The sequence below is a fragment of the Hippopotamus amphibius genome, chromosome 8, assembly GCF_030028045.1.
Source record: "Hippopotamus amphibius kiboko isolate mHipAmp2 chromosome 8, mHipAmp2.hap2, whole genome shotgun sequence".
NCBI lineage: Eukaryota > Metazoa > Chordata > Mammalia > Artiodactyla > Hippopotamidae > Hippopotamus > Hippopotamus amphibius.
Window position 1 is genome coordinate 121,266,028 of NC_080193.1, and position 144,179 is coordinate 121,410,206.

The window sequence follows — 144,179 nt, forward strand, 5'->3', positions numbered from 1 at the left end:
TCCAGTCTCAGTCCTAGGGAACATTTAATGTTCCTTACACACGTGCCCCCTGAGTACCAGGACTTCTCTAGCTGACCAACAATGCTCAGTAACCTGTTTCTCCATGGGTTTCTCTCTCCCCTCTTGGTGTGAGATGGGCCTGGAGCAGTAAGCAACCAACATAACTGAATTTTCTTAGCCAACTTATGAAATACTCATGTTCCAATAAGAAGGTGGGATTACACTCCTGGAATTAGGGAGCTTTTTCCCAGTCACCTTTCAGTTACACCTAATGGCTCAGGAATAATATGGGGCAATAAAGAAAAACGTGATCCGACTGATTCTTTGTCCTTTTCTATCTCCCTTTCTCACAGAAGACAGAAGTGGGAAAGAAAACAAAATGAAGAGACTTGGGTAATATTGCAATGACTAACTTTTAACATTCCAGGGCTGTCCCCTCCCCCCACACTACTATATAGTATATTTGTGCCTCTTCCTTAAAATATTTCCCTTAAATTTTTTCAAAACCTACCACTTTTCATTTTTCCTATTAGATTTTTCTAAAAGAGTGCTGTAAGCAGATACATGCATTTCATTGTGTCCTTTTCCTTTTTACCAGTAAAAAGGAACAGGAGAAATATATCAATTAAGATAGTAATGACAACGGGAAATGATGTACATTTTGTAGAACAGAAAGCATTTTGGTACATTTAAGGACTTTTAAAATTACAAGATTAATTCACTCCCCATTTTAAACAAGTAGGCATTAAGTAGGTTATGAAAATAACCCATTGTTACTTCTCACATTTCAAGTTAACAGGAATATCCAGTACCTACCAAGTATAAAGCACTGAATAAGTATGATGGGGAATTAAAGAAGACGTGACTGATATACTTCACACGGTCCCTGGATAACCTTATAGAGAAGACTACACCCATGATGTAATATTCATTCATTCAGCAAACATGTATCATGTTAGATACTGGGCTGAGATACAGAGACAAGGACTACAGGTATTATCCTCCATAAGGTCGCTATCCAGAAATATGCATAAGGTGTTAAACTGAATATAACAAAATATCAAATGCACACTAGAGATACTGGGTATTCAGAATAGGTTTGAAAGACTAATTATTTTCAAAGTATCAAACAGTATTAAGAATGTTTAATATCATATAGATCAGATAAAACTTACCAAATTATTATACTAATATTTTCATAGCTAAATCGGCAGGGACATCTGTTTAATCTCTTATTCAGTAGAAAATGGATACACATTAGCAAAGATGTGTTCTCTGCTAAGAAGGGGGAAAATCTATTTGGACAGGAAAAAGCTATTTAAAGATGTATTCATCTCTGCATGCATCACAGTGCCTGAAAGGACCTTCAATTAGCAAACTCTTAAAATTTGTAGAATAAACTCACAATGGAGGTCAGTTAAGGTGGTATATAGTATAACCACCCTGCCCCTCCACCCACCCAACCCAAAAGAAAAAAAAATTCCTTTTATTGTTTCTGATATTTGTATAGATGCTGTCTCAGAGAAACAGACAGACTAAATAAAGCACATGACAGTAAAATGGAAAGGTTTCATCAAAAGAGCTGGACTTGAGATAAACGCAAGGAATTGGGAGATTTGGGCAGCAAACTGCTTTTAACGTTCTATGTTAAAAAGACATACATAATTGGCTTTAGCCTCACTGGATTTCAGCAACGTAACCTACAAATACAAAAGATTTAAAGTCAATTTATATTTCTCTAAATGCACTCATTGGTGATATCTAGGTTTATTCTGTCTGACAAGGTTTTAACACCACTTATTCACACCAGTCCCAGAAACTCATTTCATAACCACTTTGAAAGGACTATCATTCCACTGTGTAGAAACATCCCATTACACACTGCAGCAGTACATTTAAATCACTGAATAACTTTACCAAAAAAAAAAGGTTAACAAACTAGTTACAAAAAATTGATGTTTCAAATAATGCCTATCTACTAAAATGTAATTATGAACTATTTTTTATTATTTGGGTATTACTTGAAAAACTTAGTAATTTAAACATGAAACAATGGATTTATTTATATATTCTATTCATCTAAAGTAAGAAACACTAACTGAAATATAAGTTGATAATTATTGCAGAATCATTATCTTAGCCCCTTCAAATCATTTGCAATGGTTTCATTTGAAAATAACTAATGCTTCAAATCACACCATAATTCTGTCCAAAGACCACAATATGTGTCAACTGAAAATATGTAAATGTACTGCATTAACATGACTATGATGCAGGTTAACATGTGAAGCCACAGGACTGAAACTGACTTGAATTTTACAATATAGTCTTTCTTGCATTGTTGTAAGAATACACTTGGACAAGCAGTGGGCTGACTCCAAGTACACAATACTTCAAAGTTCTTATTAGACAGAGTAACATATAAATGGGCTAAATCAAACCTATGAATTTTATCCCTGTGATACCTTAAGATATCCTGGTTAAAAAAAAAAAGGAAATGTCTAGATAACTAATACACCTTGTTATTTTGAAAAAGGTCACCATTATATGATTGATAAATTTATCAATATAAATTTTCTGATGTGGTTATGTGATGCATGGTTAAATAAATTTAAAATATCATTTTCCAAATTAAAAAAGGGAAACCAGTGATATCAAAAGTATTCTCATGACAAATGTTTAAGATAAATAAACATACCTCATATTCACTGGAATCAATTAATAAAAGCTTATTTTGTAAAGTTCTACTTGAGACTAAAATAGATTAAAATAAGGATTGACTAAAATGCAAAATTCTACTTTATCTTATAGATTACCTTTCAATTAATCTGCATATACCTGCTTTTACATATAAACATATATATATATTCAACATTAACTGCAATGTTATGAACAAAAACCCTTAGCCTAGTGGTAAAGAATGGGGGCTGCACCTCCACATCGTACTGACTGTGTCACCTGCAACAAGTGACTTAACCTGTCGGTGAATCAGTTCTATTCAGCCAACAGAGGATCATCAGAGTGTCTCCCTCCTGAAGCTTTCTGGGGGATATCAAACAAGATGAGGCATGTCAGTAACTAAATGGAGCCTGGCACATACTGGTTTGTGCACTGCATGAACCCCTGGGGGCACACGATCATAATTAGGACACTCCAGGCTCAACAGAGTGCATGGTGCCATGGCCATTCTTGACAACTTGTAACATTACATTCGGACTTGTAAAATTTGCTCTTAATGTATGAGAAAAAGTCTAGGTTTCAAAATATCACAATTTATATCTAGAGCAAAGTTTCACGGGGAAAAAAAAAACTCCTATTTGTAGTATACATGAATGGACATCTATGTAACTGGGAAGTGGATTAGAAACAGAAAAATTTTTTTTAAATTCAGAATTTTAAGAGAACCTAACAGTAGGAACCCAAATGATGACTTATTTTTCAGTCCATGTGAAACTGTAGCCTGTTCCCTGCAAGAGAAAGCAGAACAAGCATAACAAATTTTATAAGATAAGGATGACTGACTTTGAGGATGAATAGAGAGAAATAATCAAATTAACTTCGAGTTTTACAAAAGAGCTAGAAGTGTCGACTTAAGGCCGCAAAGGTAGTTTATGGAAGGACCACAAATATGTTTATGTCACCAATTCTCTTCACTCTCTCTCAGGTAAGTATAGGACACACCCTACAAGTAAGCAGGTTGGTGGTAGTAATTAGGCTGATAGCAAATGAAGGAAGTCCAAGGATGGCATCCTCAAACATCCTGATATTCAGTATGACGAATGCTTTTCTAGCACCAAGAGAGAAGTTTATTAATCTAGGATGCAGAATGTATAATACTGAAAGTGGATAAAAACTACTTTCTATGGCTTACCTACATACAAATCCTTATAGCTTACCTAAAAGATCCCCATTCTCATCACACTGACTCGAATTCTACTACAGATTATTAGTTACTGCTTAAAACAGTCAAGACTCAGAGGTTTTCATAAGCTTAAGCCTGTTTGGTGTACCTCTGTAATGTGAAGAGATCCTTTTTTTTTGGCGCGGGGGGTGAAGTGGGGGGCAGCAAGGGGTGTTAAGTGAAAGATAGATAGAGAAGTGTAATTTTATTTTTACCCTGATTTAAGACTTCTACTGACAAATTCTCAAGTAGGAGTCCATTACTGTTTGTGAGGGTATACACAACTAGAAATGCTTTACTTTACTATCTTGGAGCAATGTATTTTTATGCTAATAATTCCAGTCTATAAATTTTAGGATAGTAGTCTATTTCCATATTTAGGACTGGAGAAGACATTTCCCCATATTTCACAACCTTTGTAACATGACCGGAGAATTACCTCAATAACTACCCCAAGTCACAGAAAGAACATTTATACTCTGTTGACCAATCTGAATATTGAAAAGTAAACTAACTCCTGTAAGAAATCTAATATTTAATAATTAGAAACAACGAATTCATATGACCTATAAAACCCTTAAAATTCCATATTTTTTCAACTGAGAAATAATGCCACATCTGCACACTAACCCAGAGTTCTACTCTACCTTCAGGGCAGACAAGGGTTTCTGTGCTCAACTCTGCCTCTGGCTATATCTGTTAGACAAGTGCCATAATAAGAATGGTAATGTACACCAAATACACCATGAAAATTCAAGAACAGGATTAGAAGTAAAAAATACTTAGACACAGAAGGGCTACCAGATTAAAGTTATTTGGCAATATTGCCCAATGGTGGACAGAAGTCACCATTTCATGTTATTTTTAGCTCAAATATCATATTATTGAAGTAGAGCTCCATGTGTTTTTGAGACCAATGGTTAAAAATGCAGTTTTGTATATTTAAGCTCATGTAGTCTCTCATTAGGACTTAAAGGAAAAAAACTCTACACATTTATAAGATTTCAAATGTTTTAAATTTAATAAATGATTTATTTGTACTAGTCCTTCGTAATCAGTCTTCATATCCACATTTTTATTTCATCAACAATCATCTCAGACACACCTTCTAACAACACTGACTTAAAATATTACGACAGGAAACTATGCCTTCAGGAGCATGTTTATTGTGTTTGAGATGATACATCAGGTGCTCTCTGAGCTACAAAGGGTAAAAGGAAATCCTCTCGTTACAAACTGACAAAGGTAAAAGGTAAAACATTTTTCACAACAGCATGAACCACATACTCAGAAATAGATCTGGGTTTAATACAAATGACATAATTCCTAGTCATCTACAGCTACTTTTATAACTTCATACAGATAATGAATTAGGCTAAAATGCACTATAATATTTGGTAGACTTCAGGACCAGTATCCTTAGTACATCACAAAATACATTTTGATATCCCAAAGAAGCAAGACTTGCAAGTAGGCATTTTAAACATAACTAATCTACAGCTACAAAGTTCTACTCTTGATAGCATTTACCTTTTTGGGGAGTCTCCCAGTCTCCAAAGGATAAAAGCAGAGAGTAGAATCAGTATAACATATACACAGAAGTCCGTATTGTAAAGGCTATAAAGATTTGCAGCACAGTGAGAAGATGCCTTCTGCTCCTTCACACTGCATACAAATTATGTGAATTATGTTGCGTATCGCTTGGTCCACTGTCTGGCTATCCTGTCATGTTCTGCTCTGTTGGTCAAATACTGAGTGGCTATGCTTCCAACCAGAGGATCCGCTGGAAAAGTGGAAAGAACATTAAAAGATATTATATGGTGTCTTAAAAGTTCAGCTCTAATAGTCTCCAGAATTGAAATGCTGGTTTTTCAGCAGCATCTTGATATATAATGCCTAACGTCTCAAAAGAAAAATGTTTAAAGTAACATAATCATCTTTATATTTTAATATTTAAATTAGAAAAGCCTCTTTAAAAAGTAAATGTTGAGTTAATAAATCTGATTTTTTAAAATGTATGCCTTTAATATACAAAAATTATTTTCACTCCTAGCATTTTATTGAACAATAAAAGTGTGCTAGGTGATTATATTTGTCTTTCTACAGATATTTAAAAATTAATTTTTCCAAACTCAGATCCTATGATGCAGTGCTATTCAGAATGAAATATTTCCTTCATCCTGTACAATATGACTTAAATCACTACCCCATCTCCATTTGAAAACTTATTTGTCATTTTGTTTTTTAAATAGTATTCTGAGTGAGAAATTAAATCTGAGATGTAAATTTTATTTTGAATTTGTTTTTCAAAAAGGTCGACTATGTACACACGGTACAACATTTGAAGTATACCAAACCACAGTCAGTAACACGTAAAGCTTCTCTTCCTTCCTGACTGCAACTACTCTGAAGCTTCTCTTCCTGGCAAATAATTTATACCTGTTTACAGCATTTCTATCCAGAGACATTATACATATTTATAAGCATTTAGAATATTGTTATGCATATGTGTTTTTTTTCAGTGCCTTGCTTTTTTTTACTTAATATATCTTAGAGTTTTTGGTATTAATTCGCAGAGCTACCTCATTAAGCTATATCCTCTTTTAATGGATTTGTAGGTTGTTTACAATCTTTTGCTTTAATAAATGATGCCACAATGAATATCCTTGTATACCTCCCTATATCTATCTGTCTGTCTGTCTATCTATCTATCTATCTAATTTGGGTATATGTATAACTGCTGGGCCTAAGAAAATAGTAATAACCTTTGGTGATTGATTAAATATTTAAAACTGTAAGTCAACTTGTTTAAAAACTGACCACTTGGTAAGATAGCATATGTGAAACCCCAGGCCTAAACATTACTTTTTCCAAGTCAGCTACTCACACTAAAGATCATGTGTGGCAGTTAAGCATTTCTTAAAAATTATGCACTAATGACTTTATCTCTGGGTTTTTATCATCATAACCTAGTCTAACCCTCTCATCAGCTATCATTTTAATATCCACTATGACCACATCTAATATAATCCAAAAAAGAAAGGAGAACAAGAAGCCCTTCATTACTGAGTGGCTGAGCTGAAGCACATGGCAGCGCGGAAGGAGCAAGAGAAGGAGGCAGTGGTGTCAGAAACGTTACTCCGCTCCAGTCAAAAGTGGTTTGTACAAATGCATAATTTAGAAAACAGTCATCCATGGCAGGGAGAAAATACGTATAGGGTAGCATGCCATTCACAGATTAAAGGAAGTTAACTGTGAAACTTCTGGTCTATTCTAATTGAAACAGCATTGATGATTTACTCAAAAAATGTCTCATGCTGATCTTTCTATCAACAGCATTTACTTCTCGAAGTCACTTTAGACTAACTGAAAAAAAGGCACTGGTTTCTATAGCCTCACTGTGTGCGTTAATAAAAATCTGCTTACCAGGGTTGCAGTCTGTCAAAAGAGAACAAATCGACAGCAAAACCTTGGAAATAGTCAAAGCAGGACTCCAGTTGTCCTTAAGGATGTCCAGGCAGATGACTCCCTGACTATTGATGTTGCAGTGATAGATCCTGGTGCGGAAAGTAACCTAAGGGCAGTGAGATTAAAATCAGAAAGAAAACAACAGCTTTATTACCAACTCTCCTATCACAGATCACAGCCAACAGCATACAATCTCACCGAAGAGCTAATCAAACACTAGGTTTACGTAACAGCGAAACTAAATGGTTTTGGTTAATTCAGTTTAAAGAAATTTTGTTTTTACCCAGCATAGCAGGAACTATATTGCTTTTACACCAAATGAGTTGTCAAATTGTTTAAGAAAATGATACAGTAATTCTATGCATGTATGTGTGGGCATGCATGCACATATACCTCCCTGTTTAAAGACAAGAAGAGAGGGAGAACAGAAACGTTCTGGTGCCAAAGGTAAGAGAAACTAGTGAAGAATTTTTTTAAACATAAAACTAAAGTTACATTAGTTTCTTAGTAAAGGTCATTAACTTGGCCAATCTCTTGGCCACGTGTCAGAAAATACTGGAAAAGGTTGGTGAAATCACCAGCCTTTCTATTTCACAGACTTTCATTTCCATAAATGGCTCACTGTCTTGTTAAGACTAAGATAATAAAACAAAACAAGTAAGGTTTTAAGCAAGTGAATAAAGGAAACTATTAAACCCCTGAGATATGTGAAAAAAAGAGAATAAATCATTGAAACAAGTCTCAAAACAATCATGAACACAAATTGGGTGGTTAATTCTTAATTTAGAGTTGCAAAGAAAAAAAGACAGTTCCTGATCCATTGGAACTAGCAATGTACTGTGATCTCTGGGAAGAAAATGGAGTGGAAAAGAAAGTGGAGTCTGGGAAGAAAATGCTGAAAGCCCTCAAAAGTGTATTTCTGTTAAGGATGAATAATTTAAAACCAGAAAGAAACCAATGGTGTAGCGGGGAAGGAGGAGAAAGAAACCACTGGTGCAGCGGGGAAGGAGGAGAAAGAGAACACAGTACCCATTTTATCCGCAGTTTTGCTTTCCATGGTTTCAGTTTTGGACCCCTGAAGTCAACTGCAGTTCAAAAATATTAAACGGAAATTCCAGAAATAAACGTTTCATAAGTTTTAAATTGTGTGTTGTTTTGAATAACACGATGAAATCTTGCACTGCCCTGCTCTACCCTGCCTGGGTGTCCAGCATAATCCTGCCCAGTCAGTCTACCAAGTAGCACCATGGTTATCAGTTCTGCTGCTGCGGCTCTGCAGTGCTTGTGCTTCAGTCACCCTTACTTTATTTAATAATGGCCCTGAAGCTCAAGAGTAGTGGTGCTGGCAACTCAGATTTGCCAAAGAGAAGCCATAAAGTTCTTGCCATAAAGTGAGAAGGTGAAAGTTTTCAATTTAATAAGGATAGGAAAAAAAATTCTACACTGAGGTTGCTAAGATCTGTGGTAAGAATGAGTCTTTTATCTGTGAAATTGTGAAAAAGGAAAAAACAAATTGTGCTAGTTTTGCTGTGCCTCAAGCTGCAAAAGCTACAGCCACAAATGCTTAGTTACGATGGAAAAGCCATTAAATATGCACAAGGTATTTTGAGAGACAGAGAGAGACCACAATCACATAAGTTTTATTAGAGTATATTGTTATAATCGCTTTAACTTTATTATTATTAATTTCTTACTGTGCCTAATTTATAAATTAAACTTTATCATAGGCATTTATGCATAGGAAAAAACCAGCATTATATAGAGTTCGGTACTATCCATGGTTTCAAGGCATCCACTGCGGGTCTTGGAACGTACTCCTCCGTGGATAAGGAGGGACTACTGTATATAACTCTAGACTGTTCTAACACAGTACATACTAGTTACACAGAGCTCTTAAAATGTGGCTACAAGAATTAAGATGGGCTGAAAGTGTAAAATACACACCAGATTTCAAAGACTCAATACCAGAGAATGTAAAATATGGCGTTAATACTTCTATTGATTACATGTTGAAACGACAATATTTTTAGATATATTAGATTAAGTAAAATATTATTCAAATTAATTTCACTGTTTCTATCAAAAATTAGACATGTAGCTTGCATTATATTTCTATTAAACAGCCCTGCTCTAGAACATGGAAATAATGTATATTCACATCATTGACAGCTGACTACTAGATAGACATGCGTGGCTTACAAACACAATTAACATCCTGAATCCTTTAAGCTTTTAATAATCAAGGAACAGAAGAGAATTAAATTTCTATTATTCTTCAAGAAGTTCAACACCTTATCTGAACCTCAAAAATAGGCAAAACTGTAGAGAAATAATTATACCTAAACCAAGATAACAGCAGAAGTCTTATTTCTTTTTCACTTGTCCAACTATAGATCTGAAGAATGCTTCATAATACTGTATAACATATCTTAGGGAAAAGGAAGGAATCAACATTAAAGGGTTATTAGGTAAAAATATTGAGACTTCAGCAAAAAAATTAACATGCCAAATTAGTTAATAACCATTACATTAACCAAAACAATTATGACAAATCACATACAGAAAAGATGCTAAGAAAAATGTCTCATTTAACAAATTTTCCCTCATGCATAAAATTAATTTCATAAAAACTAAATCTTGAAAACTTTTCCCTAATTTTGCTACCATGTTAAAACCAATTTCCAATATGAAAAATGAAGCAAACAGAAATACACATCACTATAAATACAGTCATGAGCTATTCTGCTAAAGTTTTGTTTTCTATAACACAGAAAACTTAAGTAGCAAAGGCAAACTGGATAGTTAATGATATGTTGGCATTTAACGTGTCATTTTGAACGTGAATACAATCTGTAATATTATTAACATGAGGGTTTTGTCCCCTTCTTTGATTAAGCAAGAGATACTCAACATACCCAAGAACATTACAGAAGATAATCATTAAATAAGACAATCTAAAGATCTTACATTCTGATGGGACCACAGAGTAAAGCACTCAAAAACTGACAGCTGTAGTTGAGAGCAAATACCTCTAGGTGAGAGGGAACCTTGGTAGCTGCAATTTGAGGTAAATACCACTAGATGGAACTGTCGTTACCTTTTTAGATCAAGGAGAAATGACTGATCTGCCTTCTTTAAAAAAAAAAAAATCCTTTATTTTTACACAGACACATAACACACAATGTGAGCACAGGCTTTAAATCAATACACATATTTTAAATAGTGGAGGGAACAAAAGGAACTATGCTGAAAGTTAAGGGCTTGATAACATTTCTCCCTGACAAGTCAGAAGTCTTTGTAACTAGAAATTATGCTCAGGCTTAATATTGATGGCAAAAATTGCTGGCTTGACCATTTCACTGGGAGAAGTCAGAGGAGGAAGCTATTCAAGCAATTGTTATGTTTAAGACTTGAAAAATAATTGTCAGTCATTACAAGACACAACTCAACCCTTCTTGCTGTTACCCACCTAATTCATATTCAGAGGCAACAGGAGGCCTATGTCACCCTGCCACCCTCATTCCCATTAATGCATCTTACATACAAAGGCCATAAGTGTATCAAATAGTAGTAGTTCCCTCTTCTTTGCTACACGTTTCTAGTTTTCGCTCATCTATAAAGATAGGGTATTTAGCACAAAATTCAAGTTACTTAGCTCTTATTTCCAGAAGCTGTCAAACAAATTTATTTTTTATCCCAATAGGTTTCTTAAGTAAGATTCATAGGATATTTTCTCTCATATCATAAATCTAAAATTTATCTGCTTATTGATGTGCAAATCAATCTTTTATTTACAATTAAAAAACTCTCCACTGATTACAACGTTATTTGGAAAAAACAGAAATCAATTACTTCTACAGTTTTAAAATCCTTGGTTACATGAGTTTCTGTATAATCCATGAAAAACAAATTAAAATAACTGCAGCCACACATTTAACTCCTAGAATAAACTGATTTTGGAAAAGGATAAGTATTAAAGAATGCACTTCTAGGTTCTTACCTTTGGTGGCTTAAATGGATAATCGGATGAAAATGTGATATCCAGAAAAAACACACCACCTTCATATACAGAACCCGGTGGACCAAGTATAGTCGATCTCCATTCATAAATGTTATCTCCTTTAGGCCCAGCACTATTTAAAAGAAATTAAAAATCAATGTGTATATCTGTGATCAATGAATGTTAACATCTTAAACCAATTAAGTTTCAAAGGTAAATTAGCAATCTAGAACAATAAGAGATAAGTATAAAAGAAATGTCTCAACCAACTTGTGCATGCATGTGTGTATGAACACATTTGGAAACATTTCTTACAGAAAAATAGCAAGAACAAAGAACACCTGTATAACAACTTTATCCAGAATCCCATTTTGCCCATTTGTTTTATCAACTCCCTCTCTCCCTCTCCATCTCACCCTTAAAAACAAACAAACAAACAAAAAACCACACACACACATATACACAAAGTGCATTTTTTCTGAGCCACTTGAGAGTAAGCCAAATGTATCGTGGCCCTTTCCGCATAAATATTTCAGTATGCATTTTCTAAAACAACCTAATACAACTGCAACATAGCTACAATTTCAATAAAAGTAAAATCTACACAATACTAACAATCTTCAAAATAATGTTGTCAACTGACCCAATTATGCCTCAAAAAAATCTTAATTTTCCTTCAGATACAGGGTCCCAGTCTTGGGATCAATCATCTATGTCTTGTGTCTGTAGTCTCCTCTAATATAGGGCCTTTGGCTTTCCTTTGCCTCTATAACATTAACATTTTTGAAGAACACAGTTCTTCTTTTAATAGAATGCTCATCATTTTGAACTTGTCTGATGTTTCCTCATGATTAGATGCAGGTAATTCATTCCTGGCTAGAGGAGAGCATAAATGATGTTGTGTTCTTCTCAGGGTGTCACATCCAGAGGCACACTGGTGATGTTAATTTTCATTATTCAGATCAAGTGCTGTCCAATTTTCCTACTGCAACAATAAGCAACCTTTGCACACTTTAAGACCATGGAAATACCCCACTCTTCATCAAAATTTCTCCCCGAGATTTATTATTGACTTATGATTACTGGCTAAACTAAATTTTACTATGACAGGGACAAAAATCATAATTTTCCAACGTCAGCATCTCCTCCACATTTACCAGCTGGCCCTTGAGCCCTCTCCTCTCCTGTCTGTACGATACGTGTATTACTGGTGAGGTGCTCATGGATTCCTATCTTTTTTCCTAACAATTTAGAATTCTTACTGCTTTTAAATTATTTTGATACTCAATCTGGCTCAAATTACCCCAGTTGAAAACATCTTCAAAGTGACCCTGTATCCCTGTGATAGGCCACCTTCATTTTTTGAACACTTCCTTACTTTCTGGCACAACAATATGTTCCAGGCTCCCATCCTTGGAACTTGCCATTTCTTCAAGGAGCCCTGGTTCCTTTGAGTGGGAATGTTGTTCAAGTTCTGAGTGCTAGAGGTGCTACTAAACCCCAAGCACATTACATTGTGTTCAACACCATCATTTCATTTATAAACTACAATGAGAGATAATTCAAACAAAACTAAACTCACAGTTATTTGTTATTAAGACACATCCAATACTCCTTAAACCCTTTTCAAATTTACTTACAGACTTCCATTTTTCTCTAACCTTCACACTATACAGACTAACTTGACTTTCTGCACTAAGGTAAGTATAAAGCTTTTCTTCTTTTAAAGTGACCATCAGTTTAGAAAATGATCTGCATGTTTGATTTAAAATAAATGCAAAGCAGCATTGATAAAGCAACCACATTAATAGCAGTAGGACATTCAGGTGTACATTAAATGATTTAACTGTATCTTAGTAATTCTGTAAAACATACACTGTAGGCTGTAAACATCCAGTAAGCAATGCTATTAATAATCACTTTGAATATAGTTCATACAAAAAGTGTAGAAAACTTGATGGTACAATAACAATATTTAAAGGATGTTTCAAAAACCTATTTTTAAGACATATATATGAACTATAAAATCTTACTTCTATGGCCTATTTAGGGAAAATACACTTTTGAAAAACACTATTTCCTAAGTTTTAAGTATACAGTATACTGGAACTAATTACAGTAATGGTTCATTGTTCTGTCATCATTTGAGAATCAGGTATATTCCCCAAGGGAATTTTCACTGTAACTAAAAACATAGAAAGTGAAACACTGATATTGTTTGAAAAAAGAAGAAAGTTTAACCTGACTCAATGGCATTTCCTTTTCTACGTTAATTTTTCCCTTGATGACTCAAAGTAATCATTATAAAACTAAATTATAGTATAAAAGACTTTTACAGTATTGCTGCTTTACTAACATGTTTCTAAACTATAGGACATGTCACACCACCACTAACGGTGGTGGTGACAATGCTAATGACAGTAGCTAAGGTTTACGCCACAAGCCAAGCAGTTTTCAAAGCACCATAGTGCAGATCTCATGTAATTCTCCTTACAAATCTATAAAATAGGCACTATTATTATATTCCTAGTTTTAGATGAGGAAACAAAAGTTCAGAGATTTAAATAACTTTCCATAGGTCCCACACCTACAAAATACGCAGACAGAACATGGACAAAGTCTGAATAAATCTCGACTGACTTCAATGGTTTTGCTATATTTATACATTCTCGTATAATTTCAGTGCTACTATGTGTAATTTAATCTCCAGTCAAATTTTGCAAAACTTGGGTAGGAACCCAAGGAGAGTGCTATTCTCCAAAGAAACCAAATTTCCTTGGTGATATTCTTTGGTTCTTGGCAGAACTATTTATGCTTCAGGTGGCTGGGAATTTCTATATTTTAATGAGTCACAGAATTTCAGCATGAAAGGATCTGGTTGAAGCCAAATCCCTCCTTTTACACTTGTAAAAACCAACTCACAGAAAATAAGCCACCCGTCTTAAATCTCCTCTGCCAGTTAGAGCTGGGATTCCCACACCAAATTCTCGGTTCTTAAATTTGCTTTCTTCTCAGTTATGCTATTCTGCTATAAGACACTAAGGATATGGTTATTGCAGCAGGATTTGAAATGTGACTTTCCCTGCTGTCTTGGAGCAGACCTAGCAGGGATGCGGCTTATGGCTGTGTTCTAAGGAACCTAGCTTAAGGTGAGTTAGGGCTAAAATCCAGCTCTTGTTGGCTGCCTTGTCTGGAACAAGGCCCCCCATTTTCCTGCTCATCAAGATGTGGGGTTGAGGGGGAGGAGGTAAGGAGGAGGGTGGGAGTGTGCTGGAGGCACGACTGACTCCACCCTAATTCAGACATTACATTTTATAGGCTAATAGCTGACCTGCCACTGAGGCTTCAGAGCTGAAAAGAAAATGGGTGCTGCATGCTGACAATCTTAAGACAGGTGTTTCCACACTTTTCACTAGTTCTCAATCTCTCTCTTTTCCAAAAGGACAACACTCCAGCAATTCTACACTCCATCCTGCATCATCTCTTTTTCCTTCTCTGGTGAATCATGCCCACAAGAATACTACAATGCCATTTCCCCAATCTTTATTAAAAAACTAACCTCGATTCCTCCACCCCTTCCAGCTCTCATTTCAATGACCTCTAACAGGCTCTTACTCCCCACCACTCCATTCAAATAGTTCTCATCCAAGGTCACCAATGACCTCATCACTAGAACCAATACTCATTTCTCAGTCTTCATCTTATTTGACTGGCCCAGCAACAACTGACATAGTTGGTCACTTCTTCCTCCCTGATATACTTTCTCTGCTTTATTGCTAGAATAACATACTTATTTGGTTTTCCTCCTTTCTTTGCCCCTCCTTCTCAATCACTAATGCTGTTCCTTATCTCCCTAACCTCTAAATACTGCCAGTCCTCCAGAGCTCAGTCCTTAAACCTCTTCTCCTTTCTAATTACATCTACACTTCTGTTAATCTCCTGCAGTTTTATGGCTTCCAACAGCACCAGTAAGCTCTGAACCAACAAATCTGTATCTCTAGCCTACATTTCTATACTGAATTTCAGAGCTACACATCTAAATGCCTGCTAAACATACTTTATTTTGAAATCTAATATTTTGAATACAGTAATTCTGACAAGTTTAACATGCCTCAAACTGAATCCCAGGTATTCCAATTCCTTTTACAAGCTTTCCTACTTCAGCTAATGGCAACTTTATTTTAGTTCCACAGGGCAAACGCCTAGACCTCACCCTTGACAACACTTTCTATCCCACATCCTGTAAATTCCGTTGGTTTTATCTTCAAAACATACCTCAAATTCTACTACTTCGGCCTACTCCTATCACCTTGACCTTAACTGAAAACACCAGCATCCTGTGTCAGTCAATTACAATAGCCTCCCTGCTTCCAGCTTCTGAGAGAGGTCTTTCTTGGCCACTCTATCTAAAATGTCACACATCTCCACACATTTCATCCTCCTTTCTATTTTTTTCTCCATAGCACCTGTCACTCTCTAACATACATTCTGTCTATTTATCTTACTTATTATTGTCTGTCTCCCACTAGAATGTAAGCTCCATGAGGTTAAAAAAGATGTTGACCAGGACCTTTAACTTACAGTGAACTGGCTTTTTATGCCCTGAAAAATCAGGTGTATTTTAACAACTCAAAGTGACTAAAGAGTTGTGGGATCTGCCCAAGGGGAGAGGAAAGAGAGAGCTCACAGAGCATGTTTAATGGCAGGGGAAAGGCAAAAGAGCAAAGGGGGAAGCAGAAAGGGAACTTTTTCTTATACAGCTATCCCCCCACTTTTCAAAATTTCACTTTATGCCACTTTGCTCTCATGAAAGACTTATATTCGTGCCTGTTTTCACCAACCAAAAGAAAACCAAAGAAAATTTTCACTCTTACAAAAAGAGGTGAAAAGTGAAAATAGTGTTCAGTCTGTTTTGTAGAGAACATTATAGAGGCAGCACGCACCCTGCACCCTGAATGGTGAGAGCAGCACCACCAAGCTCCTTCCCAGGAACTGCATTCAGCATGTCAGCATCAAGCCTCAGTAGCTTTGAACTGTGTCTCAGAGCATCTGTGCTTTATCTCCATTTATTTTGTGCACAGTGAGCAAGATGTGTCCTAAGGTAATTGCTTCTTCGCTTTATGTCGTTTAGGCTTACAAAAGGTTTTATGGGAACACTCTAACTTTGGGATAGTGGGGTAAACCTGTATTAATTTCCTAAGAAACGGTTCATTTACTTAGTAATTTACTTCACTGATACAGCAAAAGTAAAATTCATTCCAGTTCTGAGTCAAATTCTGAAAAAGCAAAGACAAAATTAACAGTGACTTTGTTTACTGAAACCTCAATATTTGCTAATGCCAAAAAGAAAGGTCAATTGTTAAATTCCATAATTGAGAATTTAAATTTCTGCTTAATTACTACTAAGAAAAGGAGAAGTACTTTTATTTTACTGTTTTTCCCCTACAAACATTCCCTTCCTCCCTTTAAATATCATGTTTCCCATAAACTATTATATCTTCTACACAAAACAAACAAAAGTAAAAGGCAGGCTGAAAGTTTAGACAGAGTGACAAACTTGCACCTGGGACCATTCTGTTACTAGCTGCTCTCGTTGTTAACGAGTGATATTATTTTAAACATTAGCAGCAGGTGGACTGATCTTAGCAAAATCCATTCTCTCATCACTTGAATATTAATTCAGCAATTATTGTTACTGCAAGGGTCATAAACACTAGCCTTTTACAGCACTGGAGTGATTCCCCACAAAATATCTCAAATGTTTAATTTAATAACAGATTCAATTTTACAAAACCCTTTTTTTAATACAGTGCTTTTTTTATGCACACAATTTTTTAATCCCATACTAAGCCAAATGCAAAGATTTATACTAAAATCTGTATGGTTTTTATCCCTGTGGCAATCTTAAAATGAGCTGAATTAAATTCAAGGAGAAAAGACTATAACATGTCTGACTTAAGACGGACACAACAATGCAAACTGGCGTAACGGTGTCCCATTTAAACCATTAAATTGTTAAAATAAATATACCTGTGTGTGTAGTATGCATTTTTTTAAAAATTACTAATACAAAGTTCTTATTTAAGCATGCGTTTAATTTTATGGCTACAGAAATGAAAGAGCTTGTACTAAGATGCCATATTGGTGTAACTTCAACAGACCTTATCCACCATGACTAAATTTTAAAATACTACATATTAATACCAAATCTATTAAAACACAAATAAAATCAAAGAAGAAGTAAATAAATGGAGAATACTATATGTTCACGGGTAAGAAAAGTCAACACTGTTAAGATGTCAGTTCTTCCCATTTATAGATTCAATGCAAACTCATCAAAATCCCAGCAAATTATTTTGTGGATATCAACAAACTGATTATAAAGTTTATATGAAGAGACAAAGATCCAGAGCAGCCAACTCAGTATCGAAGTTGAACAAATTCAGAGGACTGACACTATCCAACTTCAATACTTACTATACAGGAACAGTAATCAAGACTGTGGTATTGGCAAAAGAATAGACAATAGATCAATGGGACAAAATAGAGAGGCCAGAAATAGACCCACATAAATAAAGTCAAGTGATCTTTGACAAAGCAGCAAAGGCAATACAATGGAGTAAAGACAGTCTTTTCAAAAAATGGTGCTGCAACAACTGGACATCCATATGTTAAAAAAAAATGAAATTTAGACACAGACCTTACACCCTTCACAAACAAACTGAAAATGGGACACACAGGCCTAATATAAAATGTAAAAGTATAAAACTCCTAGAAGATTGTATAGGAGAAAACTTAGCTGCCCTTGGATATGGTGATACCTTTTAGATACAACACCACAGACACAATACAGGAAAGAAACAACTGATAAGATGGACCTCACTAAAATTAAAATATTCTGCTCTGCATAAGACAACGTCAAGAAAATAAGAATAAGAATAAGAAGACAAGTCACAGACTGGGAGAACATATTTGCAAACAACATATTTGATTAGGGCAGTTATCTAAGATACACAAAGAACTCTTAGAACTCAAAGAAAAACTGAACGACCTAATTAAAAAATGGACAAAAGACCTGAACAGATACGTCACCAAAGAAGATACACAGATGGCAAATAAACAGATTAAAAGATGTTCAATATCAAGCTTTGGTATGGACTGAATGTGTACCCCCCCAAATTTCAACCCCCATGTTGAAATTCCAAAATACCACCCCCAATGTGATGGTATATGTATGTTGGGGGGTGGCTATGGGAGGTAACTGGGTCATGAGAATGTAGCCCTCATGAATAGAATTAGTGCCCTTATAAAAAGAAAACCCCCGAGTTTCTTTGCTCCTCCTGCTATGGAAGGACACAGTGAGAAGACAGCAATCTCTGAGCCATGAAGCAGGTCCTCACCAGGCACCAAATCTGGAACTTTCCACTTCCAGAACTGTGAGAAATAAATTTCTGTATTTATAAGTCACCCAGTCTACACTATTCTGTTAGAGCAGTGCAAATGGACGTCATTCGGGAACTTCAAATGAAAACCAGATACCACTACACGCCTATATGAATGGCCAAAACTCAAAACACTGACACCACCAAATACTGGCGAGGATGTGGAGCAACAGGACTCTCATTCACTGCTGGTGGGAATGCAAAATGGCAGAGCCACTCTGGAAGACAGTTTCTTACAAAACTAAACATACTCCTACCATACAATCTAGCAATTGTGCACCTTGGTACTTTATGAACTGAAAACATGTCTATACAAAAACCTGCACACACATGTTTATAGCAGCTTTATTCATAAGGGCCAAAACTCTGAAGCAAACCAGATCTCCTTCAGTAAGCGAATGGATAAACTGGTACATTCAGACGGTGGAACATTATTCCGTGCGCAAAAGAAATGAGCTATCAAGGCATTAAAAGATACGGAGGAAACGTAAATGCATATTACTAGGTGGAAGAAGCCAATCTGAATCATATATAACTGTGATTCCAACTATATGACATTCTTGAAAGTCAAAATTATGAAGACTGTAAAAAGATGAGTGATGGTGAGGGTTTAAAGGGGAGGATGGGATGGACAGGCAGAACACAGAGGATCTCTATTCTGTATACTGCCATGCTGGATACATGTCATTACACATTCATCCAAACCCACAGGATGTAGAACACCAAGAGTGAACCCTACTAAAACTAAGGACACCGAGTGATGACAATGTGTCAAATGTAGGTTCATCAGTTGTTAACAAATGTACCAGTGTGGTGTGAGACGCTGGTAATGAGGAGGGTGTGCATGTGGGGACAGCAGGTAGTTGGGAACTCTGTACTTTCTGCTCAATTTTGCTGTGAACCTAAAACTGCTTTTAAAAAAAAAAAATTAATCCAAAAAATACAAATAAAGTTTAGAACAAGTAGATGTTTCCATAGTAAAGCAAGAAATAGTAACTGTTTTGGGTTTTTTTTGTTAATTTTTTTTTAAGAGTCTACAATTTGGTATTTTTTTTCTTATTAGTAATGTATATATGGCAATCCCAATCCCCCAAGGAAATAGTAACTGTTTCTTTAAGTGCTGGTTTATAAAAACAGTTTCAAACTTAAAAAGGGATGCATACCAAAAGTATGTTTTAAAATCAGGTAATCTGGAACTCTGGATCACATTTTAACCACAGTAATATAAATGGTGGTTTCAATGCTGGCTTACAAGTCAATTTATACCATTTTCCCCATAACTTTAAGTGAGGTACTATGTACGTGAAGACCTAGACTTTTCTTTTACTAATGGAGATATCAAGAATACCTATCCTCCCTTCCAAATTGCTAATGCAAACACCCATCACCCTTTCTCCTCCTAGTCCCTTCTACTCTCTCTCGGCTGAGGCCTACGAAGTTCTACCTTCCCTGGGACACAGCAAAGTGGAGTGGGAGGCGAAGGTTATGTGTAAACTAGACTAAACAACATTTGTATTGGGAAAAGGTGTCGCAACAAGAATAGCAGCTGCAGCAACAACAGGAACCATGTGTACTGACTGAGCATTTGTATGTTGCTAGGAGTGACTACATTAAATACTGTATATCTCATTTAATCCTCACAGTAATACTATGAGATAGATACTATACCTAATCCCAGCTTCCCAGATGAGAAAACCAAGGGTCAAAGCAGTTAAACAGCTTCCCCTAAATTCTCATGGCTAGTATGTAGGCAGACACAGTCAGTCTATCTCGACATAATACAATATTTATTATTTATTACATAGCTATTATTTATTTATTACATATCTTATTATTTCTTTCTGAACTTCAGTTGCTTTATAAGTGAACAGCTCTGTTTTTGACTGCTTTCAGAAAAGTTATTTCTCTGGGTTGAAAGTAATTAGGAGTTCACCATTTATTAGGGGGAGAGATAAAAGACAATGGGAGGGGGAAATGGCTTAGGAAACAATACAGGGAAATAATTCCAGCAACTAAAAAACAGACCTAGCAGTCCGCTGGCAGTTCACAATTATCTTCCCATTCCTCGCCCCCAGAATGACCTCCTTCTGGTAAACGTAAGGCCTTGAGAAGTCTGTGGTGCGTATTGCTTAGTAAGCCATTCTGTGCCTTGTTGGGCACATGGATTCACTTAGAACCTGAAATATATATTTGAGCTTTTGCAATATTTTGCATACTTTCCACAGATGACTCAGTGGAGAAGACAGAAACAAATTCATTCATTTATTGTGAGTGTCTACTATTTTGTGCTGAGCACCTGTGAAGGAAACTAAAGATAAAAAGGCCACTGCCTTCAGGGAGATTAATGCCTACCTGGGGATACAGTGATTAGTCGAACAAACTGCACGCACGCGCGCGCACACACGCGCGCACACACAAATGTAGCAGAAAATGCACTCCAAAGAAGAGATATACTACTTTGCTGAGTGACAGAAGATATGACCTAGTTAGTAAGTTCAGGAAAGATTCAGAGTAACCAATGTTTGATATAATATTTGAAACACTTAATGGGAGTTAGGAGAAGGTAAAAGGGAAGAGCTGGGGAAGACTGAACAGCATGTGTAAATACCTTGAGGCAGTAAGGAGCGAGGGGAATGGCAGGCCTGGAAGTAAGTCTGGTGTGGTAGATGCAGAGTGGAGGAGGGCAGGAAGAGATGAACTGAAGAGGGAATTAGCAACAAATGTCCATGCAGGACCCTGTTAGGCTATATTAAAGATCTTGTCTTTACCCTAAAAGCAACAGGAAGACATCAAAAGATTTTAAGCAGGGGAGGGGGTCATACTAATATTTACATTTTGGAAACAGTCCTCATATTGCTGTATGGCAGGCAAATGGTCTGGAAGAGGACAAGAGAGGCTATGTCGGTGGACTACTGTGATAATTTAGGTGAAGATTATGGCAGACTGGACGAAGGTAATATTAGAGAGGAAGGGAAGAGGATGGATTTGAGAGAGAGGAAATAAAAATCAACCAAACTTGTTTTTGGAATATGGGAGGTAAGGGAGAAGGAGCTATTAAGAATAGTTTATAGTTTTCCAGACTGTACAACTGAGATGGATACAGATACCTTTTATTAAGACAGAGCCACCGGAAAAGGAGAAGGTTTTGGACATACTAGGGTTAAGATGCCTTTGAGATACACAAGAAATAGATATGTCAGTGACGTGTGTGTATGGGGGGAGAGTGGCTGTAGATATAAATTTGTGAGACCTTGGTACACAGGTCGTAACTAAAGTCCTGCAGGTGGGATGAGCCAGATTATGGAAAGAATACAGAGGAGATGAGGAGATGACACCTGGGATGAGAGAAACACATATAAGTCATGATAATATACGGCAGACTTGTGATAGGTGTGTAATGGGGAAAAAAGGAAACGGGAGCAGAGGAGAGATTAATTACATGAAGAGATATGGGGGAAAGTTGGGTTTGAAAAGGATGTTAGAGACTAAGGAAGACTTCATCTGCTGAAGATATAAGGATCATACCAGCTCACAGGGAGGAAAATAAAATGGAATCTGGAAAGATCTCTAAGACATGTTAAATGGGGTTGGTGGGGGAACAAAAAAGAAATTTAAAAAAAGAAAAAGGAAGGTACAGCATAGTGGATATGAATGCTTCTACTATAGGTATAAACTACAAAAGCTATCTGCATGTGTATGCTGGCAATATAAACGGACTCTTTATGGAGACACACAAAATGATGCTAATAGTGGTTTCCTCCAAGAAGAATCTGTGCTCTGTAAGTAGAAAGAAAACCTACTTTTCACTGTATACTCTTTTCTATTCTACTCTGAATTGTTCACTATGTACAAAAACAAACAAAAAAAAACCTATTTTTTTTTTACTTGTTTCTTAATTAAAAAAAAAAGTAAGGGGGAAAAGAAAAACAGTGAGTTATGTGGCTAAAGCACTAAGGCCACAGGAGGAAATTTAAACCATAAAGGGTCTTAAATAGGCAGAGTGAATTTGTATGGTATGCTTTGCTATCCTCAATTCTAGCACTCTGGCACTAGAGATTCCCTAACTCTGGAATAACAAAGATTTAATAAGAGCTCTTAGATATCTTGGCTAGAGCGACTTGTTCTTTCTTCGGTAACATCCTTTTCCCCATTCTTTGCACATTATAAAGTTTAGAGCACATCTAAAATTTAAGCCATTTTACCAATACATTGTAAATCTGTATCACAAGTCGACCATATTTGACAGGATCATCTCATTTTAATTTACCACCTTCTACTTTAAGACAGACTATGACTGGGTAAAACATAACTAATAAGCTAATAAATGTACCACGCTCTAGTCTAGTTTACCAGTAAGTTTAAACTAAGCACAAACTCTAAAAGTACCTGTTTGTTTTTTAGTTTTTCTATATGTTTTGCTTTGAAGTTTGAGAGCCAAGTATGAATTGTTTGTGTTGTGTGCTGTATCTCTGTTCAAATCTTAATAATCCACACTGAATCCCTGACCTGCAAAAAAAACTTTCAAAATTAAATACATCTATTTCTTGTTCTCTTTTATGGAAGATCTTTTTCCTTAGTAGATAATGTAATGATAAAGCTTCATAATATAGGTAGTACATATAGATACAAAACAGTAAGTGAGGTGCTCCCAAAACTCAGTGCTAATGATTCATTCTTGTAACATCTCCTGAGTACCCACTATATGCTGGGCACTGTTAGGTACTGAAAACAGAGTGATGAACAGAACAGACATGACCTCTGCCCTCACAGAGATTATACAAATACTGAACAAACACCACAAAATTAACATGAAATAATACTGGATAAATGCAAAGTCACCTACATAAGCAGGATATCTCCCAAAAAGAGTACAGGAAAAAGAGTACTTAACAAACGGATCCTTTGTGGGTTTGTTTTTGTTTTCCGTCCTAACACATCTAAGGATTGGGCTATACGCTTATCAGTTAACATTAGTTCACTCCAGTAACAAGGGGAGAGGGAGGGAAGGAACAGTGTGGAGAAAAATCTCTCAGGTGATTTTAATAAGCAACCCTCTTATGAACTACTAAGTTCAATGATGGCATTACTACAGCTGAAACCATGGGCTGCAACCTTGCCTGCCAAGTGGAATCACCCATGGAGCTCTAAAAATTACTGATTCCGAGGCTGTAGCCCCGAGAGATTCTCATTTAATCAGTGTGGAGTGTGGGGTGTGGTCTGAGTTTAGATTTTAAAACTCATCAGGTGATATAAAGTGCAGCCAAGATTCAAAAATGACTCGGGGAGGGTGAGATCTGATACGCAGAAAGAATGGGAAATGGCAGAATAGAAACAGAAGAAAATATTCCAATCCTCAGATATGACATAATTACCTAGGCTCTGTAACAGTTACTCCTATTGTGCAGACAGATGCTAACAGGCCATGATAACTTCTTGCCAAAATTTATTATCATCTTTGGATTATCGTGAATTCATGAAGGTAATGCTACTCTGTTGGGTTCAACCAGGGGCATGCCACTCCCTGGACAACGTCCCTTATCACCACCTCAAAAAGCTACAATGATAACCAGCAAAATACAACTAAAAAAAAAAATTTTTTTTTGGTCAAATGAGAAAATGTCTCAAAAATATTCTTACTCATATAATGCACAAATCATTTTGCCTATACATTTGTCTCTAAAAAGTAAAATGTTTTATGATAGGTTAAGATCCTTGCTCTTGTTCTCTGCTTTCTTGCCATTTCCCTCCCTCTCTGATCATAAAGCAGAAGCAGACTTAAAATCATAAATACTGGGTAGAGCAATTAGAGATGTGTAAAATACTATTTTAAATACTATTTAAATTTAGCAACTTCTCTCACTTTACATTCTAACATCGGGAAAATTCCACATAATGGGAAAATATATTATTACTTATAATAATTATTAAGTCTATAACATTAACTACTAATATCACAAGATATTATTATGACCACCGTGCTATAAAATGCTTTTAAAACAGACCTGAACAGTTTGAGATCTGCAACTACCATTCAGGGACTTTAGTAATATCATCTAAAAGAATATAAAACAGCAAAAGGTTCACTAAGAAGATCAAGAATATATTAATCTACGTGACATAAAACAATTCTGTTGGCATAACACTGGAATATTGAAGCCAGGTTAGAAATCAGAAACTACAAAAAAGGAGCTGCTGTACCGTAAGCTAAAATCCAATACTCCTTAGGATAAGACCTTACAGAAAACACAACCTCCTACTGATGTAAACCCGCATTCTCATCACCTTGAAAGACTGATTTTTTCCCCCACTTCCATCTCTTAACTATCTGGGTTTGTCCTAAAGTTCAGTCTTTAAGTACCCTACTTTTTGCTATATATACCACAGATATCATTACACATACTATATATATGTTTACTGTTTAGAGATAACTTATTTCACATAAACTACATATAGATGGTTTCTAAATCTTTAACTGTAGTATTGTATATTTTGCATTTTATCACTCTGCTTCTTCAAGCACTACTTACTGAACGTTATACTTATCTGTCCAACTGTCATTTCAAGCTCAACAAGGTCAAAATAATCTTCAAAATAAAACCTGGTCCTTCTAAAGACCAAAATTTATAGTACTTGATAGCAAAAGTGTGGGAGGAACAGTTATGCTCACACATTACTGATGGGAGGAGAGAGGAGTATACTTTTTAAAGGTTAGCCACATGTGTCAAGAGCCATTTGATCAAGTAACCCCACTTCTAAGAAGCTGTCCTAAGAAAATAAATAGAGATGTGGACAAAGATTTTTGTACAAGAAGGCTCAAAGCAAATTAACAATGAGACTCAAATGTCCAACAAAATGGTAATAGTTAAATGATGTGGTTTTCAATGAACTACAATGTAATCACTAAAAATCAAGATTCTGGGACTTCCCTGGTGTTCCAGTAGTTAAGAATCAGTCTTGCAATGCAGGGGATGCCAGTTTGATCCCTGGTCAGGGAAATAAGGTCCTACATGCCGTGGGGCAACTAAGCCCGTGCGCTGCGACTCCTGAGCCCACGTGCCACAACTGGAGAGCCTGGGCACTGCAACTAATGAGCCTCCATGCTCTGGAGCCCATGCTACAACTAGAGAGAAGCCTGCACGCCACAATTAGAGAGAAGCCTACACACCGCAACGAAGAGCCCGTGCACCACAACAAAAAATCCTGCCACAACTAATACCTGATGCAGCCAAAAAATAAACATTAAAAAAATATATATATATCAAGATTCTGAAGATTGTTTACTAACATCGGGAAATGCTCATAATAGATGAGTGTGAAAAAAGGTTACAAAACTGTATTAGTAGTAATCAAAATGTGTAAAAAATATGTGTATATATCATATTTTAAAGAGGATAGAAACATTAGCTGTGGTTACATCTATAGTGGAATCAGTTGATCTTAATTATGTATAGTTTTACTTTTGTCTGATCAAATATTCTATAATAATTATACTTTTATAATCAGAAAATAAATGTTATTTTAAAAAACAGCACGTTCACTTATTGTTTCTGTTTTAAAGACTTGAGTTTTAAAGCTGCCTTATTCTATAGGATCCATACCCAATCACTCAATGAGCCCTTTTAAGCAACTGTTCTCATAACACAAGAATGGAAGTAGCAAACTAACTGTATTGGGAAGGCCTAGAAATCCTCTGGAACCCTTGGAAAAATTCCTCATGTTTCTGATTATGCCATTTTTCCCACCTTCATGATCATCCCTGCCTCTTTCAATATACTTTATTGGAATTAATTAATAAATAGAAAGCCCTCCCTAATACTAAAGTGACTTCTCCCTCCTTTTGAACTTATGTAATACACACTGCTGTTCAGTTTTCTGGTTAGGTTACACAGATGGAGGGCCAACTAGAAGAGCACAGCAGCTTGAGGTCAAGGCAGAAAACAAGAAACATGTAGGTCAAGGCAGAAAACATGAAAACATGTAAACAACCCCTGAAGGCACCAAACAGTAACATGTTACACAATAACAGCCTTGAGTTAACAGGACAAGACTGAACGATGCTCAGTACATATTCTCTGTTTCCTAAGACAGGCAAACATTACTTTTCAAACATCTGGAAAACAAAATATTCTTGAAAACTGAATTATTAGACCAAAGAGACATGACAACTAAGTGCAATGTATCCTGGAACCAAAAAAAGAATATTAGTGAGAAAAACAATAAAATCTGAATAAAGCCTAAATACAGTTCGGTTAGTAGTAACTTACCAATATTAATTTCTTAGTTTTGACAGATACAGCAGAAGGTTTCACAAATATTATTTCTGACTGCTTTGTATTGCCTAAGGGACAGGCACCATTACAGCACTAAGTCAATACTGCTAAGGTCTGCTCAGATGAGAGATGAGAGATGAGGTCTTCGGACTCAAACTCCACTGCTCTTCTAGACTACATTGCCTCGTGTCCAGGTCTTGGTTGTCACTCAATCCACAAGTGAAAGCACCAGCCATGGAATAAATATAATTCTATGTGACAAAACCTTATCACAATTTGCAGTATTAAGAATCCTTTTGTTTCACAGCACTCACAGAAAACCCTGAAATCCATTTTAACAATTAGTTTTGAGCTATACCAATCATCTATATAAAAGATATTTCATACTAAGCTTCCATTACTGTTCAATGCCCCTATGAGGGAGAGGTAAAGGGCTTTGTCTCAAGTGCTATTAAACACTCTAAAATCTACTTTAAAAAGGAAAAAAAAATGCTCGTGAATCTTTGAAGCATTACTCTTCATTGTACTTCTTCAGAGAAAAGGAAATGTGCTGAAGCATCAGAAGGAACCTCTAAAAGCCCACTTATGAAAATTCAAGTCTCCCGTTCTTCCAAGGTAAAGACTATTTCATTTACCGCACAGCCCAACTCTTTTGATCAACCTAACAATATGAGAGTAAGGAGAATAATTTTATAAAAATCCCAGAAACTGTTTTCTTAAATGACATTTAAACAATGATTACTTTGAATATTATAGCTGCTGAAAAGTGATTTCCTTTGTCATCAGGCTAAACAGTTTTTCCAGTATTTTAACCTATGATACACTGGAAAGCTCTAGTGATTACCCAACCTCATCCTTCATATTATACTTTACACTAAATAGAGATTACAATTTCTTCTAACCTTAAAAGTTTAGATATTATAGCATTTTTATACGTCCCCAAGCAGCTAGTATAACACTTCCCACATAACACTTAATAAACGCTTGTTGAGTAAATGTCAAGCATGATAAAAGGCATCATGGCACAAGATTGATTCTTTATAAAAATATTTTTGTCCTATTCACCAACTTTTTATTTTACATAAATCAGAAGTCAGGCACTGTAGACCGTGGTAGGGATAAAAAGGATAAATAAAATGCCACGTAACTAAAACCACAGAATGGTTAAATGCAACACACTGTAACATGTGCAGAACTAGAGACAGTTCAATGTCCCGTGGAAGGTTGAAGGAGGATATATCAACTCAAACTGTGCAGAACAGAAGGCTCTATGCATGCCTGAATATAAGGCAATCCACCATTTTCCCAGTATGAAAAGAAAAAAAAGTTTTTTCCTCTCCAACCTAAATACATCATTTTTTAGGAATGTCAAGGAAACAGTCAAATGGCCACTTAAAATATTTACTAGTTTAGTTACAGATATTTAAAATCACCCAATAAAATAAGAAATTAACTTGCAAATAATGCTCTTCTCCATTCTTGTGCTTCATTAAAATTTTATTCAACTGCTTGCCATCAGTGTCCTCATCATCACCAGAATCCTTTTCTAGAGTACACGATCTTCCCTTCTAAGTTATCAAGATATAGCACTTTTTGATTCTACAATTGACACATATCAGAAATTTTATGGTGGCCAAAAGTACCATTTGTACAATCTTAAATGTTTTTTCATTCAACCTAAAAGCATATCCATCATATACTCAATGGAGCCATTTATTATATTCCTTTTTAAATGTTTTAATCAGCTTTGTTGAGTTATAATTTATGAGAAAATTTATCATTTTGCAGTGGACAACTGGTTAAGTTGAGACAAATATATATAGCCCTGTAACATCACCACAATCATCATACAGAACATTTCCACTACCCCAAAAGAGTTCCCTCAGGTTCCTTGGAGTTAATCTCCTCTCCCCTAAGAACTACTGATCTGCTTTCTGTCATCACAGTTTTTCCTTTTCTAGAATGTCACATCAGTATAAGTATAGAGTAAGCAGAGCTTTGTAACTGGGTTCATTCATTTAGCATAACCCTTTTAGACTCATTCATGTTGTGGCGTATATCAGTAGTTCATTCTATTATACAGCTACATCACAATTTTTATTCACTGATCCAGTTTGTAGACACTGGATTGTTTTCAGCTTTTGGCTATTAGGACTACAACTGCTATAAATATTCAAAGTACATCTCTGTAAAAATGTTTTCATTTCCCTTAAGTAAATGCCTGTAAGTGGTATTGGTGGGTGTACTTGTTCCCTAGAGATGTCATAACAAAGTATCACAAACTGAGTGGCTTAAACAACAGAAATTTATTCTCTTCCAGGTCTGGAGGCTAGAAGTGTGAAATCAAGGTGTCAGTAGGGCTACGCTCTCTTGAAGCCTCTAGGAAAGAATCTGCTCCATGTCTTTTTCTTAGCTGATGTTAGTGTCTGTAATCTGCAGCAGTCTATTTCTCCCCTCTGCATCCTCCCTGTCTCTTGCCTTTTCTTGGGAGAACACAACTCAGATTAAGAACTGCCGGACTTCCTAGGTGGCACAGTGGGTAAGAATCTGCCTGCCAATGCAGGGGACGTGGGTTCGAGCCCTGCCCCAGGAAGATACCATATGCCGCAGAGCAACTAAGCCCATGCGCCACAACTATTGAGCCTGCGCTCTAGAACCCGTGAGCCACAACTACTGAGCCCATGTGCCGCAACTACTGAAGCTGATGCGCCTAGAGCCCATGCTCTGCAACCAGAAAAGTCACCGCAATGAGAAGCCTGTGCACCACAAGGAAGAGTAGTCCCTGCTCGCCGGCAACTAGAGAAAGCCCGTGTAGCAACGAAGACCCAACACAGCCAATAAAATAAATCAATTAATTAATTAAAAAAAAAGAACTGCCTACTCAAGTAACACCTTATATTAAGCTGCGAAGACCCTATTTCTAAATAAGGTCACTTTCTGAGGTACTGAGGGTTAGCACTGAAACATACCCTTTGGCAGGGGAGGGGGTTGGGGGCATGGGTACAATTCAAACCTCAACAATGAGTCATACGGTAAGCATATATTTAAAACAACAAATTGCCAAACTATTATTGAAAGTGGTATACCATTTTGCCTTTTCAACAACAATGTATGACAGCTCCAACTATTCCACATCCACCCCAACACTTAGTATGATTTGTTTTTAATTTCAAGCATTCTGTGTGTGGTTATATGTCACTGTGATTTTAAAATACATTTCCTTCATGACTAATAATGTTAACCATCAGTGGAATTTATATAGCTTTGTGGTGACATGTCCCTTCAGTCTCTCCCATTTTGAATTGGTCTGTTTTTCTTATAATTAAGATGTAAGAGTTCTTTATAGGTTCTGGGTACAAGTCTTTTATCAGACACAGGTTTTGCAAATATCTTCTCCCTGTTTGAGGCTTGACTTTTCATTTTCTCAATAGTTTTTCATTTTGATAAAATCCAATTTACCCATTTTTTGTTCTTTTATTTCATGCTTTTTGAGGCCTAGGAAACCTTTGCTTAATCCAAGGTCATAAAAACTGTCTCATATGCTTTGTTCTTGAAGTTTTATTACATTAGCCTCTACATTCAGACATGACCCATTTTGAGTTAATTTTTATATATGACACAAGGTAAAGGTCAAGGCTCACTATTTTGTACATGGATATGCAGTTATTCTAGCACCATCTGTTGAAATCCTTTCCATACTGAATTGTCTTGGCACATCTGTCAAAAATCACGAGGCCATTTTTGTGCTGAACTATTCTGGGGCTCTCTATTCTGTTCCACGGACCTATATGTCTGTCCTTATTCCAATCTATCTCGAAAGCTATCTTACAGTGTGTCTTAGAATCAAGTAGTGTGAGTCCTCCAACTTTGTTTTTCATTTCCAAAAATTACAATGTCCAAGATGGTGCCAGTTCTATCTAGTATCTCCATCCTGTTCATTTCAATTAAAAATCTGATATTTCAAAGATACTACTCAAGAAAATGAGAATTTTGTCTCTGCTGTGTAAAGAATGTACTGTATTGATATTACCTACCATATCAGACACATATACAGATAAGTATAAATATATCTTAGTGTGTGTGTGTGTGTGTGTGTGTGTGTGGATATACACACATGCTTACTTAAGTGTGTGTGTATATATTCCTTTAATATATACCCATAGAGTTCAATATCACATACATCTTGAATTCAAAGACAGCTGACTACTGAAGGATTAAAAAAATTCATTATAAGCATATACTGCCCATTATGTGACCCTCCTCTTGTCCCCATATTGCCATTGCAAGAACCCTGGTTGCAAGAACCCTGGGAACATATAAAGTAAAACTTGCATTAACAATAATAATTATTTTAAAATGAACTCACACTCTTTAGGAACACATTTTAAAAAATCAATGGAATGATAATTCTTGCATATTAAAAAAGGGAAAAATTAGTAGTTGTAAGAACTACTGCAATGGCAAAAAGAATACCCCAGAAAAAAGGAATATTTTCTAAGTGTATATGTGTCTAATAAATACATACAAATATACATTCTTATAAGGATACTTTATATATATCATCATATAGCCATCATTATATACCTTATATATCTATGTCTACCTCCATATACATACTTTCATATATATCCTTGCATCATACAAATCCTAGAACAGCAGGTATCTTAGAAATTTTTCACTTGTATGCCAACTTTTCACTACTGAAAATGGTTTTGTCCCTTAAAGAGTATGCACAACAAATACTGAAAAAAATAGTTCTTCTGCTATAATATACACAAATTAAAAGTTATGAATACTGAACCAGAACTCTACCATTTATCTAAATAGAATTTATTTACCTGGAATTATATAAAATATTAGTCTTACCTTACCCCTTTCTCTACCTTTCATAAATTACAAGTCTCAAGCCAATTCCTCCCTGAAGATATTATTATATATCCTTTAACTTTAGAAAAATTTCCATGACAATGATAAACTTAGGTTTTCTATTACTAAAACCATTTCACTTGTTAAAAGCCACATTTCGTCCTTCTCAGTACCTGCTTTGAAACTTCGATAGAAATAGAAATGAAATACAATTCAAATACATACTAAAATTTGAGTAGGCCATAACATAATATTTGTAACATGCTAGCTCCAAGAAATTTCAGATAGTGTTAGATAACCCTAAAATTACATGAAACATTTGCCCATAAATTTCAGTGCTTCTGAATCACAGTTGTGAATAAGGAAGCACACTTAAAAATTATATTTTTTCAATTCACTTCCTTTGTATGTCCAAATTATGGTGATACACTTAAAATTTTCTCTTTTACATTTTCAGAGACTGGAAATTTTTCTTATTAAAAAAAAAGAAAAAAAAAAAAAAAAGAAATACCAAGTAAAAAGATTGAGAGAGTTAACACTAAAGAAATGCACACAGATGAGAAAGTTCTAAGATGCAAAACACTGAATGAGTCACTCTAGTATTTTTTGAATCTTTATTATCCTATCAATACTATGTTACAGAGGTTCCCTTTGATTAGGGGTCATTTGAATAAGTTAGCTAAATGTTTTTTCTGTAGTCTATATATACACGAAAGAATAATATACATTTTTATCAGATAGCAGAAGCTGACTCTACAGAGAAATAAATGTCACCAATTAAAATTTAATATTGAATATGTTATTTCATACAATTGCTACCAGATGAATAAGTAGGGCTATGTTCTATTTTTCTTTTCTTTTGAAATAATGAGGTTCACATTAGCTTCCATAAGACATTACTTCAATATGAAAGTTCATTTTGTCAGAGATGTCTCCCAAGGAAAACTAGGCATAGAATCTGCTCAAAGTACAGCAAGAAAATTCTGCTTCTTCAGAGAAGAAAAACCTCAGAAGAGTGATTATCAGCAGTTTTTGGTTTTCAGGTTTTGCTAATGGAGTCCCTCCATGATGCAGGTTTCCCATTGCAGAAAATAACTCCTGGATGATAAGCACAGGTTATATGGCATTTCCAAAGTGGCATTTGTGAGTCTGGCAAACTCTGAGTTAGACAGAAACAATGGCATTTAAAAAAAATCGTTAGTCTGGAACCATTTCAAATCAGGAAAGGAGCTGACTGGAGTTAAAATGTTCCAAAGTCCTTGTGTTATATGAGAGGGTGTTAAGACATTAATTTAGAACTTCTTTAGGTAGGCATGATAAAGTTTCAAGGGAACCATAAGAAAACAGAAATACTGTGTATCTTCTAAAAATAGATAAAGAGGAAAAAAATGAAACCAAACAAACTAATAAACATGTAAAAAACCTTCAACAGGACTTCCTAGGTGGCGCAGTGGTTAAGAATCTGCCTGCCAATACAGGGGACCAGGTTCAAGCCCTGCTCCAGGAAGATTCCACATGCTGCAGAGCAAGCAACTAAGCTCGTGAGCCACAACTACTGAGCCTGCGCTCTAGAGCCCACAAGCCACAACTATTGAGCCCATGTGCCACAACTACTGAAGCTTGTGCTCCTAGAGCCTGTGCTCCGCAACAAGAGAAGCCACAGCAATGAGGAGCCCACGCACCACAACAAAGAGTAGCCCCTGCTCGCCGCAACTAGAGAAAGCCTGTGTGCAGAAGCAAAGACCCAACACAGCCAATTAAAAAAAAAAAAAAAAACCTTCAATAAATTTTAAAAAGGAGAATGAAGTGCAAGATGGTAAAAGTGAGTGAGTCAGGGACAGGAAATGATAGAAAAATAGGAAGGACTAAGTAGACAGCAGAAACAAGCCCCAATCCAATAAATATAAATGTATCACTTTTCAGAGATTGTCAAAGTGAATTCTCTGTCTCACACGCACATACACACAAAGAGTAATAGAGTATTTAAAGACAAAACCCAAAAGCTATAAAAGATAAATGTTTCATGTAAATTCTCTGGCAGTCCAGTGGTTAATACTCGGAGCTTTCACTGCCATGGCCCAGGTGCAAATCTCTGGCTGGGGAACTAAGATTTTGCAGCAGTGTGAGGCAGCCAAAAAAACCACATAAATGTTTCAATTTACTGAGGTGTATGATTTTAAACTTGCTTTACCTAATAAAATAGCCTCAAGATACATTGCTATGGGAGAGATGAAACAAATGCACACACTTTCATACTTGTTTTTGATAAGTAGGAAAATATACATATAGAATATCTGAACACACTATTACTGAGCTTTATAGAATGGAGACACATAGAACCCTAAATCTAACATCAGAGATGACACATTTTTCTCAAACATACTGAAAATACTTACAAAACCTAACAATGTCGTAGGTCAAAATGCAAGTCTCAACAAATTTTTAGAATCACAGTATCAGAGGAATCACAAAAACAGTGCTTACAGGTAAATTTACAGTTCAGAGGCTTACATTACAAAAGAAAAGCTGATGATTAGTGAGCTAAATACTCAAACTAAAAACAAAACAAGCTACAAAAAGAACAACAGAATGAGTTACAATAAATAAGAAAAGTTACAAAGGTAAACGTGTAAATTAGAGAAACAGAATACAAACAAAATAGAGTATCAACAAAGGTTAAAAGTGTTTTTTGCTTATTTTGGAGGAGACTAACAAAACATACAAACCTCTGACAAGACTGACTAAAGAAAAGGCACAAACAATAGACATGAAAAAATTTTGGACAAATGGTCCTACCACTAGAAAAATATCAATATAACTTACCAAAACAGACTATGAGAATACTGCTACAATCAATTAAGAAGTGAGTTGGCAGTTAGTCTCTACCTTTTCTTTATGCCAAGCCACTCCAAATATAAAACCACCAGGTCCAAATACTGCTTTACATACAGAGTTAAATTAAATTTTAAATGGAAGATCATTTCAGTCTTAAAACTCTTTGAAAAACAAAAAAATTTCTTCTCTGAGGCCAATACAACCTTGATATTAAAAAATGGCTAATAGGGGTGGGATAGGTACGGTGCGAAGGAGGCTTAAGGGGGACGGGATATGGGGATGTATGTATAAACACAGCTGATTCACTTTCTTGTATAGCAGAAACTAACACAACAATGTAAAGCAATTATACTCCAATAAAGGGTATGGAGAGATTTATTTCAGTTATATATGATGTCTTCTGCCATCACAATATATTTTCAGCTTTAAATAAATAAAAATAGATAAGTAGAAAAAAAAGGCTAATAAAGTGGAATTTTTAAAAAAGATTTAAAAGCTCACCTCACTAACCAACACAGATGCAAAACTCTTAATAACAAACCACACCCAAGTGTTTATATTAAAAAGGATGACATATCATGACCAAATTGGGAATGCAAAGTTACGTCTGACATTCCCGTTTGCATACACAAATGCAATTTCTCATATTAACAGATTAGAGGAAAAAAATGACTACTTCTTTTGATAGCAGGTAAGCATTTGATGAAAATTTTAATACCAATGAAGAGTTTATACAAGAGTACCACAAACAACAAAAACATCGTCTTAGAAAACTAGAAAAAAAGGACTTCATTAACTGATAAACAGTACTCTTTCAAACATACATATCAAACATCATTTTTAAAGATGAAAATTTGTACCACTGTTTAAAATCCTGAACAAGAGGGGAAACCCTGTCTTACCCACTTATGACCTAGTGGTTATTTCAGTAAGGTAAAGAACTAAAAGGAAAAAGGTATTTAAAAAAAGAAAGACTATTGCCATTTAGAGATAATAAAATTGTCCACATAGGAACCTCAAAAAACATATAAGCAAATTACTAGATCTGACAAAAGAGTGTAGGTAAGATTGCTAAATACAAGGACAGAAAAAAAAAAAAATCAACTAAATTTCTAAATAGAAGAACAGGAACAAACTGAAATTTTTAGATGATGTAATTTATAATACATACCATCAAAAATACTAAATACTTAGGAAAAAATCTAGTAAAAGATGTACACTACTTACACAGAACAAATTGTAAGACATAACTTTAATCAAAGAAATCCTAAATTAATGGGGTAATGTATATATTCATGGACAAAGAGATTCAATATTTTTCAGAGTTTCACTTCTAATTTGATAAACAAGTTCAAAAAAATTTCAATCAAGACCACAAAAACAATTTTTCAAAAATCTGATAAGCTGATTCTCAAACTATATAGATCAGTCAAGCAGCTCCTGATGAAGGAGGAATGGATTTTTGCCCTACCAGATATCAAGACTCATTAGAATTTTAGTAATTAAAACAGTATCATGCAGTATCTGTGCAGACACAGAAAATCTGATCAATAAAAAAAGAAGAGCCCAGCAAAGAACCATGCATACTATCATGAAATGACAGAGGTGGCACTCAAGTCAATGTAGAGACTACTCAATAAACGGTACTAGAACAGTTATCCAAATGGGGAAAAATGCAACTGGACCACAACCTTACACTGTCCAAAGAACCAATTCCAAATAGATATAAAATAAATATGAAGGACAAGCCTTTAAAAATAAAATACTGATAGTATCTTCAAGACCTTATAGCAGGTAAAGAGTTCTTTACCATGATATAAAACTGTTCTAACTATCCAAGAGAATGATACCCATGGACTAGAGAAAAAAAATCAAGAAATCTGCAAGTCAGTGTTGATAAGCACACAGAGCAAAGAGAATTGCTGCACTGTGCTGATGGGACTGTACAATGGTGTGTGCCCAATTCAGCATTACCTTGCACGGATGAACACGCACATACCCTGTGACCCAAATCACACGCCTAGATACACACGTGAAGAATTTACTCACATATACCAGAACACGTTAAATACTCACCATATTAAAAATGCTGATGACAAGGGCACAGTGGTTAAGAATCTGCCTGCCAATGCAGGGGACACGGGTTCAAGCCCTGGTCCAGGAAGATCCCACAACACACAGAGCAACTAAACTGTGGTGTCAAAACAACTGAGGCTGTGCTCTAGAGCCTGCGAGCCACAACTACTGAAGCCGTGTGCCTACAGCCCATGTTCCTCAATGAAAAGCCACCGCAATGAGAAGCCTGTGCACCGCAATGAAGAGTAGCCCCTGCCTGCTGCAACTAGAGAAAGCCCACGTGCAGCAACGAAGACCCAACACAGCCAAAAAAAAAAGTGCTCACGATAAAATAAACATCGAACACTCGATATGCCCTACAATACAATATATCAAGGTATATTCACATAATGAAATATTTAGTATAAAGCAGTGAAATTTAATGAAATATAGCTACATGCCATGACTCAAATAAATCTTGAAACATGATTTAAGAGAAAAAGGAGTTTCACTTCAAGACGGCAACATTTTAGGCCTGCCCCTAAGAGACAGGCCTACAAAACATCAGCTCTGAGAGACAATGTGGCATATATCCACAAGAACCACAATATAATGAAATGAAAAACAGGTCTTAAAGGGCTCAAAGAGACTTACCAAGGCTATCCCACAGGGCCCAGCACATAGCAGCTGACTGAAATACCTTGTCTTTCCATAAAAGAGGTCATCTGCTTATCTTGAAAGTTTCTGTCTGAGGGCAAGCCTCTAATTTAACACACAGCTAGGGGCCTACAGAAATTCTCTCCAAAGAACAGGAAGCCAACAGGTATCATCTTCACTCTCTCCTTCTACTTGGCTCCAGGTTGCTGGTATCTCCAATCTCCAAGGGACTTGTGCACAAATCTGGTACCCTCCTCATACCCTGGCTCTGATGGCCAGCAGGGCTTGTGTTCAACAGATGGTAGCAAACAAACAGTTCTTAACTGGCTATCACCCCAGGGCTCGGTGCAGAGAAACCACAGAAAAACACCCATCTCCCAGTCCTCCCCAACAATAATACTTTAAAAAGATATTACCTGAGAATTTAGCTTCCAATTTGCCTGAATCAGGTGCTGATTAAGAGCCTTCCCTTTAGGACACTGATACACCCTGAATTACTGGAAGCAACTAAGAACAAAGTAGGCTGGCCTCTGTACTATCTCAAGGTTTGAAAGACAACTAAGAGCTAGGGCAGAATTAAACAATAAAGCTCATCTACAACACTAGGTCACTACTTCTTTAAGAGACGGCTGAATTATCTAACGCATAGAAACTAACAGAGAGTCAAGGAAAATGAAGAATCAAAGGAATAAATTCCAAACAAAAGAGTAAGATAAAATGTCAGAAAAAGACCTTAATGAAACAGAGGTAAGTGATTTACCTGACAGAGTTCAAAATAGCTGGCATAAAGATCCTCACTGAGGTCAGAACAGTGTATAACAAAGAGAGAATTTTACCAGAGATAGAAAATCTAAGAAAACACCATGCAGAAACCACAGAGCCGAAGAATACAACAACTGAACTGAAAAATACAATTAGAGGGGTTTCAAGAACAGACTAAATGAAGAAGAAAGGATCAGTGAACTCAAACGGAAGGCAGTGAAACTTGGGACTTCCCTGGCATTCCAGTGGTTAAGACTCCGCGCTCCCAGTGCAGGGGGTGCAGGTTCGATCCCTGGTCCAGAAACTAAGATCTCACACAGAAAAGAAAAAAAAAAAAAAAGGCAGTGAAATTCATCCAATCAGAGCAGCATAAAGAAAAAGAAAAAAAAAAAATATAGAGTGAGGATAGCTTAAGGGATTTATGGGAGATCAACAAGAGGACCAATATTAGCATCACACGGGTCCCAGAAGGAGAAGTGAGAATCAAGGGGACATAAAAAACTAAAAATATACAGAAGTCTGTTTCATTTCTATACACTAATAATGAACTATCAGCAAGAGAAAATTTTTTAAAAATCAATTTAAAATTGCATCAAAAAGAATAAAATACCTAGGAGTAAATTTAACTAAGGAGGTGAAAGACTTGTACAATGAAAACCATGACACTGATGAAACCAACTGAATAAACAAATAAATAGAAAGATATTCTGTGCTCACGGATTGGAAAAATTAATACTGTTTAAAAGTCCACTGTCCATAGCAATCTAAAGATTCCATGAAATCCTTTTCAAAATTCCAATGACATTTTTCACAGAAATAGAACAATCCTAAAATTTGCATGTAACCACAGAAGACCTCAAATAGCCAAAACACTCTTGAGAAAGAAGAAGAAAGCTGGAGACATCACACTTCCTCATTTCAAACTTTATTACTAAATTATAGTAATCAAACCAGTACGGTACTGGCATAAAAACAGACACATAAAATAAACGGAACCGAATAGGGAGCCAGAAATAAACTCATACATATATGGTCATTTAATATGCAACACAGGAGCCATGGGGAAAAGACAGTCTCTTCAAAATGGTGATGGGAAAACTGGACAGTCACATGCAAAAGAATGAAACTGAACCACTATCTTATACCAAATACAAAAATCAACTCAAAATGGATTACAGATTTAAACATATGACCGCAAACCATAAAAACCCTAGAAGAAAACATAGGCGGTAAGCTCCTTGACATGGATCACCAAAAGCCAAAATAAACAAGTGGGACTTCATCAAACTGAAAAGCAGTTCTGCACAGCAAAAGTTACCATCAACAAAATGAAAAGGCAACCTACAGAATGGGACAAAGTATTTGCAAACCATATATCTGACAAAAGGCTAATATCCAAAATATATTTTTAAACACATACAACTCAATAGCAAAAACAAACAAATGAAACAAAACTAGAATCTAATTTAAAAATGGGCAGAGGATCTAAATAAACATCTTTCCAAAGAAGACATACACATGGCCAACAGATACACAAAAAAGTGCTCAACGTCACAAATCATCAGAGAAATGCAATTCAAAACCACAATGAGCTATCACCTCACACCTGTAAGAATGGCTATTGTCAAGAAGATAAAAGATAACAACTGCTGGCACAGATGAGAAGAAAAGGGAAGACTTTGATGGCAAAGTAAATTGGTGCAGCCACTATGGAGAACAGTATGAAAGTTTCTCAAAAATTTAAAAAGACAACTACACTATGGAAGTTTCTCAAAAATTTAAAAATAGAACTACCAAATGATCCAGCATTTCCACTTTTGGGTATTTATCTGAAGGAAATGAAAACACTAACTCAAAAGGATACATATATCCCCATGTTCACTGCAGCATTATTTACAATAGCCAAGATAGAGAAGCAGCCTAAATGTCCACTGATGGAGAAGTGCATAAAGAAAACATGGTATGGACTTCCTGGGTGGCGCAGTGGGTAAGAATCCACCTGCCAATGCAGGGGACATGGGTTCGATCCCTGCATCCCAGGAAGATACCACATGACTCAGAGCAACTAAGCCTGTGTGTCACAACTATTGAGTCTGTGCTCTAGAGCCCGTGAGCCACAACTACTGAGCCCATGTGCCACAACTACTGAAGCCCACGCGCCTAGAGCCCCTGCTCTACAACAAGAGAAGCCACTGCAATGAGAAGCCTGCACATCACAAGGAAGAGCAGCCCCTGCTCGCCACAACTAGAGAAAGCCCGTGTGTAGCAACTAAGACCCAACACAGCCAATAAAATAAATAAATAAATAAATTTATTAAAAAAAAAAAAAGAAAACATGGTATGTGGGGGGGGGGGGGTGTGTAAATATAAAAAATGGAATACTACTCAACCATAAAAAACAACGAACTCTTGCCATCTGACTACAGGGAGGGAACCTGAAGGTATTTAGCTAGGTGAAATAAGTCAGAAACAGGAAGACAAATACCATATGATCTCAGAGGTAGAATTAAAAAAAAAAAATGATACAGAGAACAGCTTGGTTGCTGCTGGAGGCAAAAGGGATGGAGAGTGGGCTAAACGGGTGAAGGTGGTTAACAGGTTCAAACTTGCAGTTATAAAATAAGTACTGGGGATGTAATGTACAGCATGTTGACTATAGTGAATAATAATATATTTTATATTTAAAAGTTGCTGAAACAGTAAATCTTAAAAGTTGTCATAGAAGAAAAAAATGGAAAGTATGTGTGGTTACAGATTATTAACTAGACTTACTGTAGTGATCATTTCCCAATATATACATAAATCGAATCACTGTACACACCCAAAACTAATATGTTAGGCCTGAATTAAATCTCATTAAAATTTTCCCCGAAATATCAACAAAAGAGAAAAAAGAAGATCATAGAAGTCTAATTACATTATGATACCAAGTATACAGTGCTCAAAAATAAGCAAAAGATATACTGTTTAGGAATATAGAGAGAACCTATATTTTTAAAGTAGTAAGGGAATCGTTTTTTAAAATCTCATCGGGGTGAGGGGAAACAGAGGAGTGGATATGGAAGGACAATACAGATTCAATGATGTCCCTTAGGTAGGTGAGACGTCATCAGTGTTTATTCTATTATTATGCTTCATAGCATGTTATACCTATTTTTTCTATGCATTATGTAGTGCATGGATACTCAACAATAGTATACTATTGCGTTATGCTATACAAGCAAATTTAAAAGAGTATACTACTTTTTCTGCAGAATCAAACGACTAGGAAAATAGAGTTACAGCAATGTTGAGAGTGGGAGACAGCAAACAAAACCTAGCTGAATTACATTCGGCTTCAGTACTTTATTTAAAAAGTGACACTAGGAGAGAATTGGGGCTTTTCTGTCATTCTAAGATATAATATGCTACAATTCTCTTGCATCTCATAATTATATAACACCTTCTCCAAGACCTGCAAAAAAAAAAAAAAAAAAAGTCTAGCCTTCATAATGCTCCAATGACAAAACTTTTTAAAAGTCTACTCATAAATGAATTCTTGGTTTTTTTAAGTTAAATCTCAGAATTAAATGGCTTTACACCTAGGAATTTCTGGTAAGATTTTTCTTCATTTAATGGGTCCAGCAGTTCTTTCAAATTTATTGGGTATTTTCAGTCATGGTTAACTATGCCTATCATTTCAAACAAATGATTTGGCTGGCCATGATGCAGTTACTAGTATCTTAAACAAAAAAGCAAAAAGCAGGATATTGTTGCTATAAAACTTGCCTACACTTTCTGTCACAGTCCATCATATTCTAAGATTTAATTTGTATATGCATGCACATATATAAATATACATACATGCATATTTGCTATCAATTTGAAATTAACATGAGTTATAAAAAACAGGGCCTTTAATTTTCAAAGTTGCAGGTAACTTCAAAGGAGCACAGATTACCTAAGAAATTCTAAACAAAGTTTTAATAAAAATGCTAAGAACATTCATAAATGTAGTTTAAATTAGGAAGAACAGATAAAACTAAAAGCTAGGGTATGCTGCACAATGCTGGTTCACAAATCAATCTTCTTACTAACAAGTAGCTTCATGGAAAGAGATATTTCTGACCGGTTAGAAAATCCAAATCAAAACATTTAAAACACAATTCCCTAGGTAACTGGTTATCAGTTTTATGATTACAATAACGATAGAAACTATACAAAATGTCACATGGTCAATAGACTCAAGTTGGACATGAATTTCAATCAACATCAAATAAATAGAAGATTACAGACAATTTATGTACAGCAGATCCAATACTGGCATTGCCACAGATTTAATTAAACATACCATGTTGACTGATACAAAAGAAGTATATACGCAGTCCAGTCAAGGTAATGTAATCTACTTGGAAGTGATGGTGGAACCAATCTCATACACAAACATTTAAATTAACGGCATTATTGCAACTTGAACAACACTAATTTATCCCACTTAATCCCTTTGATATGCAGCTTTCCCCCCATTTCTTTTTTCCACTTTGGAGGGCATTTCCCCAGGATTATCAAAACATGGTTGAAAGAACTAATAACTGCCTGACAGAAAATACACCCTCACAGAGGTGCCTCTTTCTTACCTTCAGACAAACAAGACAGAGAAAGCATCAGAAATAAAATTTCTCTGTAAACCCACAGGTGTCTTTTCAGGGAATTTAACTGAAGGAGTTACCTAGGTTTATTCAATGTCTTCCTAAATTTAAAAACCTCAGATTACAAGAAAATGCCGAAACAATCTATAGAATATGTTTCTAAGAAACATATGAAAATATCTGTTTCTATGAAAATGTCTAAAGTATTAGCCTCAAATAATTATTTTCAAAATTTTTGACTAAATTTCCCAAAGGATTTGAGTTTGCTATTTCAGTTTTTCCTGCTGTTTTAATTAAAACTACTTATTCATTATCCCAATAGACTTGATCCTACAGCAAAAGTCTCTTCAGTTCTATCATCAACTACTCTGTTGACCCTCTAAATGAAATACAATTGCTTCCTGGTATTATTCAAATTTTAACATTTTTGAACATTAAAAATAATTTTTATACATTTTACATAAGATGTGAATACAAGTTTATGTACAATTTTCCTTAAGTCCATTTCCTGCTCTCTTTAAAACTGTTTTCATGTAACATTTAATTACCTTAGAGAGTTTCAAAAATAAAAAAGAGCTGTACACTGACAGAGTTATTCTTATGGAAGACAAAATGTGAACTTAAATTTTTCTTTATTTTCTCTTTTATTAAGTCTAACAGATTGTCACTAAAGTGATTCTTTACTGCTAACATGTAGATGTGACTCTGGAAGATTATTAATAGCCAATAAGATGACTCAAATCCACAATTAATTTAATATTATGACCCCATATTTCTATCATTTCTGAGACAAGTTCAATAACACAGCATGTTAGTCACTTGAAAGCAGAAAAAAAGTGACAAGTGGTATTTAACAACTATGATTAAAGGTAACTCTTGGAGGGACTTCCCTGGTGGCACAGTGGTTAACAATCCGCTTGCCAATGCAGGGGACATAGGTTCGAACCCTGGTCTGGGAAGATTTCACATGCCTTGGATCAACTAAGCCCATGCGCCACAACTACTGAAGCCCTCGCGCCTAAAGCCTGTGCTCCACAACGAGAGAAGCCAACGCAGTGAGAAGCACCGCAACAAAGAGTAGCCCCCTCTTGCCACAACTAGAGAAAAGTTCGCACACAGCAACAAACACCTAATGCAGCCAATAAAAATAAATATCTTAAAAAAAAAAAAAAGTAACTCTTAGATAACTGTTCTAAAACAATATCTTTAAATGCATATATTCCAGACAATTAAACCTGTTTTCACAATAAATACTAAAGGAAACCACTTAAGTTATCTTGGCCAACAAGGCTGAACACATTTTAACATCAACTATCGGGAAAAAATAGGTAACATCCTCAGCGACAAAAATCAACACAATGACACCGTGCAAATTATATTTACTTGTAAATCAAATATTGCTAATAAAAATGAAAATATCTTCAAAAACTAAATTTACTACACTATACTTATATGCTATTAACAGCAGGGTTTCTGGTCTACGTAGGAAAGTGTTCAGGCTAGTGCATACGTTTATTAATTCAAGCACATTGAGCAAACTGGTCTGGTCTCTGAACAAATGTGTAGACCCACTCCAAAACTGTACCTCAAAACACTGTTGACCCTTAAAAGTTACTTGATGTTATTAACAATTTTTTACAATTGGCTGTCCTGTCAATGGAATCATGAGAATTATTTTGCTATTTTTCTACTTTTACTAGTGGAACTGATATGAAACAGTAATGCTAATACACATCAGAAAGACCTACTTTTGAAATTACTCCACCTGAATTACTACAATTTAAGCAAATTACCCTAAATAAAAAAAAAAAAACAAAACCAAAAAACCCAGACACCTTTATTTAATTTCTATTAAAGATGTAAAGTGTACAGCTTTTCATTCATAAAACTTGGTACATAAAATTACCTTTGTAAAAGTAAATTGCTCAGTGACAGACTCTAGGTGGTGGTCATATAGACAGTCACTATAAAACTTTCAGCTTTGCTGTATATTTAAACATTTTCATAACACAATATTGACAGAAAAACTGGAAAAAACACTGACTCGTACCTACACAGCAGCACATCATAATTACATCTTTACAACATTTTATATACGATATTGTGTGTATGTATGTGTGTGTATATATAAAGTGTGAAGTTTGAAAATATTTACAATATTTTATATACAGTGATATTGTGTGTATGTTATGTGTGTGTATATATATAAAGTGTGAAGTCTGAAAATAGAGACAAAAACCTAAGTATAATTTATTATTCTACAATTCTATTTTATTGGAGCTTTACCTAATCTCGTTATTGCTTGTTCATTTTATGACTGAAACACAGTTCCCAAAATACTTCTTTAAATGCTCCTTCCTTTTTGAAAACTTTTCTGGATTATTTTTCATACAAGCTGAATGATTTGTAGGATGGTAGGATAGAAGGATGGAGTCTCACTTTTCCTTGATCAAGTCTTAACATAATCCATTATTCACTTTAAGAGTTCATCGCATATACACTGCCAACCATTTTCTGAGAACAAGTCAGTCAAAAGACTATTCTTAGGAGAAGAAAGATGAAGATATTAATAAATATTTTAAAAAAATAATCCTTTGGTGACTCACTGCTGAACTCCCCACATTAGGACTTCCCTGGTGGCACAGTAGTCAAAAATCCAGCTGTAAATGCAGGGGACACGGGTTCAATCCCTGATCCAGGAAGATGGCACATGCCACGCAGCAACTAAGCCTGGACGCCACAACTACTGAATCTGCGCTCTAGAGCCCGTGTGCCACAACTACTGAGGCCACATGCCACAACTACTGAGCCCATGCTCCACAACAAGCGAAGCCACCGCAATGAGAAGCCCACGCACCGAAATGAAGAGCAGGCCCTGCTTGACGCAACTAGAGAAAGCCCGTGCAGCAACAAAGACCCAACGAAGCCAATAAACAAAATTATTGAAAATAAAATAAAGTCCCCATATCAGTTTCTGGCTCACAATGAAGGACTAAACATATATGTTTCTCTCTTCCCCTTCCTAAAGGGTGGCAGGTGACTAATCAAATCAATGATAAATAGGAGTGCTGGGAGAGGTTACAAACATGAGAAATATCATAAAGCACAGGATTTTCAATTGCTCTATCGCTCATGACAACAGGGGCAGACAGGAATAAAAAGGGTCTACTTAAATTACCGATGACAGCAATAGGAATAATGATGACAGCTAACATTTACTGAGCAATAACTTAAATGGTGGGCACTATCTTAAGTATGTCCTATGCATTAGTTCATTTAATTCTCACAACAAAATCATGATTGTATTATTATTTTCCTCATTGTAAAAAAGAAACTGAAGCATAAAAAACTTAACAGAACTAAAGTCACACATCTAGTAACTGATCTTACCAAGATAGACAGAGTCCATGCTCTTAACCCCTCTGTACACTGGACGCCCCTGATTTACACCCAGAATTATCCAGAGGTTGTCAGAGTGGAGCTGTGGTAGTGTAAGGGATGCCACACATCAGCCACACTGACCAAATTCCTCTGTCATCTTTCTAATGCCACACACCATTTCATGATTCCTTGAGTAGCAGATTTCTTACCATCAAATGAAAGAGCAAGGCATTATATTTAATTATTTGTTACAAATATCATTGATAATGGAGATTTTTGTGGTTATATTGTTTGAGAAATCAGAAGACAAAGATAGAGGACGTACTACTTACTGTGAACATAAATTTAAGCATTAAGATGAAAAGTCTCTGAATCCAACTCTAACAACTTAATAACCCAACTTATTCTTTCACTGTTCAGTATACAGGTGATTCTCATTTATTTATGGATTTTATATTTGAATTCACCTACTCCCCAAAATACATTTATAAACCCCAAATCAATACTAGCAGTGCTTCTGCAGTCACTTGAGGCACGTGCACAGTGGCAAAAAATTTCAGTTTCAGCTAAGGTAGAACAAGACAAAACTCTGCCTTCTTGTTTCAGCTCTCATACATTTCAGTAAATGAGTGCTCTTTTCATGGTCTATTTAGTACCACATTTTCCCCATTTTTTGTGCTTTTTGTGGGTGATGTGCTATTTGAAATGGTCCCTAAAACATAGTGCTGAAGTGCTGTCTAGAGTCTGTCCCTAAATGCAAGAAGGTTCTGACGTGCCCTAAGGAAATATATGTGTTACATAAGCTCTCTCCAGACATGAGTTACAGTGCTGCTGGGCATGGGTTCAATGTTAATGAATTACCAGTATATATTACATAAGGTATCTTTAAACAAAAATATAAAGTTATGCATTCATCGGTTGATGAAAATGTAACTACAGGCTCACAGGAACCTAATCCTGTATTTCCTTTAGGAACAACGGTTCAGTATTCACTAATTCACTATTTGTGGTAATACTGAAAAACATAATCAATGCAAATGAGAACTGACTGAATTATTTTTTCCAACCATCTGATAAATCTTGAAATGGATGGAGCTAGCTAAAATTAATCTTATTTCCAAGGCACTCTTAATGAAAAGGTTAAATTTCATAACCATCAGATAACTATTAAATATTCATTTAAAAAAGCAGTCCGTAATTCCTACATTTATAGTATATATACCAAAAAAAATTAGAGGACATCACACATTTCCACTTAAGTTCTAATATTACTATTAATGACATCTTACTGTGTTTTACAATTGTACGTGTTTTACGATTTCCAAAATGATACACGCATTACTTTATTTTTATAAAAGTTGTGAGACAGGGCAGCTTTTACTCTTAATAAAACAACTGATCAAAATAGAAAAACTAGTGGTTTCACATATAAGGAAGACCAAGGTCATGGATTCTCAGGACTGTTATTCTGAACCTGCAGGTATACTTAGAAATCATTTAAGTTAAAAAAACAAAAACCAAAAACATTTTCCAACCTACATATGATCCTTGAAAAAAGATTAAGTATAAACTAACAGAAATAGATAGTCAACAAGAATATTAAGAAATCCACTGCTTAAAACACTACTAAGTTTAAAACAAGACAAACACTATACTAAATTACTTGGTTCCACGACCACAGCTATTAATAGATACGGCACCTCAATAGATACAGCACCTCTAGAAAGAAAAACTGTAACTCGGGGGTGGTAGGGCTTTGTAATTATGTGCATGATTAACTTTTAAAACTTGAATAAGGACAGAAAAATGTAACTTAAATGAATACATAATTTCAAGAGGGAGAACAACACTCTATTGGGATTAATATTTTGTTTGCCAATAAACATCACTATCTTAACTCATGTCATGTTTTTTTAATTCCAACTATATTATTATATATGCAAGTCCACACAGAGTGGTATATTGCTGTAGCAATTATCTACTCCTTATTTTTGTACCCGTTAAACAACCTTTCCTGAATAAATTACTGCTTTTTATGCACAGTAGTCTATAAAATTATTGACAAAGTATACAATAACCCTTTCATTAGTTTCAAAAGCTTATACATTAAAATACTGAAACATTTCCAAATAAAACATGAAACAGGAAGGATAAAATTCCCCCTTGCTTTTCCATCTTTTAACATTCTCTGAATCTAAAAATACAATTAGAATTGTAATCTACTCAGTCAGCTACAACTAGTTTTATACTCACCTCAAGGAATTCCTGGATAAAGTTTTCTACTTCCTATGACTATCTAATATTTTTTCCTTGTGTATTACATACGTAACCCACTTCTAACTGTTCACCTTCTTTCTCTTAGCTTTATATGAAAACTAGTTTCAACATTTCTCTGAATCTACAGTTAAGGCTTTTATTTGCTCTTAGATACCAGCAACAAAGAGAATTCAGCAACATTTGCTCAGCAGATGGAAAGGTGGTAGTGGCACTGTTGAAAGATTTATGAAATAAGGAGTAAGAGGAGAATAATCCGGTTTTAGTACATTAGTACTTAATGATAATAATCTCATCAACTATTATAGTTTGAAATGTGCTCCCCTCCCACCTCCCAAACTCCGCAAAAGATATGTTGAAATCCTAACCTACCGTACTTCAAAACGTGACCATATTTAGAGAGTCACTGCGGAAGTAATTAGTTAAGATGAAGTCATACTGGAGAAAGGTGGACCCTTAATCCAAAATGGTTTCTATCTTTTTAAGAAGAGGAGGCTACAAAGCACTCAAGGAGAAGCTGGCCACGTGATAATGGAGGCAGAAATCGAAATGATGCGTCTACAAAGCCAAGGAATGCCAAGGACTGCCTGCCAACACTAGAAACTAGACAAAGCAAGGCAAGAGTCTCTTCCACAGATTTCAGAGGGAGCATGGTCCTGCCTACATCTTGTTTTCAAGAACTTCTAGTCTCCACAACTGTTAGACCATAAAAAATTTGTGTTTGAGCCATCCAGTTTGTGGTACTTTGTTACAGCAGGACAAAGAAACTAATATATCAACCATTTGAAAAAAACTAACAATAAATACACTTAAAAAAAAAAAATCACTGGTACATTGTGCCGTTAGTAAAATAAATTTTGATATAATTACAAATTAAGCTCCCCACTCCTCACAGTTCTGTAGTTACTATTATTCCTTCAAAATGTAAAACGAAAATAAAATTCATGCTGTGCTTTCCAAAGTAAAAACCTGAAACAAGAAGTTAAAAAAGCCATTGCAAAGTGCATTTTGAAGTTTGAAAGCATATACTATAGGGAGGAAAAAGATTAATGCAAAGTTAATATGTTTCTGAGTGACATTTATGGGCAGCAAATTTTGAACACTAGCGGAACATGCTCCAATGATTTAATGTCTGTCAACTAAGAATTTCATGAACCCATATTCTCATAAATTTTAGAACTGCAAAGAAACTTCGGAGTTTTAATATTTCCAACTTCCTCATTTTACAATGAAAAATCTGAGACCAGAGAACCTAGATCTTGCCTGTTTCTAGCCCAAATAATCATTTATCAATAAAATGACTCTCTCCTATACAAAAGGCATGAGCTTTTCTAGATCCTCCAGATACTGGGGGAAAAATTATATATGTTGTGCTACTACACTATGTCCATTCATTGATATCACCATTGTATCAAATCAAAGATGAAGAATCCTAGCAGAAGGGAAACCAGAATGAAAAAGCCCTAACTCACTCCTGCAATTAAAATGACTTCCTTCCTCAAGCTCTTCAAAACCTGCTTATTAAAAGGTCTAATAAAAGAACAGACATAAGAAACTGAAACAAAATACACAGCTGTCAGCAAGTAAGAAAGGCACACAGTTTTTAACTATCTACACTCCCCTGGGTCCTCTGGCACAAAGGCTTATAAAGAATGGGTCACCTACACTGAAATATGAATATGTGTAGATAGAGATACACACACACACACACACACCCCCCAACAGATATATAGTAGAAACACTATGTCTTCCTATAGGTCAAATATATATGTGTAAAGGTGAAAATATTGACCACATGAGTGCTTGTATGCGTGTGTTTATGTATGCATGTACATTACCAGAATATAGTCCTCTGAAAGGCACAGAATCTTTAAATATAAACACTGTTCTTTAGATTTTACTGGCATAAAGTAGTACTGTAATATAATCTTTTTTATTAGTTATTTAAGAATATTCATTTTAAGAGAGAGCCAACCAAGTACCAAGAGCATAGCAAATGAAAGTTCAACAGGCATGAATGAAATCAAAGCAAAACCACCGTGGCAGTCTCATTATAAACAACAGAATGAATTAGGGTGATCTTCTAGGTAGAAAGAGAAAGCAGAAAGTAAAGATACTGTTGAAAGGAAATGAAGGAAAAAAGTAAACTGAGCTCCCAAGTTGGAAGATGATGGTTGACAGCATGAGGGATTGGACCTCTGTAACCAAGAAAATCTACAGTCAGTAGGATTCAGTCCCTCAGGTCAACAGCTCTCCTTAGAAAGGCAGCCTAGATCTCCCATCCTCCAGCTATCAAAATCCCCTTTTTTGTTGGGAGCTGAAATATAAGGCAGGCTGAAGGAACATTCAGGATCTAAGTATTATTTAAAACCTTTTATTTACCACTTTTCAAATAAGCAACATATGAAATGAATAAGTAGTTATACACATACAGATCAAGGAAGAATCCAGAGCTGGAAGGGACAGATGAATCAAATCTAGAGTTAGTTATTACATTTACCAAAACAGTAGTGTACATACTACCACATGTATAAGTGCTGATTTTCGACAGTATAAATACAAACTATCTCCCCTTGGAGAAAACTGCCCAAACTGCAGAATTCATGGTCCAGTCTTAGGAGGAAAACTGTTGGCTCAGTACAAGACTCATACTTGGTTCCCCATCCTATGCTCCCAACTCAGCCCTCTAGGGTCCCAACGTCAGATGTACCCACCTCTAAACTTTTATTTCTGAGCTCTCCTAACTGGCTCTGCCTTTACTTGCCCTAGTGGCCCCTCTTGGGCCTCAGAATTCACTGGCACACCTCCTCAATCTCTGGTGAGTCCTGGCCACTGACCTGTTTTAATCTGAACTCCCAGTCCTATGCGTCTTCCCAGATTTCTCGATCCCTTTGGCCCTCCGTCAGACTTTATACTCTTTTCCCCTGTGCCAGGGAGTGTTCCATCCTCAGGTCCAGGCTTTCCTATAATCCAGGTTCCATACCTGATCCAATTCTGTCTTCTACCCTGAGCTCCCTTTTAAATCTGACCCAGGTGCTCCTCACTCTCTCCTCCCATCTTCTTGTTTGTGATACAGTCCTCAGATGGGAACCACAAATTGCTAGCCCCAAATCCACCTCTTCTCTGAACTGTTCTGGCATTTCCAGGCTCAGGCCTCTAACACAAAGAGATTTCTTTCCCTCTGGGCCCTCGGTTCTTTCAACCTTTTATATATCTCTCTAGATAATTAAATCCACATTTAAAGTGTCAAACCCTTTCCATTTTAAAAAAGAAAAAAAATTGAATTAAAACAAAACCTCTTTACTTCATTTTCCTCTGCAGCTACTGGCCTCAGTCCCTCTCCTCTCCTCCTTAACCATACTTCTTTTTTTTTTTAGGGTCAAAGAGGTTTTTTTTTATTTTTTAATATTTTCTTTTTTAGCTCTTTATTGGAATATAATTGCTTTACACCCTTGTACCAGCTTATGAGGTACACCAAAGTGAATCAGCTATATTTATACACATATCCCCATATTCCCTCACTCCCACGACTCCCCCCCACCCTCCCTGTCCCAGCCTTCTAAGGCATCACCCATCATCGAGTTGATCTCCCTTTGTTATACAGCAACTTCCCACTAGCTATCTATTTTACAGTTGGTAGTATATATATGTCTATGCTACTCTCTCACTTCGTCCCAGCTTCCCCTTCGCCCCCTGCCCCCTCAACCCTGTGTCCTCCAGTTCAGTCTCTGCATCTGCATCCCTATTCTTGTCCTGTCACTGGGTTCATCAGTACCCTTTTTTTTTTTTTTAAGATTCCGTATATATGAGTTAGCATACAATATTTTTCTCTTTCTGGCTTACTTCACTCTGTATGACAGACTCTAGGTCTACCCACCTCATTACATATAGCTCCGTTTCATTCCTTTTTATAGCTGAGTAATATTCCACTGTATATATATGCCACATCTTCTTTATCCATTCATTTGTTGATGGGTATTTAGGTTGCTTCCATGTCCTGGCTATTGTAAATAGTGCTGCAATAAACATTATGGTACATGTTTCTTTTGGGATTATGGTTTTCTCTGGGTATATGCCCAGGAGTGGGATTACTAGATCATATGGTAGTTCTATTTTTAGTTTTTTAAGGAACCTCCAAACTGTTTTCCATAGTGGCTGTACCAGCTTACATTCCCACCAACAGTGCAGGAGGGTTCCCTTTTCTCCACACCCTCTCCAACATTTGTTGTTTCTAGATTTTTTGATGATGGCCATGCTGACCGGTGTGAGGTGATACCTCATTGAGTCTCTGACTTGCATTTCTCTAATGATTAGTGATATTGAGCAACTTTTCATGTGTTTGTTAACCACACTTCTTAAAAGATCTGCCTCATCAGGCATCTCCATTCCTCCCTTCCCACTCACTTTTCACACCACTCCAATTTGTCTTCACTTCCTCTCCTTTACAAAATCAATTTTGCTAATGTCACCTCCAAGAGGCCAAGTCCGCAAAACATTATTAAACGCTCAACTTTTATGACGTTTATGCACTCCTGAAACACTATCTTCCTTAGGTTCCCTTGACATACTTACATTCTTCTTGTTTTCTTCCTACCTATCAGGCCAGGCCTTTTCAGTCTTATTTGCTGATGTAGTCTCCTCTAACCAATCATTTAAAGACGACATTCCTCAGAACCTTTTCCCCCCTTTTTACCTTCTTTGTTTACATTCGCCTAAGTGAACTTACCTGTACCTACTGCAATCTATATAACTAAAATTCTCAAATAGTTATTTCCAGCCCAGACTGCTTCTCTGAGCTAGAGTAGCAGCATTCCATTCCTGCTGAATGTCCCTACTATAACTCATACTCAATACATTCAGAAATGAACTCAGAATCTTCCCAACTCAGCCCACCACAACCACAACCACTGAAAACAAAAACCACTGAAAACAAAAACAAAATCTCCTTCCCCACTTTGGTCTTTGCACAAGGTTTCCCATCCCAGAACATGGCACTACATCCACTCGAGTGCTCACGTCTGGAACACAGGAGTCCTCTCCAACATCCCGTCTTCTTTAACATCCACATCTTTTCAATCATTAGATTTTGTCCATACGTCTGGCATCTCCTACATGTATCTACTTCTTTCCACCCCCACTGCCACCACCATCTATCTCCCTCCTGGACTACCAGAAGCATGTTAACTGATATCTCTACATCCTCTCTTCTTCTCCCTTCTGCAGCAGATTGTATTTTCCAAAAATGACCACAGATACTGTGGTCCAAATGCTTTTTTCCAGAACCTTGCCATTCCCCATTAAGAGGTATTACCTCTTTTTCTTTTCTTGAATTTGGGTGGGATTTTGAGACTACCTTGATGATCAGAATACAGCAGAATTAATGCTGTATGACTTCCAAGGCTAGGTCAGAAAAGGTAAGGTAGCTTCCATCTAGTTCTCTCTCTCCGTCTCTCTCTGAGAACGCTTGTCCTTGAAACTTAGCCATTATGTTTTAAGGAAACCAAGGCCACAAGAAGCCACACTCCAACTCCCTCTCCCCATCACTTACCCTACAGGCAGTTAGCTACTATGTTACAAGGACATTTAAGCAGCCGATGGAGAGGCCTATGTGGTGAAGAGCTAAGGCCTCTTGCCAACAGCTATATGAATGAACCATCTTGAAAATGGATCCTCCAATCTAATCAAGCCTGCAGATAACTACAGCCTGCTGATACCCTGACTGCAACTTCAGGGAAGATCTTTAACCAGAATCACTCAGCTAATCCTCTCCAAATTCTTGACTCACAGAAAGTATAAGAAAATGTTTGCTATTTTAACCACTGAGTTGTGGGGTTATTTATTAAGCAAGAGTAGATAGCTAACAAAACCCCTATGGCATCTATCATAACAGTATTTTTCCTTTGTTGCACTTAATATATTTGCAATTTAAAAAATTAATATATATGTCTTCCTGACTAAAAAGGAAGAAGCATATGGACAAAGGCTGGCTTGTTCACTATTATATTCTCAACACCAAGTAATGTCTAATATATAGTAGGGACTCCAGAAATATTCAATATGAGAAGTGTCAGTGTTTATCAATACCTCTAAATTCATGACTACAAATGTGTTAGTAGATAATAATAAAACTTTAGTCTAAAGTGAGAGATCATCGAATGGCTTAACATCTTAATTCAAAACAGATGTTAATTACATACATATGTATATAAAATGACAGATACAGGGGTACATATGTGTTTATAAAAATATTAGTATATATGAAATATACTTAATTTTTTTACTAGTCAGATCTTTCAAACTGGCCTCAGAAATAACAGAGATTACTTTGTGTTGTTCAATGTTAAACCTCTGTGTGCCTGACAATGTGTAGTTGCGTAGATAAATGACTTAAAATCAATTATACACACATAAACATGAATCCATGAGAGTGCACACACTTGTGCGCGTGTGTACAGACACACACACACACCTCCCCTCACCCCAACTATGTCTGTTTGTTTAAAAGCTAGTAAAGTACCTAATTATACAGCAAACTACCTAGGAAATAATGTTACTCATCAGACAATACTGATTCAAATGACAATTATAATTGACAAACATCTTGGCTCTGTAACAACTCAATAAGACAAAATAAAATATTTGCCTGACTTATGTTTAAAAATTCCTAGCATACACTACTACATGTAATAGATTCGTTAAAAACCAACGTAACTGGTGTTGTTAATCTAATCAAGATTGCCACACAAAAAAGGAATACACATACTATTAAAAACTGTCATTCTTGGCAAGTGACAAAACAAAATCTGTAACTAGTGACCAATCACATTCCTTTCTCTCAAAAGAAGACAATAATTAATTCTCCCCCTCCCACCTAATAACTGAGTCCTCTACCTCACAGTGGAACAAAATAGATCTGCCCTTATATTATAAAATTAAAGTTTAATTCTGAAAACACTAAAGTGACAGGAAAACATGATATATTCTATGGAGTCCATTTTGCCTAATAAACCTCACTCAAGGAATTTAAGAACAAATAAATAACATTGTCCATAATGTGAAATTAAATAATTGGAAAAAATGTTACAATCTTTATCATTTGTTCTTCCTAAAAGCAGGTAAAAGGAAGATACATGGCTCATTCACTTCAAAAGCTAAAATAACAATAAACAATGGTATGATCCAATTTTTATAACACTACTTGCCAGAGGATCTCAGTGATTAAACTGTTATAGCTCACACAAAGCTGGCATTAAGATGAAAGCTGAAAAACGGAAGAATATTACCTGGCAACTAATATAGTTAGAAATGATGCTTCTATATCATGGTTCCTTTGCAGCTACTGGGTTATCTTTCTAAAAGAATATATTGCTTGAGGAGGACTAAAAAGAGCACTGGACTGGAGCCTGGTGATCTGGACTTTTGTGCTGGCTCTGATCAAAAATGAGTTGACCTCATGGCCAAGTCACTAAATTGCTCCTTGATTTTACTAACAATGTTACGGGCTAACAGTAGATAAGTCCACAAAGGCCCTGTTTTGTGATGTGCAGCTGAAGTAATAAGTCCTCAGTAGTAAGTTTTAACTCAGGGCACTCACTAATAAAGAAATCAGTAGGTTCATTTTTGTAGAGGTACCCAAGGCACACATAAAAGTCTGAGACAGATTTGAATATTGCCAATCCATGTAAGAGTAAAATGCAAAAATAAGAGAATATAACATATGCTGTTCGAGAACAACTGTATTTAACACTGCCATAGTATTTTTAGCATTGCCATAGTATTTAATGCATCAAGACCCAATGTTATTCCATTCAACTAATTTCATATTTCCATTGGAAATATAAACAAAGTATATTGGAAAATAACAAAGTATAGCCTAGTCTGATGAGGAACAAGTAATTTGAGACTGAATGACTCTGTCAAAGATACATGATCATAATCTATCATATTATTATTTCAAATTTAGCTTTTAAGAGATTAATCCATCACCTCTCAGTAACTGTTTAATATTTGCTTGGAAGAAGCTGACCTGCCTTAGGCATGCCCAGTGCTCTTTGATTCGCTTTAAGTATGTCCTTTTCCCAACTCAAAGCTACTGAGGAATTCCCTTCCCACTCCACTATCCTCACCACATGAGCCAGGACCAAGCTATGGCTCTCAGCTAGAACCCAGAGCTGCCCCCAGCACTCCCCTCAATGGCTTAGAACTGGGATACCTTTCCTTACACAATCAGGGCTGCAGTATACATCCCTGGACTTCAGCTGGAACTAAGATTGCATTTTCCACCAGTACTCAGCTTCTATGAATACAAACAAAATGTCTACGCCCACTTTAACAACAACTTACAAGGCCAGTGCAGTACAGCAGTTAAGAGCATGAACTCTGGAGCCAGTATGCCTGAGTTCAAATCTTGGCTCCACCTTTTACCAACTGTGTGATACTAGGCAATTATTTCCTCTCTCTGTGCCTCAGTTTTCTCTTCTTAAAGTAAGAATGATATCCATTAGGCTGCTGTGAGACTTGGAATAATGCCCGGCAATAGTAATTGTTCAAGAAATATCAGAATTATTTATCTGCGAAGCATCCAGCCAAATTTCATGTAGAGCTGACCCAATGGAAGATTCAGTGGACGAATTCCAGCTCCAATTTCCATCTCCTCATTAGAGAACAATGTTGTATAGCTATTTACCCAAGTATTTCCAAGCATAAAGGAAAAAAAGAGATGACCAATTTTTACTAACAGTTTTACTTAGTACATAGTTTTACTTCACAGTTCCACTTCCTCTCTTTTCCCCCAGTTCAAACTATTCTAAGATAAAAGTACTAGTGAGGTTTGTTACCAATGGAGAGTAACAGCTGGGATTGACTAAGTTGCTGTGTGGGAAGCATACCGGCCACGTTTCTCTCCATGCTATACTGTCAAGATGGGGAAAAAAGGACAAGGAAGCAAGTTGTTCCAATTTGACGCAAGAACTCTGAAAACCAAAAGGGTCCCTTCTATTCTGTTTCTCATCTTATTCAAAGGTGTGGTAGGCAAATTACAATTCCACAGTTATGAAATCACCACAAACTGCTAGAAAGATAGGTAGAACTATAAACCCTCTTGCCAAATCTGGGTCAAAGGAGTTGTAACAACTTTAAAGGACTGGGCAATGAAAGAGACCGGAGACTGCCTGGCTCAAAATATTACCTGTTCAGAGATGCCTCAAGCTAAATTAGTTCATTGTTTCCTAACATTTCCAAAGCAGTATAATGCATAGCTTTTAAGGCAATTTTATTCTGCAATTTCGAAAATGTTTAAGTACTTTTAGTACTATCTTACATCAAACATTATTGTTTTAAAAATCAGTCTTCTCTGAAGTATTACAGGGTCCCCAAAAGGTTTCTAACTTATATTTATTACCGGCAAAACACAACTGTTTTGAGGTTGAGTTGCCTTATGATGAAAAGACCCAGAGAGGGTTGCCAGATTTAGCAAATAAAAATACAGGGTGGTCTTTCAGAATTATTTTTCACAACTGCATATGAATCTATAATTATCTCAAAATAGTTTATTTGATGAAAAGCCCAAGATATCCAGTTAAAACTGAATTTCATATAAACAAGAAATATTGCATAAGTATATCCTGTGTATATTTGGGACATACTTATACTAACAAGTTATTTGTTGTTTATCTGAAATTCAGATTTAATTAGCTGTCCTATATTTTATCTGGCTACCCTAGACTCCACCTTCATGGAATCTGGAAAGGCAAGGAGTAGAAGCTGACAAAATTTGAACTGACAATCAATATGGAGAGAGTAAATACAGACAATGGGTGAAGAGGTGTGCCTTTAAAACATGCAAAGACATGCCTAAGAACAAACTCTAAGCCTCTGAATCTAATGGAAGTGCAAGAGAATCTTGTCAGAGGCATTTTTTCTACATTAGTTGTACTCAATTCGAGATCCCACTCTGTTACTTTCAACCTGTTAACACAAATCCCAAACAGTGCCACAGACTTGTGCCTCTCCACCCCATCTAATTGAGTAAGGGACTCTAGAAATGCCTCTGATTCTGTTCCCACCGTAGCACTAGGCTGGGAACCTCTTCCTTCCAACTACAGCAACCCATCAACTGGTATTTATTAGTAGCTCCTGGTTTAGTTGTAACTATACATAAAAGCCAAAAACGTGGCTACAGGACCTTCTAAAAAACTGCCAGAAGCAGTTCAAGACATCCAGCTGAGGTGTAACCAAGAAATAAACTTGTTTTGGTAAAGTCATTTAAAAAATTTAACCCAATCCTTGGTAAACATCTTTTCCACTCCACAACTCAAACATAATTTCCTATTCAAAAATTAAGCCACAGATACCCAAAAGATTAAACTATAAAAATAGATCTGTTAAATGGAGTAGAGAAAAATACACATTTATATAAACACGACAAATTCTTCAATAATTTCTGACAACAGGAAGCTATAAACCTGAAGAACTAAAACCAAATACTCTACAGTACAAAGCACCGATTGTAAATTACTAAAATAAGCCAGCACACTTTAAAGAGTGAGGACTATGGTGAAATAAAGAATACCTGCCACCCCAACAGAGATGCAAATTGGTTTTGCTACTCAGCCCCACTCACCTGACTTGTGGTAAGCCACTTCACATTTGCAACCCTTCTCACAACATAATCGCCTACCCCAATGTCAGGGATAGGCATGAACCATAAGTATATAATATTTCACCCTTACTCCACTCACCCCACTGTGATGGATGATGAACCCAGTTAGAGTTAATGGAGATGCAACTGGACTTCTGATAGAAATACTGGGGCCAGTTATCTCACACTATTTCATACTGCCTCTGAACCTAAAGGATGTAGCTGGGAGGTACCAGCAGTTATCCTATAACCACGAGAAAGCCTGTCTAACACTGGAGTCAACTAAAAGGAAGCAGAGCTGGCAGATGGAGAGGTAAGTCAGATGCTGAGGGCATGCCTAAGGCCAACTCTACCCTGAACTTTTAAGTTATGTGAGACAACTTATTCAATTGTGCCATTATTCAGTTAATGCCAACAAATTAATACTTTTCTCAAGCCAGTTTGGTTTAAATTTTCTACTACTGCAACCAAGTCCCAGGCATTCAAAGTCAGCTTTTAAAACAGCGCACATAAACACAGCCTTCTAGGCTTACTGGTTTACAGGCTGCCAGTATGCAAGTATATGCAAATATAAACTCTTGGGTTTTAAATTTTTTCAAAATATTTTCTTTGTAAGCTATAGTACACGTTAAGATTTAATATACCAATACTAGCCTTTAAAACTACATTGGGCAAAAGGCCAAGAAGCAACTGCAGCCTTGGCTGTCCCTATATAACATATATTACTTTTTTACAAGTATAGCAGACTATAATGCCTAGGACGCTTTGAAAAGAAACACGCCCCAAGCATGTGCACACAACACAAGCATAAAGTGACAAGCATCCACAGAGTTCTGCGCTAAACTGATTACCCTCATCTCTTCTCCGCCACCCCACATACACATTCTCACATACACCAATATGCACGGGCCCACACACACACCCGTATACACACATTCACACCTGACGCCGTCAGAATATCTGAGGCAGTGGGATGAACAGTATGGCCTCTGGGATCAGACCAAACTTGAGTGTGAAGCTTGCTTCCACAATTAATTAGCATGTCTTTACACTAGTTACATAATCTCTCAAAGATTTACTCTTCTCATTTCTAAAAAGATGATAATAATATCTCCCTGAGAGAACTGAGAAATAAGAGAATGCATGTACATCACCTAGCAAAGTCAATAAGTAATGGCTGTTGTATCAAATGGGCATGCATACTTGCAATTAAGTGACACTTGTCATAATTCAACGCAAGAGAAAATGGTATAAGAATATAAAACATTAGAAGTCTTGGAAAACACAGACTGGCTCTATTGTGTACTATGTGCAAACAAATTTTGTTTCATGAACTTTTTAACATTTAAATTAGGTGTTCAAAACCAGCAAACTGACTATGGCATTAGGGCAGTAAATAAAAATCACAATCCAAAAAAGCAGAGAACTGTATCTTATCTAATGTTTACATCAAATAAGGTCCAACTATAATTAGATTAAGTCAACTTTACATTCTGAGACAATATTATCCCTCCAGGAATTAAGTTCTTAGAAAGTAAGACACAATTTAAAGTTATTTACAAAGTACTTCTAAAAATGCCCAGAGTGAGAACACCATATTCGCTCGTTAGATGTTGTCCAAAACATGAGTATTGCTAATGGTAAGATTATCTGTAACAAGATAAGAGTTATAAATACATAAGCTTACATTTGCTTAAAAGGTGTTAATATAAAAAAACCCGTAACAAATGACATTTCAGCTTAGAAAACCAATAATAATACATTTAAGTCCATTAAGCCAAATATACTTCCTACCACAAAAGTGATATTCAAGATACACTCTCCATTCTCAAAAAGAAAAGATTCCTTCTCAAGCAAAAAGTATGCATATACTACCATAAGACAGCAATAATGAAGAATCATGGGCAGAGATACAGATTTCAAAATAGAATACCTTGGAAAACAGCTTTCTACACTGGATGCTGAGCTTTCTTTTAGATCTTTCACATCTAATTACCTCCAGCCAAGAAGGGTTATTAATTTTCCTTTTACAAACTGGGGTGTGCCCCAGTTCTTAAAATCTATGCACATTAAAAAGTGGTAAGAGGGAGGAAAAGACAAGTTAACCCACCACAGACAGAAAGACACAGCAACATTCTAAACCCATGCTATCCAATACAGTAATCACTAGCTACCTGTAGCTATAAAGCACTTACAAAGTGGCTAGTCTGAACTATGTTGTAAGTGTAAAACAGAGACGAAATTTCAAAGATATTGTATATATTGTTTACACGTTGAAATAATTTTGGATATATGCATTAATAAAAACAAAATTAATTTCACATTTCTTTTTAATTTTTAATATTGCCACTAGAAAATTGAAAATTACATATGTGCTTTGCATTATATTTTTACTGGACAGCAGTGTTCTAAGTCATAGCACCTAAATCTATGAGTTTAGAGAATTTTCTTCGTTTGTAATCATTCCAAAGTTTGTCTTTAACAACACAGAAGAGATAAGCTTCTGCCAATTTACACAACCTGCATTTCCTGTCCCACCTCTGTACTCTTCATACAACCTCTTAGGACTTGTTACCCGTGAACAATACAAATACAGAATGCACACGAATATATAATACAGGTCAGGGGTCCCCAAGCCCCGGGCCTTGGACTGGATCCGGTCAGCCCTCTGTTAGGACCTGGCTCGCAGAGCAAGAGGTGAGCGGCAGGCAAGTGAGGAAACTTCACCTGCCCCTCCCCATCACTCGCATTACCACCTGAACCACCCCGCTCTTCCCCATCTGTGGAAAAACTGTCTTCCATGAAACAGTCCCTGTTGCCAGAAAGATGGAGGACACTGATAGAGATTATACCTTAACGTTATGCTGTTACTAATGTACTAGTGCTTTTGTCATGCAGCCAACGACTGATACTCATTTTCATTGAGACATCCATTAAAATAAATCCATTTCAAGAAGTGGTTAGCAGGCCAATCATAAAGTCAACCTAATTCTTAGAATTTTATTTGCCAGCTAGGTGAGGAAGGCCACATGTAGTTCCTACTAATGACAGCTGGGCTTATATGATACTGTAATTAATGCCTGTTGCTTGTGATGCTCAAGTCCTTGAATCACCAATGTGCAATGGCTAGAAAAGTACTTCCTTGTAAACTTCCATTATTAAAACACAAAGACAGAGACAAACATCACTTTTTTTAGTCACCAAATATTTAAAAGTGAGAATAGCACTCACTGTCTTACAAGAGGGTTAAAAAGGTAAAATTATAAACTCTCCTCATTTATATTTGAAAATAATATATTAAGAGATTTGTACAATGCACTGCATCCAGATCATTTCCCCCAGAACCATCCATTTGTCGATTACTTACCTAGGTCTCTTTAACCACTACAACTCATGTTACAGGTTCATCTGTTACACCTCTAAATCCCAACTTCTTTTTTCAATACTCTGCAGAGATTTCCTATTGCCCTTACATGTCAGGATCCTCACCTTCAATTTTGGGTCTCATTAGGCTAATCTCTATTTTTTCTCTACTTTTCCACCTATTCCTTCCATTGTGCTTGAACAAACCTACTTATCTGGTGCTCCATTAATCTACCCCTTCTTCAAATCTTCTCTTCTGTTATATTTCCACTTCTTGTTCCACCACACATTCATAAGGGGAAAAGAGACTTCCATGACTCAAGGCAAATAACAGCTTTATATTTTCTCCCATCTATTTAAGAAGTTCTTTAAATTCTTTCAATATGCAAGCTCTCAACTTTCTAAAGGGTATATAGTTATTTCTCTCCCAACTACCTTTCCTGAATAACTGACATATTTCAATTTGTTTCTTCATACTAATTTACATTAAATGTAATCATTCATTAAAACAAAACAAACAAAAAAAACCAAAACAAACAAAAAAAATGTAATCATTCATTTATAAAACTCTAGAGCTTAGAAGGAACTTTGTGGTCTCCAAACCTCCTGAAACGTTACACTTAAGTATTTTCCTTAAGGCTTTCAATAGGTTTTTGAAGCAGTCCGAGGAGTGCAACCCCTCTAACATTTCTAGTTTTTGCCTCTTTTAAGAGCTTATTTGAATTTACATCCTTCATGTAATCATTATAAATCTTGATTTATATTGATATGATTTTTATTTTTTATTTTTGACATGAGCTAACTCTTTATGAATAAATGCAGTCTGTAATGCTGAGGCAAACATTTTTCCTGTGTGTTTAAAGTTTCATTCTCTAGTTGTGGCCAGCAGGGGCTACTCTTTGTTGTGGTGCACGGGCTTCTCAGTGCAGTGGCTTCTCTTGTTGCGGAGCAGGACTCTAGGCACGCAGGCTTCAGTAGTTGCGGCATGCATGCTCAGCAGTTGTGGCTCTCAGGCTCTAGAGCAGAGGCTCAGTAGTTGTGGTGCATGGGCTTACTTGCGCCGCAGCACGTGGGATCTTTCTGGCCCAGGGATCAAACCTGTGTCCCCTGAATTGGCAGGTGGATTCTGTCCCCTGAACTGCACCACCAGGGCACAAGAGTTATTAGTTTACATACTGTAATTTTAATCATCCCCTTTATTTTTTGCTTATAGATTCAAAATTAATCCTTGTAAATCAACTATACTTCAATAAAATGTTTTTGAAAAAGACAAAAAAGAAAGTTAATCTTCAGGGTCTAATCACGGCTACCACACTGCACAGCCCCAGGGCTTTCCACTGACCCTGTATTCTGTGCTGTGCTGAACACAGAGATGTGAATGGCAGCCCTAGAGTCGTACAATGTGGATGTTCTTGTTCAACCAACAATACAGATGCCCATTTTCCAAAGTAAGAACAGTTTGACTTTTTATAATATATTTAAGATTTCATCCATCAGGAGCTTATATTGTAAAAGTTGTAATTAAAAATTTTTTAAATCACCATTTACTTATCCCAAATTCACTTAATAAGTAACCTTAATTCCATGTTTTGGAAGGTTACTTTAACAGATTTAAGGTGTTTGTTTAATATATTCACTGTCAATCTGAACCTCTATTAAAACTTACAAAAATACATATAGATCTTCTACGTGCTAGAAACTGGGCTAAATGCTGATAATGAAAAATGCAAAAGACGACTGCTGAACACAAAAATTTCAGTCTTACCAGAGAACTATACCATGCTGTATAATATTTTCTTATTCTGTCCCACTCATCATTGCTGCTTGTAGACTAGAACTAATTTTTTGTACAATAATTGGTTCTAATACCTCATTTTCCCAAAATGTTCTTCCATAAACATGCCTGTTTATTTTTCCACATAACTACTATCTACCATTACATGTAACATATGCAAGGTATGTAATATCTAACTAACTACAGAAACAGATGAAATAGGATTATTACCCCCATTTCTGAGAGAGGAGTTAAATAACCTGCTCAAAGCCACACAGTTAATTTGTGGAGCTGGGATGTGAACTTGTATTTGTCTAACTCCAAAGCTCTTTATCTGGGTCAGCTGGACTTTCTGGATGTACAAAAGGACAGTTGTTGCTTGTCTGTTTGTTTTGGGGGCAGGGGTGGAGGGTGATCTGTCTCTGCTTTCCCAATAGCCGGGAACTTTATATTACAGTCACAGTTATCACCTAACTATAATGGGGGCACCTTTGGTTCCCCCGCCCCTAAATGTAAAAGAACTGTTCACAAGTATTTTCAACAAATAGAATATTGGCTCTTTGTTAAAGGGGAGTATATTTTATTATTTTAAGGAAGAATTCTCTTCTACTTCACTGTTTGAGAGTCGGCTGAAATATAACAAATCGTGCTCAACATCACGAGTGATTACGAAAATGCAAATCCAAACCACAATGAGATGCCACTTCACACCCACTAGAATGGCTCTAATAAACAAAAAAACAAACAACAGAAAATACGTGTGGCAACGATATGGAGAAATTTGAACTCTCATACTGTTGGTGAGAGAGTAAAGTGGCACAGACTTTTGTGAAAAGCAGTTTGGCAAGCATATGACACCACAATTCCACTCCTAGGAATATACCCTAAAAAACTCAAAACTCAAAAACTCAAAAATTCAAACAAATGCCTGTATACACAAGTTCACAGCAGCACTATTCACAATAGCCAAAAGGTAGAAACAACCAAAATGTCCATAACTGATGAGCAGATAAAATGTACCTAATGCTTTTATTTCATATTGTTTCTTTTTTCTTCTTTTTTTAAAAACTGAAGTACAGTTGATATACAATATTATATAAATTACAAGTGTACAATACGACTGACAATTTTTAAAATTTATACTCCATGTACAGTTGTTATAAAATATGGGCTATATTCCCTGTGTTGTACAATATATCTTGTAGCTTATTTTATACATAATAGTTTGTACTTTTTAATCCCCTACCCCTATGCTGCCCCTCCCCACTGGTAGCCGTTAATTTGTTCTCTGTATCTGTAAGACTGTTTGTTTTCATTTTTTTTGGTTATATCATATTATGTATCTCCTGAAACGCTCCATAAGTTTTCTTCTTTAGCCTACTGTTGTGATATGTCAGAGGACTGGGAACTGCCACTCTTTAAAGTCTTGCAACAAAACTTCCTTTGTTTGAGGGGTACTACTCTCTTCTAATAAATGAATTCTATTTGTTTTTACAATTTTAATACTCTGTTCATCACTGAAATTAGATCGTCATTTTGGCAGTACTGGTATCATGCTTGGGTATCATATTTGCCTCAAAACATGTTTAAGGTAGCTTGTTATCTTTTCCTATGCTCTAGAATAAAAGATAACAAGGGAAATAGCTACCACTTGGAAGTTTAAAACATCTGTAAATCTGTACAGAAAAGTATTTAATAAAAGTATTAAAGCATAAGTTTTTTTTTTTTGTTATTTTTTATTTTTATTTTTTTGGGGGGTACACCAGGTTCAATCATCTGTTTGCATACTCACATCCCCGTACTCCCTCCCTTCCCTGACCCCCCCCCTCGAGTCCCCCCCACCCTCCCTGCCCCAGTCCTCCAAGGCATCTTCCATCCTCGAGCTGGACTCCCTTTGTTATATAACAACTTCCCACTGACTATTTTATAGTTGGTAGTATATATATGTCTAAAAGCATAAGTTTTTAAAAGTTATTTTACAAATAATCTAATCTATGTTTTCAAATGAATCATCCTGTCAATTATCTTAAGAGACTGCTGTTGAAGTCCTGTTGTTGTTTTTTTATTTTCTTGGTTTTTAAGTAAAAACACCTAACCAGATTTACGGATGTCTCTGGTGCTTTTTAGCTCACACCATCTTCCTCCAAAGTTGCATCTTATTAAGTTCTGATTTACTTCTATTTTCAGCTGTTTGCACTAAAATTTCATGCCCTCATTAAGTCACTACCCACACACGTACATATACATACACACACGGCCCTAATGTTTTACACACTCTTCCCACACACTTTTACCAATCTTTTTGCATTATGAAGCAGGCAATCAAAGTATAGAGGGTGCTTACGTTAAGAAATAGCTAGCCATTAAAAATCAAGTAAGAAACAGGATCTTAACTGTTCTTCTCTAGCTTCACAGAAAATAAATGGTATTTCATTATCTCCCCTGCCCCTTCCCAACTCTCCCCATCCCAACAATGACCCTAACTCTCTGAGCGCTATTTCTCAAAGAACTACGAGAGTGCAGCTAGCACCTGAATCCTAAGACATACACATTCTTCTCAAAATGCACATTCTCTGGCCACCCCTGGACTACTAAATTATAGCCTCTGCTTTGGATAATGGCTGATTACAACAATCTTTTGATTCACCACGCCTAACCAGAACACTGCCCACATACAGCATCAGGGTAAGGTAACCTTACAATTTGTCATACTAACTGGGATATTTCTGAAAGTGAAAGCAAATGCTATTAACAATAACACCAAGACAAAAGATATAAACCAGGATGTATGGTCAAAGTAGGGTTCCTGTGGTATGCCACACTTTTGAGAATTTGGCTAGTTTCAGAACTACTTTCAACTTAGGAGCTCATTAACATTATCCTAAAACGTGGTGCAAGACACCCAGTCCTGGTACCCAGTTCAGCTGGGAAGAAAGGGCACATGACAAGAGGCGGTAAGTAGCAGAGAATAAATAATATGTAAGTCTCTCAAAAGAGAGAGGTGCAGGAAAGGCTTCACAAGATGTAGGATTTGAAATGGGCCTTAAAGGAGCTCTACTGTTTGGTGGATGAGAGCCATTCTAGGCAGTGAGAGAAGGTAAACAGAGATGCAGAGCCCAGTAACCCATGTTACGCCTGGGGGTGGAAAACAGACCACTTCTGCCAGAGCATAGCTTTCATACCTAACAGAAGATAAAAATAAAAGTAAGTTAAGAATCAAATGCAGAACATTTTGATGGACAACCACTAAAATTCCTGAGGGAATTCCATAATCAAAAAGCAGCAGTGACACAATGTGGCATGAGTACCCAGGGGAGATGAGAAGGAGTAAAAGATATAAGGGTGAAAAAAGAATACATACCACACATAAGAGGAAATACTAAATACTGAAGAAGAGTAATTAGGAGAAAGAAGAGCCGTTTCAGGAACATCAAAAAGAAGTTGAAAGTAAAGAGATATAGGAAGGTAAGCACTTAAAAAGGAAATTAAAAAGTCATACGAAAGAGACATTGACGGCTAGATTACCTAGTTGCTTTTAAAATAAAATAGAAGAGGAAAGGCCAGATTACAAAAAGATGAAAGAACTATCAATACAAGACAGAAAAGTGGAGATGTGGCTATAAATATGGCTCAGTAAGCTAAAGATAAATGGGCAGTCAGCAGATAAGAAGAGAAAGGAAGACAGAATTAACTGGGGTTAAAAAAAAAATCTCTCAGAAACAGGATGAGGTTAATAATTAGAAAGAGACTGGAGATAAATGAAAAGGAAAGGTTCAGTTTGAGGCAATGGGCTAGCAGAAAAATTCTGTTAAGAGCACAGATTTTTCCTGTAAATAAAATCAAATTCACTAATAATAAAAAGATCAAAGGAATATACAAAGATACTTATTTGCCAAAAGAGTGTGTACGTGTACATGTTAAGATCATACAAAAAGCTTTAAATTTAGTATAAGATTTCAGAGTTTGGGGGAGCTGTAAAAAAAGTAAAATGCTAGAGGAAGAATTTATTTTTTGCATAGAAGACAATTTCATATGCAGTAAAATCATACACATTTGGTCATGATAGATTTTACACAAGAAGTCTGTTATGAAGTATACATTACTTGAAGCAATGCTATACAAAAATATTTTTATTACAGCATTATGATTTGCTATCATTATGATTTGCTATCATTACAATGTGGAATCTAGACCAGTAATTTGCAACTGGAAATGATAACCCTTTTTTCCTCCCAGACATTTGGAAATGGGAGGAGGAGTTGGTTTCTGGTGACCACAATTCTGAGAGATGCCCTACTAGCATTATGGCAGCAAAGTCCAATGGTGCTCAGTGTCTTCTAAGGCAAAGCACAATCTAGTCCCCAAAATGCCAAAGGAGAGAAACACTGTAAACAGACAAAGAAGGTTGCTTTTCTTGTGTATCTAGATAACAATGAAGTTCAGTTTTAAATTTAATTCTTGTGATAATTTGATTCTGATAAAGGTCTTTGCATTCCACCTTAATCTATTTTAATTCAGAACTTAAAAACAGACATATAGTTCTAATAAAGTAATTTCGGTTATTCTAATGCTAAGACATTGATTATCCCTTGACAAATGAAGAGGTGGCCAGGAGAATGTCATATGTTTAAAGCAATAGCTTCAATAAGTATTCAGTTTTCAAAATAATACCTAGGGCAATGGTCAAGCTGAATAACATGCATTTGCATTATTTTACCACCAAATATGTCCATACAACTTTATATACCCAAAGTTTCCTAAGGCAAAGGAATTTAAGTTGAAGTTTACTTAAAATTAAGGGCTATAAGGATTACAGCAGCAATATACTGAAGTACTGCAATGGAATGAAGCAACAATGAGCCTGAGAAGGATAATAGGAAACCAACTCACTATTTTGAAAAGAAAAAAATAAATATGATAAACAAGGGGAAGAACTAAGCACTTAATTCTGCCTTCACTATGTAACTCACCAGATTGGTAACCAAATAAAAGATGTGGGTAAATGTCTCTTCAAAGATGTATTCCAATGGCTGCCAGCATCACAAAAAGACAATCAGATCTGAAGTGTTTCCTGACAGAAAAGCTCACTAACACCTATGAAGCAATTTGTCAAAAGAAAAAAAGGCGGGGGGGGGGGTTGGCGATCAATCCTGAATATGAACAAGCCTCTTGACCTAACTCCCAAATTTACAGAAAACGCTGAGCACAAAGAAAGATATTAAACTACGCCATAAGAGTGCAATACGCAAAGCCCAGACTTAGAAACTCAGCCTTGTTTCATTAAATAAATTGCAAAAATGAAAGAGAAAGACAAACACAAAAACAGAAAGAGAGAACTTATAGATTGGAAGATATATAAAAGACATCGACCAAGCACAATGTGTGTACTTTATTTGGATACCAATTCAAATTAGTTGTGAAAAAGCAAGGTAGACATACCTGAGACATTTGTAAATTTGAACAATGACTGATCTAAGAATTTTGATAATATTTTTAGATGTGTTAATGACATTGTGGTTAAGTTAAAAGAAGTCCTTATCTTTTGAAAATGCACACAGAAGTACCTGTTCTTTAAAAATGCGGATGAAATGATGTCTGAGATTTGCTGCAATGCAATATGGGAGGGTGAAATGGTTGGTGTTATAGATGAAACAAGACTGGTCAAGGGTTGGTAACTACTGAAACTGGGTGAAGGCTACATGGGTATTTATCACACTAGTCTGTTTACTTCTGTATATGTTTCAAGTTCTCCATAATAAAACGTTAATTTAAAAAAATTAAGAAACCTTGGCAGGAGGGAAAAGCGATCATTTGCAACATGTTTATTTTAGAGCTTATAAAAGAACAAAATGAATACTTGGCATAGTCCTCTAATGGATATGGGGATATTAAGCATCTGGGAGCATATAACAGAAATGTCTTTAAAAATTTTAATCAGACACTGGTGTAAATAAAATAAAGAAAATCTAAAGGTACACTAGTTAAAAACTGTCACTGAATTCTACACGGGTCACATGCACCTAAATTTGTCTTCAGACCCTTCAAATGCCAGATTTTCCCTCTTTGTGATCCCAGGCAAAATTTACTACAAGTATATATATTACAAATCCAACAAATATTACCAATACCCTTAGAAACAAGTGTGAAACAAAAATAAAATCATAAAGTCGAGGCCTTATGATGCCCTCTATATTTTGTTGTTGCTACTGTTTAAATTGAGAAGACTACAGAAAGCAGTAGGAAGCTATAAGAAATATGTAGCCACAATCTTCTGAGATCAATTCTCTTGGGGACTCTAAATAAATGGATTCTTGACCTACTAAAATTTAATGTAAAAAAATGATCTATTTGTAAAGGACCTATAGGATTGTAAATGGCAAAACAAACTACAAATAACCACCCTCAGAAAGGGAATGAATGGTGTTTATAAAAAGCGAGCCCCATGGATATAAAGGGAGAATCATCATGATGATTTATAAGTAAAGGAAAATAAAATAAAAAGGTAACAAAATTCATGTTTCCCTAGGCCTTTCACTCAGACCAAAACATATGGAGCTATACTCCCAAAAGCAATTTCAGACTAGATATGTCTTTATTTTTCCCCAGACAAGCTAGAAGTTAAACAGAATGACAAAGTATATTTACTCTGGGACAGTGAAGCAGCAAAGAAACTTCAGAATGGCAAAACTGGTCCAAATTCCTCCAGAACAGGCAGACTATAAACCTTGGACCATGAATGAACACGGCAATACTGCAAGTCCCTTCAAAGTTTTATCTGTTGCAAATAACCATAAAATTAAAACAATTATTATATACACCACAGATCAAACAGGAGGCTGGAATTTCTAAAATTTAATAACTCTAGAAATTTGACCCTCTTGTTATTACTTAAGGTTTAATCAATTCTTACTGACCATCACATCCAAAACAGGTGCTAAACACAAGCTTATGCTGCTTCCCTTTATACCCTTATAAAACTGATGAAATGTCAACAGAAAAAAAAAAGCTGAAAGCTTTAGAATTTAATTCTAATACAGCATTTAGACAAGATGCAAGACAGAGTTGATTCATAAAACTCATTAGTTTCAGCAATCTAAAATGAACTATATAAACCTAGCAGTTCACACTGAAAACATGAGGTCTGTTTTGCTAAGTGGAACAGCTCCTCTTCCAAAGAGACTCCTAGGAAAAAATCAAATCCCCATACTATTATCTGGGAATATTTTTGTATAGATTCACAAGTTTACGAAAAATACTGCTTAAATAAACTATAAAACTATATAAAACAAGACAAAATTAAGAGGGATCTAATATAAAGCTAAACTTCTATAAAAAGTCAGATCTAGTACCAGTATTAAAAAATAACAAGTGCACATGTTGCTGAGAAATCAGCACTAAAATTCGATGTGATTGGGACTTTTCTCCATAAAGCTAGAAATTCCTATCTGTAGAGAGATATTTTTTTTCCCAACTTCAAAGCAATTCATAAACATAGACTGCTTCACAATACCCCAGAGGAAAAAGAAGAGGTAGATTTAAAGTCTCATTCCTCTGCCCAAAGAAAAGCCTTACACAAGGAACTACAAGCCAGAGAACAAAGATCTGCCTCTTCCATTATAATCATATTCAATCCCTGACCTTCCCTGCAAGGAAAGAGAATAGGCAAGAGAGTTGGCAACTTGCTTCTGAATGATTTAAAAAAAAAAAAAAAAAACCCCAAACTAACGCGAGCCTAGCACCTCCAAGCCAAAGATGGAAACTCTTCTTTCTCCAACTCACCATCTGGACTTCACTTGCCAGGTTCTAAAACTGTATTTTAGATCCTTCAAGAGACTATAAGCAGAGACTTCCCTGGTGGTCCAATGGGTAAGACTGCGCTCCAATGCAGGGGGCCAGGTTCAATCCTTGGTCAGGGACCTAGATCCTGCATGCATGCCACAACTAAAGATCTTACCTGCTGCAACTAAGACCCAGAGCAGCCAAAATAAAATACATAAATAAAAATAAAAATAAATTTTTTTTTACAAAGAGACTATAAGCAAACAAATGGGATATACTTACATTAAGCATGTACCTAAAGACCCTTACTCTGAATGCTTTATCAAATTTCACAAGCAGCAGTGTACAAAATCAAAAGTGCTTACTTTCATGTCAGAAGACTAGATTATTTACCCTTGAGCTGTTACATATATGCACTACATGTGTGATAAGATTAGCTTTTGAAACGTTAACAAGAATGATACTTCATAGGATTGTTTTGGGAATTAAATACAATAGCATATTAACAGGTATTATACTATGGAATCCAGTAGAGTGTCAGCAGGGGTGCTCAATTATTACCTCTTTCCTCTTCTGAAATAAGAATGAAAAGTCACCTATTCATAAAGTATATATCCTTTGTGTACAGAGAGAGAAACTGATTTCTCAATGAATACCCATATGCTCCCCAACATTTTCCAGCCACCTTGCAGTTGGTTGAGGCCATGTGATTAATTTATGTCTTACTTCCAGACCAAAGCACTTAACAGCCAGCTATCTTGCCTGGACAGGACACATGTTCCAAACGGCAGAGCTACAAGATGTAAGCTGCACAGATCCAAGCCAACAAATGGAAGAGCTACCAAGGAAAGTCCCTGGACCTACAGAGGACTTCATACAAGTCAAAGAAATAAATATATGTTCATGTTATAAGCTTTCTAGGTTTGTTTGTTAACGCAACACAGCTTAGCAAAATTTAACATCTCCTTTTACAGCCTAACTGCACTCAAAAGCTGCAAGACAAAATGCATACATAAAAATGGCAAGTCCTGTGTTTACGTATTAAAGGATATCTTCCTTTCTTTGTAATTCTGTATATCCAGAAAGAACAGAATGATTTAAAAAGAATTTTGATAGCAAAGTAGAAAAGTAATCCAATATACAGAGAATAACTTGAAAAGAAATTGATATTTATATATAGTTTCACCTTGAGAAAAAACTCTAAAATCAAGAATCTAAACTTTTAACTTTTTTCTAGTTAAGTATACAATTAAAAAAAAACCATCTAAAAATAACAACTGAGAAACTAAAAACAGCTACTAGGAAACAGGTAAAAGAAAGAAAAGCAGAACAAGACTTTAAACACCCTTTCACCATGAGTAAAATAGCTGAAGTCACTTATCATTACAATAGAAGTAGTACAGGGCTACAATTGCTTATGCACAATTCTGGAATATCCCAAAAGCTCTAAAAATCAAAGATTAAAAAAATAATGTTTGGAGAAAAATAATCTGGCAGCAACACCAAACAGGAACTAACCTGAAACTATCTGTAGTATCTATTATCCCACTTAATACGAACATTCATACAGTTTGAGAGTAGAAATATGAATGTGTTTGATTATGGAGTACTGCCCGAGATCCCACTGGTGGTGTTATGTAAAATACAACAAATATATCACATTCCCTTTCTAAAATCTGAAAATTTCCACAATCTGAAACATTACTGGCCCTAAGGATTTGAAATAAAGGATTGTGGACTTGTAACAATAATAGAAGTAAATAATCTTTGTATTGTCTTAAAGATAAAAATAAAAATCAAACGAAGAGCATAGCCTTCTAACCTGTTTGTACTTCAATCAATGTACTGAATCAAATGGAATTTTGATGATTTTTCCAATGGTATTTCTACTTGATGGTACTTCAGTATTCCTAGGAGCACACAGATACAACCAGCCTAAAGTTAAATCATGAGAGGGTATAATTAACTAGTATGAAACTAGTTAATTAAAAATACTGCTGTAAGCATTTCTGGCCTCAATAGACCATAATTTAGCAGGTACTCAAGGTAGCCCTTCTTGTAGATTCACATAAAAAAAGACATGTATCAGATAACATAAGATAAACTGCAGCACCCAAGTAGTGGGAGATGGGGACACTGACTCTCAGGAAGGTACAAGAGAATGTACTCAGCAGGCATCGCTAGTAAGATAGGAAAATGGTAAAAAGCAAATTATGTAAAAATTAAAGAGGCAAGGTATTGGAATAAATCTTTGTTGGAGGCGCCTGACCTAGGCATTACAGGGTATTCAGCAGCATCCCTGACCTCTACTCACTAAATTATCAGTAGCAGCCCCTCTTCCCCCAGCTGTGAAAAGTCTCTAGGCATTGCCAATTGTCCCCGAGGCCGGGGTGGGGTGTGGGAATATGACGGCAAAAACTGCCCCCAGTTGAGAATTGGGGCAAGAGAAATATTAAAAGTTTAAAGACGTTTCTTCTTCTAGATTCTAAAATGCCAAAAATACTTCCTTGTTAAAAGCAGCATGAGAAGGCTATTTCTCTAGATCTACAGGTAGTTTTATTCTGCGTTTTTAATCTTAATTTTGTAGGAAAGATGAGAATGGCAGATCAAGTTCTCCATTATCAATCGGAGTGCCCTTGCACTCTAAGGAACAATGACTTGTTGACTTTTCATATAACTAAACATATCCATCTGTTGTCACAGCAACTCATTCAAGGAGGCAATAAGCTACCAGTTGGTTATCTATAGAAAGGAACAAAACAATCGGAAGGTCTCGCACATAGCTGCAAAGTAACCACGTAACTTTTTAAATGCACAGTTTTCGCCCACTTTCTGATTACATTATCTGCACTGAACTTAATAGACTCCTAATAAAAATGTGACCTTTTGAGGGGGAAGAATGTTATTTTCAATCACATCATTCTTTTGGAAAAAATTTTTAGTCACAACAGTACTGAGTCCTTCTGCTACACTGACATATATGAGGGAAATAATTAGCCTTACTGTGAATCAATTTCCTTTTTAATAAAAATAGTAGCCAAATACCTCTGAAGAATCATATTAAAAATTACAATTATGAAAAAGGAAATATATGGGATATTTAATAGATCTTCTCCAGTCCAAAGTACTGCTTTGCTTAGAATTTCTATTCCTGTCAATTTGACAGATTTCAACTTATTTATTTTTTTTCAACTTATTTATTAATTTAATAAATCTTCACATGAAAAGCACTGTGAAGACAGAAAAATGTTCAAGACAATCCTCCTTTCAAACGAACACTACTCATGCCGAAGGTAGACAAACAAGTAAATTATTACAGTATATACTATTAACATACTGGATCATGTATTGCAGCTGTGTTGAAGCAACTATTAGCTCACTGAAAAATAAAACATCATGTAAAATTATCAGTAATGTCCAAGAACCAAGAAAAATCCTCATGATTTTTGAAGTCTATGCTGATGCCAAAATGTAATTAATTAATAATAAAATAAGAACTATCCCTTGGTAGACGACCACAGAAGAGAGTGATGGAAAACACCTTCAGTCAGAATAGTTCTATACTTATCTGTTTTACAGATTTAAGATTTAATTTTATAAAAACTAAGATTTAATTTTTAAAAAAAGGCAGTTACAGGATTTTTTTTTCAAGAGCTGAAAACAAAAGGACCTGATAATTAATGATAAAATAGGGTACCTTCACATAGCACACACTGGCTAATATAAACAATAACAATCAAATGTATAAGTAAAAAAAGAAAAAGCAATCTATCCATGTGTGTGGGAGGGTTTAGAACCAAGTATCGTATAAGCAACCAACAAAGCTATGTAGAGAACACATGTTATGTTGATCACGACCTGCCTTCATACATCAGAGAAGCTTCCAAAATCTCTCCTTAAATCAAAAAGGAAAGAACGCTATGTTTAGGTAATGAGTAAACTATTTCAATTCAGAATCTAAATTTTACAAAAATATTGATATAATCTCATTCTCAGTAAAACTACAAATTCCTATAATGGAATATTTAAAAGGGAAAACATAACTATCACCATTATTTAAAAATTTTTATTATAATTTACTGGACAGTCAGCGCATTCTCTATTGAATTAAGTATCATCAACCTTAAGCATATTCTTTTAAAGAGGAACTGCTTTTACTAACATCAAAAAAAAACAGCTGCTGATTAAGATGAAACTATTCCTATAGTCAGATGCTAGAGAAAATGCCAGCAAGAGTGAAAGCATACTGCTAAATTAGCTCTTTAACCATGCTATGGCCACTTTATTGACCAAATTTACATTGTTAAAAAATTTTTAAATATATTAATTCACCTAATCCTCACAACAAACTTACAAAGGGGGATATCATTTTAATCTCCATTACACAGATAAGAAACTGAAAGACAGAAATATTCCATAACTTACCTAAGGTAACACAGCTATTAAATGCCAGAGCAGGGATCTGAAGCCAGACAGTCCAGCTCCCGTATCAGTTCACCTGGAAATCTAGTTTAAATTCAGATCCTGATTCAGTACTTCTTCAGCGGGGGAGGCAAGATTCTACATTTCTAAAAATCTCACCTGTGATGCAGATGCTGCTGGGCTGAAGACCACCCTTTGAGCAGCAAAGTTCGATCTTCCCTAGAAATGGTGCAAAGTGATGGTAACCCTCAAAAGGAGGTAGAGCTCATCCAGTTAGACAATCAGGCTTACGAGTAAATCGGGGCTTGCCAACTTCTGGCTTAGAACACAACTGCTTCTTTTGTTAATTTTTTTTTAGAAAGAAGGAAATGAGCAAAATTTGCAAGCATTATAGTACCTACTTCCAGGTTCTGCATATCAATACTATAAGGATACTCTAACACCTCCCTCAACAATAAGGCCTTTCCCACATCCAAAAACTATTTACAAATGTCCCTTTATATATCTATTTTAACATAGATTCAATCTGAACATATTAAACAGTATTTTTGGAGTGTATATTTGCACTTTCTCAGATATGGAAAGAATTAGAGGCTGAATTCAAAATCCAGCACCTTTCTAAACTTCTGCCACATGTCATAGTCCTGAGAGGACAAGGACACCCTTTGGGAAACACAAATGGAACATAAATATCTTAATAGCACATCACTCATTTGTAGTCAGTAAGTTTTTCTAAAAACAGATAAGGAAATGCACATAATACAATTTCCCCTCATTCTCACTGGTGTATCAACTGTTTATATTCTAATCTAGAATATAATAAAGAGTATAAACTGAAGCCACTAAATGTTATATCCCTATGGTTAGAATGCTTTGGCCTGAAGCACTTCAATACCTAAAAATTGAAATGCCATCAAATCATTGGAAATAAAATTTTATCAAACCTTTATACTATCAGGGAAAGAAATATCAATACTATCAAAATATATTCAAACATGTTAAAAGCCACACACTTAATTCAATAATTAAGTCTATCCTATGATCACCGTGAGTGTATACACAGCTATACAATAACTAAAGAACATTTTATTAATTAAACATTGGAAGGGATTTAACAAAAATCCTAATCAAGTCTGAGTGATTTTGGTTTTGTTGAGTTTTCTTGTATTTCCTTCAACTTTTTTTCCTGAATGTACACAGACATACTTTACATTTCTTCCCTGAGGAAGAATTAAATGTGCCACGTACTTTGACAAGCTTGTAAAAATCACATTCAAAACCATAATGGAATTCTGATTAACTACACATGAAAGTCAAAAGGATTAGGTTTCACAGATTTCAGGCAGTATGAATTCATATATTCTAGAATTTATTAATATACAGTCCCATTTTTAATTGTAACAAAAGTTAACTAATTTAAACTGTACAATCACCATAAAGCTAAAATTCTCACTGATGCACCTGTGAATTACGAGAACACCACAAGTATGTATCTGACAAAAAGGTAAAAATACGATACAAATTTTAAATTAGCTATGAAAATCTTAAAATGCCTCCACTAAACACTCACTTTTCCAAATCCCTGCTCAAGAACAAGGACTAGATGTTCTTCCACCAAAAGAATCTGAAGACTTATGGAGAAACACACAAAAGTATGTGGATATCTCACTTGTCCAGCATAGGAAGGAAGATTGTCCCCAAACTAATAAAAAACAACTTCTCTAGTCTCCTTCTAAGACTCATTTTTTATGTTTTTGTTCTTTAATCACTCACAGTCACAAAGAAACTCATATATAACAAGAAGCAGAGAACTGAAAGATGTCATTTGCAACAGTTGACAGTGATCACAGTTACTGCCCACAAGTAAGCCCAAAGGTTCACTATTTCACTAGTCTAATCACTAAATGTGAAGCATTATTTCATGGACTGAAGAGGAAATCTGGTATATAAAGAGAAAAATAAAAACAAGTTAAACTTTCTATCTCCAAGAAAGACTCTACTTCCTCTAAAATAATCATCAGTGACCTTGTGGAAACATTCCTGGGTCAAACATGTAGAGCACATTTCTTCATCATCTGCAGCACTAAGCTACTGCTCTGAGGGCATGGAACACGTGTCTATTAGGCTCACAAGATTTACACAAGAACACTATAGTCTGTGCCATCTGCAGAAAAATCAACAAAAACCTTTAAAAAATGTTTGACCTTACATGCAATTTTAAAACATTTAAGACTTTTGAACTGACAGATCTTTGCATCTTTTATAATGAGATATACCAGAATACACTCTGCATGTTAAGTGATTCTTCCAGAGAGCAAATTTAACTTGACCTCCCTAAATGGCTACAGATTTGACACACCATTTAGAAGTCTGAAAGGAAATACTCTGATTTATTTATCTCTAAAGCAGCGCTGTTCAACAGAAATATAATGTGAGCCACATATGTAATTTTACATTGTCTAATAACCATATTAAAATGATAAAAAAGAAACTAATTCACAAATATTTTATATAACCCAACATATCAAAAATATTAATACTTCAACATGCAATAAATGTCTTTTTGAAAATCAGTAAGATATTTTACACTCTTTTCTTCATACTAAGTTTTCAAAAGCTGATGTATATTTTACAGTTACAGAACATCTCATTTTGGACTACAACTGAAGTGGTCAATAGCCACAAGTGGTTAGTGGCTACATTAATGGACAGTGCAGCTCATAAGTACTACTTTGAGATCTGACATACCACTGTTTAAAACTGGTTTACATTCATGTTTCCTTTTTGAATTGAAATGTTTGATTACAAATATGAGCAAAGAAGGATCAGATCACCTTATCGGAGGACCCATTTAACACAATAAGAAGCAGTTGGATTATATCCTATTATATCTTAAGTGGACTTCAGAAATAAGTCTGATCATCACAAGTGAACACAACTTGTAGCAAAAATATAGGTAAGACAAGAAAACATTTTCATATTAGACCATAACACTGCCTTATTTCTAGCAGCCACTCTCCTTGAGCACATATCTCCATGCAAATTATCTACAAGACTATTCTGATGAATTTTGGAAGCCATACAGTCACTGTTGAAAAACTGAGCACTAAGTAAGAGGAATTCAAAAAAAATGTTTCAGGGAGAAAACTCTCAACCAGTTAATTTTAATGCACCTTACACCAACCAACAATCTTAAATTATTCTACATGAGTTTCACTGAAATGACTTCTTCCCACAAATTCCAACTCACTCACTGCTTTTTATACACATATTTCAATTACCAAAATTACGAAGAATTTTCCCAAGTAATTAGGCCATCTGATTAAAATGTAAATAATTCCAACAATGCATTCTCTAGAAAACAGCAACTAAAACCATTAGTTTAGCACATAAAATTTGTCCTTAAGGCAAGTTACTGAGTAAATCAAACAAACAACTATACCCTTGTTTACTGCATTTACATTTTGTAACACCACATTCAGCAATTTCTAAATGTGGAAGGTCAGTTCAGATTGCACACAAGCAGTAACTTTAAAGCATAGCAAAATTTTAGAAGTTTCTGCAATATACTTCTGAATAACCACACCATAGAACTATTACGGCAGAACAAAAAACAGCACCATTCATACTAATCCGAGCAAGAAGCACAAAATCAATATATTCCTAAATTCAAAATGTATGATACATGCTACAAAAGGCTTTTTCCCTCCCAAATTTATTTAATTCACCGAAGACAATTTTTGTTTAATCCACTTGCAAAGCTGAAAAGAAGCAAACGTAGCCTCTTCTGCAGCACACATATTCAAAGACGATATGTGAATCTCTTGATATTTTTCCACAATTTGAAATTAAAACAACAGAATTTGTTTCTTACCTGCAGTTAGGAGGAGGATCAAGGGTTATTTCAGCTAGCTCCTTCTGAATTCTGTTAGTGAAATGAGAACAGACAAAAAGGATTTGAGAGAGTCTACAGAATAACCGGGGAATTACACTGCCCTCTACCACCATGCAGTTAAATGCAAGGCTGGCTTCGCCTTCAGTAATGCTAACATGGCTGCTTCCTCTTTGTTCTCAGAGGCATAACCCAAATCCCTTAACAGAAACTTTGCAGCTTTTTTTCTCACTTGCTACTGTAAATAAGTAAGACATTTACACCTGATTTGAGAACTAGCCCTCCAGTAGTACTCAGTAAAGGTCATAAAATGTATTTTAAAACTCTTTTTACCAAAGAAATTCTCTTTTCAAGCTTATATGCAAATGAGACAAGAAGGGAGGAGGGAAAGCACTAGAATATTTGACAATGACTTCAAGTCACTTTTACCAAGGTAAGAATTAACAAGCTACTGCAAGTACACATTAATAATTTTGACAATATTTTAACTGTCAGAAAAAAGTTTGAAATTTACAAATATTTTTACCAGTGAAAAACTTCCAAAGGATTCTGGCATTCTTATTTAACTTAATCTGTTTTCCCTGACCTTAAGTACAGCACTTAAATTTAACAAATTTGGAAGAAAAGATAATGACAGCCTTGAGGTAAGAAGGAAAAAAGCAGTTCTTACTTTATTCAAATTTAAAATGCTTTCAAAACTTAAAATATACTTAATATCTCAACAAGATTACAACAAATTGAGGATTTTAAATTATTTCAGACTGCTTTATTTCATAAAATATTCTTGTTATTAATACTTGATTATTGATACAGTAGAGGTGAAAATCCATAGACTATCACTGCAGAATGCCAACGTTTGATCAGCTTTTATATTTTTTCTTTTGGTTGTGATCAACAAAAATCAATAAAATGTCAACACTGGCTAATGCTTCAGAAACAGATGTATAATCACTAGAATTCATGGGTAGACCACTACTATTACCACTGATGGAGTCCCATTGACAGTCTTTTTTTCACCACCACAGATAATATAAATCAACAGCAAACAAATGATGTTTCACTTATATCCAACAAAATATGTTTCTCCTGCTGTTGAGTATTAACGTGTCAAGCATATCCACAAGTTTTAGTGAAAAGGCAAAATGACAAAAGTTTTCAATCACCAAGTACCACCTAAAATGTAAATGGCTACTCTTCAGTTTTATCTGCCCTCACAAGGACACAGAGGTATAACCACAGCTTAATTACAAAAAGTAATACCTGGGATGCATGACTTAAAGTCATGTCTGTAAAACTGAAAGCAGATTTGGAGCACAATTTTAAAATCTGCTTTCAAATATAGCCAAGGCCTTGAATTTACAAAGCTTCTAGCAAACATGACCATTTCTGATTAAGTTTCATGAAGAGAGGCACTGCTGATCTCTACAAGTGTCAATTTCAATGAAGACTAATAGGACTCATAAAAAGGAAACATTCTCAATGCACCAGCTAATTTGGGTTCACCAAATCTTCCCTGCCAACTCCTTAGACAATCGGTCAGATGTCAGTCCAATCTCTACTCAAGGACACTCTCGGTGAAGTTACCAAAGTACAGAACAAGTCTGCTTAAAAGTCTAATTCTAGGGGGGTGGCTTATATACCACCTACAGAATGACAACTCATTCACGTCCAAATCAAACGGATCGCAAAGGAAATATTTTTGAACTACTGCTCCTGATGGAAAACCAACAAAAGGGTCTAGCCATTTGGAAGACAGCCTGACAACGTGCTAAATCCTTTTTCTACACACTACCTTTTAGCACTAGTGGATAACTTAGCAGTGGTTTTGCTAGAGAGTTTGGTGTTTTTCTTCTGCTGGGTGGCAGAAGGTTTTCTTTCTTCTTGTTCCTCGGGCTCTGGAGCGGCGGGGTCTCGCTGGTCCGCGTCTGAACTGCCGCTGCTGGTGCTAGGGCTCTCATCATCGGACCTCTGCCGATCACTGGACATCTTGGTGAAGTTATCTCCCGGAAAACTTTTAAACAGAAAAGGCAGAAAGCCAGGAAATGTAAGTCTAACAAATAAGTCAACAGCATTTTCTTCCCTTACTCGTCACCTAAAATCATATTTTGATGAAAACGCTTCCAAAGTGTTCACGCTTATCTCATCGTACAGCAAGGTTACAGGGCAGGTGATGTGTCTCACGACCGCAGCGTTCAGGGATTTACCAAACTCAAGTTAGAAAACCCACTCACATTTTTTTTCCATCCCTTGCACAATCCATCAATTGTCTACTTTCTCAGAAGGCATGAAACAGATTTGCCAGGGAACTCAGGCAACGAGCATTAATAACATATGACACACTGTAAATAACAGATCTCGCTGAAAAATGGTACAAAAAAGTCACGAATAACGTCTAAATATTTACACACTGACATTGGTCAAAGCTACCAAATTCCCTTTCCGAGAGGAAAACATACCCTGTTAATCGCCCATATGCTTATTTAAGGTGGCGATTCCTCCTCCGTGCACGTAAGCCTTTAAATACAACACTCAGGAATTTAAAAAATCAACTAACAAGCTGCTCTGGCCGTTTCCACGGCCGGCAGCGAAGATTCATCCAGCCAAGACCGAGCTGCCACCCTGGGAAAAGCAGAAATCAAACTGCACCTTCTGCAAAGCTCCCCGTGCCATCAAGGTTCCTCGCTCAATTTTTACATCACGGACCGACATTTTGTCCAAAATAACGAAAAAAAAAAGAAATTTCAGGGGAAAAACAAACAAACAAACAAAGCCCCAAGAAGTGCAACAAATTTCCGCGCCCGCCGAGGCGAGCCGCGGCCGGCGACGGCGGCCACGCAGCTCCGCGGCCCTTTGTGGGGAGGGCCGCGCGGGGGCCGCGGGCAGCGCTCGCCGCGCCGGGCGCCAAGTGATGCGAGCAGCCCCGCCGGCCCCGCCGCGGCTCGCGGACACCGGCGGCGCGGGCGCCCGGCGCGAACAAAGCTGCCCGCCCCCGCCCCCGCCCCCTCCCCCACCGCCGCCGCCCCGGCCGCCCCCCACGCGGCCCCCCGGCCCCGCCGCCTTACCTCGGCCGCCCGCCCGGCCCGCTCGCGCGCCGCTACGGTGTGGGGGAGGGAGAGAGAAAAAAACCCTTCCTTAAGGAAATGGAGGCAGCTGGGGGGGGGGGAAGGGGGGGAGGGAAAAAAAGAAGCCGAGGAGGCTCTGGCCGGGGAGTGTGGAACATTGAAAGTCGGAGGGGGTTGTGCAGTGCCGGGCTCCGGCCGGAGGGTGGCGCCGCCCAGCGCCTTCGGAAAAAACGGGGGGGTGGGGGGGTGGGAGCTCGGCTGGGCGAGGGCGCGAGCTCCCGGCGAGGCGTAGGGGACGCGGGAGACCCCCGCGCGCTGTGGCCTCCCGCCGCCGCCGCCGCCGCCGCCGCCGCCGTCGCCGCCGCCGCCCGGCTCGGCTCCTCCCGGCCGCGCAGTCAGCAAGTTCCGAGGCGAGCGCGGGGGGAGGGGCGGGCGCGGCGGCAGCGGCGGCGGCGGCGCGCGTGCTCGCTCGCTGCTTGCCTGGCGGAGGGGCGCGCGCCGCCGCTGGCGGCCGGCGGTCGCGAGCTCTTCCCGCGCGCTCCCGCGCTCTCTCTCCGCGCCTCCTTTCACCCGGGGGGCGCACGCGTCCGCCCGCGCGCGGCCAGGACAAAGAGCGCGGCGGGGACCCGGCGGGCTGGCCCCTGCCGCCCTTGGCCGCGGAGCCCGTGCCGGAGAAGGCGGGGGCGCGGGCGCCGTCTCGCGGGGCCGCTGTGCCTCGGGGTGGCTTCCGGCCTGAGCCCGCCTCCGGAGCGAGGCTGCCCATTGGACTACCCGCCCCGCAGGCCGGGGCCGGGGTCGTCCTCGGGGCTGGCCGCATCCCCCTCCCTACACACGGGCCAGCGTGGTCCACGGGGCCCCCACGCCTGGGCGAGGGCCCGGGCCGCGTGCCTGGGAGTCCCCTGCTGCCCTGGAAGCCTGGAGACTAATGCGCGTCGTTGACGAGGCCGGGCACGCAGACGGAGGAAAGGTGTCTCTTGCCCCTCCTGTGAGCTAAAGGGGCAAGATGGGGTCTTGGGCTTGAGGGAGGAAAAAAGGATGTCAGGACTAGGTGACCAGCCTGCGCTTCTCTTTGGCCCTCTGCCTTCCAAAGGGGAGAGTCCTTCGGATGCTTTGAAAACTTAAAAATTCAGAACAATTATTTAAATGTCCCGCTCAAGATTTTTTAAAGTGAAGAGGGTCGTAAGGCGGGTTCATACCTGATGCTTTGCTGCATGCCCTTCTGACGTGCATGCTAGACGCTCGTTCTAGAAAGAGAAGCCCTAAGTGATGCTGGGTCAGAATGTCCACACAGAAAAGCTTTAGATGGGGATAGTGAAGGTTAGTTTTGTTCTGTCATTCTTGCTTGCAGTCTCCAGGTGGACTCTGCAGTTTTTGCCCCGGGCACAAAGTGGCCAGAAGTACAAAAACTTCCTGTTTGCAGCTCAGACCTTCTCCAGCTGCCGAGAACTTGCTCCAGTCATGGAGCCCCAAAGGAATTTGTGGATTCCTCTCCCACAAGTGTAAGGGGCAGGGGTGCTGGGAGAATGTGGAGTTCACAGAGGGAGTGAAAATGGCAGAGTCATAACAGATGAACTAGAATTAAAGGAAAAAAAAAAAAGAAAAGGCCGAGTGAGCCAATATATTTATTTATTTTTCCTCCAAATAGAAAAGTTTTGGTAAAGGGTTGCTTACAATTCTGACGAATGTTACATTTCTGTGATTTTCCAAAGACAAAATCACTTGGTGAACCTTTTGGAGGGCTATGCCCTAGGTGCTGGACACACAAAATTCACTCATTCAATTACTGTGACTAAAGCCAGGTCTCTCTACTCTGCTAGAAGCAACCAGTCCAGAAGGGGAACAGGTCTGGACTGGTTAAAGTGCACCAGGTTGATTAGGAGGAAGGATACTCTAGTCTGAAGGAGTAGGAAGTCTCAGATGTTGAAGACGGCATGGTGTGTGTGTTGACAAGCAGTTTGATTGGGCTAGATCAAAGTGTACTTGTGGAAAGAGCTTGTTAGTGAAAATACAGGCAGAAGGTTCCCCCAACTTTTGCACTGTGCTGCTACAGCAAAAGCCAACCCATTTGGAGTTTGGATTTGGCTGTTTAGAATGGGAAGTTGTGAAAGGAAAGCTATGTATAAAACAGTGGGTTCTTTTAGGAAATGTAATATCACAGAAGTAGACTGAAGGCCCAAAGGCCATTTGCTGACAGGATTTGGGTGGGGCTAGGAGATTGGGAGATAAAGATATTTAGTTGTGTTTTGGTAGCATTTTCCATGATACAAGAAACAATAGTGGACTGAAAAACAAGGGAACTGGATTCTAATCATATTCTACCAGATTCATGTGACCTCAGGCAAGTTACTCTTTCCCAATTAATCTCTCTCGCATGTAGCAGAAGTGTAAAATCCTCTCTTGCTCAAAAATTTCATGACTCTTCAATGAGTTTGAAGTCATGGGGGTGTACTCAATATTCACGCAGCAGAATACTTGGGAACTACCAAATGCTAAGAAATTGGAGTGGAATATGTGTGCTGCTGTTACTGAGCTCAATGGGTAGTGGAACAGCCAGAAATGTGGACTACAGAATAAGTTCTGCATTAAAGGAGTGGACAGAATGAGTGGAGTGTTATTAATTATCAATTAAAAATTAGTAATGGAATTATTAATTCTGCTTGGGGTTGTGCTCCATGGGGTGTGGGTCAAAAGAAGTTGCAATGAATTGGGCCTGGAGGGCTCAATAAGTGATAATATAGATAATGCTCTAGGCAGAGTACCTGGGACATAATAGGTGTTCAATAAATAGCACTTACCAAATTGTTAGTCACCGTAAAGAAAATGAATGGCTCCATAAGGTTAGGGACATTAATGGCCTGCTCTCACAATATTAGGTACCCGGCTACCATTATTCACTTGACTAACAGTGTCCTGCAGGTAATTCTTTCCAGTTCACAGCTCTCCTCCAAGGTAACCTGACATCACCATCTTGACCAGAAGCAACTTGTAAATTATGAACTGTTATCTAAGTTCTGAATTCTTATGAAGTTCTTCCTCACAGGACACCTATTTTGTAATTGTTTTTTCTTTCTCTCGTTTTTGCCACGTCTACCCTTGGAAACAGGGACCATGTCTTATAGGCATTCCAGAGGGCATACATATTTTGCCTAATGCAAATTATTCTATAAAGTCTGTAAAGTGTATAATAAAAAATTTTCCCATATGACTCCTCAAAATAGTATCACAATGTAGACATCAGCTACCACAAGATTGTTCCCTCTTGGTTTCCTCTTTTTCTCTTCTTGGTATGGGGTCCTGCCAACTTTTTACTCACAACTCTGAGAAAGGCAGAAGTAAAGGAAAGAGGCAGAAAGAGGAAAGATGCAAAATTCAATTGCGGCAGATATTGCCACAAAGACGTGTACCCCACCCCCCCGCCGCCCGGCCAAATGCTGTGACCAAAAGAACTGGTCATTACAAGGACAGACAAGGCAGGCGCCAGAATCATTTAGACTTACCTAGTTTGGAAGTTGCTTTCTCCTGTGCTTTTCAGTGGGTCCTAGTGTTACATATGTACATAAGTATGTGTGTGTGTAACCAAGAATTCTACAGGAATACACACATTTGATTTGCTTAAGAAGTTTCTGAATTGAGGGATTATATAAACTATGGTGGGGCCACAGATCTTTTTAAATCACCTTCCATGGCCAACAACATACCTTACACATAATGGATGCAGGATACTTATTTGTTTTGTTGATTTCAGAGCACTTTGGTTTGTTTCCTTCCACACAATAACCTTTCTCAACATACCTTCCTTTTACTGCTCTTTTTTTCAGGTTGTTTCAGTTGCTATCCAGTTACTTGTATCCTTTTGTCCTCTGGCTATAAAATTCTCTTTTTCTCTCCATTTAAAAAAAAGAGTTTGGTTTATTAGGAAGTCATGTCTTGGCTCAGGCTTAGTTTAAGAAGCCATGACTGCCATTGTTAGTCTCAGTGTCTCTGGACCTCCAGAGTCCAATGCCCTCATTGACATCTAGTGTTCCTCCATTGTGTCGTGTACAAAACCTGCTGTGCAGCATACCCTGGGCTGGGTCTGGAAATGGGAAGGTGACTTCAGGGACTTCAGAGCACAAAACTCAATGATCATTTCCTGCTTTCCTCTGAGATGACTCTCAGAGAGAGTATATACCAAAAAGGGTTCATGTCTTTATTCCATAAAGAGCTTGTACACTTGAAATGAAAACATAAGCACCTTAATAGGACAAAAGGCCTGAATAGATACATTATTATTATTATTATTATTATTATTATTATTATTATTTTGGCTGCACTGTGCAGCTGTGGGATCCTAGCTCCAGCTTGCAGGATCCTATTTCCCCAACCAGGGATCGAACCCAGGCTCCCAGAAGTGAAAGTGCAGAGTTCTAACCACTGGAACACCAGAGAATTCCCTGAACAGATACATTTTAAAAGAAATACATTTATTTAACCTTATTTAAAAGAACAACAACTCAACTTTGCTAGGTATCAAAAAAAGCAAAATTAAAATGAGATACCTATCAAAATAACAAAAAATTTTTAGTGACTATAATCACTGCTGGCAAATTGGTAAAAAAAATTTTCCCTTTTTCCATTTCCAGTGGCAATGAAAGTTGGTACTAGCTGTTTGAAAAGCAATTTGGAAGTTTGTTTCAGGAGTCTTACATGTGTTCATATCCTTTAACCAAATTTCTCCATTTCAAGAAATGTATCTTAAGAAAGTATTCTAAATGTGGAAAAAAGAGCATTGAAAAATTGGAAGTGTCCAACTATAGGAAAATGATTACACAAACTGACTCACCTACTCAATGAAATTTGTAGTTATTAAAGTAATACATATGAAGAGGATGCAAAAATACAAAAACAGATTATGATGAAATGTTAATAAGGGCAGGATTGTTTATTTTGTGAAACCAGAGTTTGACTCAATGCCTAGGAAGGTATCTGGCACAAAGTAAGTGCTCAATAAATATCTGTCAAACGAATATGCAGCATATCTTTTCAACTAGCAAGACAAAAATATCTGAAAGGAATATACTCCAAAAGGTTAACTAGGGACTTCCCTGGCGGTCTAGTGGTTGGGACTTCACCTTCCAGTGCAGGGAGTGCGGGTTAGATCCCTGGTCAGGGAGCTAGGATCCCACATGCCCTGTGGCCAAAAAACCAAAAACATAAAACAGAAGCAATAACGTAAAAAATTCAATAAAGGCTTTAAAAATGGTCCACATTAAAAAAAAAACTTAAAAACAATAATAAAATAAAAGGTTAACTGTGCTTATATTTTAGAGCAACTATGAATAACCTCTTAAATTCTTTTTATATTCAGTGTTTTTTTTTCTTAATGAGCAGGCACTACTTTTATAATGAAAAAATGATGTGAATAAATACAGAGGTGTACATCTGGTAAAAATAAATACTGTTTTAACAGTTTTTTAAATTGTTATTTTTATAAATTAAAAGAAATGTAAATTCAAGTAGACTTTCAGAATTTGTCAAAGTTTTAAGGTCGATGTAAGAAAAAATAGACAAGACCATTTTTAAAATCCTTAAGAACTTGTGTGAAGGGGCTCTTCATTAAGTAAAACAATAAGCTCTGACTCAAGGACAGATAGATCACCAAAACAGAAGAAGTAAATAAGAATTAGGTGATTTAATATATAACAAATGAGACTTCATCTAAAACAGAAAAATGAAGGATTATTCAGTTCATGATATTGAGGTAACTAGTTCCCAATATGGAAAAGATCACTTAGCACCATACCTTATACATCAACATAAATTACAGATGAATTCAAGAATTACGTTTTTTAGAAATCACTCCTTGGAAAAATTAGAATAATTGGGTTACTTAATATAGATAGAGATGAGTTATGATACGCTATGCTAAAAACCAACAGAAAAAAAAAATCACAGAAGAAAACCCCTATTTGACCAGGTACGAAAATTGAATCCTCAGTATGCTTCCTGACACACATACACATGTAATCACCAGTTGAAACAGCAGAATAGACAAAGTAGTTTGTATTATGAAAAAAGATTAATATACATCACATATAATTCTATATAGACATAAAAATATCAAATCATCATAGACAGTTAAAGGACAGATTAGAAATTGGAGGTTATTAAACTATATGTTGCCTTAAAATAAGAAATATATATATATACACACATACATATATACATACATATATATATTCCACAAAATTCGCAAATCTGAAAGCTTTATGATGCCAAATACTTGTGAGAATATTATGAGAAGGGCACTTTCCTATATTGCTGGTGGCATTGTAAACTGATATAACCTTTTTTTGGAAAGCTATTTGGCAATGTGCTTCAAGAGTCATAAAAATGTTCATACCCTTTAACCTAGTAATTCTACTTCTGGGAATCTATCCTAAGGAAATAATCCAAAATATTAAAAAATGCCATATGCTTGACAATGTTTATCCCAGTGTAATTTATACTATATAAAAATGGAAACCACTCGAACTGTCCCACATAAAGACTATGCTTTAGTAAATTATGGTCCGTTCACTCAATGGAATGTACGTGAATATAAAATAGTGAGTATTATAACTATCATTTTTACTATCAATTCCTTCTCATGGTAAATCTTTTTCTGTGAGATCAGCTCGTGTCCTGCTTAGTTAGTAAAACTAACAAAGATGTCATGCATCATCTTTTTAACTGTTGTTTTCACTTAACATGATGTCTGTTAAATTTTTCCAAGATGCTTTACAGTATGTCATGTATAAAATCAGGTTAAGTGTATACTTTCTGCTTCAGAAAACAAACTTGTATGCACAATATGATTGCCTGGAAAATGTATACAAGAGATTTGGAAGAAATATGCAAACACTCATTTTGGGTTAAGGGCCAGTTTACTTGTGATTCTGGCCATCTTTTCCATATTGTGCAAGTGGTTATCTAATTGGAAGAGATTCAATAAGAAATAATGTTTTAATTTGGTGATGTAAAGAAAGTAGTTTAATCTGCAATGATAAACAAGTCAACATTTTACTTAAGTGTTTTTATACCAAAGGAGTAAAACAATATTTTTTAAATGGAGATATTAATTAAATGTGTTGAGTTATAATTTAGCTTTTTTCAGGTCCATATTCTAGAGGCTTGTCATCATTTATAAAAGATCTCAAAAGGTGTGCCTAGTAAAATGTCAGAATGCATATGATTTTAACTTCTCTGGATTACAATATCCCAAAATAGCTCAGATAAAGTAAACATCACAGAGTAATGTGAGTGGGTTAAAGAAAGTGATAAATAGTTTTCAATAAGACTATATACTCAATGTGTGGTGCAGGTAAGTAGAAACTTGGACCCACATTAAGGAATGACTGCTTAAGACCAGTACTTATAATCCAAGAAAAGGATATTGAAATACTAGACTTTTAACCAAGGAAACTGAGTCTCAGAGACACTAAGTTACTTTCCTTAAGTCTGCATTCTGTCCCCATTTCACTATACTGTCAAATCCACCAGGGCATATAGCTCACTTTTCCAAGTCACTAGCTACTGTAGAAATGTCAAAAGGACATCATCAGAAAGTTCTTATAAGTGTAACAGTCTTTTCTCACCCTTGTTCATAAATATGAGAAAGAACTCTGATATGCTGTTATAAATTTGGTAATCCTGTAACTCATAATATCCTATATATTATATAATACATATCATGGTTTGTAAGCAAATATTTATGTTTATTTCTTTAATATTTTTATCCCCCTACTAGAATGAGGGCAGGGACCATATCAGCGTTTTGTGCCTAATACAGTGCCTGGCATATAATATTTAGTAAATAATTCTTGAATGAATGAATGGATGTCCAAGTTACCTTCACACTCAAAGTCAATTGAAGGGACTGTTATAGAATAACAGCAACAACAAGAAGAAACTATCTTTTTCCACTGTCTGATATATTTATGGACCTAATTTTCATGAAAAATAGCACAGGCCAAGCATATGGGAGTTCAAAATTTTTCAGAGAAATTAAAGGACAATGGGTTCATACATCCAAATAAATTAAGGGTGTTTGGTATGTGACCCTAAGCTCTGAAATACATGTCAGGGGAACAATGACCACATTTTCTCACCAAACTTCTTATTGAACCATGGTCAGAAAATGAATATTGGCTTATGTTCTTTTCTAAAAATACAGTAGGGTAGCAAAACCTTTTCTAATCTGCTTTATACAGTGTCTACATAGAAGAGATCAAGTTATGTATTCTATAAAGCTACATGCTGGCAACTAAGATTAAAATTAATCAACCTCAATCAATCTCAGACTCATTGGCAGAGGTATTTAAAAGGACCAATGGAGAAATAAAACTTATATATTTGGTCCAACTTTCTCTAGCTCTTAATTAGAACATCGTGGTCATTGACCCAGAAACCTGGCATCTTGGATTCTACTTCCTGTTACATTGCTTCAGCTTTCTAGATGCCAGGATCCGCATCAGCGAAATGAGTCTGGAGGTTGTTTCCAATTCTGGAATCTATGATTTATGCTATTGTATAAATAAGTGCTGTTGAACAAACTAAATTAACTAGTATGGCTGGTAGTGCTTTGTTAAATTCTAGCATTGCTTAATGGCAAGATTATGCCAGCAATGATTTAAGGCCATATGCAACCATACAAGCTGATTAACCGTTAAAATTCAATTTGGCTTGAAAAACTTTGAATCTCCTTCTTACATAAAGGCTACCATAACCAGCTATCCCACTCCACCCCTACCCACCCTACCCTCAGTTATTTTGGCTGTATGAATATATATGCATCCAAACCAGCTGTCAATTTAAGTGGAAAATATATATACCAGTAATTCTAGTTGTTTAGAATTTTATAAAGAAAGTAATGTCATTTCTAATAATGTTGTTTACATCAGGTGAAATTTCCACTTCTTGGTTAGATTAATTCTAAATTTTTTTCCCTGTCCCTGGAAAAATTTCTTAAAAAAAAAAAGTCTAGGACATACCTATGGCCATTTTTACCACCCACACAAAAGCCCCCACTTGAACTTAGGAAATATAATTATTTGCATATCTGAGACTTTATTTACTCATTTAACAAACATAGCAACTGCCTTTTCAAAAACAATGCACAGTGCTAGAAGATGTGTGTCGAACAAGACGTGATACCATCTCTGCTCTTAAGCGTTTATCATCTAGCAGGATGGTTTAAGAGGGAGGACTTCAAGATCCAAGAACAGGAGGTTCTTGCCTAAAAAACAATGCCAGAATTTCATTCACCGCCTCATCTTATAATAAGCAGCCACTTAGAATTGTGCTTTTACTATCTTCAAATACATTAGAGGAGAAGCCAGAGGATGTAAAAGAAGGATTTATATGTTTATTCAATAAACAAACATTGAGTACCTACTGAACAACTGAGAAAACTATATTTTTGAATGTAGACGGCATGTCTTTGAAAACACACACACACACACACACACACACACACACACACACAGCAGACTCTGAAGAAGTAAGCACTGGTTGAGTAAATGGAAAACAAGTTCTATCTTAGGATAATTATATGGTTAAAAAAGCAGCAATTGAATTATTTTTGCATCGTAGCAAGTTATCTTTTTTTTTTTTTTTTTTTTTAAGGAGAACACAGTTCAGAGTTCAATCTTCCACCTAGGATACTTCAGATATTGGTCTCTTTCACTCCCTCCCTGCCATCACAACTATATCACCTGTGCCTAGCGTGTTGTTGGAGCTCAAGAAATCTTTGTTGGATAATAGCAAACACTTCTGTAACATTTATTGTCTTTTATGCTGTATTTTATATGCATTGACTCATTTAATTCTCTCAATAGCCCCCATGAGGCAGGTACTGTTATTATATATCAATGCTACAGGTGCAAAAACCAAGGCACAGAGAGAGAAAGCAACTTGCCCAAGGTCACATGAAAAATAAATGGTGAACTCTGGCTGGGAAGCCTGTGCTCTTGACTGCTATGCTATGCCAATTCTAAATAAATAAGTGGCATTCCAAGTGAGGGGATGGGAGGGAGGAGAAGGAACTAGCATCATTGGCCCCATAGTCAGAAGGGAAAGAACTGGGACCTTTGGGACAGGTTGGAGATGTTGAAAACCAGTAAAGAATGGGGACGTTTTAGGCATCCCAGGGGCTTCCTTTTCGACAGTCTTTGGGTGCTGGGGTTGCAGAGACTGTTCAGTGAGAAAGAGACACGTAAGGAAGCTCTTATAAAAATCAAAAATGATTTGTGGTCCATTTGGGCAATTTTTCTTCTGCTAATCTCTCTCTAGTTCATTCTTTTTTATGCCATTCTGTTCCTTTGTCCCTTTTCTTTACTATCCCTTTTAGCTTGTTATAATCTTGACCTAAATTTTAAATTATTGTATTTATTAAATCAAATGTATATATCATCCCACTCTCCTCTGCACTTCCATTAAAAGAAAACAACTAAAGTTATTTTGAAATTGTTCTCTATTAATGTTGTACATGCAGGTCAGTGATTCTTAATAGAAAAAAAAGTCTCCCAAAGTGGACTAAACCTTAAAAAGTGAGAGATTATGAAACTAAATCTTGGTACTCCATCACTTCAATATCACTTAGAAGAGATGGCCAATCTTAAATACAAAGCAGTTTATGCTGAAACATTTTCTTTCAAATTTTAAAAATACCTCCAAGTTTAGATTGAAGAACATTTTAACATTGATTAGATGCTTCACTTTATGATAGGATCAAGAGTTCATTTGTGCCTAATGTCAGCTAAGGGGTAGTTTATAGAATGCTGAAATTTCTGAGTTTCTGAAAAGAACACTAAAAGATTAATGGCATTAATTATAATTATATTTCTTCATTTAAATATGCAGATATATAAAAATAATAATGAATCATTTACAGGAGTTGTCTAGAGAAAATTCTCAGCATAACCAGGCTATTTGTGCCTAGCCTGGTACAGTGTATGGATTAATGACTTAATCTGAGTAAATTTAGTCTAGTTAGTAAAAGAGTGCAAATATGTATACATATGAGAGTGTATGTGTGTGTGTGCATGGTCAATTTGCTATAAGAACAAGCACTTGTTTGTTAAAGACTGAAAATAAGGATCAACACTGAAGGATTCACAACCACATAACTGGATAAACCACATAATTTAGGTGCTGCAAATATGGAATAAGTAAAAAGTGGTACCAGGGGCTGACATCAGGAGCATAGGGATAGGCTCTATATTGCAGATGCTAAGTAGTTACAATGTGGTTCGGTGTGGGATATGGAATGTAAAATCCTAACAAAAGGGATCCCATTTTAAAGAGATGGATTTGGGGTAAGCGAAGGTGATATGATATTCATCTCTGTATAGCTTCTTAAAACTGATTTACTGCAGTGGCTTGTGGAAGTAACAGATGTTTATTTGAATGAATATTCATTCGCTGACATCAAGTCCCAGTAGATGACACTTTCCTCTTAAGAGGTCATACTTTCCTCTTACAGAGTGTTTGCTATTGCGGTTGCCAATTGTCTATTTAGAAGACATAACACTAAGGAGCTATGTAAAGTGGAATATTGATGTATAATGATGTGGAGTCTGAACCAAAGGTAAATATGCTAATTAGAAACAGCAGTAATGCCGGATATAAACATCATAGTGACTTACCTTATCCTTCATGACAGCATCATGATAGCTTCTCATCAACCAGTCATGAATTTTCTTTTAAATTATCTTATTAGTATACTGCTTGAGCTATGAAAACATTTATTTAAGAAAGAACATTGCCAAGCATTGAGGTGACTTTAAATCACCATAGAAACTAAACAGAGAACTTTATTGTGAAAAAGCTGAAAAAATTATAAAATTCTATATGAATAGAAATTATTATTATTTGGGACCTAGCTGTATCTGTAGCACTTAACAAAATCGTGCTTTCTTCTATGTGTATTTTTAGAGAAAATAACATCAGAAGTACAGATAGCCTGTTGAAATTGTTTTGTTTCATAAATCATGCATTGGGGTCAGTTTATCGTACCTAAAGTTACTTTGGCTCCGCAAAAGATTATTTTGGCAGAAGTTTTATTAGTGTCAAACTGTCTTTTAAGAAATCTGGCCATGATTACTGCCCAAGATGGTAAGTTATAAATTTTAAACCTTATTACGACACACTCCCACTCCCCTCCCCCAAGACAGTAGTACTATTGGATTTTTCTGGTGCTATGATCCAAACACAAATTTGTTACAGAATTCCAGAAACAAATAAGATAATTTTAGGAGCAGAGTTAACAAATGAGATAATGATCTGGTTATATTTCTTGGTCCATGAAATGCCTAGAGTATCTAGCAACACATTCATTTTTGTGATGTTAGGAGCAGATATAACATATACATGGAAATCTGTAGCTAATTCAAAAGTATCACTGTTAAGCCATTAGAATCAGCATTCTTTCTCAAACTCACAGATGTGTTTTCTATTATCTTACCCTTTATATTCATGGTTTGCAAGTTGGGCTGCATATTAGAAGCATCTGGTGATGATTGGGGAGCTGTTAAAACTCCTGATGCACGCGCTACACTCCCAAGTAATTAAATCATAAGCTGTGGGGGTGAGACCCAGACATTAGTACTTTTTTAACAACCCCCCCACACACAAGTGATCTCAATATACAGTCAAGGTGGAGAACCACTTAGTGGTAGAAAGGCTGAGAATCAGCAAGGTGGAGAAACAATAAGAAAAGAATGTCTACTTACTAAATTAAAAAGTAAATGTCAGTGATTGTTCAAACTGCTGTAGGCCAGTGATAATGTAGAAAGAGATTATGAGGCTATCTTTTTTTCTGATTTCTTTGAAAATCATAACTTCTTTGAAAATCATAAATTTCCAGATTATACAAATGTTTATACCTATTTATTAGGATTGAAATACACCAGTGATATAAGTTGCCCCTTATTTCAATATATAATCATTTTTAATTTGTGGAGTCCTTTTTCAAAGAAATATTTTTGAATACTTAGCAAAAATATTAATTCAAAAACTATGCAGAATAAATAATTTTCAAATGGTACTTGGAGGTAGCAGAGATGTCCTTGGGAGGGAAGTAGATTTTAGCCATTCTCAGTTTAGGGAAAAAAAATGATAAATCTATATCTTGTGCTGTTACCCCCTGAAATTTATTCATTTTCATAAAGTATGCTTTCCTGAGGTATCTTATTAGCATTATCCAGTAAGAAAGATGAATTACAGTAGAGGCAGAAAAATTCCCCTAACTTTAATGTAATTTCAGTAAGTTGAAAGCAGTGATTTATTTGCTTAGATATAATTAATACAGAAGGCAGTACGTACTGTGATTAGACTCAAACAAACCAGGGTTCAAAACCTAGCTCTGCCCCTCCTAGCCATGCTTCCTGGAACATATTATCTATCTAGTCTAGGACTCACTTTTTTCACCTACAAAAGGGGCATATTTATATCTTCTGGGCAAGGGTATTAGTTGTGGGAGATTAAGTGAGGAAATGTTAACAGAGCCCTTAGTATGATGGCTGACACATAGTAAGCTCTAAATAAATGACAGTTATTTTTTAATTATACAAGCACAGTTTTTTGAAACCCTTCTTCCCCCTAGGTAATATGTGCTGTTTTTTATAACTGCCCACCACAGACTCGGCATTCGTGAGTATTACAGGAAATTTTTGCATATTCTTAAATTTAGGCATAGAGTGGCGAGGCTTGTGTGAGCTGCTGCACAGGTGCATTCAGGGCCATGTGAGTCAAGTGCATGACCGACCACGCACATTCACCAAGTGAGGTACCCTGTTCTGTGACCAGATGGAGACAGGCAATATGTGTCTCGGCAAAGTTGAAATCACCTCCCATCACGGACCATCTCAGGTACTAGTGAAGAGTGAGAATCAAGAATATTAAATCATCGTATTCTAAGGGTCTCTATATATTACATTTCATTGATTGTAACGTGCACATTTTAACATCTCTAAAATCAAAATGTACCATCCAATCAATGAAGTCTTAAATCACTCTCAGCCAGGCAGCACTTCTGATGTAGCTGGCACTGCCTGTGACTGCAAGAACTTGGCCATAGATCTTCATATTGTTGTGATGCATGATAAAAACCCAAGGCCAAGGAAGTTTAAGAAAATTCTTTAAGTAACTATAAAATAAAAAGTCTAAGTGATAAAAAATAGTGTCATAGTTTAATTGGAAGTCATTTTTCTTCCTTAATGGCACATGAAATGGTAATGCAGCTTAGAATCTAATCTTTAATTTGATGTAATAGTTTGCAGTGGTTTTTGCAAAGCAATTTGACAATATGCTTGAAAAACCTTTACAATGTGTGCATATATCTACCAATTTCAATGCTCATAACTCATCCTAAGGAAATAGCCAAAATTAAACCACGTTAATACTTCTGTCTCAGTTGCTGTTTAGGCTGTTTGTTAATGTGGTAGGCAGAATAATCCACTCCCCGCTACCCTGCAAAAAAAAAAAAAAGAGATGCCCGTATCTGTATCTCTGGGACCTGTGCATATGTAAGGTTATGGGGCAAAGGGAAATTAAAGTTGCAGATGAATTAAGGTAGCTTATCAGCTGATCTTAAAATAGGGAGATAAGCCTGGATTATCCAGGTGGGCCCAATGTAATCATAAGGATCATTAAAAGTGAAAGAGCGAGGCAGAAGGAAGAGAGGTAATGGGGCAAGAGGTCGGAGTAATATGATGCAGTGTGCCATGGAGTCATTCTCCCACTGGTGACTTTGAAGATGGAGAAAAGAGCTACAAACCAAGGCATGCTGGAGGCTTCTAGGAACAAAACCAAGAAAAAGGCTAGGAGATACTTTCTCCCCCAGAGCCTCCAGAGGAGAATGTAGCCCTCCTACCACCTCGATGTTAGCCCAGTGAGACCCAGGTCAGATTTCTAACCTAAGGAACAGCAGTGTAATAAATTTTTGTTGTTATAAGACATTGTTTGTAGTAATTTGTTACATCAGCAATATGTAACTAATCCAGTTGATCAGACAGAAAAAATATTATGATTGATTGCTTGCATTAGGTAAATAGTTACTAGACTTGTGAATTTAATAGACCAGTAAAAGTCTCACAAAGTGTTAGGACCAATTGGCAGTTTTTAATTTTGCTGCCTTATTCTAAACTTCTAAAATTATAACAAAAGCATATTATAACATAGTTTTACAAAGGAATAATAATGTAAATATAACATATAAGAGCAAATATTTAAATAAATTTAATAGGGAAAAAAAAACTCCTTTCCTTGACATTTTCCTCACTTCCTCCAAAAACCAGCAAAAATATCTCATACCAGTGCTATTCTATGACCAAGGATTTGGGAACTTCTGTGTGAGCTGCATTTTGTTGATTTTAGTGTGTAGATTTTATAGTCTCTTAAAAAGAAAGATTGGCATAACAATAACGAAAATCCTTAGACTGTAAATTCTTAGTTCAGATTCTCAGAGTTTGGAGTTAGGACATCTTGATTACTTTTACTGTGGTTTTTTTTTTTTTTTTTTCAATTCCCGTCCCATCTTTTCATGCCATATATCCAGAACATGTTATGCTAGTTTCCTATGGCTGCTATAATTACCATGAACTTGGTGTCTTACAACAATAAACATTTATTCTCTTACAGATCTGGAGGTCTGAAGTCAGGAGCCTGAAGTCAGTTTCACTGAGTTGAATTCAAGGCGTTGGCAGGGCTATGCTCCCTCCAGAGGTTCCAGAAGAGGGGAGAACCTGTTTCCTTGCCTTTTCCAGCTTCTAGAGCTGTACTCCTCATCTCATAGACCCTTCTTCCTTCTTCAGAGCCAGCAGTATTGCATCTCCAAATCTCTCTGCTGAGGTCACATGGCTTTCTCTCTTCTGTGTCAAGTCTCCCTCTGCCTCCCTCTTATAAGGATATTTGTAATTACATTTTAGACCCACCCAGATACCCAGAATAATCTTCCATTCTCGAGATCCTTAATCACAACTTCAAAGTCTCTTTTGACATATAGTAACATTCACAGGTTTCAGGGATTAAAACTTGGAAATATTTGGGGGTCATTATTCAGCCTACCACATATGCATAGTTTATATACATAATGCATAGCTGTTATATTTATTTTAATTTAAATAGGAAAATTTTCTTTGTAAGACTCCATTAAATTACCCATTAAACTTGTGGCATATTCTAAGATGTCTAGGTCTTAGAAAGCCATGCATATGACTACCAAAGAAAAGTGGGTCACAACACAAGCACTTTTGATTAATATCATAACTTATTATGTACAATGTCCTTTACAGAAAGCCCTCTCCTTGGTAGAAAAGTATAAACTAAATATTCCACATTAATTTTGGACATCCTCTGAAACTTCTGGTGCACAAACAACACTCAGACTGCTGGTGCAGACAGACCACTGAGCACCTCTCAACAGACGCTTAGGTACCTGCCTTTTTAGCAGCACATTGCTGAAATCAGCTGGTGCTAAAGCATATAAAAATGTAGTTTAAGAGAACTCCGATGCCCTCTTTTCCCCTTCTATTGAATGCTATCAGACAACTGGAGGATCAGTTGTACTGTCAGAAAAAATAACAAAACAAGCTGGCAAACCCAATCCTGGACTTGACACCAGCTGTGCTGTTCTGGCCATTGCTGCTGAGGTTCAGTAAACAGTATCTGAGTGAGTCCCACCCACCCAATAACCAACTAACCACCAAAGAACTCGGGTATAGGGAGGATTTGTCTCTATGTCACTTCCCAATAAATAAAACAACTGTCTTCTTGTATGCCTGGAAAAGGAGAGACACTAAATCAATGGTTGCAGATTCAGTTCCAGGTATTATAGGATTTTACAGGTACCTTGAACAGGACTGTCAGGGTAGATGGAGCAGACAGAACAGATTCAGCTCTGGGTTATCTACCCTAGGTTTATCACTTGTATGTGTTTTACTTATTGGGGTTTTGTGTTTTTCTGTTTAAAAATAATTCAACTACTTTTTTAAAAGTAAAAGGCAATTCTAAAGGAATATTGTCTTAGTCTATTCTGACTGCTATAACAAAAATAACAGAAATCTATTTCTTACAGTTCGAGGGGCTGGGAAATCCAAGATCAAGGCGCCAGCAGATTTAACATCTGGGGAGAGCCAGCCTTCTGGTTCTTAGATGGCTGTCTTCTTGCTATGTCCTCACATGGCGAAAAGCAAGGGAGCTCTCTTGGAGTCTCTTTTGTAAGGGCACTAATCCCATTCACAAGGGCTCTACACTCATGACCTAATTACCTCCCAAAGACCCTACCTCCTAATACCATTACACTAGGAGTCAGGATTTCAACATATGAATTATAAAATATATATGAAAATAATGGGCAAGGATCTGAACAGACATGTCTTAAAAGAAGACATTCAAATGGCCAACAGGTACATGAAAAAGTGCTCAACACCATTAATCATCAGGGAAATGCAAATCAAAACCACAATGAGATATCACCTTACACCTGTTAGGATGGCTATTATCAAAGAGACAAAAGTGTTAGTGAGATTGCGGACAAAAGGAAACTCTTGTACACTGTTGGTAGGAATGTAAATTGGTATAGCTGTTATGGAAAACAGTATGGAGAGTCCTAAAAAAATTAAAAATAGAACCACCATATGATCCAGCAATCCCACTTCTGGATATATAGCCAAAGAAAATGAAATCTGGATCTTGAAGAGATTTGTGCACTCACACATTCATTGCAGGATTATTCACAATAGCCAAGATGTGGAAACAAGCTAAATGTCCATTGATGGATGAATGAATAAAGAGAATGTGAAAAAAAATCATTCACACACACACCCACCCACCCAAATGCACTGGAATATTATCCAACTTTAAAAAGAAGGAAATCCTGCCATTTGTGACAACACAGATGAATTTGGAGGACATCACGCTAAGTGAAATAAGCCACACACAGAAAGACAAATATTGAATGATATCAGCTATATGTGAAATCTAAAATACTCAGACTCATAGCAGGAGAGAGTAGAGTGGTGATTACCAGGGGCTAGAAGGAGGGGGATCTGGGGAGATCTTGCTTAAAGGATACAAAGTATCAGTTTTTCAAGATGAATAAGTTCTGAAGATCTAATGTACAGCATGGTGACTATGTTAACAATGCTGTATTGTATACTTGAAATTTGCTAAAAGAGTAGATCTTAAAGCATCCTCACCACAAGAGAAAGAAAGAAAAGAAAGAAGGGAAGAAAGAAAGAAAAGAAAGAAAGAAAGAAAGAAAGAAAGAAAGAAAGAAAGAAAGAAAGAAAGGAAGGAAGGGAGGGAGGGAGGGAGGGAGGGAGGGAGGAAGGAAGGAAGGAAGGAAGGAAGAAAGAAAGGAAGAAAAAGAAAGGAAAAGAAAGAAAAAGAGAGAGGGAGAAAGAAAGAAAGAGGTAACTGTATGAGGTGATGGATATGTTAATTAGCTTGATTGTGGTGATTATTTCATAATGTATGAGTATATCAAAATATCAAGTTGTACACTTTAAATATACACAATTTCTACTTGTCAACTCTACCTTAATAAAAGTGAAAAAATAGGTATGAAAAAGCAAAGGGCTGGAAATACCCAAGACAACTTTGAAGATGAACCTATTGAAAAGATATGGTCTACCAAATATAAAGACTTAAAGTTACATTAGGACAATGTGGTGTCAGCATTGGGATAGACAAACAGGCCAGTGAACAAAAATAGAGGAAAGCATGAGTAAGCCAACAGTTTACATCAGTGGGAAGAAGACAAACTTCAATAAATAGATCCAAATTCTATTCAGCACATAGGCCTAGGCCTTAAGGACAATGGCCAAACAGACTCCTGTATTGCATAGTTGCAGTTCCCAACTTTGGTATTTCATATGGGAAAAATTGGATTCCCCCTCATCTTATGCACAAAATTAACCTGGTAGAGTGATGGAAATTAAAGACCTGAGTATGAAAAGCAAAACTTTAAAACTTTTTGAAGAATATAAACTCAGAGTTAAAAATGAAAAACTTTTTAAATCAAAAGACAGCATAAAAATGGAACAGATAACCCACCACCACCTAAAAGATATTTGTAGGGGACTACCCTGGTGGTGCAGTAGTTAGGAGTCCACCTGCTAGTGCAGGGGACATGGGTTCCATCCCTGGTCTGGGAGGATCACACACGCCACGGAGCAACTAAGCCCGTGTGCCATGACTACCCTAGAGCCTGTGAGCCACAACTACTGAGCCTGGGTGCTGCAACTACTGAAGCCCACACACATAGAGCCTGTGCTCTGCAGCAAGAGAGGCCACCGCAATGAGAGGCCAACACACCGCAACAAAGAGTAGCCCCTACTCATTACAACTAAAGAAAGCCCGCACAGAGCAAGAAAGACCCAGTGCAGCCAAAAATAAATAAATAAATAAATTAATTAATTAAAAAAAAGATATTTGTAACACCTCTAACTGAAAAATTATTATCTATACTATCTAGAACTCACTATGATCAACAAGAAAATGACTCAATAGAAAAAAATGGGCAAAAGTAATGAGCAGGCAATTCACAAAGGAGGAAACACAACTGACTAATAAGTGAAACATCTGTCATCTCTCTAATAATTATGCCCAATTACATAGCTGGAAAATGGAACTATGAACTCTGAAGCTTATGCTTGTGTAAATAACAAAATATACTTGTATAAGAAGACATTTAACACACCATTAGAAAGTTGATCTGATAGATACAATCTTCCTATTTTGCCTGTTTTATAGGGTGATTCAGAAGAGAGAAGGAGATAATAGAGGTGAAAACATTGAAAAGGATTTAAAGTGTTATACAAATCTCTTATTACAATCTACATCATCACAGCAGAAATGAAATTCCTGCTTGGCTCCAGTCTTAAAGGAGCATATCTAGCAGTAAACTCAGAAGTTCCTGGACACATGACTGGAAGTTCCAGAGAAAGAGACTCTAAAAGGAAGACACTGAAAGACTGTTCTGGTCAGCCCTCTCACCTTGACTGCTGCCCCTGTAAATAACCTATTTTTAAAATGAAATAGTTCACAAAGAGCTAGCTAAGTCTAACACTGGGAAGTAATATTAGCATTAGACTAGACCTAAAAGCACTTTACTCCTATCAAAAAAGTATGAGAGGGGAGGATACTACCTATATTTTTTATCAGATAATATTTCTAGAATTTTACAAGAGTCATGTGTTGTCACAGTATAATCTAAATTATTTTGTTTCATAGCTTTATTGTGTAGCTTAAAACATTTTTTAAATAACAATATTTTAAATTATTAAAGTACGACATGTTCAGGGAAAAAAATGTCTAAATAGAATAAAGAGGTAAAGGTAAATATAAAGCTGTCTGAGCCCAAACACATATGGGCACCTTATCTTTGACAAAAGAGACACGAATATACAATGGAGAAAAGACAGCCTCTTCAATAAGTAGTGCTGGGAAAATTGAACAGCTACATGTAAAAGAATGAAATTAGAACACTTCCTAACACCATACACAAAAAGAAACTCAAAATGGATTAAAGACCTACATGTAAGGCCAGACACTATCAAACTCCTAGAGGAAAACATAGGCAGAACACTCTAGGACATACATCAAAGCAAGATCCTTTTTGACCCACCTCCTAGAATCATGGAAATAAAATCAAGAATAAACAAATGGGACCTCATGAAACTTAAAAGCTTTTGCACAGAGAAAGAAACCATAAACAAGACAAGAAGACAACCCTCAGAATGGGAGAAAATACTTGCCAACGAAACAACGGACAAAGGATTAATCTCCAAAATATACAAGCAGCTCATGCAGCTTCATACCAAAAAAGCAAATAACCCAATCCACAAATGGGCGGAAGACCTAAATGCACATTTCTCCAAAGAAGACATACAGATGGCCAACAAACACATGAAAAGATGCTCAACATCACTAATCATCAGAGAAATGCAAGTCAAAGCCACAATGAGTTATCACCTCACACCGATCAGAATGGCCATCATCACAAAATCTGGAAACAACAAATGTTGCAGAGGGTGTGGAGAAAAGGGGACTCTCCTGCTCTGTTGGTGGGAATGTAAGTTGGTACAGCCACTATGGAAAACTGTTTGGAGGTTCCTTAAAAAACTAAAAATGGAAATACCACATGATCCAGTAATCCCACTCCTGGACATATACCCAGAGAAAACCATAATCCCAAAAGAAACATGTACCATAACGTTTATTGCAGCACTATTTACAATAGCCAGATCATGGAAGCAACCTAAATGCCCATCAACAAATGAATGGATAAAGAAGGTGTGGCATATATATACAATGGAATATTACTCAGCTATAAAAAGGGATGAGATGGAGCTATATGTAATGAGGTGGATAGACCTAGAGTCTGTCACACAGAGTGAAGTAAGTCTGACCTTCTTAATGTTTCCATGATTCTTTTTCTTTTTCCCACATTCCTTCTTCAAACACGGAAAAAATGCACATCTCTCTTTTACAGCGTATGAGAAATGGCAACATTAACCAGAAAATATCAAAATGTTGACAATTCTATAGCCCAAGATATCCCACAGATTTTCAGAAAGTTCTCACAGAACAAGTATTCACTACTACTGTTACTAACTACTGCTACTGATACTATGAGCATTAAGAATAAGAATAGTACTTGGAGTTACTACCATATTTTAGGTGAGCACTTACTGTTGTGCTGTAGACTGTTGGCATTTTTCTCATTTTTTTTCACACTGTGCATGTATAAGGCTTATTACCATTCCACAGAGAAGCAAACGGAGATGAACGATTTTAAGTAAGTAACCTATGGTCACACAGTAAGTGCCGAAGCCTACATTTAAAACCAGAAGCCCTCAGAACATTCTGTGCTTTTTAAGCATTAAGTTTAACTGCCTCTCAATCTTACAAACTTACCAAATGGAAATTCTGAAAGCACACTGCACCCCATTAGTAACAATTTTTGTGGTTGCCAACATCATAATTTAATGAAAATTATTTGAAATTATTTTTAAACCCTATACTGATGTAAAAGAGTAATATTCTCAGAATACAATTAAGCAGTGCAGATGCTTTAAAAAAATCTTTCTCTTCCTTCAACAATTGATGATTTTAAGACCCTGCAGACTTTCTCTTGGGGTCATAATTGAGATCCATGGTTTTAGCTAAATACCAATACACTGATGAATCCCAAATCTTTCATCCTAAGGCCAGCTTTTCTTCCCAGTTCCACTCTGTATACACTGCATTGGGACTTTTCTCAGAAGATATCCCATATTTATCTAAAATATAAATGCCTAAAATAAAAATCATTTTCCCCAACAACACTATTATATATAAATCCCCTCACTGTCTCTTAGCACTCTGGTTTTTCCCTTTATTCTTTTTTATCACAATTGTAATTCAATATTTATTTGCTCATGCATTTTTCTCCATCACTAAAGTGCTAGTTCCAAGAGGGCAGGGACCTAGTTTATTTTGTTCATACAATATTCTCAGTAAAGAATATTGTGAGTGGAACAGTATGTGATTTATAGTTGAAACTTAAAAAAAAAAAAGCATTCAGTAAATCAATGAGTGAAAGAGCAAATGACACTTGCATCTCCTCCCAGATTTAATGACTTGATTAACAGCAAGAGCATCCACATTCACATGGTCCAAGCCAGAACAGTCAAGTCAGCACAGACTTGCTCTTCTTCATTTCCACTCCAGTGACAGCCCAGGACTTTTATTTTCTCTTTGTATCAATATAACTGCAATAGCCTCTTTACTGGGCTTCTTACTGCTGATTTCATCTTCAAATGATTTTCTATACTCCTGCCAGAGTGGTCTTTCTAAAGCAATATTTGTCAAACTTTGTAACCTTCTAAGATGTTTTTCTCTTTACCGACCATATAGTTCCATGAAGATCATATCAAACTTTACTTTCTTGTGTTTATATCACAAAAAAACAAGAGATATAGTGATATGCTTTGAAAAAGCGAATCCCCCAAGATTTGGGCATGCTCTCCGTAGCCCCTACCACTTTAAGAACTAATACTGTTGTTAGCATAAGTTTGCTTAAATTCTTTAATGGTTCTACATTACCTAGCATTGATGCTCAAATCTGTGATTTTCATAACAGTGGTGGTTTTGCTCAAGCCGGGGTCCCATTCTCTCATGGATCCTATGACCAAATAAAAATAGATTTTACATTTGTATTTTCACTTCCATGGTGATCTAAGATGATATAAACAAGTGTCTTCTGGAAGATGTCAATGACTACCTTATTGAGTGTCCTTGTCTACTTTTACGTTTATGAGAGCATGCACAGAAAGATAGTGTAACTTTTTGTGTTGTGGGTGAATTATAAAAGAAAATTATGAAATGTGGCAGAGATTGCAAGTTGTCTACTAATAATCTGTCACAATCTGTTGTTCCCTTTTCCTCAGTAATAGAAACACTGCCATTAATAAAGGCTCTTATTTCCCAGCACCCCTGGCAGCTATGTGTGTCCATGGGACATAATTAAATGTGGAACATGCAGCCTGTGGGGCTTAAACAAAGAAAGCATGACCTTTTCCTTCCCTTTTCTCTATCTTGCTGTGTGGAATGTAGTCTCATGACTGGAGCTGGAGTACCCCTCTTAGATGATAAGATACTTAATGCTCATCTGGGGCCGTTTAGGGCAGAGCAACAGGATAGTGTATAAGAAGCCTCAGTTTCTGACACTGTGAAGACTATACCAAACCTGTATCACCTTCACAGACTTATATAAGAGAGTAATAAACATCTATCCAGTTTAAATTAATTATTTGGGTTTTGACCACTTGTAAATGAGCTTAATCCTAATAAGTACATGGACTCAATATCCAAAAGATTTTACAGTGGAGGTCAAACAACATTCAAGTGGGCTGCATAAACTAGAATTCACAGTAGTTTAAATAGGAAAAAATGTTGGATGAACTAAGCCATCACGTGATATACAATCTTATCCATACGCTAAACCCTGAAGATCTAGTGCTGCTGCAGCAGGCAGAATCATAGCCACTAGGGAATCAACGAGTTATCAACAAACAATATCATTGCACAATTGAAATTGATGTTACTAGATTTAAATTTCATTGGTTTCACAATTTTTTGTTTGTATTTTATTTAGAAATAATTGTGTTCAATTAAAATTTATTTTTCCTACAAAAATGGTCCATATGTTTGCTAATTTTAGAAACACCGAACAGGAGAGCTTACTATAATGTCTAATTCTCTGTCCACAGAATCTGATTAAATGGGCCTCTGGTGGGACATAGGAATCTATAATTTTACTAAATTTTCTAGATGATTCTAATGTAGCTAGTCTTCTGGAAACAAATTGGTATATCTGAATTCTTAAATTGGTTCACAAATTCTTTTAAGATCTGCCCCTGCTAATCCCTCTAGCTTCTTTTGTCTTACCATCACCACACACTCTTTTCCTTACAGCCATAATAAACAACTTGATGCCTCTAAACTCTGTTTCTGCCTGTGTTTTTTTTTTTTTTTTTTTTTGTTTAAGAACTTTTATTGAGATACAGTTAACAGACAATAAACAGCATATATTTAGAGTGTACAATTTGGTATCCCAATCTCCCAATTCATTCCCCCCCAACCCTCCCCGCTTTCCCCACTTGGTGTCCATGTGTTTGTTCTCTACAACTGTGTCTCTATTTCTGCCTTGCATTTCCTCTTTCATAGTTGTTAGCGTTTGCCTTATGTATTGAGGTGCTCCTATATTGGGTTCATATATATTTATAATTGTTATCTCCTCTTCTTGGATGGATCCCTTGATCTTTATGTAATATCCTTTCTTGTCTCTTGTAACATTTTTTATTTTAAAGTCTATTTTATCTATGTGTACTGCTACTCCAGCTTTCTTTTGATTTCCATTTGCATGGAATATCTTTTTCCTTCCCCTCACTTTCAGTCTGTATGTGTCCCTAGGTCTGAAGTGGGTCTCTTTCAGGCAGCATATATATGGGTCTTGCTTTTGTATCCATTCAGCCAGTCTGTGTCTTTTGCTTGGTGCATTTAGTCCATTTACATTCAAGGTGATTATCGATATGTATGTTCCTATTACCATTTTCTTAATTGTTTTGTTTCTGTTTCTGTAGGTCCTTTTCTTTTCTTATGTTTCCCGCTTAGAGAAGTTCCTTTAGCATTTGTTGTAGGGCTGCTTTGGTGGTGCTGAATTCTCTTAGCTGTTGCTTGTCTGTAAAACTTTTGATTTCTCTGTCAAATCTGAATGAGATTCTTGCTGGGTAGAGTATTCTTAGTTGTAGGTTCTTCCCTTTCATCACTTGAAATATATCATGCCACTCCCTTCTGGCTTGCAGAGTTTCTGCTGAAAAATCAGCTGTTAACCTGATAGGAGTTCCCTTGTATGTTATTTCTTGTTTTTCCCTTGTTGCTTTTAATAACATTTCTCTGTCTTTCATTTTTGTCAGCTTGACTAATATATGTCTTGGCGTGTTCCTCCTTGGATTTATCCTGCCTGGGACTCTCTGTGCTTCCTGGACTTGGGGAGCTATTTCCTTTCCCATGTTAGGGAAGTTTTCAACTATAATCTCTTCCAATATTTTCTCAGGTCCTTTCTCTCTCTCGTCTCCTTCTGGGATGTCTATAATGTGAATGTTGGTGCGTTTAACATTGTCCCAGAGGTATCTTAGGCTGTCTTCAGTTCTTTTCACTCTTTTTTCTTTATTCTTTTCTGCATCAGTAATGATCACCATTCTGTCTTCCAGGTCACTTATTCGCCCTTCTGCCTCAGTTAATCTGTTACTGATTCCTTCTAGTGTATTTTTCATTTCCGTTATTGTGTTGCATATCTCTGTTTGTTTGCTCTTTAATTCTTCGAGGTCTTTGGTAAACTTTTCGATCTTTGCATCCAGTCTTTTTTCAATGTCCTGGATCATCTTCACTATCAGTATTCTGAATTCTTTTTCTGTAAGGGTGCCTATATCCTCTTCATTTAGTTGTTTTTCTGGGGCTTTATCCTGTCCCTTCATCTGGTACAAAGTCCTCTGCTTTTTCATTTTCTCTATCTTTCTGTGGCTGTGGTTTTCAATTCCACAAGATGAAATACTGCTGATACTGCTTGATTCTGCTGTCTGCCCTCTTGTCTGTGCCTGTGTTTTGACATACATCCAATTAAGATTTCCTCAAGCTTTCCTTTAATTGACAAAATCCTATTTATCATTCAAAATCAGTCATGACTTCCTAAAAGAAGCTTCCTCTCATCCTTCTACTACCCCTCCTCTGTGCTAACAATACCCAGAACCAACTTCTCTTTCTGTTCAGTTATCACCCTCTATTATTATTATTGGTTTGTCTATCCTATTAACCTTACATTTCTGGAGCACAGAATTAGAAATATTCCTCTTGCTATCCCCATCACCTAGTATAATGCTTGGTCATAATAGGGGCTCTCAACAAATGCTTTCTAATTAAATTAATGGGAAAATGAATGAACAAAGTAGTGAACCAGCCATATAATACATTCCAAACATATAGAAATTCTTAACATTTTAAGATAGATACATCTAAGCATAGTGGTAAGAGTACTATAAATACTAAAGTAATGGACTTCTGTTTGTTTGTTTGCATTATTAGGAGTTTCACCAAGATCTCTGAAATAAATTTACTCACATCACACAGAACACAACAAGGCACTGTAATCTACTAAGATTGATTATACAGATCCCCACTGAAAATCAGACTATAAAGATGTGTTTCTCCACAGAAGACCAAATTGTACATAGTGAGCAGCCCCATTCCAAATACCCAAAATATGACCAGACAAATTTCAGGACAGAGAGAAAACAGATGTATTATATAGCACACAATGTTATGTTGTATTAGTTACTTATTGCCATGTAACAAATAACCCCAAAACTCAGTGGGTGAAAACAACAAACATTTACTACCTCGCGTAGATTCTGTGGCTCAGGAATCTGAGAGTGGCTTATCCAGATGGTTCCACTCAAGGTTACTCCTGAGGTTGCAGTCCAGCTGTCAGCCAAGGCAGTAGTCTTATCTGAAGCAGTATCCACTTCAGAGCTTTTCATGTGGCTCTTGGCTGCCCTCAGAAGATTCACTTCCAAGATTACTCATATGCACCTTTTCACAGGACTGCCTTACTTATGGCAGGTGGCTTCCCCAAGGTGAGTCAAGAGAGAGCAAGATTCAAAATAGAACAAGAGCGTGAGCAAGAGTACCCAAGAGAGAAGCCACAGACTTTTTGTAACCTTATGTCAAAAGGGGTATAACATTACTTCTGCCATACTGCATTTGCTAGAAGTGAGTCATTAAGTCCAGCCCACACTTGAGGGGAGGTGATACACAGTATGAACACCAGAAAGTGGGGATCATTGGGGGCCATCTCACAGGCTGCCAACCAAAAACATATTCTCTGTATTTCAGATATATTTATTTTATTTTATTTTATTTATTTTATTTTTTTATTTTTCTTAAAGCTCTTTATTGGAATATAATTGCTTTACACTCTTACACCAGGTTTTGAGGTACACCAAAATGAATAAGCTGTATTTATACATATATCCCCATATATCCTCCCTCCCATGACTCCCTCCCACCCTCCCCATCCTGGACCTCTAAGCCATCACCCATCATCGAGTTGATCTCCCTTTGTTATACAGCAACTTCCCACTAGCTATCTATTTTACAGTTGGTAGTACATATATGTCTATGCTACTCTCTCACTTCGTCCCAGCTTCCCCTTCACATCCCCCCAACCCCGTGTCCTAAAGTCCATTCTCTGCATCTGCATCTTTATTCTTAACCTGTCACTGGGTTCATCAGTACCATTATTTTAGAGTCCATATATATGAATTAGCATATGGTATTTATTTTTCTCATTCTGGCTTACTTCGCTCTGTATGACAGTCCCTAGGTCTATCCACCTCATTAAAAATAGCTCAACTTCATTCCTTTTTATGGCTGAGTAATATTCCATTGTATATATGTGCCACATCTTCTTTATCCATTCATCTGTTGATGGGCATTTAGGTTGCTTCCATGTCCTGGCTATTGTAAATAGTGCTGCAATGAACATTATGGTACATGTTTCTTTTGGGATTATGGTTTTCTCTGGGTATATGTCCAGGAGTGGGATTACTGGATCATATGGTACTTCCATTTTTAGTTTTTTAAGGAACCTCCAAACTGTTTTCCATAGTGGCTGTACCAACTTACATTCCCACCAACAGTGCAGGAGGGTTCCCTTTTCTCCACACCCTCTCCAACATTTGTTGTTTCCAGATTTTGTGATGATGGCCAATCTGATCGGTGTGAGGTGATACCTCACTGTGGCTTTGACTTGCATTTCTCTGATGATTAGTGATGCTGAGCATCTTTACATGTGTTTGTTGGCCATCTGTATGTCTTCTTTGGAGAAATATGTATTTAGGTCTTCTGCCTATTTGTGGATTGGGTTATTTGCTTTTTTGGTATGAAGCTGCATGAGCTGCTTGTATATTTTGGAGATTAATCCTTTGTCTGTTGCTTCGTTGGCAAGTATTTTCTCCCATTCTGAGGGTTGTCTTCTTGTCTTGTTTATGGTTTCTTTCTCTGTGCAAAAGCTTTTAAGTTTCATGAGGTCCCATTTGTTTATTCTTGATTTTATTTCCATGATTCCAGGAGGTGTGTCAAAAAGGATCTTGCTTTGATGTACATCATAGAGTGTTCTGCCTACGTTTTCCTCTGGGAGTTTGATAGTGTCTGGCCTTACATGTAGGTCTTTAATCCATTTTGAGTTTCTTTTTGTGTATGGTGTTAGGAAGTGTTCTAATTTCATTCTTTTACATGTAGCTGTCCAATTTTCCCAGCACCACTTATTGAAGAGGCTGTCTTTTCTCCATTATAATATTCTTGCCTCCTTTGTCAAAGATAAGGTGCCCATATGTGCTTGGGTTTACCTCTGGGTTCTCTATTCTGTTCCATTGATCTTCCTTTCTGTTTTTGTGCCAGTACCATACTGTCTTGATCACTGTGGCCTTGTAGTATAGTTTGAAGTCAGGAAGCCTAATTCCACCAACTCCGTCTTTCCTTCTCAAGATTGCTTTGGTTATTTGGGGTCTTTTGGGTTTCCATACAAACTGTAAGATTTCTTGTTCTAGTTCTGTGAAAAATGCCATTTGTAATTTGATAGGGATTGCATTGAATCTGTAAATTGCTTTGGATAGGAGAGTCATTTTCACAATGTTGATTCTTCCAATCCAAGAACATGGTATGTCTCTCCATCTGTTTGTATCATCTTTGATTTCTTTCATCAGTGTCTTATAGTTTTCTGCATACATGTCTTTTGCCTCCTTAGACAGGTTTATTCCTAGGTATTTTATTCTTTTTGTTGCAATGGGAGAGTTTCCTTAATTTCTCTTCCTGCTTTTTCATTGTTAGTGTATAGGAATGCATGAGATTTCTGCGCATTAATTTTGTATCCTGCTACTTTACTAAATTCATCAATTAGTGCTAGCAGTTTTCTGGTAGAGTCTTTAGGGTTTTCCATCATGTCATCAGATATATATTAAACAGAATAAAATATCAACATATTACAGGTTAGTTGCATAGAAATTTAGTTTATGCAAACAAATAATGAAGAAGAAAGCCCTTAAAATAATGTTTAAATGCAATTTTTCCCAGTTTTATTGAGACATAATTGACTTAGAATATTAAATTAGTTTCAGGTGTACAACATAATGATTTAATAGATGTCTACACTGCAAAATGATTAGTTAACAACTATCACCTCACATAGTTACCTTTTCCCCCTTATGATGAGAACTTTTAAGATCTACTCTCTTAGCAACTTTCAAATATACAATATTTATTAACTATAGTCATCGTATTGTACATTACATCCCCAGAAATTATTTACCTTATAACTGGAAGTTTATATTTTTTGATTACCTTTATCTAATTCCCCCACCCCACCTCTGGTAACCACCAGTCTTATCTCCATTTCTATGAGTTTGGTTTTTTTAGATTCCATGTAGAATCTTGTCTTTCTAAACTCAGTGTTTGGGACTTCCTAGGTGGCGCAGTGGTGAAGAATCTGCCTGCCATTGCAGGGGACACGGGTTTGATCCCTGCTCCAGGAAGATCCCACATGCCGCAGAGCAACTAAGCTTGTGTGCCACAACTACTGAGTCTGTGCTCTACAGCCTGTGAGCCACAACTATTGAGCCCGTGTGCTACAACTACTGAAGCCTGCATACCTAGAGCCCGTGCTCCACAACAAGAGAAGCCACTGCAATGAAGAGCCCAAGCACCACAATAAAGAATAGCCCCCACTTGCCTCAACTAGAGAAAGCCCATGTGCAGCAACGAAGACTCAACACGCCAATAAGAAAGAAAGATAATAAATAAATAAATGAATAAAAAAAATAAATTCAGTGTTTAAAATGAATTTATGTTATGTAGAGGTGGCTTCTGAGATAATACATCGTGGGTACAATCCATCTAGTAGTCATTAAAATTGTTATGGTTTATGTGTATTTTGGAATTAGAGTCAGGTTAATGCATTAGTTCTAACTAGAACTCAGGTTTCCTACCATCAAAATATAGCAAATGAAAGCAATCATTTGCTATAGATATTGTATACTCTATTACCATTAGCATCATTTGACTTTTCCTCTTAATTGAAGGGGAAATAATGTTCTTTTAATTACTAGGTTAACCATATTCTACTTACACACTAACATATGTCTGTAGGTGGTTCAGTGTGATTCCTTAAAATAAGCTAGCAGTAAAGTAACCATGAAGTATTAATCATCTTCTGTTTCTAATGTGCTCAAAGAAATAAATATTAGTTAAAAAAAAAAGAAATAAAAAAATAAATATTAGTTTAGTTAGGAACACGGGATTTTGAATTTCATATTGCTTGAAAAAACAGCAAGAAACAAAACAAAACCAAAAAACCAAAAAAAAAAAAAAAAAAAAACCCAAGGCTAATATTCGTGTCTGAATCATAGCAGAAATCATCATAGAAAACAGCAGTCTTGTTTAAATGCAATTTTATGTTATTATTCTTCATTCATATTTAATAGTAGAAGTAGACCTATAATAGGAAAAGCACATATCCATTATTTGTTGTAACCTTTCTTAAATTATGAGTTTCTAAATTGAACATACTTCAGTTTATGTGAGTCTCACTCCTAAATTTTCTAATCCTTTTTGATGGAGGTCTATTTTTAATTCTCCAAAGCCCTGAGGCCCTTGGGAAAGGGAGGCTGTGATGGTCAGAGAGGAGAGGAAAGCTGAAGGTGGATACTGAGAGTGAGAATTTGAGCACCTAAACCAGAAGCAAGTTAGTATCATGGCAGCTCCTAGAAATCAACTAGATCAGGTTTTACAGGAAATCAACCAGGGATTCCTATTTCAGGCAATCAAACAAGATATGATGAACTACTTTGGGGGGATTCATATAAGTAGAGAAAGGTCATGAAGTACACAATCTAGTTGGAGAGAGATGACAAATCCATAACAAGATGGCAATATAAGGTAACATATAATGGACAATGAATAGTATTGCTCTTAGGCAAACCACTATCTTTTTATCCATTTATTTTACTCCACCATGTCCCCTTAATCATATAAGGTAGCCCATAAAAACTGCATCAATATGACCTTAAAAAATAATTATATAAGGCTTCAAAAGAGAAAGGGTTTCCCATGGGTGAGTTTTAAAAGGAAGAACTTATGTAGATAAGCAGAGAGCAGTGGAAGGCACTGTAGTCAGGAAATAGGAAAACAAGAACGGTGATGGTCCTCTTATGTGTCTGAGGATAACAGTTTATCTCAAATGAAAAAACTAAAGTTAATAGCTTGTAAGAGTTTGCTAGGACTGCCATAACAAAGTATCACAGGCTGAGTGGCTTAGACAAAAGAAATTTATTTCCTCACATGGAGTCCAGAAGTCTGAGACCAAGGTGTTGGCATAGTCATGTTCCTTTTGAAGGTACAAGCAAAGTGTCTGTTCCAGGGCTGTCTTCTAGCTTCTGGTAGTTCCTTGGCTTGTGGCAGCATTAACGGCAATCTGTACATGGCGCTCTCCCTCTGTGCATACATCTGTGTCCAAATTTCCCCTTTTCATCAGGATATGCGTTAGCAGTCCACCCTACTCCAGAATGACCGTATCTTCACTATTACATCTGCAATGACTGTATTTCCCCTGTTTCCAAATAAGGTCACATTTTGAGATCCTAGGAGTAGAGACTTAAACATACAAATTTTGGGGGGATACAATTCAACTCAAATCAAAGCCCAAGGAATCTACTGAGTCTGTAGGCAATGGTGAGCTTCTAAGTAATACATATATATTTTTTTCTGTTTTCTTTGTGTCAGGAAACCGATGTGTTGCAGCAGATCTTTTAGAAAGATGTATGTAGTTGCAGTGGGCAATAGTAGTTGAAGAGGCTATATACCCTGGAGGCAGAGGTTAATTTTAGGCTGTTTGAGGGCTACAATCTAGCACACAGCCTACAAGGGGCAGCATGACCTGGCCACCCTACCTTGCCAGCCTCAGGGCAGACCTCCCCTCTTTGTCCTCCTTCCAAATGGCTTTGCCCTAGTATTCTGAATGCCCCAGGTCCTTTCCTCCTCAGTTTCTTTGAGCACATTGTTCTTTATGCCTAGATGGCTTCTCCCTGCTTCGCGTAGTTAATGCCACCACTTCAGAGCTCAAGGCAAATGGCACCTCCTCAAGAAACCTTCACTTGAGCCCTCCAGACTAGATCTGCCTCTCTAGTTACTTATTACCACAATTCTAAGTTCCTCTTTGAAGCAATTGTAGTTACATGATTAACTGTATAGTTAATTGTATAATTGTCCACCCAACTACACTATATATTTCAGGAAGGTAGAAATGGCATCTGTTCTAATATCATTGCCATAGTGGAATGCTTTGTACAGACTAGGTGTTCAATAAATATTTGTTGCATAAAAGAGGTAATAAAATCCTGTGCTGGGGGGCAGCTATGGGGATGGAAAAGAAAGGACAGAGAACAGGTTCAAGAGAGTTTATGATTTGGTAACTGGATATGGTAGGCAAAGAAAGAGAAAGTCAAAGCTAGCTCAAAGGTTTCAAGTGTGAGAGAAGGAACGTACCACTAATAGAAATGAGGCTAGTGGAAGCTAGGTCTGGAGTCCCATTTTTGGCACTTTTAATGTAAGTTATATGATGATACAGTTAAGTAGAAACATCTATCTATCAAAGAAAGGAAGGTAGACAGATATTTGAGGTTGACATATGGGTCTCATGCTGGTTCCAAGAAACTCCAACAATCACTGTTGAGGGATGAGAGGTTATATATTATTTGATCTGCAGTTTTAAAATTAATTAATTAATAATTAATTGGCTGTGTTGGGTCTTCATTGCTGCACAAGGGCTTTCTCTAGTGGCGAGCAAGGGCTACTCTTTGTTACAGTGTGTGGGCTTCTCATTGTGGTGGTTTCTCTTGTTTTTGGAGCACGGGCTCTAGGGTTCACGGGTTTCAGTAGTTGTGGTACACAGGCTCAATAGTTGTGGCTCACAGCTCTAGAGCACAGGCTCAGTAGTCGTGGTGGGCGGGCTTGGTTGCTCCGAGGCATGTGGGATCTTCCCAGACCAGGGATCGAACTGGTGCCCCTGCATTGGCAGGCGGATTCTTAACCACTGCGTCACCAGGGAAGCCCCTGAATTTCTAATGCTATATCTTCACAGCCATTTTTCTAACATGTGTATTTTTTTATTACTAAAGTATTCTTGTTTAATTCAGATAATTTGAATAATAAAGAAAAATATAAAGAAGACCTAGCAAGCTAGGTGCACATGTAGAAGTTGGCTTGCTTACAATGAAAATATGTAAATTGGTATAATACCTCTGGATGGTCATTTGAAAATGTGACATAAAACACTCAAAAATAACAATATACCTCATATCATTTCTACGTTTAGGACTTTACCCAAAATAGTTAATCAAATATGTATATAACATTTGTATAGAAGGATGCAGTCTCTTTACCTAGATATGACTGCTACATGGTTGAATTTCCTTTCAGTAATTTTTAAATATTGAGTCTTGGGACTTCCCTAGTGGTCCAGTGGTAAAGAATCCACCTTCCAGTGCAGGGGATGTGGGTTCAATCTCTGGTCAGGGAACTAAGATTCCACATGCCGTGGGGCAACTAAGCCTGCGCCCCACAACTACAGGGCCCATGCTCCCTGGAGCCCATGTGCCACAACTAGAGAGAGAAAATTCACACGCCACAACTAGAGATAAGCCCGTGCACCACAACAAAAGATCCCATGTGCCTCAAAAAAGATCCCACATGCCACAACTAAGACCCGACTGAGCCAAAAAAAAATAAAGAAAAAAAAATAAATTTATGTAACTCTAAATATTGTCTTATTTTATATATTTTAAAAATTCAGATTATATATACATCTACTGCATTAAACTCCACTTTTTTGCACATTATCTGTGATTATAACCATGTATTGGGTTATGTCCTAACAATTTCATAATTAGGTTATTTCCATTTTTTCCTTTTACTTATATGTTATTACAATCATCACTTTATATAAATCTACCTTATCCAAAGGAGGTGATAATATGTGAGCACAAAGTATTAAAAACCCTTGATACATTATCAAATGATCTTCCAAATGGTTGAACTAACTTACTTGTACATTCTCACTTCCAGGATATGATATTTTACAGTGACACCAAATTCTGGCCAAGTTTAAAGCTACCTCTGATTAGATCTAGGTGACTCACTGGGTCCATTCAATGTCAAACAGGCATTTTTCTGTGCTTCAAGAAAGGAGAGAAAGAAAGGAGGTCACCACTACACATCGGTCGCTAGTGACATAAATTTTAGGATAAATGGACTTAAACCAACGTAGTAAGTATTTCAGTCCATTTATGTTGAGTTAATTTGAATTGTATATAAATTATGTATAATTGCATATATAAATATAGCACTAACATCTATCTTGGAAATGCCTTGTTACCCTCCACTTTTATTTTATAGAGAATCATTTAGTTTTTCATTGAGGCATTATAGCACTATATGTGTGATATGTGTAGCATCTTAACTGCACAGTAGTTCCTCAGTATCCGTGGGGGATTGATTCCAGGACTCCCTCACCCCCAAAGATACCAAAATCCGAGGATGCTCAAGTCTCTTATACAAACTGGTATAATATTTGCATGTAACCCACACACATTCTCCCGTATGCTTTGTCATCTCTAGATTACTTATAATAGTTAATACAATGTAAATGCTATGTAAATAGTTGTAAATACAATGTAAATGCTATGTAAATAGTTGCTGGCATAGGGCAAATTTAAGTTTTGCTTTTTTGAATTTTTTTTCTGAATATTTTTAATCCATGGTTGGTTGAATCTTCAGATGTGAAACCCAGGCATACGAGGCGCTGACTGTGTATGTTGGACTCTCCCTGATTCCCCTCTACTCTCCGGTGTATTTAGAGGTGGATTCACCAGTATTAACAGTTACCAAAAGGAAACTATTCTGAGGACATTTTTCTTCCCAAACGGGTATTCAGAGTAAATAAGCCATGCTCAGGTATTATTCTCCAATGAACTTTTACATATTACATCATAGGTGTTTTTAAACTGGGAGCATAACTTACTGCATTGCATTTGCTGCACTAGAAACTATGAAAAGCCTCTTTGCAGAGACAGAGGAGGATCCCATTTTCTAGAGTAGAGATAAGTAATATTGGGGAGTTTGGGGAAAAGCTCTCCACTGCTGTTGCACAAGTTCTGTTCTGAAATGGAGAGAAAAAATTAAAAGTCAAACAAAAATAGACAAAGACAGAATGGAAACTGAAGATCACTCTAGAAAAGCAGCAGAACCAGGAAGAGCAAATGTAATTATCTCAAAGTGGCAGGTAACTCTGAAATTCAAATGTTTTCTTTAAGTTGAAAATTCCTTTATATTTGCCTCAACTAAGATAGTTTTACAACTTTTAAAGTATGCCCTTTCTGTCTCCTTAAACACCACAAAAATTAATCTTACATTCACAAAAAGCTTTTATGTGAACATCAGTGAGGAGTGTATTTTCTGCGTGGATGAAGAAATTTGGCTTAGAAATTTGATTAGTTATACATGTTTGGAAACAGCTTATACGTAATACAACAGTTTCCACTTAAACATGAGGTTGTGATTATATACATCTTTGCAGATGTGAAATTTAAATGTAACAACATTTAGTGAGTGACACAGTACATTATTTAAAAACTCATAGCAGAGTGAACTGTATACTTTGCTATTTTAAGACTTTTTTTGTAAATGTTAAGAATTCATCAGTAGAGCCAAAACTATCCAATTTTTGATAGAGTTTTCAGATGAGTGTGGCAAGTGCTACCTTTTACCCAATCAGTATTTATTGTCCCCCTTCACCCTTACTAACAAATTCTCATTTTGCTCAAGGCAGCAAAGTGCATCACTAAAAATAGTGACCTCCTGATGCTGCCTGGCATCCAGGTAGGTAACGTGACACACTTCCAGCCAAAGGCAAGCAGAAGTCTGCAAGCACAGGTGCTCTCCTAAGACGGACACTACGCCTTCACTCTTCCATCTTATTCTTTCCTGAAACTCAGATGTGAAGTGTGGGGGCACAAGAACTATCTTACAATCATGAGGCAACAAGTGTGATGATGATGGCTAGGGTGGTGGAAGACAAAGATGAAAAGAGCCTGGGTTCCTGATGATGTCACTGTGTATCACTACATCCAAGCCCTAGACTGTTCATAGCTAGTCTGTTTTATCATGACATGAAAAAACTCTTCTGTTTACGCCACTGTGGTAGGGTTGTCTATGATTTGCAGTTATGCACGTTGCAAACCTCATACAGTAACCAATTGTTTTATAAATTCTTTGCACTTTTCTGCTGAGGTAAACAGTGCCAATTACTTAGAAAAGGGGTGGGGGTGGGGAGAGTGGGAGGGAGGGAGGCATTTTATTTTTTTTTCTTTTATTTATTTATTTATTTATTTATTATTTTTTGGGGGTACACCAAGTTCAATCATCTGTTTTTATACACATATCCCCGTATTCCCTCCCTCGACTCCCCCCCCCACCCTCCCTCGAGTCCCCCCCACCCTCCCCGTCCCAGTCCTCTAAGGCATCTTCCATCCTCGAGTTGAACTCCCTTTGTTATACAACTTCCCACTGGCTATCTACTTTACAGTTGGTAGTATATATATGTCTGTGCTACTCACTCGTTTCATCTCAGCTTCCCCTTCACCCCCTGCTCCCTCCCAAACCTCGAGTTCTCCAGTCCATTCTCTGCACCTGCATCCTTGTTCTTGTCACTGCGTTCATCAGTACCATTTTTAGATTCCATATATGTGAGTTAGCATACAATATTTGTCTTTCTCTTTCTGACTTACTTCACTCTGTATGACAGACTCTAGGTCTATCCACCTCATTACATATAGCTCCATCTCATCCCTTTTTATAGCTGAGTAATATTCCATTGTATATATATGCCACACCTTCTTTATCCATTCGTTTGTTGATGGACATTTAGTTTGCTTCCATGTCCTGGCTATTGTAAATAGCGCTGCAATAAACGTTATGGTACATGTTTCTTTTGGGATTATGGTTTTCTCTGGGTATATGCCCAGTAGTTGGATTATTGGATCATATGGTAGTTCTATTTGTAGTTTTTTAAGGAACCTCCAAATTGTTTTCCATAGTGGCTGTACCAACTTACATTCCCACCAACAGTGCAGGATAGTCCCCTTTTCTCCACACCCTCTCCAACATTTGTTGTTTCCAGATTTTGTGATGATGGCCATTCTGATTGGTGTGAGGTGATACCTCATTGTGGTTTTGACTTGCATTTCTCTGATGATGAGTGATGTTGAGCATCTTTTCATGAGGAATTTTATTTAAAATAGTGAAATACTTCCATACGCCTTCCAAGTGCCAAACCCTTGCCCCAGTGGTCTTGGTTATTCCCCTGAGACCTACTGAATTTTCCAAGAGCCAGCATGAACCCCAGGTCAATGTCAGGCACAGCAAGGGGCCTCCAGAACCTTGCTCCCTGGAGGCCCTGCATTCATCCAAATAGGTCTTTCTCATGCCTTAAGGTTGTTAAATATTTTTAATATCATCTCAGATAAAACATTATTTATTTATAGGGACAGCACCAATATTTTATATACTTTAAATGATAATAGTATATACTACGTAATTCCCGTTTACTTATTTTTCTTATAGTAAACCTTAAGAATTCCCCTCTCTTTCAGTTTTAACTAGATATCCATGAACTTATTTTCTTTATGGCAGATAATACAGATAATAAGAGTCTTTTGTTCAGTTCTGGATCTATCAATGCTTTCTGGTTTTCTGTATCCAAGGTTATTTAATCTTATACTCCAGGGACCTGTGCCATGGTCAGGCCTCCTGATCTCCTGTCTTACCTCCTTACTGCTTTAGCTAAGGGACAGAAAAGAACTTGGATATTTGAACTGGAAAAACCATGAGTCATCTGTATTTAATACACTCACCATCATAAAGCAGGTATTTCTTACTCTTTCCAAATACTCAGATTTATAAAGTCTCAGTTCTTTCTGTGATCACTTCAAGCAAAATAACGTGTATTTGGCTTCCTTCCTTTCTCCTTATAGATGTCACAAGAAGGCACTCTTAAAGCCTACATTTGCTTTTTCCCCTCTTATTCTTTTAAAATTTTACATCCCTTTACATGGGGAAAAAAATCCTACTTTTACTTCTCCATCTCTTTTTCATTTCTACTCTCTATTTTCCTGTCCCAAACCTTACTTTTTTTTTATTTATTATTTTTTTGGGGGTACCCCAAGTTCAATCATCTGTTTTTTATACACATATCCCCATATTCCCTCCCTTCCTTGACTCCCCCCACCTCGCGTCCAAACCTTATTTTTCCTAATTAGATGCAATGAGAGGGACTCACCATTGTCTTATACTAGAGCTGAACTTCTCACAGTCATTGAAAACATATACAGAAGGGAATTTCATGGTTGGACAAGGTAAGGAAGAGATTACTGAATTCAGCAAGCTGCTCTGTTAGGTAGCAATTTTAAAAATGATTTCAAATTATACTACAATATATATGGATTAAAGGATAGATTTTTTAAAAAGGTAAAATCATAACTCTCAAATATAAAATGAACATATATCAAAGATTTTATTTAACTCACTAATTAATGAGGGAACCAGTAGATGCTACAACCAGTTCAAAAGACAACTTACAATCAGATGAGGAATGCTGAAATGAATATATAAATGGATCAAACACTGGTCAAAAGAAGCCATTGTCCATAGGGCAATAATCAAGCATTTCACCAGACACAATTTGCATTTCTATGCAGGAATTATTTGCATTACTATCCATTTCCTATAAGTTAATTTCTATCTCTACAAAGTTGTCAAATAGCTCAGTCAAAGACAAAGGTGGTCACTAGCTGTATAAACTAGCAAGGGCATCCCATAATTTCCATGTCTTTTACAGTTTTTCCTTATACGTGGAACCTGGTGCAGTATAACTAAAAGGTGGTGCTCTTTCCTGACTCCCATCCTGGAAACTGGCTTATTAGTCTTTCCTAGGAGATAAAAATGGGGGTGAGGGAGAGTGGGGAGAGAGGACAGTTTCAAAGGTCAAAACTAGGAAGCTGAGTAAGAGTAAGGCAAACTGTCCTTTCTCACTTGACTTGGGGTGGTGTTAAGAGGTTGGGCCCTAGAACCATAGCATATAGTTCAAATTCCATTTTTGTCACATAGTACACAAGTTGCCTATGAGTCAATTTACTTAGCCCTTTGAAGCCCCAGCTCCTTTATCTAGACAATGGCATTATTAGAGTACCTCGCTGGTTAACTTTGTTGATGGGGATCAAGAGAGATGACCTAAGTAAGAGGCTTAACATAACCGACTTGGCAAAGTGCCCAATAAACATTAGTTGTCATTGTTAATATTTTTTTCAATATTACACTCAAGTGAAACAAATATGTCCAAGCTAATCAAGCTCAGATATATAATAACATCAAGTTAATTTTTTAAATGGCTTTGTTTAGATATATTGGTGTATAATAAACTGGGTATGCTAGAAGTGTACAGTAGAGGTTTGGCGTCCATGTACCGTAGCTTTCCCCTATCTATGGGAGAATATGTTCCAAGACCCATAGTGGATGCCTGGAACCTCAAATAGTACCAAACCCTATTCACACTATGTTTTTTCCAAAAATACATACCTATAATAAAGTTTAATTTATAAATTAGGTACAGTAAGAGATTAACAATAACTAATAATAATAATAAAATAGAACAATTACAACAATATACTGTAATAAAAGTTATGTGAACGTGGTCTTTCTCTCAAAATATCTTATTGTATAAATTTAATGCCTTTTCCATCTTAACTGAGCACTTATCACACACTGTAGCTTTAACCTTTGCAGTTGGAGGTGCAAGAGTAAAGCTAGCATGAACTTCTTTTTCCTTCTTATGGCTGAAAGATTGGTAGACCTTGGCAACCTCAGATATGATTTTTTTTCTTTCCTTATTAAGTCAAGAACTTTCACTTTTTCACTTAAAGAAAGCACTATGGCTGGCTTCTCTTTGGTATACTGGAATTGCCAGCATCATTAGTCTTGGCGCTGGGGCCATTGTTAAATAAAGTAAGGGTTATTTGAATGCAAGCACTGATATAGGAAACAGTCTGTCTGATAACTGAGATGGCTACTAAGTGACTAACAAGTAGGACATGCAGGACAAAGGGATGATTCACCTTCTGGGCAGGATGGAGTGGTGCAGCTTGAGATTTCACCATGCTACTCAGAGCAGCATGCAATTTAAAATTCATGAATTGTTGATTTCTGGAATTTTCCATATAATACTTTCAGATCCCAGTGACCTCAGGTAATTGAAACTACAAAAAGCAAAACTGCAGATGAGGAGGAGCTACCGTATTGTGATACCACCGTAAGGAACATAGCCGTCACCTCCAACAGCTCCCTGACTCTATAATTTCTCCCTTCCACCCTCCCATATTTCCCATCCTCCATCCTCATCCCCAGACAGATCTGATCTACTTTTTGACACTATACATTAGTTTACATTTGCTAGAATGTTTATAAATGAAATGTAATATGCTTTTTTTTGTCTGGCTTCTTTCTTAATTATTTTGAGATTTAGTCATGCTGATGTTTGTGGTAATAGTATATTCTTTTTAATTCCCAAGTAGCACTGCCTTGTATGTACATACCACAGTTTATTTACCCATCCAGCTCTTGATGGAATTTGGATTGTTTCCCATTTTTGGCTGTTACAAAGAAAGCTGTCCTAAACATTCTTATACAAGTGTTTATATGGAGGAATGCAATAACTGGATTAAACACCAAAGAGTAGACTGGCTAAATCACATATGTAGCTCTACGTTTAACTTTTTAAAAAAACTGCCAAGCTATCTTCCAAATTGGTTGTATAATTTTTCCTTCTCACCAGCAATGTTTGAGCACTCCTGTTGTTCTATATCATTGCTAACACTTGGTATGATCAGTCTTTAATTTTAGCTATTCTAATAATTGTGGGGTAGCATCTCATTGTGGTTTTAATTTATATTTCCCTAATGACTAATGATATTGAGCATCTTTTCATGTGCTTACTCTCATGTACTTCTGAATTAACATAAGGTGCTTTGCTAACACGATTGTGGGCTTTGGCAAGTTGGGTCGTAGATTCATGTATAATATATTTCACCTAGATGAAACCCATAGCCAGAACAGATAAAATGTAAAAGCCACAGACAAAGTCTAAAACATGTAAACATCTTCAAGGCTCATAAATGGACAGAAATGTGAATGAGTGAGTGAGACTGAAGCTGAAGGCCTGCCGGATAAGGGGCCTGGAAATGGAAGTGGGGAATGGATGGCTCCTGCTGGTCATGAACATTTGCAGTTCTCCCCAGGAGATGGGGGATCTGGCCTGGCTCACAGTTGGAAGCCAGTGGCTGGAGTGGGGCCCTTCTCGTTCACCTCTTTGAAAAGAAGCTGAAAAAGAGAAAAGCTCTATTTTCCTGCTTTTCTCCTTGCTGCTGACCTGCTATCCAGGGCTTACAGGAAGCTGCACCCTAAGGAAATAAGAGAACTTGTGACTAGGAACTGAGTCAAGCTGCTTCTGGTGCCCAGGCCTAAGTCCTTCTACACTCATAGGTCACAATAGTGTAGGAATCCCAAAACACATCATAAGACTCAATTCTGGACCCAGGTCTGAAGGAGTGGGAGAGACGGTAACAGTAAGATGGGTACAGAAGAGAGACTGAGAACAAACCAAAACAAAAAATCAAAACAAAATCTACCCCTCAAAATTAATCTCATGAAAAGACTAATGATTAAAAAAAAGACAAGAAAATCGACAATCAGAAAATAAATCCACCTGAACTGCATGGCACAATATGACAAAGACCTTAAAATGTTTGTTCTTTCAAAGAAAGAAAGAAATTCATTACAAAGAATAAGATTTCATTAAATAAAATGGGCATAAAAAAGAATACGTGGATATGAAAAAGAATCAGTGAAACACTGGAAAAAGGAAAACTGTATTTGCAATGCAAAATATAGAAGATGGATAAACTCTAGCCAGGTATGGAAAACTGTAAAGATTGGCCAAATGTGCTTTGTAGCTCCTACTATAAAAGGTGGAGTCCATTTCTCCATCCCTTGAATCTGGGCTAGGCAATATGACTTGTTTTAGCCAAAGGATCACTAGCAAAAGTGACTCAAGTAGAGGCTTGAAAAGTGTTGAGTATTGGGTCTTACATACCCTTGCTTCTGGGAACACTAAAACCACCATGAAAGAAACTTGGGTTGCTGCCTCCTGCATAGTGAGAGATTATGTGGAGTAAGGGGTTCAGTCATTTCAGCTGTCTGACAGCCCAGTGAAGTCCAGACCCTAGCTGACCTGCCAGGTGAATGTAGTTTACACAAAGAAGTCCAGGCAAGACTGGCAGAAGAAACACCTAGTCATCCCACAGAATCATGAGAAATAAGAGATTGCTCTTATTTCAAACCACTACATTTTGATGTGATTTGTCAGGCGGCAATTGATAACTGATACACTGGTGTAGTAAAAGAGATAATAAGGGAATGAGAAGATAGTCTGAGAAATTCACCTAAAACACAGCACAGGGAGACAAAAGAGGTTAAAATATGAAAAGCCAATTAAGAGGTATAGAGGATAGACATGAAAATTCTAATGTCCTTTTAACAAGAATTCTAGAGGAAGAGAATGGAGGGACTGGTGGAGAGGCAGCATTTGAGGCAATGATACCTTGAAATTTTCCAGAACTGAAGAAAATCATGAATCTCTAGCTCTAAAACTATTAAGGTATATTTTATGGGTTTAATAATATAATTCAAATACAAATTAAATTCTGCCATTCTTATAAGATGTTTGCATATTGACTTGGAGAAAATGTGAATGCTGCTCAAGTTAAATGGAAAAGAGTCACTTTCTCACTTTGAAATCCAGGTTTCTTAAAGTTTGACAAGTGGCCTGGATGGTGGTAGGGAAGGCCTCCTTGTAGCAAGTGTCAGCATATGGAACATGCTTTGTTTTTGTCTGCCAAGCCCCCCTTTCTTTTAGGAATTAACCCTCCCACAAGCCACGTGGTTTTGATTGTCTTTACATCAAGAATCCTCAATCCCAGCCCCAGTATTGCTCAAAGGGCATACGATCCAAGATACTCCAAACAGTGTGTTCTCGCCTAGGATTTTCCCACTTCAGATAAATTCATTATAAACATGTCATATGTTCTCATATTGCATAGATACACCATATTATTTCTTTCATTTCTAAGGATTTGGGAAAGAAAGACGAGGCATACACATACACGCAGTCCACCATTTTGATCTAATCTTCCCTATGCATTCTCATTCTGTTAAATTATCCATTTTTCAAAAGAGCAGCAGATAAAAAGCAGCAAATTTAACATCAGGAAAAAGGCTGCTAGAGACAGACATTAACAGAACTGAAGAATGACAGACTAGATTCTGATAGTAAGGAAGAGAACTGAAAAACTTTATAAAGGAGACACTACTAGTCAAAACACACATCAATGGGATGCTAATCTAGGGATATATATACACACGTGCTTCAGCAGACACCAAGGGCATCAATGTAAGTTAAGTACAGAGTGATAATTGTGTGGTTCAGGAGGGCATTTTTAGATACTTTTTTGTATTCTCTGTTTAACAAGGCAGGAAAGTGGCAAATGTGCCTATACATTTGTAAAAAGATTTCTATCAAAACAGAACTTTTATTGTTTAAAGGAATAAACACTCATGTGTAAAATTTACCCTATAATGACTTGAGATTTTACTCCATTAGCTAAACTCTTATGGTTTATAAATGTATTAACATTTTTTTGGTTTTCACTTTGTCATGCTCCACTCTATAGTCTCATGCTGATAAAAATATAACATTTTTCTTTCTTTGATATGGTATATAATGTTTTAAATTTTATCCAAGGGAAATTTCTCTTCTTTGTGTAATTCAGAGTAGTTCTATTTTTCAAAAGGGAACTCTGGGTCTATTAGGTTGTTTGTATTTAATGTATTGACTACTGATTGTTCTGAGTCACAGAAAGATCAGGACCTAATTATTTTTGCCACTAGAAGACTGTGAATACAGCTTTCCCCCAAAATCCTCTTTTCAGATAAGTTTTGAGTTATGTTTAAACGTGTGGTGTATAAGCACTAATTTATCATATTAGGAAATAAAAAGATGAAATGAAAGCCCAGGGTTCCCAAGTTAGTTACCTATCCAGATTAACTAATTTAGTTGCCATTTGGTACAACCCTTCTTTTAAAATAGGAATGAATCTTCTGTACAAAACTTTGACAATTGTCATCTACTCTCTGCTTGAATGCTTGCAGTTACAAAGAGTTCATAACTTTACAAGGCATCCCATTTTACCTTTAGACAGCTCACATTGTTAAAACACTATGTTGCTTATACTGAAGAAAATACGCTTCCCTGTAACTTATATCATTGGATTCAAAATAAGCTCTTTTTGTGGGTCCTTAACCTATTTGAAGACAGTGATCATGGTTCCCTTTCTGTTTTCATCTGTCTAAAATAAATTTCCCTAATTTCTTATATAGCCCTCTTTTAAAAAAATAAGTGAAAACCAAGCTTTCTTCCTTACTTCCTCTCTCTGTTCATCCCTTCTTCCCTTCCATCCTTTCTTCCTCTCTTTTTTCCTAATTCAGTTCAAAAGTCATGAAATAGAGCTAAGCAAAGCAAAAGTATATGTGGTGGGGAGAGGAGTAATGTCACAGTACAGGGTATTGGAGCCTGAGTGAGGTGAGGACAGTAGGCTTGGCTGGAGATGCAAGGTCAAGTGATTTCATCAGGTGTCCCTCCATCTCTTGGCTTCCAGGCAGTGGCAACATGGCCATCTTAGCTCCAGACTTACTCAAACAAAAGTCTGGGGCTTGACTCTTAATCTCATCCCTGAATCAGTATCTGTGACTATCTGGGATTACAATGATTGGCTGAGATTAGGTCACATGCCTACCCCTTTGTTGAGCTTGGGTTTGAGTTAATTCTACCCAATCATTGGGCAGAAGATAAGAAAGGGATAATTGCAAAGTCTGGGTCTTGTTGTTAGAAGAAGGATAAATGGATCCTGGGTTAGCCAAAACAACCACTGTCCACGTTAGCATAGCTCTTCATATTTTGAGTAATAATATCTACATTTTAAAAATGCACATATATTTCCTACAGTGGGATCATTCCATGGAAAATCTATTTTGTGACTGTTTTCATTTTACTTAAAACCAAGGATAAAAATCTTTCCATGTCAATGAATATTCTTTAGAAAATCATTTTGACGGCTACAAAATACCAATTTTATTTAACAGTCCTTTACTTTTGAACAAGTTAAGTTCTTTGCATGTTTTTCTTTGCTAAACAACACTGTGAAGACTCTTTGCACACAATTCTTTGTGCACTTATCCAGGTATTTTCTCAGGATAAATCTTTAAAGGTAGGCTCATCAAGTCAAAGAATATATTAATTTTAAGATTTTCATCCATCTGTAAGTACCATTCTTCATTTGGCATTTGAGAAACACTCAACAGTGTTTGTTGACTATTATCTTGCTTACCCACTCCAGTTTGTCAATGCCTTTCTATATTAGTGTCAGAAAGGAACATAAACTCCCAGTATGTGTGCAGATATTATTGGGACAAATACTTCCTTTTAAAAAAGTATATATTTTCCACTGCTTATGATTCTATTAATTTGTGCATTTAGCAATGCTGGTATTCACACCAATAGAATCAATAGACTACAACAGAAATTATGGCATGTTACTTCTGAGATTCGGTTATAAAAGACATCATGGGGTATTCTCTCTCTCGCTCCACACACACACACACACACACACACACACACACACTCTTATTACTTGTGTCAGTCACTCTGGGGTAAGTCAGCTGCCATGTTATGAGGACAGTGAGGTAGCCTATGAAGAAGCCCTCAAAGGGAGGAACTGGGGCTTCTAGCCAATGACCCGCAAGGTACTGAGGCTGCCAAAAAACCACATGAATGGGCTTGAGGTGGACTTTCCTCCAGTTGAGTCTTCAGATGATGGCAGCTCAGGCTAATAGTTTGACTGAAATCTCATGAGAAATTCTGAACTGGAAGCACACAGTTAAGCTGTTCCCTAAAATTCTGACCCACAAAAACTATAAGATAATAAGTGTTTGCTCTTTTAAGCTGCTAAGTTTTAGGGATAATTTGTTACACAGCAATAAAAGTCAATGTTACTAATGCTGTTAGAGATTGAACTTTTTTTTTTTTTAAGAGATTGAGCTTTTAATGAAAGCCTTTCCACAAAAAACTTGTGGCCTAGTTGGCTTCAATGGTGAGTTCTGTCAAATATTTAATTAAGAGATAATAGTAAACTTACAGAGTCTTTCAGAAAATAGAGAAGAAAAAGACAATTCTCATTTTGTAAGGCCAGCATAATGCTATTACCAAAACCAGATAAAAATACTGCAAGAGAAAAATTATGAACTAATATTTCTTATAACCATAGTTGTAGGAAATCATAATAAAATCTTAGCACATCAAATTAAGTTATATATATTAAAATCATAACACATCATGACCACATAGTGTTTAGACATAAATGCAAGATTATTTTAACTTCCAAAAATCAATACAAAAAAAATCAATATAATTCAGATTACATTGCAATACTTTATTAAAGTAGGAAAACTCTCACAATCATTGCAAGAAATGCAGAAATAGTATTTGGCAAAATTTAGCACCTATTCATAGTAAAAATTCACATGAAACTACAGATAGATAGAAACTTCACCCATCTGATAGAATGCTCTTATGAAAAGCCTACTGCTCAGTGTTGAAATTTTTTAAGTTTCCTCTATTTCTGTACAATATTGCACTAGATAGACATTCTAGCCAATGCAGTAAGAAAAAAAAGAAAGACAAGATTTTAAGGGAAACACAACACTATTTTCAGATAATACGGTGGTGTACAGAAAATTCTAAAAAATCTCTAAATATAAAGTACTTAGAAATAAATTTAACAAAATGTATAGAATCTCTATTCTGAAAACTACAAAACATTGCTGAGAGCAACTAAAGTGAACTTTAATAAATAAAAAGATATACCATGTTCTTGGATGAGAAGATTCAATATTTTTAAGATTTAAATTCTTCCCAAATTGATCTGTATATTCAATGAAATCTTAGTAAAAACAACTGCAAGATTTTTGAGAAATTGACAAGCTGATTCTAAAACTTATATGGAAGATATGCACAAATCTCTAAAATGGCCAAAATAATCTTAAAAGTTGGAGGGCTTACCCTACTTAATTTCAAATCTCATAAAAAGCTTTAGCAATCAAAATAGTGTGGTACTGGTCAAATAGATCAATGGCATAGAAGAAAGAGCCCCCAAATAGACTTATGTACATATGGTCAAATACTATAATACAAAATTACTGAAGTTGTTTTCTGACTGAGGAAGGTTTTTCAACCAATGGTATAGAAACATTTGAATATCCACGTGGGAAAAAAATGAACATACCACCCTACTTACTCCATATTATACACCAAAAATAATTCAAGAGGGCTTATAGACTTAAACATAAAGGATAATTTATAAAGCTTCTAGACAAATTCATTGTAAAATAGCTTTGCAACCTTGAGCAAAATGAAAATTTCTTAGCAATGACACAGGAAGGACTAATCATAAAAGAAAAAATGTTGTTAAGTGAAGTTCATCAAAATCAAAACTTGTTTTTCCAAAGACACCACCAGGAAATGAATAGTCAATTCACAAACTGGGAGAAAATATTCACAACATGTATCTGGCAAAGAACTTATTGCTCAGCATCACTGAGCACAGGAAAGCAAATTAAAACCACGAGATACCTCTTATTAGAAGGGTTAAAATTTAAAACAAAGACAAAACAACTTGCAACACCCAAATGCTGTCGAGGATATGGCGCTTTCAAAATTCTCATAATGTTAGCGGGAATAAAAATGGTAAACCACTTTGGGAAATAGTGTGGCAATTTCTTACAGAATTAAAGTTAAAAATCATATATTTACATAGCATTGCACTTTCTAATGTTTATACAAGAGAAATGAAAATATGTACCAACAGAAAGCCTAGTAGAAGAATGTTTATAGAAGCTCTATTCATAATCATAAAAACTGGAAACCACGCAGGTGTTTGTCCATCAATTGGAGAATAAACAAACTATAGTCTATTCATACAATGGAATATTATTCCACAAAAAAGGATCAAATTAGTGGCACACTCTGCAGTATGGTTCCATCCTCCCAAATATTATGCTAAGTGAAAGAGGCCAGAGTCCAAAAAGTACATATTGCATGATTTCACTTATATGAAGTTCTCAACCATGCAAGATTAATTTTTGTGTGTAATAGGAATCAGAACAGAGCTATTTTCTGGGTGGAAGGGACTGACTGAGAAAAAGGGCACAGGGAACTTCCTGAAGAGAGAAATGCCCTATGCCTTGAGAGATGGGTGGGTTACATTGGTACCTGCATCTGTTAAAAGTGAAAGATACCTCTATATCTATGCATTTTTATGTGTCTTTTTTTTTATGTGTCTTAATCATATATCAATAACTTTTAAAACAGCACATAACATTTTAGTTGTTGTTCTCCATTACAGCCTCCCCTGCCTTAATCCATTAATTAGCACACATTGGGCAGGACAATTCAATTGCCATTGAATCAATCTATTTGAATCTTAGGCCATCAGCGTTTGTCCATTGTCTCCGAGGAAATCATGAGTTACTTGATCATGTTAAATAAAGCTATGTTATATTTGTGATACTCCTTAATACATAAAAAGGTCCAGTAATTCTAAGCACTGATGAGATTAGACCCAGAAGTCAGTTTTAAGTTTCATAATTAAGTATTCATTTTTTACCCTTTGCTTCTTGCATCTTGTTCTATATTTATATAACTTATTGTGATGTTTAACTCCTTTAATACATCATAGAGTGTTTATTTCCTAGCAATTTGGATTCTGTTCCAAAAAGTGAAATATATGGTACATTAAAAAGGAAGAAAAACAGAATAGGAGTAAATTGAAAGGTGGTGGTGAGGTGGCTGGGAGGAGGAATACTGGAGCTGAGAATTGAACAAGAGGGAGAATGAGAGGAGTTAGGGAGTCATAGAATGAGAAATTTAGGGGTTGTGCAAGGAGCTGTCCAAGGTGTAGATCAAACTGATGTCAGGCAGCCACCTTTTTCAGGATGGTCCAACAAATGGTAGAAGACACCATGTGAAAGGAGCCTTACTTTATTAACAGCAAGTCCATCACAAGCCTCTTCAGTGAGAGAGGCAATTATGGTAAAATATTATTATCCAAAAATGAAAAAAGTATTTTGTAGAGGCCCGACTTAACTAAAAGTATTATTAAAAGTATTATTATTATTATTATTATTATTAAGCTATATTATTAAAAGTATTCCAGTCTGTAACTGCTGTACAGATTTCTTTGTTTTAATAGTTCATGAATTAATGAGAAGCTTTTGGTCCCATCAATATCTGTCCATATTCAGTACAAGGGCATTTGTGTTATATATAATATGTAAAGGATTAAATATGTCATGTTATTTTAGAATCTATTTTAGATAGTTATTATTGTAATGTATAAATGTTATTTATAGCAATGATGATGACGATGGTGACAACAGCTAATACTCCTTGAGTTCTTAATACGTACCAAGTAGTAGTCAAATATTTTCCATGGATTTATCTAAATAAATCTTCACAACAGCACTAGGACACAGTACTGTTGTTTCTATTTTACAGATAAGGCAAGTGAAATTACAAGTGTGTATAACACAGATTCAATGTTACTTAGCTAGCAATGACTAAGTCCAAAGTTTTCCTCTTAACCAAAGTGGGTTTAAAGATGCCAATTTGCATGTAATTGAAGGCTTATATAGATGCTCTTTTCTTTTTAAAGTATTCTACTCATAACATGTTGCTAGTTTTAAAGTTCTTTTTTCTTTGGGTTGTTTATTGTTTATTTGTGACAGCCTCTTCAAAGAACAGAGACACAAATCTTATTTCTGTGTTCTTCCATGTAAAAATGGAGCTTTTACCCAGCATGAAAGTATTATACAATCTTTTCCCAGAGAGATGGCTTATCAGTGAAAGTAAACGACAACATTCTCTGGCAATAAAAATAAAGAGAGACAGACAGGACAAAAGTAATGGCATCCTCTAGCATAATCTCAGCAGAAAATAACTAAATCACCTTGAAGGAGATAAATTGTTACAAAACACCACCCTTGTCTAATGTGGATTGACAGGGAATGACAGGATTCTTCACGAGGATGGCAGCCCACAGGCCCATGTGCTTTCAAGGGATCAAAGGGACTGACACTGCCTGCCAGCCCCATCTAAGCAGAAAACAACTAGATTCTCTCCAGGAGGATATTTACTCTAAGATATTATTTCTAGGAAAAGATAGCTTATTTGGGAAGGATGACAGCATTTTTCCTACACATCCTGTCATCTGTTAGAATAGGACTGGGGTGGGGGGAGAATCTACCAAACCTGTCCTTGGGATCCAAATCAGTCATAAATCTTCAGCAAGCTAGGGAAATTGAACTGTGACACAACTGTTTTAAAGATAGAACGTGTGGAGCATTTAGTTTACAGATTGCTATTGATTCCCCTTCTATCAATATAAAACTTAAAAAAAAAGGTTTACACAGACTCAGTTTATCATCTACCAAAGTGGATTTTAATAATGATCTAGAAAGCAAAATAGCTTTGATGGCTTAAACATTAAACAATAAAACAGTAAAATTTCCAGAAAAAGAAGCTATGGAAGAATGTTTTTATATTCTTGGGAACAGAGAAGATTTTTCTAAACATGATATGGACATTGAATCCCTATGGAAAAGACTGATTTGATTATATGAAATTATAAAACACTATTAAAAAGTTGAAGACAGGATAAACTAGTGAAATTAACATTTACAATCAATATTACATTGGTTATTGTTCTTAACATATTAATAATTCTTATAAATGATTAAGAAAAAATGACATCTGAAATGGCAAAGTGTATGAATAGGCACTTTAAAGAGAATAAAATTCAAATGGTTATTGAATATATGAAAAGATGTTCAACCTCTTTACCAAAGGAATGAAAATCCCAACAGCAAGGAGATCTCATTTCTTACTTATCAGACTCCATTCAAAAGTAGGATAGTGTTCATTGATGTTGAGGTGTCATAAAATGCGCTATCTTCTGTGTCATTTGTGGACTGCCAAATTGTACACAGGAGTAAAATAGAATTTTGTCAGTTTCTCTGAAAATCTAAGATGTGTGTATTCTTTGATTTATCAATTCCACTTGCAATTTATCCCACAATAACACCTTCAGAGTAACACAAATATTTATATGTACTGATGTTCACTAGAGTACTGTTTATAAAATTTACTATTCCCACATTCTAAGATTTAGAGAAAAATTGCAAGAATAACTGAAGAATATAGCTCTTACCCAGAATTCTCAAATATTAACATTTTATTACATTACTTCTTCTCCTTCTTTTCCTCTCACTCTTTCTCTCTCCACACACACTCACAGACAACTTCTTTTTTCTGCACTGAGGGTAAATTGCAAACAGAGCACTTCCTTTACCCCTCGATACTTCATTGTGTATTTCCTAATAATCCAGAACATTTTCATACAATATCAGTACATTTATCAAAGTTAAGAAATGAATATTGGTACAATACTATAATCTTCAGATTTTTTCCAGTGATGCTCTTCATGGCAAGAAAATTCATAAGTTGCATTCCTTGTTGTCTCTTTAGTTTCATTTAATCTGGAAGTTACTGTGTCTTTCTTTGTATTTCCTAACTTTGACATTTTTTGAAAGAGTACAGGCCAGGTAGTTTGTAGGATTTTTCTCAGTTTGGATTAGTCTGATATTTTCTCGTGATTAAGTTCGTGTCATGCACTTTTGGCAAAAATACTACAGAAGTGATGCTGTGTTTCCTTCATGAACCACACCGAGAGGCATATGCTGCAGTTTTGTCTACTTACTGGTATTAACTTTGATCACTTGGTTAAGGTGTTTGCCAGGTTACTGTAGTGTAAAGAGACCACATTTCTCTTTGTAATTAATAGGTATCTTGTGGTATACTTTGAGACCAAAAAAAAAAAAAAAGATTGGTTATTCCTCAAACTTTCACCCACTAATTTTAGTATCCAATGTTGATTTGCACGAGTCACTTATTAATATGATGGTTGCTAAATGGTGATTTTCTAATTCCATCATTTCTTCTATAATTTTTGCTTTTTACTCTAAGGAAGAGCTTTCTCTTTTTCTCTATGTATTTAGTTTTTCTTCATATCCACATGGACTATCGATTCTAATTTTATTCAATAAAATAATCTTTATTAACATTTTTTAACATGTAATATTAACAATATTATATTAATTATTAAGATATAATCTTTATTATTCTGGTGATCAAATTGGACCAGATTGGCAAATAGGACCACTTCAAGCAAGCTTCTGTGTTCTTTTGACATATCCTGATCATTTTAAGCACACTTTCCTACTTTCTGGCACAACATGATGGTCTAGGCTCACTGTCCTTATTCTAGCCCTGGAATCAGTCATTTTCCCGAGGAGCCCTGGTTCCATTTAATGGAGAAAGGTATTTTGAAACCAGGATCTGGGCAGTAGGTGTGTAGAGCATTGCTCTTTCTTTGTTTGTATTGTTTTGTTTTGGGGCACCATTTTGAATAATAAACACATGAAAAACAATTTAACATTTATCAGAAGAATCAGTTACAGTATATCCATGAAATGGAATATTATACAGCTATTAAAAATCATGAAGACTATTGAACTGATACGGAAGAATGTCCTATATATTATATTTGGGAAAAGCAAGTTAGAGAACAGTTAGTATAGTTTATTTTAAACATTATATATAAACAGTGTGCATTCAAATATGTAAATTTAAAAAATCGGTAGATTACATACCAAATCACAGCATCTTAAAAAAACTTCTGGCAGTGGATATGAAAGGTAAAACTTTCACTTCTTTATAGGTTCCTATAACTTTTTTTTGCATTAAGTATTTATGAATTTTTATTTAGACATATGAATCTGAAACCAATGACTACAAAATAAGACAACAAAAAAACTGTTTGAGTATTAATGGCTTGCAAGGGAATAAAAGTAATCTATGGGGAGTGTAGGGAAACTTGACCTCACTGTACATTAGTAAGGTTGCTAGGATTTGTACTCGTTAGTCAATTAGTTTGTAGTAATTGCTTCAGTTAGTCAGCTTTCTCCAAGTCTTATTTAGTATTGTCATTAGTTAAGTGTTTTCATCTGTAAATACATTTTCACTTCCCAGGGCACAAACTTGTTAACATATCCCCAAATCAAGACTAGTAGATGCCTCTGGGTCATGCTTTACACTCTATCCGCCCACTCTTGGTTTCAGCTGAAGATACAAGGGCAGTTCTGTGCCAGTTCACACTCATCTTACGTGGACAGTGCCCATCGTGAGGTCCCTAGATCACAGGCAGTATACCTCCCCATTCAGCCAGGGGCTTCTCAACTCTGTAAGATATTACTTGCCCTTCTTACAAGCAAAGCCAGAAAGTTAGGGAGATAAAGCTCCTTCTAGAAATCCTTCAACGGTGGTGGATGGGAACTTGAGGATAAATGCTCTTAAATAGGGATAGGCAAATTTTTTCTAAAGAGGGCCAGATGGTAATTATTCAGATTTTGTAGGTTGTATGGTCTCTGTGGCTACTACTCAACTCCATCCTTATTGCCCCAACACAGCCTCAAGCAATAAGTAAACAAATCAGCGTGGCTATCTTCCAACAAAACTTTATTTACAAAAACGTCACCGGCCAGATTTGGCCCACAGGCCATAGTTGGTCTCCTCCTGCTCTAGATGCCTGCCTTCAGGTGGACAATCCCGGGAGGCCCCTTACATAGGCTTCTGAGGGAGTCCCAGTGGCACTGGGATTGTTGCCCACAGCAGTGACGTGGATAATATCCCTTTATATTGGCTTTTTCTCCTTTTCTGTTCACTTTTCCTGCTTCCTCACTTATGGTAGCTTCTAAAATCAACCACATACACTCAAATCAGACTCTCACATCCTAAAGGAAGACACTGAGTTCCTGTATTAAATTGTTTTGCGAGTGAGCTGAGAATAAAGTGGTGAAGATAGCATCTGCCTGATGACTATGGAGTAATAAAAAGACTGAAATAAATTTGGAGATTATGCCACAGACAATAACTCACACTCCAAAGAGGACATAGCTAAAGTGTAAAATGAGGTGTAAAATGAGTAGAAGGGAGGTAGCATCACACTCTGTTTTTTTATTGTCAAAGTTACTTAAATGATCTCCCATGAATCGTGTAGAACTTGGAGGCTCCCTGACATTTCACACTGAAAAAAAAATGATACAGAGCTAACTTTAGGGAAAACGCATACTAGACAAAATTTATCTTTAGTACCTATATATGTCCAATTAGGTCGTATTTCTTTCCTCTCTCATACACCTTTCCAGCATCTCTCATGCTGCTTTCTGATCATCCCAAACTCCTCATGGCATCAGAAATTCATTCATTCAAAGAACAGTTGCCATATGCCAGGCATTGCTCCTGGCACTGGAGGCACAAGAGTGAACAAAACAAAGTCCCTGCCCTCTAGGATCTAGTGTTTAAGTAGAAGGAGAATGACACAAGTAAGTATGCAATTCATCAGCGGGTGGTCAGGGTTATGAGGTAAAAATAAAGGTAGGAAAGTGGGATGGAAGGTTAGATGCTATTTTGTATAGTGTGCTCAGGGAAGGCTTTTTGATAGGGTGTTATTTGAGCAGACACTTGAATTAAAGTATAAAGGTCACTGGGGGTTGACCTTTTTGAAGCAGAAAAGCAGTTGCAAGTGTCCTGAGGTGGCAGCAGATAGTAGGCCAGTGTGGATGGCCCTCAGCAGACTGAGGGCCAGAGGGCAAGAGGTGAGATCTGAGAAGAAAGGAGAAGATGCTGGAGGGGCAACCAGGAATGAGGAAGGAGGAGGAGATAATAAACATTGATTTTACTTTGAGAAAGCAGGTGAGTTGAGACATTTTATTTTAAAATGATCCCATCAGCTCCTGTATGTGGAGAAAACACTGGTGAGAGGCCAGGTGGAGGGGATTTCAATAGAAGCCTATTGCAACAATCAGACAAGAGAGGCGATGGTTTAGGATATAGGATAAAAGTGGAGGTAAAGTAGTTAGATTCTGGGTGAAATCTGAAAGTAGAGTTGACAAGATTTGCAAACTGAATATAGCTCATGAGAAAAATTGAGGAGACATGGACAATCTTGAGGTTTTTGCCTGAACAGTGAGAAGGCAAATTACCATTTACTGACATAGAAAAGACAGTAAAGAGAAGGCTTGGGGAAAATTCAAATGGTGTGTTTTGTCATGTAAGATTTGAGATTCCTATTCAACATCAAAGAGGAGATGTAGGATATGTGAGCGTGCAGTACACAGGAGAGACTGGGACTGGAGATAAAAATATAGTTGTTCCGTTGCAGATTGTACTTAAAGTCATGGGACTGGATGTCACCACCTAAGGTGTGATTGTAGTTGGAGTGATGAAGAGAAGGGTCCCAGAATCAACCCTATGCACTCTAATGCTGGGTTCGGAAGAAGATGCAGTAATGCACACTGGCCTTAGGTTTTAGGGGCGTGTGTGTGTGTGTGTGTGTGTGTGAGAGAGAGAGAGAGAGAGAGAGAGAGAGATAAGCTAGCAGTTGGGTATGTTCATACTTTGGGCTCTTCCTTTCCCTTTTTTCCTACCTCTATCAAAACATACCCACACCTTGTTGATGTAGTAAAGGAAACCATCCTAGTATTGATAGCAACAACTCCTGACTAAACTGTTAGTATTTTAACTGGAACCCTTAAGTGTCTAGGATGTAAAAGGTTAAGATTACAGGGTATATTCTGAAAGGCCAGTGGAAAGAAATATTTTGAGGTATTGCTGATATGGGGATTCGGTACATAACATATAGGTAAACCAGTCTCCCAACACGTGAGCTTGAAGTTAACTCTAAAACAAATACACCTGGAGTAAAATAATTTCATCATCTAAAGTAAAGAAATGAAAGTTTAAAATTTTAGTAATGAGATAAAAATTACCAGAAGTTACTCTTTAAATAGAGAATGCACAAATGAAAATGCAGGTAATGACCACTGGCAAAGCTATCAGTTTAGACATACAATACAATATTTCTTTTCCTATAAAAGAAAAAAAAGCTGAAGATTAAAATTAGAAGTAACCAACTCCCTGTGACATTCAATTTTGAAGTAGCAAATTTAAGTGGAATAGGCTCTTTTGGTTTTCAAAATTCTTTTGGAATTACTGGGGAACTCTTAAGTGTGATAAGAATAATTAGAAAAGATTCTTAGAACTAGGGGAATTTCTGGGAAAAATTTTAGCTCTACTTTAAAAAAAGTTATGTATTTTTTGCTTTCCTCAATGGGACACTTTGCTTTTGAAGAACTTTGGGTCTCTGCTGTATCTGTAAGTATTAAGCACCAACTATGTGTAAAATTTCATGACTTTCCATCTTATCCTTACTTACAGTCTATATATATAGAGAGATATTTCTCATGCATTTGATTATATATCACTTCAGTTTCCCAGTTTCTATTTTATTGGTATCATATTCCTTAGAAACATTTAAATCTCATGTCATTTTAATCTGTTATTTAACAACAGAACAATCATATTTAAGAGCCTGAATGAGTGTACATTTCACTATTTATCCAGTTCTTTTAGGATAAACACATAGAAGGAGGAATATATCTGTCAGCAGAGCATAGGTTATACTTCAGTAACAAACAACCCCAGCATTTTTAGTAGTCATAACTTCTCATGGTATATGCTCATTGCAAGCAGGCTGTGGCTCTCCTTTATATTTCCTTATCTCCAGGAACCAGGCTAAAGTTGCTGTTCTTGAGGCAGAGAAGAGTGACATATCAAAGCATAAGCAGGCACTTAACAGCTTCCACACAAAAGACGCATATTCATTTCTAAGTTTCACAAACACTTCTAAGTGCCACAGGAAAAGAATGTATAATCCTCCCATAGGGAGGACCCTGAAATGAGGAACACTGCAGGGACAGGAATCAATATTTGGCAAACAATAGTATAGCTTACGACAAAGGATAAAGAGTTGAAGTTGGAAAAATCTTTGTCTTTCCACTTCTCCAATATAATGACCATCAACTACTATATTTTTTCTTTTTTCATTCATTATCTGATACTTTTCTCCACTGACTCACAATCCCCAGTGCAATACGTCTCAGCAACCAAGGACCCTAATCAGCCTTTCAAATTCATCTTAGGATTCATTCCATTGAGAAAAAGAGCAAATTCTAGGACCTGGGCCATTGACATTCTTACCATGGGATAGTTCTCATCTAATCCTTCTGTATAACGGTTCTTTAAGATTTTTCTTTCCAGTTGAGGCTCTTGCTATTGAGGTCTACTTTTCTCTAACATCATTTATTCTAGATCTCTACTACCTAACCTCCGCCTCCATCTCTTCTTTGAATCCTTCTGATGGAATTTTTAAAGAAACCATAAATTTCCTCACAGTTGTAGTAAAAAGAACAGACTATTTGAAATTGAGGGAGATCTGCGTCCATTGATGTCCTCATGCTGTCACTGTCTAGCTTCTCCACTTGAGGCAAGTGATTTATACTCTAAGAACCTCAGTTTTCTTATCTGTACAACTGGAATAGATAAACCTACCTTATAGGGCCCTTGTGAGGATCAAATCATATAGCATATGTAAGGCGCTTTACAAACTCTAAAGGAGGAAAATGGTGACTGATGTTATGGTTGCTATCACTTCAGAGGAGTTGGGAATCTACAATTCTGACATGTTAATTCCAGAATGAGGGAAAAAATTAACAAAGAGACGTTGTGGGGCCCTACCATGTTGTTTTTCTTCACATTTTCTGGTGATTAAAATATCCTGTTTTGGAAAGAGAGTAGATGATGATATAAATGGAAAGAAAGAATCTTCTAACCTACAGGTCTGGCATCACTGTACTGTGTACACAAAAGAATTGACTACAACAAAATGGATTTCTACTTGTCAAGGTTCCAATTCCTTTTTGTCTACCACTTGTCAAGTTTCCCAAGTGAGTTTGGTGGAAGCAGCCTTTATGTTAGCAAACTTATCTTTGGTTAGCATTGCTGTAACTGATTAGTTCCCGAAGTAGCCAATCCACAATGAGGGGGCTTATTTCTACATGTCAGGATTTCTGATAAGACTAATCTGCTATGCTTTAATATATATAAAATGCCAGGTCCGAAAGATATCAAGTCTGAATACATTGGGAATTTAAGAATTTTCATGTACATCTTCAAATTTTCCACCATATGGAATAATAATTCTAAGGTAAAGGCATGCCAGCAATAATAGTAATCAAACTTCACTGAATAACGCTTTAAATTTACAAAGACCTTTCTCATCCCATTTGCTGCTGCCAAGGTTTTATCCATAGGAAATCTGTATGAATTGGGAAGAGTATTTCCCCAGATTTTTCTACTTAAACCAAAGAGGAAAACATCTGGTCAAACTCATTTATCACAACTGTTTTTCTATAGCATGAAGGTTTCCTTCGCCATATTCTTGGCTAATTTGTACTTGCCAGTAACTCAAAGATCATAAAAAAGTAATAAAGTAGGGAAACAAATTTCAAAAATTTCAGTGAAAAGACAGGTACATTTCTAAATTAGGAGCCCTAAAATGATATACAGCATACAATGGGTAAGAGATTTCTTTCTTTTTGTCTTTTTTTAAAAAACATCTTTGAGGGTTGGAGATTTGTAAAAATAGCACTGAAAATGAAATACCTCAAAGAAAGAGGGTATAAGAGCATTAGTAAGAAATCAGTATGATTATATAAGGAGTGTTCTGAATAACATCTTTTGTTTAAAGATACATGCAAAAAAATGAAGAAGAGACTCAAAAATAAGGGCTAATTCAAAAGGGCAGCACAAATATTTAGAAATAATATCAGAAAGATTAAGATCTAGAATAAACGGAAGGTTTGAAAAAAGTTACTGGAAACAACCCATATGACTTTTAAGCTGTGTTTAGAACAGAAAGAAGAATAAGAAAGGGTTAGAGTCAACGTTAGAGGAAAATGATTTCAGGCTTATAAATGTCACAAACAATATCCAAAACCTGTTTTGCTTCCATATTTGCTACCAAATGGCTAGGTTTCCAAATAAAAATGGAAAATCAACAAATTATAGAAGCAATCATAGACCAAGGTAAGTAAGAAGGTAATATGAAACTTCTGATAACTGCAAATAAGTTTCAGTCTCCAGAAGCAGATGAAGTGTCATTTCAGGATGGCAAAGAAACTTTCATCAATCTAAGATTTTCTATTAGCAAAATACCAAAAAAATCATAGAGTCTTGCAAAGGTTTCTGGAGACTTGAAAGATAATAACATCCACATTTCAGAGAGTAAAAACCTATTCATTGTGAGATGGTAGAACAAATTATTATATAAATGATTAATATTTAGAAAAGAGCATAAGATTTTACATGGATTCTTTAGGATAAAACATTCCAAAGTATTTTATTATATTTTATCAGAGTCACTAGACTGGTAGGGATGGACTGTTAGGACTGGTATACAATAATTTTAGAAAAAAAATTACCTCTCACGATATCTTTATGGATAAGCTGGTTATATAGGTGACTAATTGTCCAGATATATTCACAGTTTAACATCTGCAGCTAAAACACGGATGGCTGTACTACTTCAAATTTTGGCTATCTTTGTTTATCATGAACAGAGTATACATGAGTCTACGGGATACTGAAGATGTTCCTTTCTTCCTGATATAGCCTGGATCTCAGTGGCAGCCATGTTGGTAGTGATGGAGGCTGGTTTCCTCCTCAGGGTAAGCATGAATCCCATTGAGAGATACAATAGGACATAAGGGGAGAAATTAGGCTATGTTCTAGTCCTAACTATGA

At 36.4% G+C, this 144,179-nt stretch overlaps 1 protein-coding gene across 2 annotated transcripts; it reads right to left on the reverse strand.

Annotated features, from left to right (window-relative positions):
- Positions 1-4,898: 4,898 nt before the first annotated feature.
- On the reverse strand, positions 4,899-83,609 carry UBE2E3 (ubiquitin conjugating enzyme E2 E3). Of its 2 annotated transcripts, XM_057745448.1 has the most exons (7): positions 83,470-83,536; positions 83,055-83,122; positions 82,201-82,419; positions 80,391-80,441; positions 11,370-11,502; positions 7,328-7,475; positions 4,899-5,684 (listed from the first exon to the last, which is right to left on the reverse strand). In XM_057745448.1, the coding sequence occupies exons 3-7, from the start codon at positions 82,392-82,394 to the stop codon at positions 5,587-5,589; spliced, it is 624 nt and encodes a 207-aa protein (XP_057601431.1). In that variant the 5' UTR covers positions 82,395-82,419; positions 83,055-83,122; positions 83,470-83,536; the 3' UTR covers positions 4,899-5,586. The 2 variants fall into 2 exon arrangements, with proteins under 2 accessions (XP_057601431.1, XP_057601430.1); XM_057745447.1 differs by lacking the exon at positions 83,055-83,122 and having other exon boundaries at positions 83,471-83,609.
- Positions 83,610-144,179: the final 60,570 nt, after the last annotated feature.

Excerpts from the sequence above, each read along its gene's own strand:
- UBE2E3 (XM_057745447.1), bottom strand. The coding sequence starts at position 82,394 with ATGTCCAGTGATCGGCAGAGGTCCGATGATGAGAGCCCTAGCACCAGC. Across the intron at positions 11,503-80,390 it reads GATCCTCCTCCTAACTGCAG|TGCTGGGCCTAAAGGAGATA; the intron begins GTAAGAAACAAA and ends TCTTTTAAATAG. Across the intron at positions 5,685-7,327 it reads TTTGACAGACTGCAACCCTG|CGGATCCTCTGGTTGGAAGC; the intron begins GTAAGCAGATTT and ends CCACTTTTCCAG.